The sequence below is a fragment of the Phyllostomus hastatus genome, unplaced genomic scaffold (assembly GCF_019186645.2).
Source record: "Phyllostomus hastatus isolate PE091 unplaced genomic scaffold, TTU_PhHast_1.1 phas_contig_210, whole genome shotgun sequence".
NCBI lineage: Eukaryota > Metazoa > Chordata > Mammalia > Chiroptera > Phyllostomidae > Phyllostomus > Phyllostomus hastatus.
The window spans coordinates 38,483,641-38,599,018 of record NW_025333737.1 but is presented as its reverse complement, the minus strand read 5'-3'; the positions used below and the strand labels follow the sequence as shown (position 1 = coordinate 38,599,018).

The 115,378-nt window shown below is 69.6% G+C and overlaps 12 protein-coding genes across 25 annotated transcripts; 8 read left to right on the top strand and 4 right to left on the bottom strand.

Moving 5' to 3' along the window:
* The first annotated feature begins 1,804 nt into the window (after positions 1–1,804).
* Positions 1,805–18,645, top strand: FASN (fatty acid synthase). Its single transcript, XM_045835869.1, has 41 exons — positions 1,805–2,021; positions 3,734–3,868; positions 4,403–4,555; positions 5,543–5,716; positions 5,829–6,029; positions 6,130–6,252; positions 6,336–6,451; positions 6,531–6,665; positions 7,026–7,488; positions 7,582–7,769; positions 7,891–8,080; positions 8,360–8,454; positions 8,573–8,707; positions 8,804–9,007; positions 9,138–9,253; positions 9,435–9,607; positions 9,719–9,910; positions 9,992–10,072; positions 10,190–10,378; positions 10,532–10,711; positions 10,806–11,006; positions 11,614–11,918; positions 12,139–12,696; positions 12,800–12,918; positions 13,025–13,179; positions 13,310–13,513; positions 13,625–13,775; positions 13,866–14,044; positions 14,136–14,255; positions 14,469–14,591; positions 14,714–14,937; positions 15,025–15,226; positions 15,358–15,509; positions 15,607–15,698; positions 15,887–16,038; positions 16,132–16,377; positions 16,531–16,719; positions 16,986–17,228; positions 17,332–17,552; positions 17,632–17,730; positions 17,802–18,645. The coding sequence occupies exons 2-41, from the start codon at positions 3,742–3,744 to the stop codon at positions 18,189–18,191; spliced, it is 7,560 nt and encodes a 2,519-aa protein (XP_045691825.1). The 5' UTR covers positions 1,805–2,021; positions 3,734–3,741; the 3' UTR covers positions 18,192–18,645.
* A 6,210-nt stretch (positions 18,646–24,855) lies between these two features.
* Positions 24,856–30,725, top strand: DUS1L (dihydrouridine synthase 1 like). 2 transcript variants are annotated; one of them, XR_006785378.1, is made up of 14 exons: positions 24,856–25,546; positions 26,196–26,441; positions 26,859–26,967; positions 27,394–27,444; positions 27,596–27,703; positions 28,187–28,269; positions 28,431–28,534; positions 28,737–28,881; positions 29,126–29,222; positions 29,310–29,398; positions 29,678–29,823; positions 30,073–30,110; positions 30,204–30,279; positions 30,365–30,430. XR_006785378.1 is itself a non-coding variant. In XM_045836538.1 (14 exons), exons 2-14 carry the CDS (start codon positions 26,205–26,207, stop codon positions 30,502–30,504), a joined length of 1,428 nt encoding a protein of 475 aa, XP_045692494.1. In that variant the 5' UTR covers positions 24,857–25,546; positions 26,196–26,204; the 3' UTR covers positions 30,505–30,725. The 2 variants fall into 2 exon arrangements, 1 of the variants encoding a protein (XP_045692494.1); XM_045836538.1 differs by having other exon boundaries at positions 24,857–25,546; positions 27,591–27,703; positions 30,365–30,725.
* A 225-nt stretch (positions 30,726–30,950) lies between these two features.
* GPS1 (G protein pathway suppressor 1) lies at positions 30,951–35,424 on the bottom strand. Of its 4 annotated transcripts, none has more exons than XM_045836587.1 (13): positions 35,322–35,424; positions 34,404–34,496; positions 33,930–34,111; positions 33,338–33,502; positions 33,119–33,254; positions 32,949–33,026; positions 32,760–32,820; positions 32,341–32,426; positions 32,068–32,162; positions 31,876–31,981; positions 31,687–31,767; positions 31,468–31,605; positions 30,951–31,384 (listed from the first exon to the last, which is right to left on the bottom strand). In XM_045836587.1, the coding sequence occupies exons 1-13, from the start codon at positions 35,352–35,354 to the stop codon at positions 31,175–31,177; spliced, it is 1,464 nt and encodes a 487-aa protein (XP_045692543.1). In that variant the 5' UTR covers positions 35,355–35,424; the 3' UTR covers positions 30,951–31,174. The 4 variants fall into 4 exon arrangements, with proteins under 4 accessions (XP_045692543.1, XP_045692544.1, XP_045692546.1 ...); XM_045836588.1 differs by having other exon boundaries at positions 32,760–32,817; XM_045836590.1 differs by lacking the exon at positions 35,322–35,424 and adding an exon at positions 34,944–35,127 and having other exon boundaries at positions 32,760–32,817.
* A 16-nt stretch (positions 35,425–35,440) lies between these two features.
* On the top strand, positions 35,441–38,951 carry RFNG (RFNG O-fucosylpeptide 3-beta-N-acetylglucosaminyltransferase). Its single transcript, XM_045836591.1, has 8 exons — positions 35,441–35,775; positions 36,147–36,195; positions 36,644–36,746; positions 36,831–36,984; positions 37,235–37,323; positions 37,406–37,571; positions 37,942–38,027; positions 38,104–38,951. Exons 1-8 carry the CDS (start codon positions 35,497–35,499, stop codon positions 38,183–38,185), a joined length of 1,008 nt encoding a protein of 335 aa, XP_045692547.1. The 5' UTR covers positions 35,441–35,496; the 3' UTR covers positions 38,186–38,951.
* Positions 38,952–46,956: 8,005 nt separating this feature from the next.
* Positions 46,957–48,735, top strand: LOC123817507 (carbonyl reductase [NADPH] 2-like). The gene is made up of 8 exons (XM_045837226.1): positions 46,957–47,008; positions 47,358–47,455; positions 47,546–47,700; positions 47,788–47,830; positions 47,926–48,025; positions 48,142–48,206; positions 48,435–48,552; positions 48,632–48,735. Exons 1-8 carry the CDS (start codon positions 46,957–46,959, stop codon positions 48,733–48,735), a joined length of 735 nt encoding a protein of 244 aa, XP_045693182.1.
* Positions 48,736–51,106: 2,371 nt separating this feature from the next.
* Positions 51,107–53,112, top strand: DCXR (dicarbonyl and L-xylulose reductase). Its single transcript, XM_045836962.1, has 8 exons — positions 51,107–51,250; positions 51,336–51,433; positions 51,954–52,108; positions 52,201–52,243; positions 52,320–52,419; positions 52,517–52,581; positions 52,671–52,788; positions 52,909–53,112. The coding sequence occupies exons 1-8, from the start codon at positions 51,199–51,201 to the stop codon at positions 53,010–53,012; spliced, it is 735 nt and encodes a 244-aa protein (XP_045692918.1). The 5' UTR covers positions 51,107–51,198; the 3' UTR covers positions 53,013–53,112.
* A 1,033-nt stretch (positions 53,113–54,145) lies between these two features.
* On the bottom strand, positions 54,146–56,436 carry RAC3 (Rac family small GTPase 3). Of its 3 annotated transcripts, none has more exons than XM_045837047.1 (6): positions 56,343–56,436; positions 55,405–55,476; positions 55,154–55,271; positions 54,981–55,043; positions 54,416–54,575; positions 54,146–54,344 (listed from the first exon to the last, which is right to left on the bottom strand). In XM_045837047.1, exons 1-6 carry the CDS (start codon positions 56,348–56,350, stop codon positions 54,214–54,216), a joined length of 552 nt encoding a protein of 183 aa, XP_045693003.1. In that variant the 5' UTR covers positions 56,351–56,436; the 3' UTR covers positions 54,146–54,213. The 3 variants fall into 3 exon arrangements, with proteins under 3 accessions (XP_045693003.1, XP_045693004.1, XP_045693002.1); XM_045837048.1 differs by lacking the exon at positions 56,343–56,436 and adding an exon at positions 55,970–56,297 and having other exon boundaries at positions 54,412–54,575; XM_045837046.1 differs by lacking the exon at positions 56,343–56,436 and adding an exon at positions 55,970–56,297.
* Positions 56,437–56,641: 205 nt separating this feature from the next.
* Positions 56,642–63,803, bottom strand: LRRC45 (leucine rich repeat containing 45). Of its 3 annotated transcripts, none has more exons than XM_045837045.1 (17): positions 63,174–63,803; positions 62,644–62,705; positions 62,247–62,322; positions 61,797–61,975; positions 61,464–61,592; positions 60,434–60,546; positions 60,154–60,212; positions 59,934–60,011; positions 59,596–59,731; positions 59,430–59,507; positions 59,230–59,341; positions 59,051–59,121; positions 58,608–58,700; positions 58,326–58,418; positions 57,638–57,811; positions 57,419–57,566; positions 56,642–57,189 (listed from the first exon to the last, which is right to left on the bottom strand). In XM_045837045.1, exons 1-17 carry the CDS (start codon positions 63,359–63,361, stop codon positions 56,993–56,995), a joined length of 1,986 nt encoding a protein of 661 aa, XP_045693001.1. In that variant the 5' UTR covers positions 63,362–63,803; the 3' UTR covers positions 56,642–56,992. The 3 variants fall into 3 exon arrangements, with proteins under 3 accessions (XP_045693001.1, XP_045692999.1, XP_045693000.1); XM_045837043.1 differs by having other exon boundaries at positions 62,252–62,322; XM_045837044.1 differs by having other exon boundaries at positions 57,638–57,808; positions 62,252–62,322.
* A 202-nt stretch (positions 63,804–64,005) lies between these two features.
* CENPX (centromere protein X) lies at positions 64,006–67,417 on the top strand. Of its 3 annotated transcripts, none has more exons than XM_045837006.1 (5): positions 64,006–64,083; positions 66,373–66,424; positions 66,563–66,616; positions 66,874–66,962; positions 67,064–67,417. In XM_045837006.1, exons 1-5 carry the CDS (start codon positions 64,054–64,056, stop codon positions 67,076–67,078), a joined length of 240 nt encoding a protein of 79 aa, XP_045692962.1. In that variant the 5' UTR covers positions 64,006–64,053; the 3' UTR covers positions 67,079–67,417. The 3 variants fall into 3 exon arrangements, with proteins under 3 accessions (XP_045692962.1, XP_045692960.1, XP_045692961.1); XM_045837004.1 differs by having other exon boundaries at positions 64,042–64,083; positions 66,292–66,424; XM_045837005.1 differs by lacking the exon at positions 66,563–66,616 and having other exon boundaries at positions 64,042–64,083; positions 66,292–66,424.
* A 1,040-nt stretch (positions 67,418–68,457) lies between these two features.
* Positions 68,458–90,061, bottom strand: ASPSCR1 (ASPSCR1 tether for SLC2A4, UBX domain containing). Its single transcript, XM_045836764.1, has 16 exons — positions 89,909–90,061; positions 88,920–88,975; positions 86,982–87,096; positions 85,372–85,472; positions 81,219–81,276; positions 80,363–80,436; positions 79,783–80,218; positions 73,381–73,520; positions 73,122–73,203; positions 72,669–72,826; positions 72,369–72,434; positions 70,153–70,607; positions 69,160–69,231; positions 68,900–68,969; positions 68,635–68,810; positions 68,458–68,554 (listed from the first exon to the last, which is right to left on the bottom strand). Exons 1-16 carry the CDS (start codon positions 90,008–90,010, stop codon positions 68,541–68,543), a joined length of 2,175 nt encoding a protein of 724 aa, XP_045692720.1. The 5' UTR covers positions 90,011–90,061; the 3' UTR covers positions 68,458–68,540.
* An 11,815-nt stretch (positions 90,062–101,876) lies between these two features.
* NOTUM (notum, palmitoleoyl-protein carboxylesterase) lies at positions 101,877–108,579 on the top strand. Of its 4 annotated transcripts, XM_045836830.1 has the most exons (12): positions 101,877–102,038; positions 102,705–103,063; positions 104,182–104,234; positions 104,314–104,409; positions 104,887–104,947; positions 105,042–105,100; positions 105,452–105,554; positions 105,986–106,177; positions 106,273–106,373; positions 106,884–107,031; positions 107,638–107,685; positions 107,900–108,579. In XM_045836830.1, exons 2-12 carry the CDS (start codon positions 102,732–102,734, stop codon positions 108,204–108,206), a joined length of 1,500 nt encoding a protein of 499 aa, XP_045692786.1. In that variant the 5' UTR covers positions 101,877–102,038; positions 102,705–102,731; the 3' UTR covers positions 108,207–108,579. The 4 variants fall into 4 exon arrangements, with proteins under 4 accessions (XP_045692786.1, XP_045692787.1, XP_045692788.1 ...); XM_045836831.1 differs by lacking the exons at positions 101,877–102,038; positions 107,900–108,579 and adding an exon at positions 107,786–107,866 and having other exon boundaries at positions 102,447–103,063; XM_045836832.1 differs by lacking the exon at positions 101,877–102,038 and having other exon boundaries at positions 102,448–103,063; positions 107,838–107,924.
* Positions 108,580–111,902: 3,323 nt separating this feature from the next.
* On the top strand, positions 111,903–113,953 carry MYADML2 (myeloid associated differentiation marker like 2). Its single transcript, XM_045836937.1, has one exon. It carries the CDS (start codon positions 112,059–112,061, stop codon positions 112,980–112,982), a length of 924 nt encoding a protein of 307 aa, XP_045692893.1. The 5' UTR covers positions 111,903–112,058; the 3' UTR covers positions 112,983–113,953.
* Positions 113,954–115,378: the final 1,425 nt, after the last annotated feature.

Genomic DNA, 115,378 nt, shown 5'->3' with positions numbered 1-115,378 from the left:
ATTACAAGGCCACACCCAACTCCCCCACGAGGAAACCGCGTCCCAAGGATCGTGACCACCGGTCCTGACACTTGGGGTTCTCTTTGCTGAGTCAGCAGCCGGCCACAGGCGCCCGTCCTGGGAGGCAGCGGTTGGGAAGGCAGCCCTGGGCTCCTTAGCTCCTCCGAAGCCCTCGGCCCTTTTCTCCTCTGTCGTTTGCACCTGGTTGGCACAGCCAGAGGGCTCCTGCCTGCAGCACTGTGGAGGGTCAGGGACGCCCGTCCCCACCCCAGGTTGGGGCGGCAAGCCACACGGCCGGCCTTCAGGCAGGTCAAGGCTTCCCCGTAGGTGCGGCCAGCTCTCCCAGCGGGCTGGGGGTGGGGGGCTGTTCCTCCGCCTCCCTGCTGTATGACCCGGGCACATCAGGTGGCCTTTGTGGCTGCAGTGTCCTGAGCCCGCCCAGCTCACAGGTGTGGGGGCACAGGGTGGCACCGAGGCAGGGCCCAGGATCCCAGACCCAGGACTCAGGGGTGCTCAGTGGCTCCTGCCTCACCCTGCGCATCAGAAATTGCTTCCCTCGGCCCCCTGTAAACACAAGTGGGCATGAGGGGCCCTCCCCAAGAGGCTAGTTCTGCCCAGGGTGGGGGTCTCAGCAGGGCTCAGTGCGCTGCTGTTTCCACGTGCCCCTTCCAGTGAGGCGTGGCCGCATGACTTCCTTTAGCTGAGAAAGGGAACAGAGATGCCAGGTCACCTTCCCTAGAAGCACCTCAGAGCCCATGAGCAAGTCTCCGACTGGCGCAGCCGCTCCTGGCTCTGGGTACCAGGTATCGTGAGAAAGAAACCTCCACGGAGAGGTGGTTCAGAACAGCAATTCAGCTGTCGGACCTCGGAGCCCTCTGGCCCTTTTTCCTTTTCTGCCCATTTTTCCACTGCGCGGGAGTCAGAAACCCTGCCCCCCCCGAGAGCCGCGGGGCTGGAGCTGAATTCAGGTCGGTAACTGAGCAGGATTACAAGGGAAGGCGCGCCAGTGAGCCGAGGCACAGGGCTGAACCTGCGCCTGCGCGCGCGTGGGTGTGCGTGGCCATGTGCGTGCGCGAGGGCCCCTGCCCAGGAAGGCTCCTTTGTTCCAACCACACCGAGTGGTGTTGGTGAAGAGCCCGCTCGCCAGATGGCCGCGCCCCCAACCCAAGGCCTGCTCCAGGGAGCCGGCGATGCGCCCGCTCGGCTACTGCCGGGCCTCGGAGGGGTCCCCGGTTTCTCGCGCCGGCACCGCCAAGTGGGACAGCAGAGCAGGAAGGACCAGGCCCGCGCTGCAGTGACCAGCAGTAACCCCGCCGGGGGCTCTGGCCGGGTCAACGACCGCGCTAGCCCGCGGCGTCCCGCGCAGTCCGAGACCAGCCCATCACCCTATCGCCTAGCAACGCCCACTCGCACGCCGCCATTGGGCCGGGGAGCACGCCCCCGGCCCCTGATTGGGCGCCGCTGCGGAGCGAGCCACGCCCCGCCCCACTCTGCGCGGCCCGGACGCGGGCTCGCGCGTCGGTCCTCTCTGTCTGCCGGGCTCCCAGTGTGGCCCCAGTGTGACCCCCCTAGTGGCCCAAACACACCCCGCTCCCTTTCACCCCCGTGCCGCGCACACGTGGTCTCCTTGGCCCCGGGGGTGGGGGCGGCCCGGGAAGGTATGGGGCGGGGGCAGGCCACGTGCCCTCCAAGCGGGGAACGGAAGTAGGGGCCCACCATCTCAGCGCCCCCGGGCGCGCCCCCGCGCGGGGTCCCGGCGCGCGCCCGCGGCGCGCCGCATCACCCCACTGGCGGCGGCGCGCCGGGTCCCGGGGCGCAGCCCCGACGCTCATTGGCCTGGGAGGCGCAGCCAAGCTGTCAGCCCATGTGGCGTGTCCGCTCGGGGACGGCCGCGGTTAAATAGAGTCGGCGCCGGCCTAGAGGGAGCCAGAGAGACGGCAGCGGTCCGGCTTCCCCACCTCCGCGGTGCTCCATCCTCGCTCTCCGCCGCCCGCCCGCACTGCCGCCCGCGCTCAGATCAGGTACCAGCCGAGGGCCGGGTTGCGGCCCTGGCCGGACCGGGCCGGGTTCGGGGCCCGGGCGGCGCGGCCGGGCTCCGGGGCGGCCGCCAGCCCGCATCCTCCTGCCTCAGGAAGCGCACGGTCCGCCCGTGGTGAGGGGTCGCCCCAAGAGGCCGCCCGGGTCTCGCGGTCCGAGGCCCCGTCTGCTGGGCGAGCCACCGCGGAGCTTCCGGGGCCGGGCGGTGAAGGGCCGACGCGCCGCGCCCCAGGCCCGGTGGGGCAGGTGGGCGATGGCGAGGGGCGGCCGCCGGGGAGGCCCGCGAACAGCCATTTTGGTCTCGAGGTGGGCCGAGGACCGGTAGGAGCCCCTGCCGCCCGGTGCGCGCCCGGCCTCAACGCCCACAAAGGTCTCCATGCGGGCCGGGCCGCTGGGCCCCTCCATCTGCGGCACCCTGCGCCCCCGACAGCTGGGAAGCCGAGGCTCAGCCCGACCCGGGGGCGCCTTTTCAGCCAACTGGAGGGCCAGGAAGAAGGGAGGGAGATGGCCGGGAGGCCCCGGAGCCGGGTACGGGCAGGTTTCCCCACCACGTGGGCGCAGCCCCGAGCCCCCAAAGTTCTGGGGGATGAGCAGCTCCCGCCGGGTGCGGTGGCGGCGGGGCGGGGCGCGCTGCGGGGGTCTCCACCCCCGCCTCCTCCGCCGCGGGACTCCGGGTGAATAGCAAGTAGGGGAGAACAGAGCCGGCGCTTTCTGGAGGAAGCAGCCGCCTGGGAGCTGGTGCCCTGGGCCGGCAAAGGACTCTTTATTCAGCGCCGGGGGAGGAGGCTCCCTCCCTACGGGAACAGCGGGAAGCCGGGCCACCCAAGGAAGTCTCTGCTGTCCTCCACCCACCCACCCACCTACCCACCCTTGCTCAGAGATCTGGGAGTGCCGGTGGTTGGCGGGGCCACAGGTTACAAGCACCAAGAGGCCCTGGGGCCTCGGTGGAAGTTGCGAGACCAACCGTGGCTCTGCCCCGACCCTCGGGGGCTATGGAGGCGCCTGGGGAACCTGGGTCTGGGCGCTGCGGCGGCTACAGGGAGCTGAGCCGGGGCGCCCTGCGGCTTCGCCCGCACAGGTGCACGGCCTGGCAGCACGGTGCTGGCGCCCGACCAGGAGAGGCTCCCCAGGCTGGCCCACCGGCGCGCACAGGCCGCCTTCCCCCAGAGCCCCGCCCGGTCCTCGGTTCCTCCCGAGTCCTGGCAGCCCTAGGCTGTTCTCGGGGCAGCGTGCACGGGGGCCGAGTGCAGGGCTGCTCCTCGCGGCTGGTGTCCTCCCCTCCCCACATTTCCCTCCATCGGACTTTGGCGCCTCTTCTCCTCGCCCACTTGAGCCCTGGGCCAGCTCTTAGCTGCTGGATGGGGTGGGGGAGGATCTTGTCTCTGCCGGGTGGCCTCTTGCAGGAGGTCGCAGAGGCCACTGGCTGCTGTGGGTGGGCCCAGGCAGGGGGCTGCGGTGGGGTCACCCCAGGCCAGGGCCCCAGCTGTGATGGGCCAGTGCTGACCGCAGAGGGAGGGTAGGGCCTGATGGGCCGGGTTTTGCCACCCCAGACCCCCTGCACACGCACACCAGGCGTCCATCCGGGCGTCCGCCCCTTGGTCTGGGGCTGTCTGAGCTGCGGCTCTCAGACCTGCGGGTGGGCCACGTGGAGGGGTGGGCGGTGCAGGTCGAGCGAAGCTGTGTCTGGGCCCCGCAGGGAGCAGCATGGAGGAGGTGGTGATCGCCGGCATGTCCGGGAAGCTTCCCGAGTCGGAGAACCTGGAGGAGTTCTGGGAGAACCTCATCGGCGGTGTGGACATGGTGACGGACGACGACAGGCGGTGGAAGGCCGGTGAGTGGGCAGCCTGCTCCGCCGGCCCCCCTCCCCTTGCTGCCTGGGGCTGCCCGGCTCCTCCTGGAGATGGGGCCGAAGTGGGGTCTGGGCTCCGGCCCCTGGAGGCTGCGGGTCGGCCCTGGCACCCGGCCTTGCCTGTTTCTGCGCCGGGTTGGGTGACCTGCTGGGGTCCAGAGCCTGGGGCACGGCCAGGGCAAAGCCAAGTGGGTCAGCGCCCCTGCCCGCCCACCGCCCTGTCCCTGCAGAGCCTCGGGCCACTGCCGGCCCACGTGTCCGAGGTTAGATAACACGCCGGGCGCTGGGGAAGCTGGTTTGACTCCCTCGTGCCCGTAGGCTCCTCCGCGGAGCCGCCCTACCTGATCTGCGGGGTGTGAGTCAGCACCGCGGAGCCCGGCCCGGCGGAGCCCCGGCGGGGGTCTGCGGCCGGGGCAGCGGGGCCCCTGCCCGCCCTCCTCCCGGGGAGCACACGCACAACTCCCTGCCCGTCCCCTGGGCCCGTGACATCCCCCCCCCCTCCGCCTGTGTCCCCAGGGCTGTACGGCCTGCCCCGGCGGGCCGGCAAGCTGAAGGACCTGTCCAAGTTTGACGCCACCTTCTTCGGGGTCCATGCCAAGCAGGCGCACACGATGGACCCCCAACTGCGCCTGCTGCTGGAGGCCGCCTACGAGGCCATCGTGGACGGAGGTGGGTCACCGGGCGGCCTGTGGCCGGTCTGGGGTCACAGCAGGACAACAGCGTTCCCGGTTTATTTTTCTTCTAAAACCAACACGTGTTCAGAGCCCAGCGAGCACCTCTGGCCCCGGAGGACGGTCAGTGCCCGCGGCTCCGCAGGGGCAGGCCCTGGGGCAGGTCGGGTTTCACAACCACCCCTCGGGGCTCCGGGTGTGCCCTGGCACCCCAGTTTCTTCATCCACATCCAAAGGCTGGTCTTGGGCCGAGCGGGAGACAGGGTTCTGTCCCCGGGACCTCTGCCCTCCCTGGGCTGGGTCTGACCCAGAGGCAGCTGTCCCTTTGTCCCTTGTCCTTGGGCCCAGACCTACCCCTGCTGGGCCCCCACGCACCTAGGAGAAGGGACAGGAGGCCGCCCCCCCCCCCAGCAGACGCAGCCGCCCCTGGGGTCGTCACTGAGCAGGGCACGAGGGAGACACACCTCTGGGGACGGTGGGAGGACAGGCGGACCCCCACTGGGCTCCCTGGGGGCTGGGGGAGGTGGAGGCCCAGCCCCACCCAAAGGCCTTGAGAGTCTCTCCCTTGGGGCTATTCCTCCCTCCTCCAGGAGCGGACACTCGGCCTTTGTCTTCCTTTGTCCCCTTATCTCGCCCGTCTCAGGGCAGGCCACCCTCGGGGCCTGGGTGCTCATTGGCCCCGGGGCTCACCAGACCCTGCCTGCGTCAGGGCCGGGGAAGCAGCCTGGGGACAATGACGCCCTCTGTCTGCACCTCTGGCGTCTGCGGCGGCCGCCTGACCCGGAGCCCCGAGCCTCACCTGGCACCCCCACCGGGCCCCGGTGTCTTCAGTTTCCCGTGACCTGGTTCCCGGGTCCCGGCACCTCCGGTCGGGCCAGGCTGGGGGACCCTCTCTCTCAAGCCAGAGAGGCCGGGTGGAGGCCCGCCCAGTGGGCCTGGGTGGGGGGCAAGGTGCAGCCCCCTGGCTGACCGCCGCCCCCTGCAGGCATCAACCCGGCCTCACTCCGAGGGACACACACGGGCATCTGGGTGGGTGTGAGCGGCTCCGAGGCCTCCGAGGCGCTGAGCCGGGACCCCGAGACGCTGCTGGGCTACAGCATGGTGGGCTGCCAACGGGCCATGATGGCCAACCGCCTCTCCTTCTTCTTCGACCTGAAAGGTGAGTGCCCGCAGCGGGGCCTGGGCCCCCTCCAGGCCCGGCCGCCCCTCTCACCCGGGCAGGCCGGCGGGGCCTCCGGAAGCTGACGCCCGCGCCGTGCCCTTGGCTGCAGGTCCCAGCATGACCCTGGACACGGCCTGCTCCTCCAGCCTGCTGGCCTTGCACAGCGCCTACCAGGCCATCCGCAGCGGGGAGTGCCCCATGGCCCTGGTGGGCGGCATCAACATCCTGCTCAAGCCCAACACCTCCGTGCAGTTCATGAAGCTGGGCATGCTGAGCCCCGAGGGCGCCTGCAAGTCCTTCGACGAGGCCGGTGAGGGCGCGGGCCGGGGCCTGGGGCAGCACCCCCGACACACACACCCCCCCCACCGCCCCCGGGCGGGCGCCGTGCCCTGAGCCAGCCTCGCCCTCAGGGAACGGGTACTGCCGCTCGGAGGCCGTGGTGGCCATGCTGCTGACCAAGAAGTCCCTGGCCCGGCGGGTGTACGCCACCATCCTGTCCTCCGGCACCAACACGGACGGCGCCAAGGAGCAAGGTGGGTGCAGCTGCGGCCGGGGGAGGGGGCAAGGGCTGCGGGCGGCACGGGCGGTGCGGTGCTGAGGCCGGCCCTTCCTGCAGGCGTGACCTTCCCCTCCGGAGAGGCCCAGGAGCAGCTCATCCGCTCCGTGTACCTGGCGGCCAGCTTGGCCCCTGGGGACCTGGAGTACATCGAAGCCCACGGCACAGGCACCAAGGTGAGGCCGCGCCCGCCGCTAGGCCGCCCCGCTGCCATGCCGGCCTTCCCCGCGCCGACCTTCCCCATGTCCTCCACAGGTGGGCGACCCCCAGGAGCTGAACAGCATCGTCCGAGCCCTGTGCGCCAGCCGCCAGGACCCCCTGCTGATCGGGTCCACCAAGTCCAACATGGGGCACCCGGAGCCCGCCTCGGGGCTGGCGGCGCTGGCCAAGGTGGGTGGGGGCCGGCCCCGAGGCCCGGGTGGCTGGCTGTGGACAGGGGGCCGGTCCCTGCCCTGGTTCGCTGCGGGGCCGGCGTTCTGCGCGGCATCCCCAGACGGGGCCGCGGGGAGGGGACACAGCGGGAGCGGCCACCCACAGGACCCTGGCCACCGCCACTCGGGTTCCTCGGCGAGGGGGCTGCGGGCGGCTTCCTCTCTGCCCGTCTCACGCCAGGACCCGGGCAGATCTGGCTGAGCGGCCTCTGAGCCTGGGCCGGGGAGGCGAGGGGCCGAAGGGGAAGTGGGGGGGGAGCTGCGGGGGGCGAGCAGAGCGGCAGGGTCCCGGCCTTCACCCCCCGCCCGCCGCCCGCAGGTGCTGCTGTGCCTGGAGCATGGGCTCTGGGCCCCCAACCTGCACTTCCACAGCCCGAACCCCGAGATCCCCGGGCTGCGGGATGGGCGGCTGCAGGTGGTGCAGCGGCCGCTGCCCGTGCGCGGGGGCGACGTGGCCATCAACTCCTTCGGCTTCGGCGGCTCCAACGTGCACGCGGTCCTCCGGCCCAACCGGTGCCCGTCCCCGGAGCCCGCCCCGCACGCCACCCTGCCCCGCCTGCTGCTGGCCAGCGGGCGCACCCCGGAGGCCGTGCAGGCCCTGCTGGAGCAGGGCCAGCAGCACAGCCAGAACCTGGCCTTCGTGAGCATGCTCAACGAGATCGCAGCCACCCCCGTCACCGCCATGCCCTTCCGGGGCTGCGCCGTGCTGGGCGGCGGGGAGGGCGGCCGCGAGGTGCAGCAGGTGGTCCCCGGCCAGCGCCCGCTCTGGTTCATCTGCTCCGGTGAGTTGCCCCAGGCCCTCCCGGGGGCGGGGGGGGGGGGCACCGCCGGGCGGGGTGGGCCCGCCCCTGACACCTCCCGCCCCCCTACCCCAGGGATGGGCACGCAGTGGCGCGGGATGGGGCTCACCCTCATGCGGCTGCCGGCCTTCCGGGACTCCATCCTGCGGTCCGACAAGGCCGTGGAGCACCTGGGCCTGCAGGTGTCCGACCTGCTGATGAGCCCAGACGAGGCCACCTTCGACGACACCGTCCACGCCTTCGTGAGCCTGACCGCCATCCAGGTGGGCCCCCGCCGGGGTTCGGGGCCAGGGGGCCGGGGGGCGCGGGGCGGGAGACCGGCCCGGGCCCGGAGGGGCGGCCCCCAGGACTGACAGGCCGGGCCGTGTTCCCCCCCCACTACAGGTCGCCCTCATAGACCTGCTGACCGCCATGGGCCTGAGGCCGGACGGCATCATCGGGCACTCGCTGGGCGAGGTGGCCTGCGGCTACGCCGACGGCTGTCTCTCCCATGAGGAGGCCGTCCTCGCCGCCTACTGGAGGGGCCAGTGCATCAAGGAGGCCAACATCCCGCCGGGCGCCATGGCGGCCGTGGGTAGGTGGTGCCTGTGCCGCGTGGGCCTGGGGTGCCGGCGGGGGCGGGGGGGGGACCGTGGTGCTGGCGGCGCGGCCGGTGCACAGTGTTCTCAAGAGCCTGACCCAGTCCCGCAGCTGCTCTGATAAAGTCAGGGTGTCGGGCCGCTCGCCCCGGCTCCTGCCCGTGGGACGGAGGGGCCTGGGGTGTCAGGGCTGGTGGGGGGGCCAGGGAAGGTGATAACGCCCCCACCCGAGGGTGGTGGGACGAGGGCCGCCCTCTGAGCGTCTGCGCCCACAGGCCTGTCCTGGGAGGAGTGCAAGCAGCGCTGCCCCCCCAATGTCGTCCCCGCCTGCCACAACTCCGTGGACACCGTGACCATCTCGGGGCCTCAGGTGCGCACGGGCGGGGGGTGGGGGGGCGGGCGAGGCCGGGTCCCCGGGTCCCCGCCCCCAGCCCCGGGGGAGCTGGGCCCGAGGGCCCAGGACCATCCCCCCGTCCCGCCCCCCGCAGGCCGCCGTGTCGGAGTTCGTAGAGCGGCTGAGGCAGGAGGGCGTGTTCGCCAAGGAGGTGCGGACCGGCGGCTACGCCTTCCACTCGCACTTCATGGAGGCCATCGCCCCCTCGCTGCTGCGGGCGCTCAAGAAGGTGGGCTGGCCGCCCCCGGGGGCCGCCCGGAGCAGGGCTGTGGGGGCGGGCGGCGAGCCCGAGCCCCGGGCTGACCCTCCCGCGCGGTGTGCGCAGGTGATCCGGGAGCCGCGGCCCCGCTCCGCACGCTGGCTCAGCACCTCCATCCCCGAGGCCGAGTGGCAGGGCAGCCTGGCCCGCACGCTCTCCGCCGAGTACAACGTCAACAACCTCGTGAGCCCCGTGCTGTTCCAGGAGGCGCTGTGGCACGTGCCCGAGGGCGCCGTGGTGCTGGAGATCGCCCCCCACGGCCTGCTGCAGGTGCGCCCGGGGGCCGGGCAGGCGTCGGGGCCCCGGAGTCCGGAAGCCGAGGGTCTGCGCCTTGTGGGCGCGGGTGGGGTGGGGGGCCGGCAGGACCCCGCCCGACTCTGCGCCCCCCCCTTCCCCCCAGGCTGTCCTGAAGAGAGGCCTCAAGCCTGGCTGCACCGTCGTCCCCCTGATGAAGAGGGACCACGAGGACAACCTGCGCTTCTTCCTCAGCAACGCCGGCCGGCTGCACCTGGCGGGGTGGGTCTGCGCCCTGCCTCCCGCCGGGGCCCCTCCCTGGAGCGAGGGGGGTGAGGTGCAGGGGGGGCCCCCGCCTCGGTGGCCTCCGGGGTCTCGGTGCGGGGGGGAGACAATTGTCAGGGGCTCCGATGGGGGCCCCGGGGTCAGGCGTGCCGCTGACCCAGCCCCCCCACTCCCCCAGCATCGACATCAACCCCAACGGCCTGTTCCCGCCCGTGGAGTTCCCGGCCCCCCGGGGGACCCCCCTCATCTCCCCTCACATCAAGTGGGACCACAGCCAGACCTGGGACGTGCCCACCGTCGAGGACTTCCCCAACGGCTCCTCCGGCTCCTCCGCTGTCGTCTACAACATCGGTGCGGGCGGGGGGCAGGGTGCGGGCGGGGGTGGGTGGGGGCAGGCGGGGGTGGGCGGGGTTCGGCCGCCCCTCCTCCCGGGCTGGTGCACTGAGGCCCGTGCCCACGCAGACGCCAGCCCCGAGTCCCCCGACCATTACCTGGTGGACCACTGCATCGACGGCCGCGTCATCTTCCCGGCCACCGGCTACCTGTGCCTGGTCTGGAGGACGCTGGCTCGCGCCCTGGACACGGACGTGGAGCAGCTGCCCGTGGCCTTCGAGGGCGTGACGCTGCACCGGGCCACCATCCTGCCCAAGACCGGTGAGGCGGGGGGGCCAGGAGGCGCCGTGCGGGGGGCGCTGACCGCCGACCCCTGCTCACCGCCGACCCTGCTGCCCGCAGGGACCGTCCCCCTGGAGGTGCGGCTCCTGGAGGCGTCCCGTGCCTTCGAGGTGTCCCAGAGCGGCAACGTGGTCGTGACCGGTGAGTGGGGCGCCGGCCGCGGGGTCCCTGGCGGGCCGCTCTGGGCGGGCCCCCGGCCGCCGGCGCGTGGCTCCCTCCCGCTCTCAGACCCCCGCCGCCCCCCCTAACCCCCCGCAGGGAAGGTGTACCAATGGGAGGACCCCGACCCCACGCTCTTCAACAACCGTGAGGGCCTGGACCCCGAGGACCCGGCGGACCCCGCGGCGGCGCTGCTCTTGGCCAAGGGGGACGTGTACAAGATGCTGCGGCTGCGTGGCTATGACTACGGCCCTCACTTCCAGGGCATCCAGGAGAGCAGCATGGACGGTGGGGCGCGAGGGCTCCCGCCGCGCCGGCGGGGAGCGGGCCCCGGGGGGAGGGCGGGCGGGCACAGGTGGAGGCAGCCCCGGGCACCTGGCCGGGGAGCACGGAGAGGGCGCGTGAGGCCTGACCCGCGGGCTGACAGCCTCCCTGCCGCAGGCACCACGGGCCAGCTGCTGTGGAGGGACAACTGGGTGACCTTCCTGGACACGATGCTGCAGATGTCCATCCTGGGCTCCCGCCAGCGCGCCCTGTACCTGCCCACCCGCATCTCCGCCGTGCACATCGACCCCGTCGCCCACCGGCAGCTGGTGCACACGCCGCAGGGCAAGGACCGAGGTAGCCGGCCCGTGTCCCCGCGGCCCGGGGCGCCCACACCCGCCTGTGCCCGCGGCAGTCGGCGTGGCGGTGACACGCCCGCCTGTCCCCGCAGTGGCCGACGTGGTGGTGAACCGGTGCCTGAGCAGCACCGCGGCGGGGGCCGTCCTCATCTCGCGGGTCCACACCACAGCGGCCCCTCGCAAGCAGGAGCAGCTCCTGCCCACCCTGGAGAAGTTCTGCTTCACGCCGTACGTGGAGGACGGGTGCCTGGCGGACAGCCCTGCCCTGCAGAAGCAGCTGCTGCTGTGCAGAGGTGAGCCCTCCCGGCCGGGCCCGCTGGCCTCCCCGCACGCAGCCTGTCCCCAGGGCCTGGCCCAGCTTCGCGTCCCCCTCGGGGGGGGGTGCCAGCCCTGCCCTTGCCGGGGGGCCCCTTGTGAGCCCCCCAGGCCCGCTCCTCAAACCAAAGCAGACGTCAGCTACCTACACCCCCATCCCAGTCCTCAGAGGGGGCGGGGCCTCAAAGATGACCGGCTGCGTCCCGCCCCTAGCTGCTCAGGCCCATGGCCCATAGGGCTGGACCCCCCTGCCCAGTGGCTGCTGCGGAGGGGGCGGGGGCCCTCGGGCAGTGAGCTCAGCGTCTGTGCGGTCCCCCCGACGACGCGCAGGCCTCAACGAGGCGCACAGCAGGCTCTGTCCAGGGGCCCTCGGTGGTCAGTCCAATCCCTGGGTGGCTGAGCTGCACAGTTCTCCCCCGCCTCCGCCTCTGCTTGTCCGGTCGGCAGGGCTGAGCAGTGGGCCCTGAGAGTCGGCTGCAAGGGTCCCGGTCAGCGCGAGCCCCTGCTCCAGCCGGACCCCTGCTGCCAGGGGGCCTGGAGCCCGCCCAGCAGGCCCCGCCCAACGCCTGTCCCCCTGCCCCCCAGGGCTGGCCCGGGCCCTGCAGACCAAGGCCGCCCAGCAGGGGCTGAAGATGGCGGTGCCGGGGCTGGACGGGGCCCAGGCCCCCCTGGAGCCCCCGCAGCAGGGCCTGCCCCGGCTGCTGGCGTTGGCCTGCCAGCTGCAGCTGAACGGGAACCCACAGCAGGAGCTGGGCTGGCTGCTGGCCCAGGAGAGGGCCCAGCTGCATGACGACCCCCTGCTCAGCGGCCTGCTAGACGCCCCGGCGCTCAAGGCCTGCGTGGATACCGCCCTGGAGAACCTGGCCGGCGTCCGGATGAAGGTGGTGGAGGTGGGTGCCGAGCCAGACAGTCAGCGGAGGGGGCCGGGGCCGGGCAGACCCAGGCCTGCGGTGTCCCCAGGCCCCGGCCCCCCAGCGCTGGAGGAGAAGGGACACGAGGCCACTGCAGACGGGCTGGTGGCTGGGCCTTGGGGGCCGATGTTGACCCGGCCTGGGCCCGAGGGCCTGGCCAGGGTGCGGCCGGTCTAGGAGTCTGTCTCCCTACCCCCAGGTGCTGGCAGGCGACGGCCACCTGTACTCCCGCATCCCCGCGCTGCTCAACACCCAGCCCATGCTGCGGCTGGAGTACACCGCCACCGACCGCCACCCCCAGGCCCTGGACTCCGCCCAGGCCGAGCTGCAGCAGCAAGACGTGGCCCAGGGCCAGTGGGACCCCGTGCGGCCCGCCCCCGGCAGCTTGGGGGACGCCGACCTCCTGGTGTGCAACTGTGCGGTGGCCACCCTCGGGGACCCGGCCGCGGCCCTCGGCAACATGGCGGCCGCCGTCAAGGAGGGGGGCTTCCTGCTGCTGCACACGCTGCTGCGCGGGCACTTCCTCCCGGAGACGGTCGCCTTCCTGACCTGCCCCGAGCCGCCGCCGGGCGGGCACGGCCTCCTGAGCCAGGGCGAGTGGGAGAGCCTGCTGGCCGGGGCGTCCCTGCACCTGGTGGCTTCCAAGAGGTCCTTCTACGGCTCCGCGCTCTTCCTGTGCCGCCGGCTGGCCCCGCAGGACAGCCCCGTGTTCCTGCCCGTGGAGGCCGCCAGCTTCCAGTGGGTGGACTCGCTCAAGGTCAGTCCCCGCCAGCCAGCCCCCGGGCCCGGCCGACTCAGCGGCACCCGCGGGGGCCGTGCGGCCTGCCCAGAACCCGACCGACCCTCCCTTCGCCCCGCAGAGCATCCTGGCCAGCGCCTCCTCCCGGCCTGTGTGGCTGACGGCTGTCGGCTGCGCCACCTCGGGCGTCGTGGGCATGGTCAACTGCCTCCGCAAGGAGCCCGGCGGGCACCGCGTCCGGTGAGGGATGCCGTCGGGCTCTGCGCCCCTGCCCCCCCCCCGCACGGCCTGCCACCAGCCCGCCCCCTGCGCCCCAGCCTTCCCTCACCGGCCCGCCCGCCCACAGGTGCATCCTGGTGTCGAACCTCAACCCCAAGTCCCCCGTCCCCAAGATGGACCCGGGCTCCGCAGAGCTGCAGAGGGTGCTGCGGGGGGACCTCGTGATGAACGTGCACCGGGACGGGGCCTGGGGCGCCTTCCGCCACCTCCCCCTGGAGAGCAGTAAGCCCCGCAAGGCCTCTCCCCGGCGGCAGCGGGGAGGGGGAAGGAGGGGAGGGAGGGGAGGGTGAGGACCCCGCCCGGCCCTGGGCTGCACCCAGCCCCCCGCAGCCCTGCCCTCTGCCGCCCCCAGCGCAGCCGGAGGAGCAGACAGAGCACGCCTTCGTGAACGTCCTCACGCGGGGGGACCTCTCCTCCATCCGCTGGGTCTGCTCCCCGCTGCGCCACGCCCTGGCCCCCAGCCCCGGCAGCCAGCTCTGCACTGTCTACTACGCCTCCCTCAACTTCCGGGACATCATGCTGGCCACCGGCAAGCTGTCCCCGGACGCCATCCCAGGTGCAGGCCTCGCAGGGCGGGGGCGGGGGTGGGTGCCGGGCGTGGGCTGGACCGGGAGCTGGGGTGGGCGGGTCCCTGCCCGCAGGGCTCACCCGCTGTGCGTCCCCCCAGGGAACCGGTCCCCCCAGGACTGCATGCTGGGCATGGAGTTCTCGGGCAGAGATGCCAGCGGCAGGCGCGTCATGGGGCTGGTGTCCGCCAAAGGCCTGGCCACCTCCGTCCTGCTGTCCCAGGACTTCATGTGGGACGTGCCCCGCAGCTGGTGAGTCAGTCGGCCCCGGGCGGGGGGGGCCCGGGCCCCGCGCAGACGTGGCCGGGCTCGGGCCTGAGTGACCCTCGGCTGTGCCCACAGGACCCTGGAGGAGGCGGCCTCAGTCCCCGTCGTCTACGCCACCGCCTACTACTCGCTGGTGGTGCGCGGGCGCGTGCAGCGCGGCGAGACGGTGCTCATCCACTCGGGCTCGGGCGGCGTGGGCCAGGCCGCCATCGCCATCGCCCTCAGCCTGGGCTGCCGTGTCTTCACCACCGTGGGTAAGCCGGCCGGCCGGCCCCTCCCGAGCCCCGGGCGGCCCCGCGGCGCCGCAGCCGGCTCGCCGGCTCACCCGCACGCACTCCTCACCAGGGTCGGCCGAGAAGCGGGCCTACCTCCAGGCCAGGTTCCCCCAGCTCGACGGCTCCAGCTTCGCAAACTCCAGGGACACCTCCTTCGAGCGGCACGTGCTCCAGCACACGGCCGGGAAGGGTGCGTGGCCCGCGGGCACCCTGCCGCCCCCCGCCCCCCTGCCCACCCACCGCGCGCCCGGACTCCGGCCCTCCTCCCCCGACGCCCCTCCCCCCGGCCGAGCAGGAGGGGCCGCGGGCCCAGGCACGGGCAGGGTCTGGCTCTCCGGTGCATGACAGTGGGCTCGCGCTGGTCGTGACCGAGGCCCCCTCTCCCCCCGCCCCGCCCCACCAGGTGTGGACCTGGTTCTGAACTCCCTGGCGGAGGAGAAGCTGCAGGCCAGCGTGCGCTGCCTCGCCCAGCACGGCCGCTTCCTGGAAATCGGCAAATTCGACCTCTCCAACAACCACCCGCTGGGTGAGGCCGGGCAGCGGGCAGCGGGCAGGCGGGGGGCCGGGGGGCCGGGGGGCCGGGGGGAGGAGCCCACGCGGCGGGCTGTGGGCCCAGAGCGGCGAGCACTCCGCCCCTCCCCCGCACAGGCATGGCCGTCTTCCTGAAGAACGTGACCTTCCACGGCATCCTGCTGGACGCGCTCTTCGAGGAGGCCGCCTCCAGCTGGCGCGAGGTGGCGGCGCTGCTGCGGGCGGGCATCCGGGACGGCGTGGTGCGGCCCCTCAAGTGCACCGTGTTCCCCAAGTCCCGGGTGGAGGACGCCTTCCGCTACATGGCGCAGGGCAGGCACATCGGCAAAGTGGTCGTGCAGGTGGGTGCGCGGGGGGGGGGCGGGCGGCGGGGGCGCCCCGGGCGCCCGGCCCGAGGGCGGAGTGCGAGCAGTGCCGCCCGGCTGCAGGTGCGTGAGGAGGAGCAGGGCGCCCCGCTGCAGGGGCCCCAGCCCGCGCTGACGGCCGCCGTGTCCAAGGTCTTCTTCCCGGCCCACAAGAGCTACGTCGTCACCGGGGGCCTGGGCGGCTTCGGCCTGGAGCTGGCGCATTGGCTTGTGCTGCGAGGGGCCCAGAAGCTCGTGCTGACCTCCCGCTCCGGCGTCCGCACGGGTGAGCGGGCTGGAGGGCGCGCGGGGGCCCTGCGGAGGGGACGCCCTTCCGGGCCGGCCACCGCCGGGTGCGCTCCGACGGCGCTGTGGCTCCGTGGCCACTGACCCCCGCCCTGCCCCGCCCCCCCGCAGGCTACCAGGCCAAGCAGGTCCGCGAGTGGCGGCGCCAGGGCGTGCAGGTGCTGGTCTCCACCAGCGACGCCAGCACCCTGGACGGAGCCCGGGGCCTCATCGCCGAGGCCGCGCGGCTCGGGCCCGTCGGAGGGGTCTTCAACCTGGCCATGGTGAGTCCCTCGTGGGGGGGAGCGGGCCAGCCACCCCGGCGAGGTCCCCGTCGGAAGCCCTGGGTTCGGGGCAGGCCCTGAGGACGCCTCCCCCCAGGTCCTGAGGGACGCCATGCTGGAGAACCAGACGCCCGAGTCCTTCCAGGAGGTCAGCAAGCCCAAGTACAGCGGCACCCTGAACTTGGACAGGTGGGCCTCGCGGCCGACCCTGGCCCGGCACGGACGGGGACTGCTGCCTCTCCCCACTCCGAGCTCCCACGGTGCAGGCTGCAGCCTCTGCTGGGGTCTCAGGGGAGGGAGGGTCCAGGGAGGTGGGGGGCTTCGACAGGCGGGCGGCAGGGGGAGCCAGCCCCAGGGAGTGACCGGAGAACCCACAGGGTGACCCGGGAGGCGTGTCCCAAGCTGGACTACTTCGTGGCCTTCTCCTCGGTGAGCTGTGGGCGTGGCAACGCAGGCCAGAGCAACTACGGCTTCGCCAACTCCACCATGGAGCGCATCTGCGAGCAGCGCCGGCACGACGGCCTCCCAGGTGGGCCCCGCCCAGCGCGCGCCCGCTCCCGCGCCTGCCGCCCCGCCCGCCCCGCCTCTCACCCCGCCTCTCACCCCGCCCCCTCCTCCGCAGGCCTCGCTGTGCAGTGGGGCTCCATCGGCGACGTGGGCGTGGTCATGGAGGCGATGATGGGCTCCAACGACTCGGTGATCGGCGGGACGCGGCCCCAGCGCATCGCCTCTTGCCTGGAGGTGCTGGAGCTCTTCCTGAGCCAGCCCCACGCCGTCCTGAGCAGCTTCGTGCTGGCCGAGAAGGCCGCGGCCCGCAGCGACGGCGGCGGCCAGCACGACCTGCTGAAGGCTGTGGCGCACATCCTCGGTGAGGAGGCGTGGCGCCGCCGCGAGAGGGCTGGCCCTGTAGCCGTGGCAACGGCGGCGGGGGAGACCCAGGGGCCTCATCCGCGTCCCGCCGCCAGGATGCTGCGCGCCCCCGCCTCCCCTCCCAGATTGTCAATTGCGCGTCTCTGCCCAGGCATCCGAGACTTGGCCGCCGTCAGCCTGGACAGCTCGCTGGGAGACCTGGGCCTGGACTCGCTCATGGGCGTGGAGGTGCGCCAGACGCTGGAGCGCGAGCACGACCTCGTGCTGTCCATGCGGGAGATCCAGCAGCTCACTCTCCGCAAACTGCAGGAGCTCTCCTCGAAGGCCGGCTCCGCGGATGGTGCGTGCGGGGTCAGGGTGGCTGGGGAGCAGGGGTGTGGGGCGAGTGTCTCGGGAGCAGCCCTGCCCTGCTCTGCCCTCCTGCTGCTGGTCTGTGGGCAGCTGCGCCCCGGTCGGGGCTGGTGCGCTGGCCTGTGAGGGCTCGTTGGGGGCTCAGGGCCCCACCCTACCACTGGCCAGCAGCCGCTGGACTCAGGTGGGCGTGTACATGTGCATGTCTGTGTGTCCGCGGGCCCGGCCCTCCCTGGCACCTGCCCCTCCCCACAGAGCTGGTGGCCTCCACGCCCAAGGCGGGCAGCCCCGCCCGGCAGCAGGCCCGGCAGCAGGCCCAGCTGAACCTGAGCAACCTGCTGGTGAACCCCGAGGACCCGACCTTGACCCGGCTCAACTCCGTGCAGAGCTCGGAGCGGCCCCTGTTCCTGGTGCACCCCATCGAGGGCTCCACCGCCGTCTTCCACAGCCTGGCCGCCAAGCTCAGCATCCCCACCTACGGCCTGCAGTGCACCCGAGGTGCGCCGGGGTCCTGCAGAGCGGCCCCCACCCAACCAGGCAGGGTGGTGCACCCGTGGGTCTCAGGGGCGCCCGCCCGCGCTGAGCCTCTTCCGCCCTGCAGCTGCGCCCCTGGACAGCATCCAGAGCCTGGCCGCCTACTACATCGACTGCATCAGGCAGGTGCAGCCTGAGGGGCCCTACCGCATCGCCGGCTACTCCTACGGGGCCTGCGTGGCCTTCGAGATGTGCTCGCAGCTGCAGGCGCAGCAGGGCCCCGCCCCCACGCACAACAGCCTCTTCCTGTTCGACGGCTCGCACACCTACGTGCTCGCGTACATGCAGGTGAGAGCGGCGCCCCGCGCCCCGGGTCGCAGCCCCGGGTCCCCGTGCCCTCTCTACAGAGCCCCTGTCCCCTCTGCAGAGCTACCGCTCCAAGCTGACGCCCGGCTGCGAGGCGGAGGCCGAGGCGGAGGCCATGTGCTTCTTCGTGCAGCAGTTCACGGACGCGGAGCACCGCAAGGTGGGTCCCGGGCCGGGCGCGGGGCTGTCCGGGGCCAGCCCGCGGCGCCCACTGAGACGCCCTTCCCGCAGGTGCTGGAGGTGCTGCTGCCCCTCTCAGGCCTCGAGGAGCGCGTGGTGGCCGCCGTGGACCTCATCACGCAGAGCCACGTGGGCCTGGACCGCCAGGCACTGGCCTTCGCAGCGCGCTCCTTCTACCACAAGCTGCGCGCGGCGGAGCAGTACACGCCCCTCGCCACCTACCATGGCAACGTGACGCTGCTGCGCGCCAAGACGGGCGGCGCCTACGGCCAGGACCTGGGTGCCGACTACAACCTGTCGGAGGTGTGCGACGGCAAGGTGTCGGTGCACGTCATCGAGGGGGACCACCGCACGCTGCTGGAGGGCAGCGGCCTGGAGGCCATCCTCGGCATCATCCACAGCTCCCTGGCCGAGCCACGTGTCAGCGTGCGGGAGGGCTAGCTCGCCGCCAACGCCGCTGCCACCAGGCCGGGAGGTCCTGCCGGTGGGACTCCGGCCTGCACTGCGCTCTGCTGCCCCCAGTGGCCGCTAGAAGTAGAACTGACGCCCAGCCCTCCCTGGGCACCTCCTGCACGGCCACCGTGGGCGCCCCTCCCACGTGGGTGCAGGGCCCACCCCCGCAGCCGACTCGGAGACTTGCCCTGGTCTGTGAAGAGTCAGCCCCGCCGGGCACACTGCTGCGAGCCCTGCGCTCCACGTGGGGTCTGCGCGGGTCCCTCTGTCGTCTCGGTTTGGGTTCTATTTATTGCGTCGCTGGGGAGCCGCCAGGGCGCGGTCCTGGTGCGGCCGGGACGCCGGAGCCTGGCCGGCTGTGATGCAGCAGGACGCGGGCGCCCACTGTCTGTCTGCTCTCTGTTCGTTTTTTCAAGAAACACGATTCTCATCGCTGCTCCGATCCTGCCTGTCCTGTTTCATTTCTGCGCCCTCCCCGGGCCCTTGCGCGGGTAACTCAGGGGCCACAGCCTGCGTCCTTCTTGCCCTGCACCCTGGCCAACCACCAGGAGCCGGGCCCTGTCCCCTGAGGACCGCCAACCACAGCCCAGCCCCCAGGTGCCCCGCGCACACTCTGAGGGTGTTGGGAGGAGCGGCAGGCGACCGTGGTGGGGTCCGCTCCCCCGGCACCGATGGCTGGAGGTGTCCCACCCTCCTGCTCCGCCGTGGGCTCCACCCCGGGTCCGCTGGCTGTGGGTGGGAGCCACATAGTGCAGTCTCTGCGCGGCAACGCCAGTGTCCACGTGGCTCGCCAGGTGGGGTGTGAGGCCGGCAGTCTCGAGGTTCAGGCAAAGGAGCAGGGGCCGGGGGGCCCAGGGCTGCAGTAGGCGTGCTGCCGGAGGGCTTCTGGGCTGGCCGAGGGGCAGCCGCCTGGGGAGCTGGGCCCTGGGGCGCAGAGCAGGTGCCTGCACACGGGAGGGGGTGAGGAGCCGGCCCCTCAGCTTCAAGGAGAGCATGTGGGGCCCAGAGACCGGGGCTTGCGTGGGCCTCAGGACGCTCGGCAGCTGAGCCTGTGCCCCGCCCCTGGTGGGGTCCCCGCTGCTGAAGCCAGCGCCCTTGGGTGGTCCCTGTGGCAGCTGCAGGGGCACAGCCCAGGCCTCCGTCCACAGGAGCCCGGGTCGGCAAACGACAGCCCGTTACTCGGCCGGGAGAGACGGGGTTCTGACGGGCGCTGCGGCGCAGGCTGGGCCCTGGATGGGTCTCTGGACTTGGCGACTTCACATCCAAGGTTTCAGAGCAGAAGCCCATTAGATAGAAACCGAGGGCCATTTCACAGGGGCCCCATGGAGGTGACGACCCTAAGCTTCCGTGTCCCTAAAACAGCCCCAAATTACGGTGGGAAGCAAAAGTTGCAGACCGGGAAGGAGAAATGAGGAGCGAGTCCGCAGTGAAGGCCGGAGAGCCCCAGACCCTCCCCGCGTCGATGGTGGGAGGAGACAGGTGCGCGAGGCTGGCGGAGCCGGGACGGGGTTCCCTCGGCCAGGCCGCCCTGGCCTGGGGTGTGCTCTCCAGGTTCACGGGAACACCCCCCGAGACGGTCCGCGTTCTGGGTCATAGAGCCAGCCAGTCAAGTCCGAAGAATTGGACTTCTGTAAAAATATTTCTGCTCACCTCAGCTGCATACAATTAGAACCAACAGCAAAAAGGTCTCGACTGTTCTCAGATATTTAGGAACCAAACAATATACTTCTAAATAACTCGGGTTAAAGAAGAAATCACCTGGCACCTGGCTGGTGTGGCTCACTGCATTGAGTGCCGGCCTGTGAACCAAAGGGTCGCCAGTTCGATTCCCAGTCAGGGCACAGGCCTGGGTTGCAGGTCAGGTCCCCAGTGGGGGGCGCATGAGAGGCAACCACACATTGATGTCTCTCCCTCCTCTCTAAAAATAAGATAAAATCTTTAAACTTTTTTGACTCAAAATGGATTATACAACTAAATTTAAGTTCTAAAACTATAAAACTTCTGCAGGTAAATGCAGGAGAAAATCTGTGTGAACCTGGGTCACACGAATGTTTCTTAAACGTGACACCAAAGCACAACAGATAGAAGTCAGTTTTAACAATAAGCTGGATCTTATCTAATCACTTTGACTCTAAAAAGACTTAAAAGAATGAAAAAGTCACAGATTCTGAAAGTATTTTGCAAATCACATCTCACAAAGGGTTTGTACCCAGAATATTTAAAGAACTCAAAAGTCAACAAAAGGAAAACAATTTAATTTTTTAACGGGCAAAGAGTTGGAACAGACACTTCAACAGCGAAGACACAGGTGGCAAAGAAGCTCTGGGGGAGGTGGCACGGTGGCCAGCGGGTAGGCTCGGACCCGGGACCTATGACAAGACCCCCAACTTCCCTTCCCGGGAGCAAAGTGCCGGTGACCTGAGTGCCCATCCCCCCCGCGTGGGACCCCTCCCTCGCCCCCCGTGGCGGCTGTCCTGGCGGTGCCCTCCGACGCGGGCCCAGCTCTTACATTTAGAGTCAGTGTTCACCCACGTGGGGTTTTTTAAAGACTAGGAACACCCCAAGCCTGCGTGCTCGTAGGCGACGCTGTGACGTGTCTACCTGGTGCCAGGTGCTCGGGGACGTCAACCCCCCTCGCCTTCCGAGATGACCTTTGTTGTTGCCGTGACAACGAGGGCGCTTCAGGTCTGCTCCCACAGTGCCTTCCAATGGTGGCGTTCCCCACTGCCACGCTGCTGGGTGCCAGCGCCCCGGAGCCCCTCGCCGCACAGCCGGAAGGCCGCGGGGCCCTCTGGTCGGAGCCCCCTCCCACCCCCCAGCCGCTGGCAGCCGCCGGTCCAGCCTCCCTCCCCGCGAGCTGGACGTTTCGGTCCCACCCACGCGTGCGGCCCTGCGGTGTCCGCCCTCTCTGGCCGACTCACCTCACGTAGCAGAACGCTCTCGGGGCCGTCCCCGTTGTCCCCCAGTGGCAGACATCCCGCGTCACATTTCTGTCCCCACTCGTCATTGGTCACGGGACACTGGGCTGTCCCCGTGTCTTAGCTACTGCAAAGTGTTTTTAAGCTTGAGAACCACACGGAGAGATTGACAGAAGGTTGCAAAGAAAAGCACGCAGGAGGCTCTGCGTGCCCTTGTCCCCGTGACAACCGCGTGCCTGTGGCTCTCCGTGCCCGTGCGGGTGCCCTCACAGTTCCGTCACCTGTGTATCTGCACAACCACCGCCACGGCAACACAACTGCCGCCCCCCCCCACCCACCCCGCGAGGCTCTGTCCCGCCCCCGCCCCCTCCGGGCCCCGCCCCCGCGCCCCTCCCCACTCTCCGCCTCCGCGAGCCCGTGACCCCGAGGCCGTTGTGTGGACGGAAACACAGTGACCCGGGGAGGTTGGCTCGTGTCACTCGGCAGAATTTCCCTGCGGGCGCGGAGGGCTGCCCTTCCCGAGGGGCCGACGCTTTCCGTGCTGAGCCGTGTCCAGGACGCAGAGGAGAGAACCCGGAGTCTCCGCTGGCGACGGACGGGTCTGCCTGCGTCTTTGTTTCTTCTTGAGCCAGTTTTGGGGAGTCTGTGTGTTTGTAGGGAGGTACCCACTGTGTGACGGCCATCTTACCGCTCGTCAGGGACCAAGGTGCCAGGGGAGGAGAGGAGAGGGGGCGCCCGGCGGGGCCACGGTGACCTCACGCCCCGTTCGGCTCCCGCCGCCCACTCTCCCCGCGGGTGTGGACCGCCATCTGGCGCCATCTGCTGTCACCTCCGCGCCAGCCGCCGTGACTCCTCCCCGTTCTGCTTCTCTGTCACAGCGGCGGTGGCCGCTCCGGGCTTGTCCGCGCTCCCGCCGACCTTGCCGCGTTTCCGGTAGACCCGCCCGGCGCGCACCGATTGTTCGGCAGAGTTGACGCCTCCACGGCGTCCGCAGCCTCGGCTGCTCGGCCCCGCGGGCACGGAGGGCGTCTCTCCCGAACTCTGCCGCCAGGATCGCGTACTGCGGTCGCTGGCACACGGGTCCCGCGCTCGTGCGTGTGACTCACACTTAAGTGTGGAATCTCCTTTGGAGCGATTGTAAGTGGTGCTGAAACGGCAATTTCGTTTCGCACGTGTTTGTCGTTAGTGGGCAAAATGCGACTCCTTTTTGTGTAGTGACCTTGCTGAACTTACTTGTTGGACAGTGCACTGTTTTGGTTTGTTTTGTGTTTTTTTTTTTTTTAGACTCCTTAGGAAATTCTATGTAGCCAGTTGTGCTCTGTACGGAAAGGCGAAAGGGACATTTCCCTTGTTGCTCTGTGTCCGCCTTTTATTTCGTTTGTCTTGCCCTGTTCTGCTGGGGGAGCCGTCCCTGCGGGTTGCAGAGAGACCGGTGGGAGCAGGACACGCCCCGTGCCTGAACTTAGGAGACGAGCAAGCGGTCCTCCGGCACCACCAAGAGTGGTATTCGCTGTGCGGTTGGAGTCCTTTGCAGATACTCGATCAAGTTTAGAAAGTTCCCCTCTAGTCCTAGTTCATCGAGGTCTGTTTTTCTTACATCATGAATAGATGTTGTATTTTGTTGAAGATTTTTTGTGCACCGATTGAGATAATCATGTGGTTTTTGTACTTAATTCTATCAATATGGTGTATTACATTTATTGATTTTCAGATAATAAAGCAGCCTTTTGCTTCCACGATAAATATAGCACTTGGTTATGGGATGTCAGTTTTTAAATATTTTATTTTATTTTTACAGAGGAGAAGGGAAGGAGAAAGAGGGAAACATCTTGTGTGGTTGCCTCTAGTGTGCCCCCTACTGGGGACCTGGCCCGCAACCCAGGCCTGTGCCCTGACTGGGGATCAAACCCTCGACCCTTTGGTTTGCAGGCCAGCACCCAGCCCACTGAGCCAGCCAGCCAGGGTGGATATAATTTTCTGTGTGGTGCTGGATTAAGTTTGCTGGCATCTTCAAGATTTTCGTGTCTGCTCATGAGGGGCATTTGTGCGTAGTTTCCTTTCCCTGTAGCCCCGTGACTGGTCTGGGCACTGAAACCACACTGGCCTGTTGGAGTCAGTTGAGTCTTGTTCTCTGCTGTGTTTTCTAGAAGAGTTTTAAAGGGTTGGGGTCCATTATTTTATTTTATTTTATTTTAGTTGTTGTTCGAGGACAGTTTTCTGCCTCTCACCCCCCACCCCAGTGGTGTCCCTTCTTCAGTGCCTCCTGCAGCTCATAAACGTCATCTGAGCCTGGGCTTGATTTTATGGGAATATTTTTAAAATACATCTTATTGATTATGCCGTTACAGTTGTCCCAATTTCCCCCTTTATTCCCCTGCGCCCTGCACGCCCCCAACCAAATTGCCCCCCTTAGTTCATGTCCATGGGTCACACGTATAAGTTCTTTGGCCTCTCCATTTCCTGTACTATTCTTACCCTCCCCTATTTTGTACCTACCTATTCTGCTTCTTATTCCCTGTACCTACCCTCCCACCATTCTCCCCCCTCCCTGCTGCTAACCCCCCGTGTGATCTCCCTTTCTGTGATTCTGTTCCTGTTCTAGTTGTTTGCTGAGTTTGTTTTTGTTTTCTTCAGGTTCGATTATTGATGGTTGTGAGTTTATCATTTTACTGTTCAAATTTTCGATCATCTTCTTTTTCTTAGATAAGTCCCTTTAACATTTCACGTGCATAGGGCTGGGTGATGATGAGCTCCTGTAACTTGACCTTGTCTGGGAAGCATTTACCTGCCCTCCCCTTCTAAGGGAAGCTTTAGCCCCTCAGACCCCCCTTTGTTCCTTCTCACCAACGTTCAGTAACTTCAACAACAGCAACAACAAAAGAGGAAGTGTTTCTCCAGTGCTGTGTGCATGTTGTCAACTCCCGGGGTCCTGGCATGGCTGCTGTTAACAATGTGCCCAGTTCTGTGTCGCCTTCGGAAGGACGTTTGCTCGGCTCCTGCACCCGCTCCTCTGGAGGCCCAGCCCAGGCGTCAGGGCTCCGCCAGCTCCCTGAAAGCCACAGAGAGGAACTGGGAGCCCCAGCAAGTGTGGCTCAGCGGGTTTCAAATCGTCCCGTAAACTCAAAAGGTCACCAGTTTAACTCCTGGCTGGGACACCTATTTCTCTCCCTCTCTTTCTCCCTCCCATCTCCTCTCTTTAATACATAAAATCTTTTTTTTTTTTTAAGTAACATTTCAACCCTGGCTGGTGTAGCTCAGTGGATTGAGCGTGGACCTGAGAACCAAAGCGTCACCAGTTCAATTCCCAGTCGCGGCACATGCCTGGGTTGCCCAGCCAGGTCCCCAGTAGCTGGACGTGAGAGGCAACCACACACTGATGTTTCATTCTCTTCTCTTTCTTCTTCCCTTCCCCCTCTCTAAAAAATAAATAAATGGAAATTAAAAACACACACACACACACACACACACACATTTAAATAAATAAATAAATCCTTTTAAAAAAACACCCCAAAAGGGAAGGGTCTGACGCAGCCTTCCCCGCGAGTCCGCAGGTGCGCCGGCCAGAGGGGACCTTGAGGCCCGCGACCCACGTCCTGCGCGGCTGGACTCCATCCCCGCGGGAGGCGAGGGAGGCACGGGGAGACGGCGCGGCCCCGAGTCGGAGCCGGGCAGACCTGGCACTGCGCCCCAGGTCTGCCCTCTCGCTGGGCGGCCCTGTAGCGCCGCCTCCCGGGAGGGTGCGCGACGCCACTGCCGCCGCCGTCGCCCGGCGGCTGCTCCAGCGCCTCTGCGGATCGCTGCCGTTCAGAGACCGGGACCCGCCCGCACGGCGCTGGGCCGCGGGGCCGTGACCTGCGCGCAGGAGGCGCGGGAGAGACCGAGGCAGGAGGGAACCACAGGGTCATGAGGAGCGGCGGCTTCCGGGGCCCGGGTCGGGGAGAGGACCCTAAGCGCTGGCCCCCGAGCAGCCGCGGTCCCCACTTTCCGCGATCTCAGCCTCGGGAGGGACACGGGCTTGGGCTCGACCCCAGGCGGCGGGCGGCACCCTACTGACACCGGCTTCAGCGACCGGCGGCGGGGCCAGCAAGTCCCCACGGCTCGGGCAGTGGGCACAGGCGGGACTCCGGGGGCGCCGAGCCGGCCTCCGTCCGCCCTCTGAGCTCTGACAGCGCGCGGGCCTTCCGCCGCGGGCCGGCCCCTCCTCGACCGGGCGTAGTTTCCCGGGGACGCGTTTCCCGCTGCACCGCGGGCCGCCCGGACCGCCCTGGCGGACGCACCTTCCGGCAGCCCCGGCACGGAGCCCTGGGCTCGGCTGCGGCCCGGCGGCAGCCCTGAGCAGGCGGCCCCTGCACCCTGCGCGAGCCCGGAGCCCCGCACGCCGCCCGGAGGACCCCGCCGGGGGGCGCCCAGCCTGGGCCAACTCAGGTGCGTTTCCCGCAGGGTCTCGCTTGGGGTTGCGGCCGCCTGGCTCCTGCTTCACGGGGGCTGCGCGTGCCCTGCGTGCTTGGGGACCCCGGTGACATTTAGGTAGTTTTCTTATATGTAATTTCAGTTTCCAAAAACACCCCACGCACAGCTGGGCTCTCGGTCACTAGAGTTATGGTCGTGCTCAGCGATCGCCGGCCCGGTCCCCTGGAGTAAGAGCTGTCGGGGCGCGCGTCCCCACGGGTCCGATCCCGTCTGCGCCGGGAGGGCGGTTCCCTCCAAGCGGCGGGGAGTGCTGCCCCTGAGCTCCCTGGTGAGCCGCCCAGGTCCCATCTGTCACCCAGGAGACCGGGCAAAAGGGTCACCCTGATTCACATCTTCAGGGATGTCCCCACTGGGTGGTCCCGCCTTGGGATCCCCAGGCCTTGTAATTACAGCTTCTTGTCCTGGGGGCCTGCAGTGCCCAGGCACCCTGTGAGATGCTGCTTCCACGGTGTCATTTGCCCCATGCCAGCCCAGCCAGGGAGCAGGGAGGGCCCAGGTCTCCGTGGGGAGTGACAGCACCGGGGTGTGGTCTTGGGGACAGTTTGGTCCTCAGCCTGTGCGGCTCCGTGGGATGGCTGAGCCCCTGTCCCCCCCGCCCCCCCAGTGTGGAGAGATGCCAAAGCTGCAAGGCTTCGAGTTCTGGAGCCGCACCCTGGGGGGCGCCCGCCACGTGGTAGCCCCCATGGTGGACCAGAGTGAGCTGGCCTGGAGGCTGCTGAGTCGCCGCCACGGGGCCCAGCTGTGCTACACGCCCATGCTGCACGCCCAGGTCTTTGTCCGAGACGCCAACTACCGGAAGGAGAACCTGTACTGCGAGGTGTGCCCTGAGGACCGGCCCCTCATCGTGCAGGTGCGCAGGCCTGGCTCCCGGACGCCTGGGAGCGCCTTCTCGTGGGCCCCGGTGGGAGGGAGGGGAGGGGGGGGGGGGGGGGCCACGGAAGCCTTTCCCAGAGCTGGGCCTCTTCCTGGGCTGTGGCTCAGACCCCGGCGACCGGACAGCCAGGCTCTGTGTCAGAGTCGTGCAGACGCTTGGCTCTGCTCTTGGCAACTCTGTGAGCCCGGGTCCTCCCCGCAGCGGAGAGAGAGTCTGTGCATCCAGTGCGTGGGCGTGGGTCCAAACTGAGTTGTTCTGTAAGCGCCAGGGACAGGAGGCCAGCCTCCAGTCTGCCCCTGGGGCCACACCCCACAGGGTCCAATGGGAACCCTGGTGGGCGGCCCAGGGCCAGGGCCTGGCTCGAGCCTATGGTGACCGTCCCGTCCCTCCCAGTTCTGTGCCAACGACCCGGAGGTGTTCGTCCAGGCGGGACTCCTGGCGCAGGACTACTGCGACGCCATCGACCTGAACCTGGGCTGCCCACAGATGATCGCGAAGCGGGGTGAGTGCGGGGCCCGGGGTGCCCGGGGCAGGGGACAGGGGGGGCAGGGTGCTGCTGGGTCTCAGAGGCCGACGGCGCATCAGGCTCCTCTGGGTAGACGTGCTCTGCCCACAGGAGACCCCTGTCACCCTGGGAGGCATGCAGCCCCAGTGGTCGTTGCCCTGGTGAGGGGCCGGCCTTCCCTCCGCCGGGCCTGAGCAGTGGCTGCATGGTCAGGGACCGCACGGGGCGGCCCACCCTTCGGCACCCTGGAGCGCGGGCGTCTCTGACCGTCTGCCAGAGACACCCGCTCGGGGAGGCGTCAGCCCAGGGCTCTGGACGGTGTGCGGTGCACACGGGGTGCTGGGGCCTGCCCGGCGGGTCAGCTCGTGGTGTGGGTGGACACAGGAGGAGGAGGGGTGCAGAGGGCCGTGCTTGTCCCCGCAGGCCACTACGGAGCCTTCCTGCAGGAGGAGTGGGACCTGCTCCAGAGAATGAGTGAGTCGGCCACGCGCCACGTGTGGGGCCGGGGCGGGGGAGGGTGGTGGCCGGCGGAGACACCCTCAGCCGTGGGTCCCCACCGCCCGACCCGCAGGGCGCGGTGTGCACGGCGGGTCTCAGAGGCCGACTCTCCTTTGCCCCAGTTCAGCTGGCCCACGAGAGGCTGTCCGTCCCGATCACCTGCAAGATCCGTGTCTTCCCGGAGGTCGACAAGACTGTGCGGTACGCCCAGATGCTGGAGAAGGCCGGCTGCCAGGTGAGGGGCTGGGGGTCCCTGCTCCTGGGACCGTCCCCAGGACAGCTGGCCCTCGGGGTGGGGGGGAGAGGAACCACGGCGACCTCGAGGCCTGATGAGGGTGGGGGAGCCCATTGCCGCTCTCGTGAAGGAGGCGAGTGCTAAGCGAGGGGGCGGTGCCAGGCCTTCCCCCCAGCCCCCACCAGCCCTGGGGTCAGGTGGGTGTCCCTCCCTCGTGCCTTGGCCTGGGGTGGTGGGCGTGCCTGGCCCCCCGAACGGGACTGGGCTTCTCAGCTGCACCCTGGCTGCACCCTAGGGCGTCGGCTGGCCCTATGTGCCTTCCAGGGTTGCCCTGCCCGGTGTCTGGTGCGGGGCAGGGCCAGGGAGACCCAGGCCCCGGGCAGCCCTTCCTCCGCTCTGCGTGGAGCTTGGCGCCCAGAAGCCACAGTGTGGGGGGCCCTGGGCTCGGGCGGGGGCTGAGCCAGCGCTGCTGCGTCGTCCCAGCTGCTGACGGTGCACGGGCGCACGAAGGAGCAGAAGGGGCCCCTCTCGGGCACCGCGTCCTGGGAGCACATCCGGGCCGTGCGGTGAGTGGGGCATACCCCTGGCCCCGGGCGTGCCCCTGGGCACCCTGGGCGACCATGGCGGGGGAGAGGCGCACCTGCCCCGCCGGCTGCCGGGCCCCTTCCTGGGGCGGGCGGGCGGGGGTTCCGTGCCGCTCCCTCCTGAGGGCCCTCCTGCCACACAGGAGGGCCGTGTCCATCCCCGTGTTCGCCAACGGGAACATCCAGTGCCTGCGGGACGTGGAACGCTGCATCCGGGACACCGGCGTGCAGGGGGTCATGAGCGCAGGTGAGCGGGTGCCGCTGCCCGGGCCTCGGGGTGTCCACGCCGTGACACCCTGGGCCCCGCTGAAGGGCCTGGGCCCGAGCCCCCAGCCAGGGGCTGGCGTGGGGCTGGGCGGCCGCCTGTCGTCGGTGTGGCGTGGCCTGGGGAGGGGCGTGTCCCTGCGGGACGCGAGTGCCCTCAGTCTCGGCCCCCTGCACCCCTGCAGAGGGCAACCTGCACAACCCGGCCCTGTTCGAGGGCCGCAGCCCCGCCGTGTGGGAGCTGGCCGAGGAGTACCTGGCCCTCGTGCGCCAGCACCCCTGCCCCCTGTCCTGCGTCCGGGCCCACCTCTTCAAGCTGTGGCACCACACGTGAGTCAGCCCCAGGCCTCTGCCGTCGGGGCTGAGCCGAGCCCGCCGGGGGCATCGGGGGGTTGGGACGCAGGGGTCTTCAGAGGCAGGACTGGGATCACTGGCCACCAGGTCGGGCCTGGAAGGGCTGGGTCAGGCGGGAGGCCTGGGTTGGGACAGAGGGGGGCTGCTCCCCTCAGCCCGGGGCTCAAGGGGGTGGCCCCGAGCTAGGCACCGGGCCCACCATGCTGGGCGTCTGCCTCAGGCTGCAGGTGCACCAGCAGCTCCGAGAGGAGCTCGCCAAAGTGAAGACCCTGGAGGGCGTCGCCGCCGTGAGCCAGGAGCTGAAGTTGCGGTGTCAGGCATGTGGGGGGGGGGTTGGGAGCCGCCCCGCCCCGCACATGCAGGTGGGGCTGGGCTGCTGACCAGGGCCCTCGGGGCTTTTGCAGGAGGACATGTGCAGGCAGAAGGAGGGGGAGGAGCCCTCGGGCGGCCTGCCTTTCTTCCACTGGATCTGCCAGCCCTACCTCCGGCCGGGGTGAGCCCGCAGGCAGGGTCTGGGGCGGCCAGGCAGGGCACAGCCCTCTCCGCTCCACGCCCCCAGGAGCCCAGCGCCTCTCCCGCTTGTGGGTGCTGCGGTCTTGAACCTTCTCCCCCTTTCCCTCCGATCCTGGGTGGGTTTCCTCTGGGCACTCAGAGGCGAGGCCAGGTGCTGCCCGTGGCCACAGCCCTGCCTGGGGCTCAGTGGCTCAGGCCCTGGAGGCCTCCCCCCCCCCCCCCCGCTCCCCCGAGTCTGCCCAACGACCTTCCCTCTCAGGCCCAAGGAGGCGGGCCAGGAGCGCACAGGCCCCCGCAGCAAGCGGGCCCTGGAGGAGGAGGAGGGCGGTGGGGACACCCTGTCCAAGAACAAGCAGAAGAAGCAGCTGAGGAACCCCCACAAGACCTTCGACCCCTCGCTGAAGCGTAAGCTGCCGCAGCTGCTGCCCGACCCCAGGCAGTGGGAGACGCCCAGGGGCTTGGGCCAGGCAGGTGGGACGGGCCCCGGAGGCCTGGGGGCTGCAGGCCCTGAGTCGGCCGAGCTTTGTGCCCTCCTCCTAGCGGCCGGGGCGGCCGCGGTGGGCAGGGACGCCCGCGGGCTCTGCACGGGGCTGGGGCCGCTGCGGAGGGAGCAGGCCCCGCTCACCCGGGCCCTCTGCGCGCAACTCTCCACAGCAAAATACGCCAAGTGTGACCAGTGCGGGAACCCGAAGGTGAGCTGGCCCCCCGGCACCCACGGGGGCTGTCCTGCGCCGTCTGCCGGGTGCAGCCCCCCAGCACAGGCTCACTGGCCCTTCCGTGCGCAGGGCAACAGGTGCGTGTTCAGCCTGTGCCGCGGCTGCTGCAAGAAGCGTGCCTTCAGAGAGACCGCCGACTGCCCAGGTGAGGGCCGCCACCCCCCCCCCCCCCCTGCCCCCCGGGCTGGGGGCGCCTCAGCCCATTCCCTCCCCGCCCGCCCCTTTGCCAGGTCACGGGCTGCTCTTTAAGACCAAACTGGAGAAGTCTCTGGCCTGGAAGGCGGCCCAGCCCCAGCTGCAGGAGCCACAGCCAGCAGGGCCTGGGGACCCAGGAGGCCTCCCTGAGGTCGTGGGCAGTGCCCTGGCCTGAAGGGCCGGCGGGGGCCAGGGCCCCGCCCCTCCACGTCCCCGTGAGGAGACGCCTTCGCTCAGGGAACCTCCGGCGCTCTCGCGTGGAAGGACGAGCTCGCGGCCCCCGAGGCCGCGGGGCCCAGAGCCGCACAGCGAGCGGGGCCCTGGGCTGGACCAGCCCCGCCCCCGCAGCCGTGTGCACCCCGACCGGACAATAAACCTCGCAGACACGCGCAGAACCAGCCTGTGGTGCCGCAGCCGCAGCCGCAGCCGCTCGCGGGGAGGGGTCTGGGCCCACGCAGCTGGGAGACCGGGGGGGCTGGCAGGGGGCCCCCTCCCTTGGCCTCTGAGCCCAGAGACGCCCCATCTGAGTGGTGGGAGGGTGCAAGCGTCACCCTGCCCGGGGGGGGAAGGGGGGCCCGGAGCCGACCCCAGGGCCGCCGCAGAAGGCACCGTACGAGGGGGTGTTCTCAGGCTGCTCTTTAATGAACTAAGACTCACAACTGTCTGCAGCCCCAGAGGATGCCAGGGCAGGGGGTGCGGGGAGGCGGGGCCCCAGGTGGGCCCTGCGCCCCGGGCACACGGCAGGGGCCCCCCAGAAGTGCTGGCAGCAGCGGGCCCGGGAGTCCGAGTCGGCGGGCCGTGGGTGGGGCACGCAGGGCGTCCTGGAGGCGCACGGGGCCGCCCCCTCACATGTTGGTGCTCATCCGGGACTGGCTGTTGGCCGGCGTCAGCTCGCCCTGGCCCCCCTCCCGGGGCGGGGACTTCACGTGGACCTGGTTGCGCAGCACGGCCGCCCGCAGGATCGTGGCCTTGGCGCGCCGCTGGAACTCCCGGCCCATGAGCAGCGACTTCTCGAAGGTGGTGCTGCGCTGGTCCACGTCCCGGGCGTGCAGGATCTGGGGGCGGGGCGCGGGCGCGGGCAGGTCAGCGCGGCGGCCCCGGCGCGCCACCCACCCCCAGCCCGGGGCCCCGCCGCCACCTTGCTGTGGGAGTCGATGCGGGCGCTGATGAGGCCCTCCAGGATGAGCTGCGTCAGCTCGTCCTCCAGCGCCGCCACCGTGGTGTTGAAGGCAGTGGCCATCCTGCGCATGTCGGCCGACACGTAGGGGCTGAAATACTGCACAGCCGGGGGGGTCAGCGCCGCGGCCCCCAGCCCGCGCCTCGCCTAGACCCGCCCTCCCCCCAGCCCCCCACTGACCTGGATGAGGGCACGGTTGCGAATCTGGGTGTACAGGGTCCTGACGTGAGGGGCCAGGTACATGTCCAGCAGCAGGTTGTCCTGGCAAGGGGGGCTGGTCAGAGGCGGCCGCCCCACCTCCCACCCGAGTCACCCACCCCCTGCCCCCCGCCTGAGGTGCCCCCCACCCCCGGCAGGCCCGCCCCTCACCTTCATCTCGTCCAGCATCTTCAGGCAGGAGGCGTACTTGGACTCGTAGAACTTGAAGATGATGTCTCGGATCTGGGGCTCCAGCTCCAAGAACAGCTTGAAGGAGCTGTGGGAGCCACACTCCTCAGAGCCGGCCCCGTGCCCGCCCCGCACCGCACCCCCCCACCCCAGGGACAGCAGCCGGGGCCCCACCTGCTGGAGATGACGTTGCGCTGCAGCTCCTGCCGGTCGAAGGTGGCCAGGGCACACAGGCCGCCGTACACGGCCACGTTGCTGGGCGACAGCAGCTGAGGGAAGAGACCGGGGTCACTGCGGTCTGGACAGAAGCCAGGGAGGGGGCACAGAGCTGGCGCTGTTCTCCGGACCGCCCCCAGCGCCGAGGCCTCGGGCCCCACAGTGAGGGGAGAAGCCCCAGCAGAGCGGCCACGAGTCCTCCCCACCCCCAAGTGCCCCGACGCCTCTCACCTCGGGGAAGTCGCAGTGGTCAAAGGAGGCCAGCAGGAAGCACTTGGCTGCCTGCTTGTACTTGCGAGCAGCCAGCTCAGCCAGCCCTGAGGGGGAAGGAGGGTGAGGCCCAGCCTGCCCCGGGCTCCTCGGCCCCAGGGACAGAAGTTCTGGCCTTTGAGATGAGTGACACCCGAGCGTGCCCCCAGGGCACCCTCCGGGGGCCGGGCGCCCAGGAAGCCGGCACAGCTGCTGTCACTGCTCTGGGGGCCCAAGGGGGGCTGCCCGGACAGCAGCTGTCAGAGGCAGCGTCCGCACTCCTGACCCCGGACCGCAAGCCGGCCCGGCCTGTGTGTGGGGTCTGAGGGTCTGCGCCGCGAGAGGACGGCCACCCGCCTCTCCGGCAGGGCCGCCTGCCGTGAGGGCAGCGCGGGCCTCACCTGCAGCGCACTTGAGCTTGGTGAGGATGGCCTGGGTCTGGCTGTCGCGCTCCCCACGCTGCTGCAGGGGAAGGCGGCACACATGAGCCCCTCACGGCCTCCCCACCCTTGGCTGATCCCAGAGACCCCTGCCGGGAAACAGCAAGGGCACACAGAAGGGTGAGCCCCACCCCCAGCCTCTGCGGTTACCTCTGCGATCTCCGGGGTGGACTCGGCCTTGCTGACGTAGCTCAGCACGTGGGACCAATTCTGCAGGTACACGCTGACCTGGTGGGGTGGGGGGGGGGCAGGCTCAGCCAGGGATGCCCCTCCGGGCCCAGGGTGTGGCTGTCCCCCCTCCCCTCAACTGCAGGGCGCACCTTGATGACGTTGAGGCACATGTTAATGACATGCTTCGCGCTGGTGCAGTAGTCTCGGGCCCGGGAGTAGCACTTGAGGGCGTTGCTGAGGTCCCCACAGTCGAGGTAGTGGTCACCTAGGTCGTCGTGGCCGCGCCTGTGGGGCAGGCTGTGAGCGGACACTGTCCCGTGTGGGCCTGGCCGCCCCGCCGCCCCCCTGCCCCCGGCCCCGGGGGGCACCTGATGCTCTCCTTGATGGAGTTGCCCTTGTAGTTCTTCAGGTCTGTGTCCAGCTTCTCCAGCTTCAGTAGGGCCTTCTTCCGAGTGGCCTCCACCCAGGCTGTGTCCAGTGGCGGGGGGTCCACGCCACTCTCGGGGATGGCATCCGGTGCGCTCTGCAGGTCCCTGAGGGAGGGCCTGGCCATCAGGGCTGACGTGGCAGCTGGAAGTCCCCTCCTAGGAGCCTCTGCCCTGCCCCAGCCCCGGCACCCAGTCTGCAGGGTGCCCAGCGGGAGAAGTGCTGTGGGCACCCCGGGGACAGAGGGACAAGCCACCGTCGGCACAAGCTCCGCGCGGTGTCAGAGCAGTGGCCCGAGCACAGGCGTGCAGAACGTCTGAGTCCCGACCTCCCCCTGCTGGGGCAGGGGAGAGCACCCAGGCTGGTCTGCCGGGCACGACCTTCCTGGCTCTTCCGCGGGGAAGGCCGCCGTGCCGCACAGGTGCTGCTGTGAGTGGCCGCGTGTGGGGGCCGGTGTCACAGCAGCACAAGGTGGCCCCTGACAGGGGCACGGCAGGCCGGGCCCGCCTCCTCCGGTCCCGGCCCTGGCCTCACCTGGTGGCCTCCGAGAGCTTCCGGTGGATCTCCTCGTACACATCCACGTTGAAGGTCCTCTGCACGAAGGACAGGGCCATCTTCAGGGCCTCCACCCGCAGCGGGGGACAGTGGTCCGCGATGAACTGCAGGCGCTCGATGCGCATCAGGCCGCTGTAGCTGGCTGCGTACTGCTCCAGGTCCTGGGGGCGGGGGAGACCGTGTGAGGCAGGAGCCACAGCTGGGGCGCTGAACCCCTCCCTGGGCCCGAGGGGCCTGGAGCCTGCAGCGCAGACCCACCCCCACGAACACACAGGTGGCCTGGGACCCAAGTGTCCCACCGGGGAGAGGTGGGGTGCAGGGTCCCAAGCTAACAACCGTCACGTGAGGGCACTTAGGAACCCCAGTGGTTTCTGGGTTACGGCAGAACCTGGCCCAAGTGGGGCAACCGGCCTGGACCCCCAGAATCACCGACACCCCCAGCGAGGCTCCTACCAGGGTAGGGTTCTCCACCACGTAGTTGACATCGGGGGCGTTCTGAGGATCCTCCTGGGGGTCCACATCAATCTGCATGGGCTCCACGGCCCCCTGCAACACGGCACCTCGTCAGCTCGAGCAGGGGACCGCCCAGGGCGGCTGAGAGGCCCTCACCGCGCCCTGGGCCCAGCTCCGCCGGCCCTCCCCACCCGCCTCCAGCACCGCCCCTCCGCAGGGCTCCTCGCAGGACCAGCGGCTCCCAGAGAGGAGCTCGGGCAGATTCTCTCCGCCCGTCCGCAGAGCGGGGCAGCCCCGACGGTCCCTACACGTTCCCAGCCACCGTCTTGACGCAGCTTCCTCCGAGCCACAGGGAAGACGCGGGCTCGACCGCAACCCGAGCAGCCCGTGCAGCCGCGCGGGTTAGAGCCGCCGCGGGCCCGGCGCCGACCGCAGCCCGGAGGGTCCCGGGGCGCCGGCGGCGGGCGGCCGCCTGCCGGCTCGCTGGCTGGCTGGCTGGCTGGCTGGCTGGCTGTCCCGGGCCCCTGTCCTGGACGGTACCTCGTAGAGCAGCGTACAGGCCGACAGGCTGGCGCTCAGGCTGCAGTCCCCGGCCGTGCCCGGCAGGAAGACGTCTGCCCTACTGCTGGGGGGCGCGGGGCACAGCGCTGTCACGGACGCGGCGGCCGCGCTGGGGGCCGGGCTATCCCTCATCCTGTCCTGACTCTCTGCACCCCCCGACCCTGACACAGAGCTGGCTGGCTGCTGCGGGGAGAAAGAGCGTTAGCGCGGCGGGCCCGCCGGCGCCGACGCGCGGGACGCTGCGGGGCTCGGGGCGGGGCGCGCGGGCCGCTCGGCCGGCCTCGGCCTCGGCCTCGGCTCCGGCCCGGCGGCTGGGACGCGGTGGGGGGGGGGGGGCCGCCGGCCGCGGCTGGTTACCTGCAAGTTAAACACCTGAACCGGCAGCGGCATCTTCGCCCACCCCGCCGCGGCGCGCCGTCCACTTCCGGGGCAGCGCGGCTGGCTGCTTCCGGGTCGCGGCGCGGGCGGGGTGGCTCTTAAAGGGGCCGCGGCGCGCGCTTGGCCCGGGCGCTGCCCGCCAGTCGGCGGCCGCATGAGCCGTGTGCGGGGGGCGCTGTGTCGGGCCTGCCTCGCGCTGGCCGCGGCCCTGGCCGCTCTGCTCCTACTGCCGCTACCGCTGCCCCGCGCGCCCGCCCCCGCCCCGGCCTCGGCCCCGACCCCGGGCCCCCGCCCGCGCGCGCCACCCGCCCGCGCCCCCGTCCCCCGCCTGCGGCCTGAGGACGTCTTCATCGCCGTGAAGACCACCCGGAAGAACCACGGGCCGCGCCTGGGGCTGCTGCTGCGCACCTGGATCTCCCGGGCCCGCCGACAGGTGGGTCTCGCCCCAGGCCACCTACCCCGGCTGCGTCCCTAGCAGAGTAGCCGGGCCCCGCGTCCTGAGTCCCGGGGACCCCCAACGCCCACCCCGTCTTGTTCCTTCTTGGGTTCTAGGCTTGGGTGGGTTTCCCCAAGCTGACATAGGGCCGAGGAACTGGAAACTTCTGTGAGCGCAGGCCTGGCCTCAACGGCACTGGACCTGCAGAGAGTGGGAGCAGGCTGGAGCTGAGACACCACCCGCCCCCCACGTCCAAACCCTGGCTTGGCCTGGAAACACTTATCCTGAGCCCCCTCCCCCCCCCAGCCTCACTCTCAGTCACTGGGGCCAAGGCCCCAGCGTGCATCTCACAGGTGGTCTCTCCCTAGACCTTCATCTTCACGGATGGAGACGACCCTGACCTGCAGCGCCAGGGAGGTGAGTGCCCCCCTGGCCAGCGTGCCCAGTGCCCCCCTCACTCTGTCCTCGGTCCAGCGCCATGCGCCTCCCTGCTATGTACGGAGAGTCAGGGGGGTTAAGGCACCTGCTCAGGGTCACCAGTGGGTGGAGGGCAGCATCCCTGGCCCCACCTGCCCTGGAGAAGCCCAGCCAGTGGGGTCAGTCCGCCCTCAGGCCATTCCCCCGTGCGCATCCATTTGGGGTTCCAGGTGGTCATCCCTCTGCGCGGGCCCTAGGGTGCAGCAACAGGGTCAGCCGGGTGAGGCCGCACTGGACCTGCGGTCAGACCGGCCGCGGGGCCTGGAGCAGAGCAAGGTGGCTGGGGCCTGTGGGGCTGCAGCTATGATTCACCCCGGCCGCAGTGGGGTGGGCTGGCAGGTGGGCTTGCCTTGGCCCTCACTCGTCCCCCGGTCCCTCAACCCCATAGGCAGCCACGTCATCAACACCAACTGCTCAGCCGTGCACACCCGCCAGGCGCTGTGCTGCAAGATGTCGGTGGAGTACGACAAGTTCATCGAGTCCGGGCGCAAGTGCGTGGGGGCCGAGCCCCTCGGGGGGGCCGGGGCCTCGCACCTGGCCGCAGGCGCTGACACTGCCCCCGCCCCTGCCCCCAGGTGGTTCTGCCACGTGGACGACGACAACTACGTGAACGCCGAGGGCCTGCTGCAGCTGCTGTCCGCCTTCTCCCCCAGCCAGGACGTGTACCTGGGGCGGCCCAGCCTGGACCACCCCATCGAGGCTGCCGAGCGGGTCCAGGGAGGTGGCACTGTGAGCAGCGGCCGGGGAGGGGCAGGCGCCGGACCCACTCGCATGGGGCGCTGCAGTGGCTGGGCAAGCTGGGAGGCCCTATGGGAGGGGCTGGGGCTGCGAGGCAGCGGGGTGGCGGCAGCCCCAGCCCCTCAGGGCCCGGGAGCCCCTGCTGCCAGGACCCAGAGCTGCTCAGGAGTGGCTCGCGGGTGACACCCCAGTGTCCAGAGTCAGGGTGAGGAGCCCTGACTGGCGGTTCTCTCCTCCCCAGGTGACCACTGTCAAGTTCTGGTTTGCCACCGGGGGGGCCGGGTTCTGCCTCAGCAGGGGCCTCGCCCTGAAGATGAGCCCGTGGGCCAGGTGAGGGGGCGGCCCGCGGGGGTGCCGGCGACCCAGGGAGGGGACCGGGGGCCGGAGAGGCGCTGACCGCCCCGCCCCGCAGCCTGGGCAGCTTCATGAGCACGGCGGAGCGGCTGAGGCTGCCGGACGACTGCACAGTGGGCTACATCGCGGAGGGGATGCTGGGGGCGCGCCTGCGGCGCAGCTCGCTCTTCCACTCCCACCTGGAGAACCTGCGCCGGCTGCCACCCGACACCGTGCTCCAGCAGGTGCGCCGCCTCGGGCATGTGGCGGGGGGGCCCAGCCCGGGGGGGGAGCCCAGGTGTGGTGGGGGCTCATCTGCAAAGGGCACCCACGGCATTTTCCTGGACGGACAGGCCCTGGGCGGCGGGCAGTGGTCTGGGCAGTGATGGGAGTCCCAGACCAGGGCGCCGGGACCGTTTCAGGGCGCGGGCACCAGCTGCCTTTCGGCAGCGGCTTCTGTGCTGGCCACGCCACTCGGCCCATCCCCCAGAGCTCTGCTCAGACCTGCCCGGAGGACCGGGGACCCGGCGGCCTCTCCTGGCTGAATCCTCAGAGGGCTGGGGGTGCTGCGGTGCGGGGGGGCGGCGCTGGGGCTGAGCCGTCCTCTCCTCGTAGGTGACCTTGAGCTACGGGGGTCCCGAGAACCCACGGAACGTGGTGAACGTGGCTGGAGCCTTCAGTCTGCAGCAGGACCCCACCCGGTGAGTGGGCCGTGGGGAGGGGCTCCAGAGCTGGCCCGCCCTCCCCGTGGCCCTGACCCCACGCCCCCCTTTCCAGGTTCAAGTCCGTCCACTGCCTCCTCTACCCGGACACGGACTGGTGTCCTGTGCAGAAGCGGGGTGACCTTGCCTCTCAGTGACCCTCAACCCCTGACCTCGGGGTTGGCTTTTGGGCAGTGCCTGCTCCTTCCTGGCCTCAGTCGACTCCCCTAGGCGCTCCCGGCCACAGCCGCAGCCATATCCAGGAAGACGTGCGCAGCCCACAGACAAGGCCCCTGCAGGGCCAGTGACCAGGCACCCTGGGGAGCAGGGCCGGCTGCCTGCCCTGCCCGTCTGCCCTGCCCGCGAGTCAGATGCTCGTGGGCAGGCTGCTGCTCCGCCCCACCCAGCCCCGCCCCAAGGCTCGCCCCACCCCCACCCAGGTCTGGGGCTGGGAGGGTCTGGGGTCCAGTGCCCAGGAAGGAGTCTCCCTGCGGGGGAGGGAGCCCCGGGCAGGCCCAGCCCTGAGGAGTGGGCTCCAGACTGGGTCCCACATGGAGTTCTTTTCAGAGGCCTTAACTCTCCAGGGAGCCCCGGCCCCCCGTCAGCTGGGCCCCCTCCGGCATTCCCACGTAGAGGCCGCCTTGCTGGGGGTGCTCCCCTCGGGCTCCTCGGCCAGACCCCGCACCAGGGGCCTCGACGTCGCTCCTGGGCTCGGACCCGGGGTCCGTGCTGGCCCTCCGCCCCGGCTCCAGCTCCACGAGACGGGGGGCCTCCCGTGCGGCCCTGCGGCGGCCCAGCCCCCGGCCTGCGCGGACCCGACCCACCTGCCGGTGCCTTTCCAGGAGGGGAGAGCGGTGCCGGCCCGCGGCCCCTCCCCGGCCTCTCCTGTGCTGTTGCAATAAGCGAATAAAAGTGCGATTGTTACATCCGGCTCAGCGCCTTCTCACGGGCCGGCGGGGCTCCCGGCAGCTGCGCCCGGCACAGGCCGCCGGCGTCCAGCCGCAGCCCCCAAGGGCTCCCGCCCTGCCCACGCAGCCCCGGCCGCCCCCGGGGTCTTCTCTGCGAGCTGAGGCGCAGCAAGGGGCTCCTGCGGGAGGCAGCGAGCCCTGCGTGTGGAGGTGGCCTCCCTGCGTGTCACACCTCATCTCTCAGCACGTCAGAGATAGCGTGTGTGCGCACACACGTGCAGAGGCGTGCCTGTGTGTGTGTACACGGCTGTGTACACGCGAAAGCAGCTGCGCACGTGGGTGTGCAGGGCTGTGTGCATTGCATTAGGCATGCCCGTGGGGCGTGCAGACGGACAGCACCCACGTCCGGCCACTGTGCACGTGGCTGGTGCGGTCAGGAGGACACGCCCCAAGGACACCTGGAGTCAGGTGTCTGGGTCCTCGGGGCCTGGGGCGGTGGGGGCGGGAGAGGCCCCTGCCTGGGTGCCCTGTCGGGCTCCGGGCCGGAGAGGAATGCTGGGGGTGGAGCCGTGCGAGCCCGAGGCCTCCCCGTGGTGGCAGTGGTCTGCCGCGGCGGCCGCAGTGACAGAGCCCCCGAGGGAAGGGGGTGCTTGTGGCACAGGGGCACCGGCCCCCACGGCCCACCTCTGGCCCCGAGTGGTTCGCCTGTGCTCCATTCACAGCCACCAGGGCTCCTAGTCCTGTCCCCGTAACGTCCCGGAAGGACTTCCCTCCTCCCTGGGCCTGGCCCGTGGCAGGCGTCCCTGGTGGGACAGGGCACGGAGGGTCTCGAGTCCGCACGGAAACCACGTCCGGGTTATTACTCAGAACCTGGCTCTTCATCTGCAAGGACCGAGTCCTTTTTTTCCCTTTTATAAGAATACCTTTCTTTTTATTATATATATATTTTATTTACTTTTTTAAAAGATTATATTTATTTATTTTTAGAGAGGGAAGGAAGGGAGGGAGGGAGGGGAGAAGGGAGGGAGGGAGGGAGAAAGAGAGAAACATCGATGTGCGGTTGCTGGGGGCCACGGCCTGCAACCCAGGCATGTGCCCTGATGGGGAATCGAACCTGTGATCCTTACCTACTTTTAAAAAGAGGGGAAGAGGAGCAAGAGGGAAACATCGGTGTGTGGTTGTCCCTCGCACGCCCCCTAGTGGGGGGCACAACTTGGCTCACAACCCAGGCTCGTGCCCTGACTGGGAATCAAACCGGCGACCCTTTGGTTCGAAGTCCAGGGCTCAGTCCACTGAGCCACGGCAGCCGGGGCTCCAAGGACTGAGTCCTTGCAAGGCCGCTGGGAGGGGAGCTCGTGCCCGCCCTCCGTCACCCTGTCTACTGGCCTCAGCCCGGGCAGCACCACCAGGCCCGCCCCTGGGAACGGGGTGGCCGCCCTCAGGACGCAGACAGGCCTCCGAGGCTGGGTTTCACCAGGGTTTGTGAGTTGGGTCTGTTCCTCCGTGCATGTCCTTGTTTGGTCTGAGTTCAAGTGCGTCGCCTCAGGCCGGGAGGCTTTTTCTCCCAAGGCCTCGCTGCTGCCACTTTGCAGCGTCGGACCCGGACCATAAACTTTCGAACCAGTAATTTCCCGCTTCTACTGAAACAGCTGCTCCCACAAGAGCCAGGTCTCGCTTTGCAGGTCTGGAGGGAGGCCCAGGCCCAGGGCGTGCCGGTCTGGTGAGGCCAGTGCAGAGGAAGGCCCCGAGGACAGCCCCGAGGACAGGCAGCCAACCCGCAGGGGGCGGGGCTCCAGGAGAGGCTGGCGGAGTCCGCTGGACCTCGGGGCAGCCTTGGAGCCCGAGGCTGGCACAGGGCACCTGGGGTGGGGGGGTGTTGCAGCCCGTTCCCAGGAGTCTGTGCTCCCACGTCTCCAGACCCAGAAGGCCCAACGGCCCCAGAGACTCGGACCCCAGCCGAGCCGCCCCCGCCGCAGGCCTCTCGGTGTCCGCCCCGCTCAGAGCAGGGCGGCGTCAGATGGGACCACACCGCCACCTCCGCAGCTCAGACCCCTCCGTCACCAGGTCCAGAGGGCTGGTCGCCCCAGGACCTCCTGGCACCTCCACGGGGAGGAAGGGCCGGGCTGCGTCCTGAGGCCACAGGGTCTGCCAGGGCAGCTGGTTGTTGACAGTTGTCGCAGAAAGCAAAGCTTCTTCATGTGACCGGGGGAGACAAGGGTGTGGGGGAAGCAGGCAGAAGAGGCTGAAGACCCAGTGCCCTGGCCTGCCGAGGAGCGACCCCTGACCCCCCGCAGCCACCCTGCCCCCCCCGCAGCAGGGCCTCCGCCCCGGACTCCTGCGCACAGGGCAGGGTCTCTGTCCTGCAGCGATGTCCCTTGTCCTAGTCCTGGGCGCCTCCCAAGTCTGCTCACTCTTGACACGCCCCCGCCTCGTGGTCAGCTCAGGACTGTGGCCCCCACCCACCACGGCGGGCCACACAAGGGTGGTCCCGAGGCCGGAAGGGCCAGCGCAGGGTCCAGGGAAGATGGAGCTGCAGGGTCACAGGTCTTTTCGATCCCCCCGCTCCGGAAGACGACAAAATACCGTGGGAGGTGTCTCCTAACACCCTACCTGGAGGAGTGAGCTTTGCCCTGGCACCCCCCCATGCCACATGCAAAGGCTCCAGGTCTGGCACCCCTGAGAGACCCGGGAGACCCACCCGGGAACAGCAGCTGTCTCAGGACCTGTCCCTCAAGTGCTGTCAGCTGCCCCTCCCTCCAGGTCCGGCCTGCCTCACCAGCTCCAGGGGGAGCCAGGGTTCCGTCCCCTCCTCGGGTCCTGCAGGGTGACCCTGAGCAGTGGCAAGGACATGGCCAGGCTACTGGCCCAGGCCAGCATGGAGGATGAGCCTGCTGACCCCCAGGGTCCCCTTCCTCCTGCTGGCCTGATGAGTGTGCCACCATGTGCGACATGTGCACACAGGTGTGCCTGTGGGTGGAAGCACATGTGTGCATGCCATGTTTCCCCCGTGTGTGCACACATGTGTCCGTGGGTGCCTGGTCTGTGTGTCTGTGCACACATGTGCATGTGTCCTGTGTGTCCCCGTGTGCGTGCTCGAGTGTACACACACACAAGTGGTAGAAGGAGAGTGGTGACCTGTGTCCACTGACCTGGTCGGGTTGTCTCTTCCTGCGCAGCAGGATCCCCTCGAGCTTTCTCTCTGCTTGCCTCTCGCCTCCTCCAGGAAGCCCCCTGTACTGCCTCCGGCCTGACGCCGCTCTGTGGGGTTCGTGGACTGACAGGTTCGTGGCCTTGTGTCTGGGGGGTTCAATACCAATAGCACCTTCCTTGGAGACGGGCTCAGAGTAGGAGCTGAAGTCTTCACCACTGTCACCTCGACTCACGCCCCCGAGCCCTCCTCCCGCCCTCTGGGCCTCAGGGACCCCCCGTGCAGCGGTCATGGCCTGTGCTCATCGTGGCCGCCGGCGGGCCATCGCCCTTGTTCCGGGGCGTGCACCGCTCACCCACTCACCTGCAGACGCGCGCGGGGAGCACTCTCTGTGCCAGGTGCGGGGGGCAGACGATGGAGAGAACGCCCCTCCCAGCCTCCCCGGGTTCGGGCTGTCTCCAGGCAGGGCAAACATGGCTGACAGAGCAGATGGAGGGCGTGAGAGCCACACTAGGGGCGCGGACACCCAGAGAGGCGACCCCAGAGGAGCTGGGCCCAGAGCCAAGCAGGTAGAGGGAGCCCACTGCCCGCGAGGAGAGAGCAGGGGCCCCAGCCGCCCCCTCCACTCCCACTCGGAGGCCTGAGTTTGACACAAAGGGGCCAATGCTTCCGCCTCCTAGGGAGGGCGGGGGGAGGGTGGGGAGTGGGGGGAGACTGGCAGGGGTGAAGCAGGGCAGTGGGTGGGGCCCCCGTCCCCTGAGAGACCGTGCAGCCCGACAGCCAGGTGGGGCCTCCGACCTGGTGCTCCTGCCTCTGGCTGCGCTGGGTGCCTCGTCCTCCCTGGGGCCCCCCGGGCCCTCCCCCTGCAGCCTGGAGCAGGGCCTCCTTGGGGGACACCCAAGGGACAGCCCTCTACCCACAGAGCGCACTGGTCCCGGGTCCGGTTTCAGGAAGGGCCGCTCAAGACCTCTCCTCTCGTGGGAAGCAGGAAAAGCAAATGAAAGCCTTTCCTCCTCGGGGCCTCACAGGAGGGAATCGGAGCCTTTGCCCAGAGCCGCCCTCTCACGCACACAGGCCTCCCCCCCCAGTGACACACGCACTCACGAGCGCTCCCGGGGTCCCCGAGAAGTCCCCCCTCCCCAGCCCTAGCACCCCCGGCCCCCTCGCCACAGCCGTGGCTCACCTGGCCTCGAGGCCCCCCCCCCACTGTGCCCGTGTGTGCACCCAACCGCTTCTCCCCTGGGCAGACCCCCAGGCTGAGTGGGGGCCTGGAAGTGACCGCTGGGACTGGCCGCTGGACTGGCCAGAGCAGGAGTCCGCCGAAAGCGCCGGCGTGCCGTTCTCATGGCCTGGGGAGGGAGGGGTGGTGAGAGAGCGCCTCTCTTGAGGAGTTGTTCTGCAGACAGAGCACTTGAAGCGTAGCTTGTCAGGGGTCGGCGGGGGGGAGAGTTTTTGGTGTGTTTTTTAAAATTTTATTTCTTTTTAGAGAGAGGGGAAGGGAGGGAGAAAGAGAGGGAGAGAAGCATCAATGTGTGGTTGCCTCTCTCGGGCCCCCTGCTGGGGACCTGGCCCGCAACCCAGGCGTGTGCCCTGACTGGGAACGGAACCGGTGACCCTTTGGTTCGCAGCTTGACACTCAATCCACTGAGCCACACCAGCCAGGGCTGTTTTTTTAAGAAGAGAAAATAGCAACTTGTTTCTGGTGCTCAAGGGGCGGGCCCCTGGCTCCCCGCCCCCCCCACCCCCCAGAGAGAGCAGCAGGCCCTCTCTGCCCAGACGTCCCCACAACCCAGGTGTCTGTGATGTGCGTGCAGGCCCCGCTCAGTGAATAAACCTGTGTCCTTCCCGAGCCTTGCACGCACGGCACCTCCAAGGACGCCGCATCTGAAACATGGCAAGTCCTCGTGCTGGGCTCTTGGAAACCGACTCCGAGTGACGGGAGGGATAACAAAGTTACTTTCACCCCAGACTAATTGATGTGAACGAGAGTTAAGTCCCAACGCCATGCTTCTGGCCACAAAAGCACCCCCGAACTTCTGAATGGAGACCCAGAACACTCCAGTTGACCTGAAAATACCAGGCGAAGTGAGAGGCACCGACTCGCACGCTGCAGCCGAGAACGCCTGCTGGGGAGGCGCCGACCCGGCGGCGGAAGCCCGGGCCGTGTCCCTCCGCGGAGGGGGCGCTGCTGAGCGGCCGGGGAGCTCCGCCTGCAGTTGGGAGGCAGGATCCGGGTGCGGGCAGCTGAGCACGGCCGCCTGACTCCGGACACTGTTTCTAGTTTTCAGTCCCACCTCGTCCTGCTTCTTTGTTCTCTTTGCAAACAGCTGTTTGTGTTACAGTGTTGGTTTACAGTGTGCAGGCCGCAGGTTGCTTTGCCCCGTTCTAACTCACACGCCCGCTCAAGGGTAGGGGGCGTCCCCTAAGCACGTGCTGCGAGGGCCGCTCCTCCCGGAGGTGGCTCCGGCCCGTTTCTGAAGTGGCTGTTCGTGTTTTCATACTTCTGGTGTTAAACCTCGATCTCAAGGTGAGCTATGCCCACATAAGGAAGATTAATAGCCGTGGCTCAGTGGATTCAGTGCTGAGCTGTGAACCAAATGGTCTCTGGTTCAATTCCCAGGCAGGGCACACGCCTGGGTTGCAGGCCAGGGCCCCAGTAGGGGGCGCATGAGAGGCAACCACACACTGATGTTTCTCTCCCTCTCTTTCTCTCTCCCCCTCCGTCTAAAAATAAATAAAACCTTTTTTTAAAAGGAGACAGATTACTTGGCTGGTGTAGCTCAGTGGACTGAGTGTTAGCCTGCAAACCAAAGGGTTGCTGGTTCGATTCCCCATCAGGGGACCTGCCTGGGTTTGTGCACTGGGCCTTTGTGGGGGCCACATAAGAGGCTACCACACATTGGTGTTTCTCTCCTTAAAAAAAGTAAAAGTAAAAAAGATTGATAAAAATAAGGAAGTCTTTTTTTTTTTGAAGGTTCATGGGTGTTTGTGAAGGGCGGGAAGGTGAAAGAAGGACAATGAAGTGTAACTAGGTTCAATTTCCTTTGCTTTTCTAGCCTCTCTCCTTTCTTTTTTAAAGATTTTATTTATTTCTTTTTAGAGAGGGAAGGGAGGGAGAGAGAGAGAGAGAGAGAAACATCAATGTGAGGTTGCTGGGGGTCATGCCTGCAACCCAGGCATGTGCCCTGACTGGGAATCGAACCTGCGACACTTTGGTTCGCAGCCCGCGCTCAATCCACTGAGCTACGCCAGCCAGGGCTTTAGGAAGTCTTTCTTTGTTTTTTTTTTTAAAGAAACGATTTTATTTTTTTAGACAGAGGGGAAGGAAGGTGGAAAGAGAAGGAAACACCAACGTGTGGTTGCCTCTCACACGCCCCCACTGGGGACCTGGCCCGCAGTCCAGGCGTGTGCCCTGACTGGGAATCGAACCATCAACCCTTTGGCTGGTAGCCCAGCACTGAACCCACTGAGTTACACCAGCCAGGGCGGAAGGTGGCTCTCCTCTGACCCTCTTATTCCAGGTCCGGGTCTCTGGTGGCTGGAGCCCCTCCCTCAGCTCAGGGTGAAACACAGGACCCAAGGTGGGCCGGGCACCCTTTCCCCCCAGGGTCACTCGCAGACCCCACCCGCACTCTGACGGCGACGCTCTGGCCCCACCAACCCCCGCCCCCCTGCACCCGGAGGAAACCCGCACAGACGTGGGGACGCCGTGCAGACGCCACACGGGCGGCGGTCCCCGCCAGGAGTCGCTGTTCTTTCTCCTTGACTGGCAGTGAAACGACCTTGAACAAGAGGCGTTATCTGAAGGCCCGCTGGGCTACTGGCTCCTTAACCTTTGTTTCCCAGATGCCAGGAGAGCTTTCGTCTCGAGTTACCCCGGCTCACAGCAGTCCGGTAAACCACACCTGTGCAAGGCGATCGAATCACTCGCCTTTTCTCCCTGCCTGACCCCACCTGGGCCTCCAGGGGCCGGGAGGTCGCAGAGACAGCCCCTCTCGGGGGCCACACTGGGGGTCCGGCCCCGAGTCTGAGTGAGGGAGGGTGACCGAGGCACCCCTAGGCCCATCAGGGCCACACCTGGAGGGCCCGCCGCAGGTGTCACGAGCCCTGCTGTGGCCCTTGCACCCTCATATGGAGGTGTCGGCGCTGGGAACCTGTAACCCAAGCCTGGGAGGTGCTCACACACCCTCTCAGGCTTGTTTCCTGCAGTGGAACTGGCGTCAGGACCCACAGGTGTCAGTGGCGCAGAGTGGGAGCACACGTTGAGCCCTTTGCCCCCACCAGAAGGGTCCGAGGACTGACACTGCGGTGTGGGCCCCGTGAGGGCAGGAGGGGGCCGAGCGGACACCCCCATCCCTGCAGCCTCACCTCGGAGGGAACCAGGGCGCCCCAGGGAGGCAGAGCCTGTGGGCACAGAGGCAGGGCTCCCAGGCCCTGCAGGGGCAGGTGCAGAAGACTCCGGAGGCCCCAGGGGCCCCCAGATTGGGGTTGCAGTGAGGTCAGGTCGGCGGGGGCAGGGGGCCAGCCACCCTCAAGGACAGCTTAGCCGTCGCCCAGGGCCGCCCAGCCCAGCATCTGCAGGGGCCAGCTCCAGGCCATCTGCCCCCAGCTAGCCGGGAAGGAGCATCTATCCTGCCCCGGAATTCATTTTAATTTATTTCCCAAAACCCAGGGTGGAGCTTCTGGCTGGCACCTTTCGGGTTGTGGGTGAGGAGGGTAGCCCCTTCCAGGGGGGCAGGTTCCCGTGAACGAGGAAGCAGAAGCTGCCCCCATGCCCAGCCACGCCCAAGGCCCAGCCTCCCTAGCTGGGACCACGTCTCCCTCCCGGGTATAAAACCTGCTCTCCCGCTGGACAGGGGCTGGGGTCAGCACCATGCAGCTCAATTTCAGCAGCCTCAGGGCCCTGGTGACAGGGGCAGGGCAAGGTGAGTGTCAGTGAGCAGGTGGGGGGGGGGCTGAGGTGGAGAGCAAGGTGGCTGGGCCCCCGTGCTGGACAGGACACTGCCCCTCCCTGGTCAGTGCAAGACGCAGGATGGGTGGAGGGGGGGTCCAGCCACGGTGTCTTCCCCAGACCAGCAGGAAGGAGCTGCCCTTGGGGGCCTCCCTTGGCCCGATCCTGCTGAGTGAGCCTCTGGCTCAAGCCCCCACACTTCCAGGCCGGCACCCTCCGGCCAGCACCCTCTCGCTGCTCCCTCCGAGCAGCAGAGCTGCAGCCCCAGCCCCCGCGCTGACCCAGACGTGGTGCGCCGCTGCCCGCCTGGTGCTCCCCTGCAGGGATCGGACGCCACACTGCCAAGGCCCTGCACGCCTCGGGGGCCAGGGTGGTGGCCCTGAGTCGCACCAGAGCCAACCTGGTCAGCCTCTCGGAGGAGGTGAGGCGTCACCCGCCCCTCCCCACGCCCTTGGCGGTGCCTCCTGGGCCTGCTGGGACCACCCCGGCCACCGTCCGATGCCTCCCACAGTGTCCCGGGGTAGAGACCGTGTGCGTGGACCTGGGCGACTGGGAGGCCACGGAGCGGGCGCTGGGCGGCGTGGGCCCCGTGGACCTGCTGGTGAACAATGCCGCCGTGGCGCTGCCGCAGCCCTTCCTGGAGGTCACCAAGGAGGCCTTCGACAGGTGGGAAGCAGGAGGGGCCGGGAGAGGGCTGCCAGGGAGGCGGGTCGGCGTGGCCTCGGCCCGCCTGACACGCCGGCTCCCCCTCAGGTCCTTCGGCGTGAACCTGCGGTCCGTGTTCCAGGTGTCCCGGGTGAGCCGGCGGGAGGGCGCGGCCCCACGGCTGGCGCGGCCCCTGGGGGGTGGGGTGGGGGGTGGGGTCAGGCTGCCACCCCTCTCGGCTTGCAGGTGGTGGCCCGAGGCATGATCGAGCGCCGGGTGCCTGGCTCCATCGTCAACGTCTCCAGCATAACAGCCTACGTCACCTTCCCCAACTTCGCTGTCTACAGTGGGTCATCCCTCTGCCCAGTCTGTGCCCTCCCCGCACCGCACCCTGGGGCCGGGCCTCCCCGCAGAGAAGGCTGATGAATCCCTGAAGGGTGCTGCGTGCTGTCCTCCCCACAGGCTCCACCAAGGGTGCGATGACCATGCTGACCAAAGCCATGGCCTTGGAGCTGGGGCCGCACAAGGTGAACGTGGGGCGCTGGGTGAGCCGGGCTGGGCCTGTAGGGGCGAGGCTGGGGGTGAGAAGGGAAGGGGAGCAGTGGACGTGAGAGGGGCGTGGGGCCACTCAGGTCTCTGGGTGGTGAGGTCAGGGGTTGGCTGGAACACACTAAGCAAGCTCAGCCTGGTGGGGGGCTGTGCGGGCAGGGCTGGTGTACGGGCCGAGGCTGCAGCCCCCCGCCCCTTGGTCCCAGATCCGGGTGAACTCCGTGAACCCCACGGTTGTGCTGACGGCCATGAGCCAACAAAGCTTGAGCGACCCCGAGTTCGCCCGGAAGATTAAGGAGCAGCACCCGCTGAAGAAGTTTGCAGGTCAGACCGGCTGCGAGGAGGGGCGGGCTTGGCTGGGGCGGCAAGGAGAGCGCGCTGACCCGCCCGCCGCCCGCTGCAGAGATGGAGGACGTGGTCAACAGCATCCTGTTCCTGCTCAGCGACCGCAGCGCCTCCACGAGCGGCTCCAGCCTCCTAGTGGACGCCGGGTACCTGACCTCCTAGAGCAGCGCGGTGGTGCGGACTGCCCGGCGGTCCTCCGCTTCTCCCAGCCGAGTCTCCGGGCTGGGACCCCGCCCACCGCCCAGCCCAGCCTTACCCCGCCTCCACGCCGCGATCCCCAAGGCCGCCTGGCCCCACCCCCGCCCCACCTCCACCCTGACCACGCCCCCATCAGACCACGCCCCTGACCGCATTTAATATCAATAGCTGCGTCTCCGCGGCCCCGCCCCGCCGTTCCCTTGGCCCCGCCTCTCCACCTCCGCTCCACCGCCCGGCGTCTGGCCCCGCTCCTCCGCCTGCCCTACCTCGCTGCCAGGATTCCCCTCCCGTGTCGCCCTCCACCACTGATTGTGACCTCCGCTGTACTGGGGTCGATTCGCCTAAATAAATAAACGGAGGCCATGCTCCCGGAACCAGGGGTGCCAGGGCTCTGGAGGGGCACACCTCGAGGCTGGGGACCCAGGGTTAGGGGCCGTGGGGCTCACATTGCACCTTCCGTGAAGTTAGGAGGGAAGAGATTCTTCCTGTGCACGCCCCACCCCAAACCCCCAACCTGCCCTGGGCAGAGGGCGGAGGGCAGCCTGCACCACCTTCCCTTCCCTGAGGCTCTGTCCTCGACTGCCCTCCCGCCCGGCGCCTGCGGTCGGACTGCTGCAGGTCGGACCGGGCAGAGGGTCTGTGGAGCGGGAGCGGAGGGCGAGACGCTGGGTCCTCCCCAGGGAAGGCGGGGCCAGAGCGAGGGGCTGGGTGCTGGGTGTAGTTTATCCAACGCCAGGGAACGCAGCTTCGCCTCCGGCACGCTCCCTACAAGACCGTCCACGAGAGGGCGCCCAAGCTGGGGTGGGCGTGGCCCACAGCCCCTGCTCTTCCTGCGCTCCTTAGCTGAAACCCGGGCACGGCCGAGAGGGTCTTCCAGCCCCGCGGGGTTTCGGTGGTGCTGGCCCGGGTCAGGTCCTCGCACGGCCTGTGCCGTCTAGCAGGCCGAGTGTGGACGTAATGAGGCCCGAGGCGGCAGTGTCCATCCACCCCCGGCATGGGGGCAGGGCAGGAGGGGCTGGTGTGGGGCCTTCCAGACAACGTGCAGAGTGGGGGTGGGGAGTGTGAGGGCGCTTTTGGCTGCGCCTCCCCCTACCAAGGGCCTCTCAGAGCCGGGTCACAGGACGAGAGAAAGGATTTAGACACCGTTCTGGGGCCAGGTCAAGCCCCTGAAGAGATCTAAGCAGAAAAGCACCTTTCTGGAAGGACGAGCTAGGAGCTGTCCCTCCCTTGGCCTCTGGCAGGCAGAGGTCAAGGTCCAAGGCCGAAAGCAGGTTTTGTCTGGCGCCTGGAGGTGTGGGGTGCACCGCAGGGCCAGGCCTGACGGGGAGACGTTCTTTGCTGTTCCCCAGTTTTCTCCAGTGCCCTGGCCACCTCCTCCCGCCTGTCCACGTATCTGGGCCCAAAGCCCCAGGCGACCCAGGAGTCCTGCAATCACCAGTCTCCTACAACTGGCCACAGAAGGTCCTCAGGGCCACGGTTTGAGATTTCCCCACGTGACCCACAGAACGGCACGAGCTGTTCCAACGGAACAGCTCGTGCCGGGAAGCCAGTGCGCATGCCTACATCTGTAGGTGACCTAAAAGCCTCAGGAAGCAGTGCTGGCCCTGGCTGGCCACCGTGTCCCCCGAGGACCCCAATCCTGTTCCTTCCTATCGTATACACGGTTTTGAAAGTGCTGGTGGCTCTGGCTGGTGTGGCTCAGTAGATTCAGTGCCCCCCTGGGAACCAAAAGGTTTGCAGGTTGGATTCCCAGTCAGGGCACATGCCTGGGTTGTGGGCCAGGGCCCCAGCAGGGGGTGTGAGAGAGGCAAGCACATATTGATGTTTCCCTCTCTTCCTCTCTCTCTAAAAATAAATAAATAAAATGCTTATAAATAAAAAAGTGCCAGTGGCCTTCTGTGGGTTGGCCGGGGTGATTCTGGGTTTCAGTTCCCTCCGAGGCTGCAGTGAGCCGTCGTCGGCATTGAATTCTCTTTCCTTCTGGGCACCCCGAGTGAGCCACTCCGAGGTCTGGGGGAGGAGGACGGGCGAGCGGTCCTCCACGCCGAACTTTTCTTCTCCGAAACAAGAGAAGAAATATTAGCACTGAGTTCTCCGAGGTATTAACCACCGCCTCCGGTTTTTAGCAATGTGGTTAATCCTCTCGGCGGGGAAAACTCGCCAAACCGCCTTCTCACCTGGTGGGTCGCCACTGAGCCGCGGGAAAAACCCCGCCCCAGGGCGGGCAAGGCCCCTGGCCGCCCCGCCCGCGCTGCGCCCACTCCTTTTGGCCAATTGCCTCGCAGGGGGCTGCTATTCGCCTGGCCCCGCCCCCAGTCTGGCCCCGCCCCCGCGCCGCCCCGCCCCCGCGCCGCGCTCTCCGGCCCAGAGTTCTCCGGACCCCGCTCGCAGTGGGGCGGCCGGAGCACAGCGCCGGGCTGCGCCGCCATGGAGCTGGGGCTTGCGGGCCGCCGGGCGCTCGTCACCGGGGCGGGCAAAGGTGGGCCGGCTCCCGGGGGCGGCCGGTGGGGCGGGGAGGGTGGCTGGCGGTGGGGGGCGTCTGCATTAAGCCGCGCTCCCCGCAGGCATAGGGCGCAGCACGGTCCAGGCGCTGCACGCGGCGGGTGTGGAGGTCGTGGCCGTGAGCCGGACCCAGGGCGACCTGGACAGCCTGGTCCGCGAGGTATAGACGCCGCCGAGTCGGAGCCCAGGGGGCAGCGGGGCACGCGGGGCGGGGGGGGGGCATGCAGGACGCGCGGGCGCCAGGCCCGGACTGACGAGGACCCTCAGCAACTCTCCCAGGGCGCGCGGACTCACTCCGCGGGCTCCGGAGTGGCCCAGGGCATGGCGACGCCCCCTGGGCTGAGAAGGAAGCAGAAATGGCTGCCTCGCAGGCCCGGGGCCAGAGGGCGGGCGGAGCGGGTGCGCGGAGGAAGTGTCCTGTCTGAGGCTCCTGGTTCGGAAGCTCCGAGTCGCTCAGTGACCCAGGGGCCACGTTAGCTCCCCCTTCCTCAGCCGACGGGGATTCTGAGCCCCAAGAACTGGCTGGCTTCTCTGGGACCCCGGCCCCTCCCCCACGTTGGTCTGATAGGTCTCCCACATCCCACCCCCTACCTTGAGGGCCGACAGCCCTGTGGGGGGGGGGCGCTCTTTGGGGGCTTGGAAGCCCTGATGGCTGTGCCCTGCCCACCATGCGCACGCAGTGCCCCGGGGTGAAGCCCGTGTGTGTGGACCTGGGCGACTGGGAGGCCACGGAGCGGGCGCTGGGCGGCGTGGGCCCCGTGGACCTGCTGGTGAACAACGCCGCCGTGGCAATGCTGCAGCCCTTCCTGGAGGTCACCAAGGAGGCCTGTGACATGTGAGCCCTAGGGGTGCCGGGGCCCTGGGCGGGAGGGCGGCCCCCTGCCGCGGCGGCCCCCATCCCTGACCAGGCCTGTCCATTGCCTCCAGCTCCTTCGACGTGAACCTGAGGGCTGTCATCCAGGTGTCGCAGGTGAGCGGCCTTCTGGGCAGGCGTGGGGACGGGTAGGCGACGCCCGTGCTGCCCCGGGTGCCTCCTGCCGTTGCAGATCGTGGCTCGGGGCCTGGTGGCGCGCGGAGCCCCGGGGTCCATCGTGAATGTATCCAGCCAGACCTCCCAGCGCGCGCTGCACAACCACGCCGTCTACTGTGAGTGAGCCCCAGCGCCCCGGCCCTGCTCCCTGCAGCCCCCCGGCCCCCCAGCCTGCAGCCAGCCCAGGCTCCACTCACGGGGGCCTCTTCACAGGTGCCTCCAAGGGCGCCATGGACATGCTGACCAAAGTGATGGCTCTGGAGCTGGGGCCGCACAAGGTGAGCCCCGCGGGGGCGGCCCCCCAAGCGGCCCGCACGCCCGGGGCTCCCCAGCCCGCCGTGCTGACCCCGCCCCTGGCTCGGCGCAGATCCGTGTGAATGCAGTGAACCCCACCGTGGTGATGACAGCCATGGGCAAGGCCAACTGGAGCGATCCCCAGAAGTCCAAGACCATGCTGGACCGCATCCCGCTGGGCCGGTTTGCGGGTGAGTCGGCCCAGCGCCCGGCTGGGGTGGAACCGGGCTTTCAGCCGAGGGGTGGGCGGGAAGGATGGAGGGCAGCCCCTTGCTCCAGGCCCTGACCCCCACCCCACCCACCCCCCGCAGAGGTGGAGAACGTGGTGGATGTCATCCTCTTCCTGCTGAGTGACCGGAGCAGCATGACCACGGGCTCCACGGTGCCAGTGGACGGGGGCTACCTGGCCACCTGACTGTCTGTCACGCACACGCAGCTGTGCTCCGTGCTGAGCCCTGCCTGCCCCCCCCGCCCCCGCCCCCAGGCCCCTGCAATAAACATGATTCTTCTGTTCAGCCCGCAGGCTGGCTGATTGCTGGGTTGCCAGCCAGCGGCCCGGAGACACAGAGCTCGGGGCTGGGCGTGGAGATGAGTCCCAGGCGGGGAGGTGGCCCATCGACGCGTGTCCCGGGCTGGGCAGCCTGGCTCCCCTGCCTGCACCGTTCAGCCCCGGCCAGCCCTGCAGCAGAGGCCGGGAGACGGGCCCTCCCAGAGGCCGCAGGTTTCTGCAGTTGGCAGTGATGGCTGTTGAACGGCCGGGCAGCCCTCAGCGAGCGGGGCCTTCCGATCGCGAGTCTGCCTGGAGCTGGGCCCTGTGGCCCGAGGGGCGAAGTCCGAGCCCCTGGACCGAGGCTCCTGGCGCGCCCAGGCTGAGCCCTCTCCGCCCCCACGGTCTCTGACCTCGGCGACGCCGGACCGCCCACTCGCCGCCCCTTGTCTCCTCCACGCTGTCCTGACTTCCACACTTCGCCAGTCCCAGTCCTTCTGCCCCTACGACCGGCCGGCTGGCCTACTGTCTCCCGCCCCCCGACCTGGGAGGGCTGGACAGGAGCCACCTCATTCCTCTGTGCCTGCCCCTCCCGGAGGCCCGACGCCTGGGCTTTGTCCGGAAGGGACGGAGTACCCTTGCTGCCACCTCACTCTGGGCCGCTTTGGGGATGGGGGCGGGTCAGCGGGCTCTTTCCCCCGCTCTCCCACTGGGGTGAGGGGCAGGCTCGGTCCCTCTGTGCCACGGCTGGTGGGGGGGGTGGGCAGGCAGGCAGGGGTGAGCACGCAGAAGAGGTTGGTGGAGAACATTTACTGTATAAAATAAGAAAGGGGCTGCCCCTCCCGGCCCCTGGACAGAAACCCCCTCCCCTGGCAGGGAGGCCCATCCTGGGGCCGCCCTGCACCCACCCCTGCAGCCGGAGGGAGACCCTGCTCCCTCCTGGCCTCCCGTGGGGCCCAGGGCGGGCTGGAGCCGTGCCCCCCCCAGAGGAGGCAGAGTGGCCAGGACCCCACCACCCCAGCCCACCCCATGCTTCTTGCCCCTCCCCACCCCTCCCCATAGCAGACTGGGACGCAGACAGCTGGACACAGCTGGACAGGACAGCGGGCGGGGGCGGGGCGGGGGGGTTCTAGAAGACAGTGCACTTCTTCCCCGGCTTCTTCACGGGGGGCGGGCAGAGCACCGCCCGGATGGCCTCGTCAAACACTGTCTTCAGGCCGCGCTGGGTCAGGGCCGAGCACTCCAGGTACTTGACCGAGCCTGGGGGGGACGTGGGGGGGGGAGTTACGGGGGCAGGGGGCAGTGAGGAAGGGGGTCGACGGCGCACTCACCGATCTCCCGGGCCATGGCCAGGCCCTGGGGGTACGTGATGGGCGCCAGCTTCTTGTCCCGCAGCCGCTCGACCGTGTCCTTGTCGTCCCGGAGGTCCAGCTTGGTGCCCACCAGGAGGATGGGCGTGTGGGGGCAGTGGTGCCGCACCTCCGGGTACCACTGTGGGGACGGAGGCTCTGACCCCTGCCCTCAGCGGCGGCTGCCCGGGGCCCTTCCTCGCGGCCACCAGACCCACGCCCAGCCCTTCCCGCCTCGAGGGTGACCACCACCAGGTTTGGTGTGGGGCAAGAACACCCAGCAGGGAAGCTTCAGGGCCGGTCGGGGCCCCCCAGCCAGGGCCCTTGCCTTCCCAGAGCCTTGCTCACCACCCCACCCCCAGCCCCTTGTCACCCCCTGGCCCTGGCCCTGGCCCTGGCCGACCCTATACACCAAGCAGAACAGGCACTGCCTGCCCCTGCAAAGGACAGTCTGCCTGGGTCAGGTCTTCAACCCCGTGACCCAGGTCAGGACAAGTCCCCTGGGCACCCCCTCACCCCCAGACAAATGCCCCCAGGGCTACCCTACCTTGGCTCGAACGTTCTCAAAGGAAGCTGGGCTCACCAAGGAGAAGCAGATCAGGAAGACATCCTGGGGGGGGGGATCAGGTAGACGCGTTCGAGGAGGCCCCCGTGTCCCTGCCAACCACCCCAGGACCGCGGGGACCCCCCCCACCCCCGGGCCGGCCAGGGACCACCTACAGTCTGAGGGTAGGAGAGCGGCCGCAGCCGGTCATAGTCCTCCTGCCCGGCGGTGTCCCACAGCCCCAGGTTGACCGGCTTCCCGTCCACCATCACGTTGGCCGAGTAGTTGTCGAAACTGCGGGGGCAGAGGGTAGGGGCGTCCTAGGTCTCAGGGGGGCGGCCTAGACCTCAGGGGGGCGGCCCGCCCGGAGCACTGCCCCGCCCCCACCCCACCCCCTCTGGCGCCCGCGCCCGCCAGCCCCGCTCACACGGTGGGGATGTACTCTCCCGGGAAGGCGTTGGTCGTGTAGCTGATCAGCAGGCAGGTCTTCCCCACGGCGCTGCGGACGGAGGGCAAGCCCACATTGCTCCCAGGCCGCGTTCGCCCCTCTGCCCAGCCAGGACGGCCCCCTTGCACAGAGCGGCAGGCCGAGTGAGGGTGCCCGGGGTGGGGACTGGGGTTCCAGGGCAGCAGATCCGCCGCCGCCTCGGTCGGGGGAAGGAGGACCAGGGCAAGGGGCCTCCAGGGGGTGCGGACTGGATGGGGCACAGTCCCCGCCACCCCGCGGAGGGCGTCAGGGTGGGAGGGGCCCGCTGAGGATTCAGCCCAGGTGAGAGGCCGGCCCCACCCCCCACCGTCCGGAAGGCCAGGCTTCGGTCAGGCGGGGACACAAGCAGCATCAGGTGGGCCTGGCTGGAGGCCTCACCCCTGCTAGCCGGGACCCCGCCCCACTGCGCCCGCTGCTCGGCCGCACCCCCGAGCCACGCGCTCAGCCCAGCCCGGGGCGGGCCGTCCCCGCCCCGCCCCACGGCCCGGCGCCGCCGCGCACTCACCCGTCGCCGACCACCACACACTTGATGGCCTGCATGGGCGCGGGCCGGGCGGGCGCGGCCGCCAGCGAGCTGCGGAGAAATACTCGCGCCGCAGCGGCCGCGGACCCGAGCCGAGCGCGGAGCCGAGCGGCCGGAGACAGCCGAGCGCCGCCGAGCGCCGGGCGCGGAGACAGCCGAGCGTGGCCGGCGGGGGGCGCGGGCTTTCCGGAGAAATCTGGTGAGGTCAGGCCCGGGTGTCCGCCTCCCCAGCCTGTCCCTGAGCCCCGGGCCCCGCACCCCGCGCTGGTTAGGTGCAGGGACCGGCGCACAGTACTCCCCGATGCCCAGGGTGACCCCGGCCAAGGGGCAGCGCCGGCGGGCGATCCCCACCCACCTGCACATGCGTGAGGGGCTCTGTGCGCACGTGGCTGCTTCTAGGAAGACCACTCCCAGGGCCCCGCCGCCCTCGGGCCTGGAGCGGGCTGCTGAGCTCGGGGGAGTGCGGTCACCACGCCCCGCCCCCGCCAAGGAGGGCGGCCCAGCCCGCGGCTCCCAGCCCCACCTGCCCACCACCTGGCCCCAGCCCGCTAGGAGCTGCTTCCCAGCGGCTCCCCGGAGCATCGGCCCTGCGGGGCCTCGCAGGCTGCAGCTGGGGGCACCGGCCGATGCGAGAGAAAGGCCCAGAGCCCGAAATGTGTCACAAAGTACAAAAGTTCTTTATTTCAGAACGCCCCTGAGCGAGCGGCCCGCGCCACTGCATTCGCAGCTGTACCGTGAAAGGCGACCGTGGAGCGGGGAGGGGGCTGGGAGGGCTCAGCCTCTGCACCCCCTCCCATCAAGGGAGTGTTTTCTCAGGCGCGACCACGGCTGGGAGAGACGCGGGAGTGGGGAAGGGGCGGGGCCCCCTCGGCCGGCCAGGCGCCCAGGTGGCGGGCGGCCGCGGCCACCCCGACGCTCCCCTCCCCCGCCCAAGCACACCCCAACCCTGGCAGCCTGTCCCTTGAGAGCCACCCTGTTGCCACTCCTGGCGTCTGTCTGCCTCCCTCACTTTGGGGGGCTCAGGGTCCTCAGGGGGGACCCCTGCACGTAAGCCAGGACCGCATTTTGCAGGAAGCTGGCCCTCTGGGCCTCCTCATCTCGGATCCGCGCTATCTCCGCCTCCTTGAGCCGCAGCTTCTCCCGGAGCGAGGCGTGCTCGCTCTCCCGGTCCAGCAGCGCCTCCCGGTGGTCACTCGCCATCACTGCAGGGGAGGAAGTTCCGAGGAAGATGGCGGGGCAGCGGCCACCCCGAGGACCAGAGGCCGCAGACGCGGTTTTCTCAGGGTCCCCCGGACGCAGACACGCCCAGTCTTCCCGGCAGCGCCTCTCCGAGCTGCCGAGCCCTGGGCCAGCCCTGCAGTCCAGCCGCCCGGTCTGTGGCCCGGCGAGGAAAGGCCACGCACAGCCGGCGGGGCGCGGGGCCGAGCTCACCTTTCAGCCGGCGCTCCAGGGCCGCCACCTTCTCTTTCAGCGCCTCCTGGGCGGTCAGCTCGGCCTGCAGGCGGCCGAGCTGCTCCTGGAGCTCCACGCGCACCCTGGTCACCTCGGCCACCTTCTCCTGGTCCTTGCCACTCAGCTCCTGCCAGGCACAGGGCGTGAGGCGGCGGCCGGCGGCCAGAGGCGCCCCCGGAGCCCTCCCGCCGCAACTACCTGCTGCAGCTCCTCCAGGCGGCGCCGCAGGCCCTCCAGCTGCAGGCCCAGCTGGCTGGCCCGTGCCTGGGACTCAGCAACCACCTGTCTCTGCTGCAGGCAGGTGCTCTGCGCCTCGTCCCGCGCCTGTGCCAGCAGACGCAGCTTCTCCTCCAGGTGAGCCAGGTGCTGCTGCTGTGGGGGCCGAGGGGCTGGTGAGTGGCGGGGGGGGGGGGGGTGCCAGGCCTACTGCTGCTCTTGGGGCCGTGACCCTAAGCTTGCACGCAGTGACTGTCAGCACGACGGGGCGACCCACCTGCTCCGACCGGGGGAGATCCTACTAGCCACAGGGGACGTGCACCTTGGCGACCTGTTATGTCTGTTCCGGAACTGGGAGCGGGCCTTGGTGGGGGCACCCCTGCCTGGCTCCCCGCCCTCACTGCCCAGGCCAACTCCCTCCTGGCCCCTGGCGGGCGAGTGGCCACAGCCCTTCCCCGCCCTCAGGCCTTCTGTGGGACGCTGGACGTGGGGCCCCTGGGACGAGCGTCCTGCTCTGACTCCCCTACCCCTGCACCCTGGGGCTCCCGCCCCCTCACCTCCCACAACCCCCGGAGACGGCCCTGGCCTTGCCCACCTCGGGCCCACACCGCTGCCTGGCGGGCGCTGGGGACAGTGGGCAGCCCCGCCGTGGCCAGGGCTGCGGGCTCACCTCCTCCAGGCGGACCTGGCTCTTGGCCTTGACGAGCTCCTCCTCGGCCTGGCTGCGTTCGCTGAGCGCCAGCGCCTTCGCCCGGCTCAGCTCCTGCGGCAGAGACCCCCGGCCCTGAGGCTCTGGCCCCCGCCAGCCTCCTGAGCGCTGCCATGCCCACCAGGTCAGGCTTCCACAGCCCAGAGAGTCCCCGGGGCCACTTCCCTGAGTCCCTCTGGTCTCATGGGTGGGTCCCCGAGGGGGACGCCCAGCCAGCCCAGCATGTGCCCAGCACGCACTCACCTCCTCCAGGGACAGCCGCGCAGCCTCCAGCCTCTGTACTCTGTCCTGCATGGCTCTCTCGCTCTCCTCCAGGTGGCGCGTCATGTGCTCCACCTGCCCAGGCGCAGGGCGGGGACAGGGCCGTCAGGCCGGTGCCCCAGCCCTCCCCACGCGGGATCCCCACCCTGACAGACAGGCGAAGCTTGGGGACCCAGTCCCTTCCAAGGGGCTGCCCGAGCGGCTCTCGGGAAGCGGAGGCAGAAGGCAGGTCCAGCGCCGCGGCCCCCGTGCAGTTGGGGTCCCTTCTAGGGCCTGGTCAGGAGGCCCTACTGGAGGACCGCCACCCAGCACCCCAGGGTGGGTGAGGGGAGCCCAGCCTGGGCTGTGCTTTGGGGACACCAGGCCACACGGAGGCATCTGCAGGCCCCGGGAGGCCAGAGGGGACAGCAGGAGAGGGGAGGCACCTCCTTGGCGCGCAGCTGCTCCGCGTCCTCCAGGCTCTGCCGGGACCGCCGCTTCTCCAGCTCCAGGCGCTCTGGAAGCGCAGGGGGAGGCGTGGAGCGGCTCCCCGGGGCCCCTCGCTCCCAGGACCCCCAGCCGCCTCTCCCTGGCTCCCGTCCCCGGGGCCCCTGCTCGTGCCCACCCTCCGCCTGGAGGGCCCGCATCTTCAGCTCGGCCGACGTGTTGGTCAGCTCCTGCCTGGTCAGGAACAGCTGGTCCTGCTGTGACTTCACCTTCCGCTCCAGCTCGTCCACCTGGAGAGGCGGCACCGTGGGAGGGACGCTCTGGCCCGAGCCCGCACCCAGCCTGACCTCCCGGGGGCCCAGTCCTGCACCCCCGCACCTGGTTTCGCAGAAGCAGGCTCTTCTCGTTGGCAGCAGACAAGTCCCTGAGCAGCTTAGACTCCCGCTCCGCAGCTTCCTGGGGGCGGGACGGGGGAGGGCACCGCCGATGGGCCACCTGCCGCCATGTTTGCCCCCCCCGCCTGCGCCCGCCCCCGCCCGCCCACCTGCTGTGCCAGCCTGTGCTCCTTGGCCTGCCTCTGCGCCTGGTTCCGCTGCTCTTGCTCTGCGGTGACCAGGAGCTCCCCCAGGTCCTGGGCCTTCTGCTCCGACAGAGCCAGGGCCGCCTCGGTCATCTGCAACCTGCGAGGAGGACAGGGCCAGGCCCGCCCCCGCCCCACGTCAGCCTGGCAAAGAGGCCTCCCGGGCGCACTTTCGCCAGGCTGCCGTTCAGCTCCTCCGGGAAGCCCTCCAGACGTGTCGCCCAGCCCTTCCCCACATTTCCTTTATCCGCAGGGGCTTGGGTCCCGTGTGGCCACCCCCACCCCGTCCCACCGTTGCTCACTTGGCCTTGAGGGCACTGATGATGGAGTGCCTCTCGTCCAGGGCTTCCTGGAGCTGCCCCATGCGTGCAGCCGACGTCCTGCGGGTGGACGGGGGCGGGGATGTCTGAGGAGCCGGCCGCCAGAGCCCTCCCGGCCCCCCGGTCCTGGAGCTGCCCGCGCCCCCAGCCGCCGTCCTTGGAAAGGCACCCCAGCCAGGCGCCAGCACGGCGCCCCGCCCACCTGCTGCTCCTGGCCATCTCTTCTCGCTGCTTGTCGATCGTCTCCATCAAGTCCAGGAACTGGGAGCACACGGCCGGAGCCCCGTCAGGGCCCGGGCCCTGCCCAGTGCTGTTGGGCAGGGAGGAGAGGGGACGCCCCTCAAGGCGTAGCCCGAGGGGGGAGTCCACACCCCGCGCCCGAGGGGGTGGGGCCAGGAAACCGGCACCCGGGCGTGGCCTGGGCTGCTGGGGCGGGGCCGGGGGCGGGACGTGGCTCTGGGGGTGGAGCCAACAGGCCTCACCTGCTTGGACTTCTCCTCCCGCAGGTGCCGCACCTCCTTGCTGAGCACGTGGGTGCGGGCCCGGCTCTCCCGGGAGGCGGCCTGCCGGTCCTGGTTGTGGTCCATGGCTTGCTCTGTCCGAGGGAGCCGGGTCACCCACCGGGGCGGGGGGTGGGGGGCGCTGGGCCTCGGGAGGGGCCGGCAGCCGGGGGTCTGAGAGTTGGGGCTGCGAGGCCTCCTCTCGCCCCTCTGTGGGGCCGACGCCCAGGACTCCGGGGGCGAAGGGCGTCAGCGTGGCTGGGGAGAGGGGGCAACTGTGGGGTCAGGAGCCGCAGGGGCGCCAGGTCTGTGGTGGGCGCACATGGAGAGGGGCGTCTGCTCTCCCCGTCCCAGAGGTCAGGGGCCACTGTGTGACTTTCGAGAGGCGAACGCTGTGTTCAGCTCCTGTGTTCCAGGAAGACCCAGGCAGCGCCGGGAGAGGGACCAGCCAGAAGTGGCCGTGGCGCCGGAGGTAACGCTAACAGATGTGGTGGCCCAGGGGCAGGCCAGGGGTGAAGAGGCAGAGGTGACAGGGGTCAGGCAGACCCAGCAGGAGGTGGTGAGCGTGGCGGGGTTCCAGCCCACGCCCGGCCCCGGGGTGGCTGCCAGGACGAGGAGCTACAGGGAGTGACAGAGGGCTCTGCGGGGACTGGGGCGGAGACGCCAGCCTCGCTGATGGGCGGGGTGGGGGGGTATGTGGAGGTGGAGCCTGGACCTGGTGGTCCCGCCCCCCACATGGCGCCTGTGCTTGGCCGCCCTGGAGGCACATGCGGCCCCAGGAAACAGCACGGCCGTCAGGGCGAGGCCCCTAGAGCCACGTGCCTCAGCGTCCTCAGCTCTGAAGCTGGGGGGCACCATGGGGGGGGTCTAAGAACCGGGCGCGCGGGCTCCAGGAGCGGCTCTTGTTCTCAATGTTTGACCTCGGCTGCCCCCAGGGCCAACCCCCACGGCCCCGCCCCCCAGAGGCGGGGCCTCTGCCGCAGGGAACCCACTCAGCGCCCGGCGCCCTTACCCACGGCTCTGAGGACATCGCTGGGCACGTTGTTCCCAGCTAGCTCCAGCTTCCACAGGGTTCTGTTGCTGGGCAGACAGCTCACCAGGGCCCGGCCTCCCAGGAGGCCGATGTTGTTCCAGCGCAGGTCTAGAAGGAAACCTCCTGTCACCTGGGGAGCCGGCCTGGCCTGGGTGCTTCCTTCGGGGCATCACTGCCAGAGCAGGGGCCCAGCGTACGGAGCTCGCCCTTCCTACCCACTCCGGCCCCTGGCTTTGGGGACAGGACAAGGGGAGCATCGGGAGGGCTGAGGGAGCAAGGGGGCCGACCCCGGTGGCCGTCCCAGCGCCTCACCCAGCTGCTGGAGGCTGGTGTTGCTCTTCAGGGCCAGGGCCAGCTCCTCCGCACCCTGGTGGCTGATCTGGTTGTTGCGGAGGTCCAGCCGCCGCAGGACGCCGTTGCCCGCCAGGGCCCGGCAGAAGGCAGCGAAGGCGTCTTCCCAGGTGCCCAGGTTGTTCCACTCCAGGGTGAGGCTGCAGGGCGGGTGGACATGAGGTGCGCAGCCCGAGGAGCAGCCCACTCCCTCGGGGTCCCGGGGTGCTCCAGGGCGCAGGCCCGGGGGTCTCTGACAGCAAGTCTGCAGCCTCAGAACTTGTACCAGCCCAATTCCCCGCACATGGACAGGAAATGTGGACAGCCGGCCGGAAGGCCTGAACGTCCAGGTGGCAGAACCCAGTCCTCCAGGGTCAGCCCTGGCCCGTGCAGGGGGATGGGGTGTGGGGAGGGTGGGGGCCTGGGTGGCACCTTGCCTCTGAAGGGATGTGCTCTGTCGCAGGAGTCTCCCCAGCGCCTCGGCCCCTGCGGCCTGCAGGTTGTTGCCCTAGGACAGGAAGAGGCAGGCCCCTTGTCCCCGCCTCCTGCTCACCCCGCAGGGTCCCCGTCCCGCTCAGGCAACGGGTGAGGCCAGGCTCTGAGGAGACGGTGGGTGGGGGGGCCTCCTGGTGCCAGCTTGTTCCGCTCTCTCCTGGCGACTCTGAAGCCACCCCCAGCCCCAGGACACGCACGCACACCAGAGACCACTGGAAACCGTGCAGGGCCCTGTGCACCCGCAGTGCTCACAAGACAGGCCTCCGGCCACTGACCGGCACCCAGGTGGCCGGGACACCCACGTCCTCCCCCGTCTCGTGGCAGGTCCCCTCACCTTCAGATCCAGAAACCGCAGGACAGGGTTGGCGCATAGCCCCTGGAGCAGCAGTGTGGCCCCTGTGAGGGGGCAGGGCGGTCACTCTCTGCCCCTAGGGCCCTGGGCTCTCCCTAGGGGCCCCATCTCGGGACACCTCCCTAGATATGTGGGAGGGACATCGGGGTTCATGCCATGCTCGAGTCACCCCCCCCACTGTGGCAGGTTTGAGACACCTACACCTTCTGCCCAACCTGGAGCCAGGCCGCCAACGCCCGACCTCACCAGCACCCTGGGGCTCTCCCAAGGCTTCTGTGTGACCAAGTGACAGGCCCCTCTGCTCTCAGAATTCAAGAAGGGACTCTGATGCTTGATTTTACTACAGCCCCAGAGGAGCAGCCTCCCAAAGAGACCGGCGGGACAGAGCTCTTTGCGGAGGGCTGATGACACGGGCAGCCACGGAGCAGCGGGCAGCTAAGACAAAGCGAGGGGACGCTGCCCCTGCTCTAAGGTCGCCAGCCCGCCTGGCGCCTGCCAGCCCTCGGGCCCACCTTCCTCGCTCAGCATGCAGTCGCTGAGGACCAGCTCCGTCAGCTGTGCCTCCTTCTGCAGCAGCTCGCCCAGGGCCCTGCAGGTGTCCAGGGTCAGGCTCTGCGTGGCCAGGTCCAGCCGGCCCCGCGGCGCCGCGTGCAGCTGCTGCAGCACAGCCTCCTGGGGCTCGGCGCCGCTCTCCCTGCATAGCCGGCTGTAGGAGCGCGGCCAGTCCTCCATGGCCCGGGGCTGCCTCTGCGCGCCTGCAGCCGGGCCGCACCGTGAGCCAGCGGGACCGGGGCTGCTTGCCTGGCGGCCCGGCTCTTCTCCCTGAGGGCCGGCAAAGGACCCCGGTCGCTCCGTGGGAGGCGCAACGAGCCCAGGTCCGGCCTCGGTAGCCGAGGAACCAGGAACTGAGTGGGTTCTACAGGTGGAAGGCCCCAGGAGGGCGGGCGGTGATCCCGGGAACACCCGAGCATGCGGCGCAAGGACGAGGACCCCTTGGGGGTGGGTCCTCCTGCGCCGGGGCTGCTCTGGGCGTCGCGCGTATCCTGGGTCCCGGCCCTCGCGCCGTGGACCCTCGCTGCCCACTCCTGCCTACGCGGCCATCGCTGCGTCTCAGTATCCAGGAAGAACAGGGAAGGGGTGAAACTACAACTCCCAGGAGGCTTTGTGCTAGGCACTGGCCAATAATAGCAAGGGGGTGGGCACGCGCTTTGGGAGGAGCCAAGGCAACCCAATCCTGCGTCCGTTGGACGGGGTAGAGGCGGGGCGGCGGAGGGCGCGCTCAAGTGTGATTGGTTGGAGGCACGAGAGCGGGGCCCGAGAGGGCGCGCCCAGGGCGTATTGGCTGGGAGTACGGGGGCGGGGCTCCGAGGAGCGCGGGACGCGGTGGCGGTCATGGAGGGAACTGGTGCCTGTTTCCGCAAGGTGAGAGAGGGTGGGCGGTGTGAGGTGCTGGACTCGGGAGACACCCATGGGGTGGGGCAGTGAGCACACTACGGCCGCGCCCCACGCGTGACCCACGTGCCCGCTCTTCGCCCTCCGGGGCGGGCTTCCGCGGCCGGGCGGGAGACACTGGACAGACGTGGGCGCCGCGCCCGCAGAAACGCAGGGGAGCTCAGAAAGGAGCCCGGGCCGGCGCCCGCCGCTCGCGGCGGGGATCCGGTGGGACGTGCCCTAAGCCGCCTGGCGTAGGGCCCAGGTCCGCCCAGCTCGCTGGGACTGTCACGTCGCTGCACCGCCTGAAGCTCCCCCTGCCCGTTGCCTGTCCCGCGAGCCCGTGGTTCCGTCTCACCTGAGCCGAGCTGAAGCCCAGCTGCAGCTGCGTCTCCGGGCAGCGCCTGTTTGTCTCGGCTCGGTCGGGTGTGTGGGGGCGCGCTTCCTTAACCACACGCGGGGCAGTCAGGCACTGCTGTACGCGCTCGACGTGAACCCACCTAACGCACAGCCACCCTGGCAGATGGGCGCCGGCACTCGCGCCGCTTGACAGTGGAGAAACGGGGGCACAGCCGGCGTCTCGCCCTGCGCTCTGCGCCCGGTGAATGCGGCTGGCGCTGCGACTTGTGTGAGCCTCGCTCTGCTGCTCTGCCCTCCGGGGAGCGGAGCACGGAGCCCCTGAATCGGGAAGGCGCGCCTGGAGGAGGGCCTGCGGGCCTCGGAGACCTGGGCGGTTCTCTGCCGCGCCCCCTAGCCCCCACTGGGGGTCTCGGCCTTGCAGAGAGGCACGGGGCACTTCCCTCTAGCTCACCTTCTGCCTCAGTCCCCTTCTCTCCTTTGTCACCCAGGGCTGCGGCTCCGCCCCAGCCCAGAGGGGTTAATTGCCTAAAAGGCACAGTAGCCGAGGCAGGGGTGACCGAGCAGAGGGGCGGTGAGAATCCCGTCCCGACAGCTGGAGAGCGGAGCACAGGGCTGTGGAGCCCTCCAGCCAAGCGCCCTGGCCGAGCTGGGGTTGTGGTCACTGCCCACGAACAGGGCTCCCCGGGGAGGGAGGGGCAGAGGCGGAAGGCACCCGGGTCCCCTGCTCCCTTCCCGTCCTTGTCACTTCTTCGTTTGGGAGCCGCCACTCTTCGTTGGCGCTGACCCCTTTCGTTGCTGGGACGGTTCCCTGCAGCAGAGCCCGATGCAGCAGTGGGGCTGCTTCAGCTCCTCCTGGGGTCCGGGAGCACCGGGGGCAGGGAGCCTTCCTGGTAAGCAGCGAGGAGGGCCAGCAGGTGGCACCAAGCTCCAAGGTCACTGCTGGGAGGGTGAGGCTGCTGGGGCTTCCACTAGTGACCGGCGGTGAGCTCTTTCCCTTCTGAGCTCGGGCCCCGTCGGGGTCCACGTCACTCTGCTCCTGGGCCCTGAACTGCGCTGGGCGGAGTGGGCAGCCTCCCTCGGCTAAGGCCGGGGGCCGGGGGACCCAGCTCACCGGCCTTGCAGGACACCCAGTTTTGCCGACCTCCGGGGCGCCCACGACTACTGCCCTCCCGCCGCCGCCCCAGCACCCTGCTGGCCTCTGGCTCCCAGCCCCACTCCTGGCTGGCTGGCCCCACTTCCCCGTCCGCGCCCCGTGGGCATCTGTGCGCCCCTCATTCAGCCTGTCCCAAGCGGAGCTCCTGAGACCCTGGTCCCCAGGACCAATCTCCACCCGTAGCCCCATCCTCTGGGGGTTCAAGCCCCTGCCTTGAGTCTTGGCCCAGACCCTCTGTGTCCTGTCCGTGTCTGTCAGGACATCCTGAAAACACACCCAGGCTCTGTTCCCGGCCCCCGACCACCCCTTGGCCCAGCACTGCCGCTTCCACAGCGTCCATCCTGTCTTGGGCACCTCTAGTCTCGGGGAGGGACTGCGGGAGGAGCTGGCCTGGCTTGCAGCTCGGGGTCCACCGAGAGCCACGTGGTGGCAGCAGCGGTGTGGACAGACCTGCGGAGGGTCCCCGGGGAGGGCGGGGCCTCGGCCCAGGGGTGGGGTGAAGCAGGAGGCTGCCCCGGATGCCAGCAGGTGAGTTCCAAAGGGGAGGGCCGACCCGGGGCTGTGCCCACCGGCCCAGGGCCCGTGTTTACCCTCCGGGCCTGGAGGCGTGCACGCCAGGGCCCCACCCTGGGAGGCCCCAGGGGACAGAGTGTTGAGGCCACAAACCCCAGCCCCTTCCCATCCAGAACAGATGCCTAAGGAGGCTGTGGCCATCGGGTGGGTACGGGGCAGGCCTGGCGAGTCACCGTGTCCTGTCGGCCCCCCAGGAGCTGGTGAGCAAGCTGCTGCACCTGCACTTCAAGGACGACAAGACCAGAGGTGTGGGCGCCGGCCTGGGGGTGGGCGTGGTGGGCGGGGCCGCAGGCCCCACTGCGCGGGGACGGGCCAGGGAGGAGGTGGGGGGCAGGCAGCAGCCTGCGGCCAGGGCACGGCCGTGACCCGCCCCTCCACCTGCAGTCAGTGGGGACGCGCTGCTGCTCACGGCGGAGCTGCTGAAGGTCTTCGTTGTGGGTGAGCCGAGGGCCCTGGGCCCCGCTCGTGCTTCCTGTCCCGGCAGGGGGTCCAGGACATCTGCTGTCCCCACTTCCCCGTCTGCGCCCCGTGGGCCGCGCCCCTGGAACACTTCGGGTGACAGGGGTGGTGCCTCGGCCCCCTGAGCTGGCAGCACGGGCTGGGGAGGGGCTGGGCTGCGGTCCAGGGCAGTTGGGGGGAGGGGTGTCGAGCCCCCCCGTCGCCCGCCGCCCACTCCCCTCCCGTGTCGATGGCAGAGGCGGCCATCCGCAGCATCCGGCAGGCCCAGGCCGAGGACCTGCCCTGCGTGGATGTGGACCAGCTGGAGAAGGTGCTGCCTCAGCTGGTAGGTGGCCCGTCCGGCCCCGTGGGCGGGAGCAGGGCCTGGCGGGAAGAGCAGGTGTGAGGGGTGGGCGGTGCTCAGACGAGTGTCTCCTCCCCGCACAGCTCCTGGACTTCTAGGGCGCCCCCCTCGCCGGGCCACCTGTGCCCCCACAGCCCAGCCCCACGCCCGCAGGTCCGGGGCTCCTGGCTTCAGACAGCGACGAGGCCGCCGGTCCCCACGGTGCTCCGGGCCTGGTCCCAGCAGCATGCTGCTGTCCCTCACGCCCCCCGCCCTGCGGGTGACCGGACACAGAGGTGTGGCAGAAGCGGGGACTGTGACCTCTGCGAACAGGCTGAACTGTGCAGGCCGCCGCCGTCAAAGCCGTTGCGCTGCCCCCGAACCACATGCTACCCCCGAGGCTGAGAGCCGGCCCTCGCAGGGAGTGCAGGGCCAATAAACCGGAGCCGCCGCGCCCAGCAGTGCCTCCGTCTCGCCTCCGGTCCCCCAACGTCCAGCCGCTCAGAGCCCACTCTGCCCCCCGCCCCCCGCCCCGGTAGGACGAAGGCACGTGTGTTTGCCCTGCTCTGGTGGGGCCGCGAGGGGGAGCCCTCGTACACAGCCCCTCACCTGGAGACAGTGCTCCTGCTGCCAGGGGGCCGGGCTGCGGGGCTGCCCCTGGCCGGCAGGTGAGGCTGGGCCTGGGGGTCTGGCTGCCCTTGGATGCTCGGGGGCCCCCAGGGCCCAGCATCACCCCTAGGGCCTGGCCACGCCCCAGCCTCACCCTCCCCACCCGGCAGCGCCTGCCCCCTCCTCCAGAGGCTGCTTCCCGTGCCCAGGATGGGGAGCGCCCAAAGGGCTCCAGGCCCCATGACTGCAGACGCAAGTCACAGCAACTGCCCCTGCGGAGGACCGTCCGGGTGGCTCAGCAGCTGCCCCGCCGGCCAGCACCCCCACCCCCACGGGCAGCGTGGGCTGGGGGACAAGCCCTTCACCCCCTAACTTGGCCCCGAGGACCCCTTCCTGCACCCTTTCCCCGCCTCTGTCTCCCACCTTCCTCTCCCCACCCCCTCGGGAGTCTCCGGGCTTCAAAGCGCTGGGAGCATGTGGAAGTAATTAGACCTGAAGGGAGAGGCTGGCGACAAGTGCCAGAACCCGTGCCCCACCGCCACTTTGAAGTGCCTCCTCGCACTGGGGGGGGGGGGGGAACCCCCGGGCCAGGCCCTGCCAGCCCTGCGGGGGGAGGCACTTCCTCGGGGCCGGGGTGCCTGGAGGCCCTGCCCCTGAGACGTGTTCCCAGGAGGAGGGTGGTTAACGTGTCAGCTGGGGGAAGGCCAAGGGAGGCGGCAAAGGGGGGACACCTGTGCCCTCGTTACTGCGAACGAGGGCCTGTGAGCTGGGGGCCTGGCGGTCCCAGGGCTGGGGGCGGCTGAGGGCCTCGCTGGGGAGCTCTGGACGGGGGAGGGCAGCAGGGCGGAAGCCTGTGGGCTCTTCTCTGGAGAAGCAGGACCAGAGGGACTCGGGGAGGCTCCAGTCTTTATTTGAGTTGGGGTGGGGAGGGGTCCTGTCGCCGGCAGGGCGGGAACCTCTGGCTGGCAGCTCTCACCTCTTGCTGGCTGCAAGGAGACAGGCCAGGATGACCTGGGGGCCCTGGGCTCCTGCCCGGCAGCCCCTCCCGGTCTGCCCCCCACAGTACCTGGCAGCTTCAGCCACTTGGGCACCTTGCCCAGGTCCCTCCTCAAGGGCTGGGCCGGCCCGGGGCTGGGCTCGGGGGGCCCCAAGGCACCCTCCTGGGCAGCTGCCTCCGGCTCCAGGGGCGCGGGGTTCAACGCTGGCAGCGGGGACTGGGGCGGGGCGGCCCTGCACATGCACCTGGGGGAGGGTCCGAGGCACAGGGTTGCCGGCTCGGCAGCCGCGGACCCTCCCAGCCGCAGGCATGCTCCCCGACCCCCAGCCCTCACCTGGCTACCAGCGTGTCAGCCGCAGACGGGGCGATGGTGTGTTCCAGCAGCTTGGGGTCCAGGTAGAGGCCTGCGGGGGGCCCGGCTCACCCTCAGGCCACGGAGGACGAAGGGGACCACCCCCACCCCTGTGCTCTGGGAGGGGGCACCGCCCGGGCAGTTGGCTGCCCCGAAGCCCCGGGGAGCAGGTTCCCTTCCACGCCCGGAGGCAGCCCCGGCTCCAGGACGCGGGGCTGGTGGCGAGCAGGGGCCCCACTCACCTGCGGGCTCCTCGGCCCCGAAGTGCACCAGGGCAGCGGGGAACAGCTCTGCCTGCAGGGCGGGCAGGGGGGCTCAGGGCCGCGTGGGCGCTGTGGGTGGGGCCCAGCAGGGGGCGCTACGCTGCAGGGGCACACCAGCCCCTCCTGGCAGTGTGAGCCCCACCCAGCCCCCAGGGGCTCCTGCCCCTCTTTCGGCCCCAGGCCTCGAGCCAGCCCCGCTGGGTGTCTGAGCACAGAGCCCCAGGGCCCAGCCCAAGCACCAGCTGGTGAGGAAGCTCTCGCCCCCTGTGCGCTGGCCTTGCTGTCCCCGGCCCCCCCGCCCGGCCGCCACTGCCTGGTCCCAGGGTGCACCGAACACGGTGAAAGCAGTGCTAGGCCCAGATGCCCCACCCCAGCAGACTACAGCAGGCCCACAGGTCAGACCGACTGGCGGGGGTGCGGGCAAGGGGGACGCCAGGGGGGCCCCAGGGGGCAAGGGCAGCCACCAGCCCTTCCTGAGGGCGCCCTGGCCTCCCCTCCCCCAGCCTCACCGCCCGAAGCACACAGAGCTCGGGGTCTGCGGGGGTGGTCGGACGGGCCACCCGCGGGCTGAGGGGGGCCCAGACCCAGCAGGAGCAGCTGGGTGGGGAGTGGCCCAGGTCGGCCACCTGTGAGGGTGCCCGCCGACACCCTGAAAGCTGCACCCGGGCCCCTGACCGGGCTGGCGTGAAGCCCCTCCCTGCAGGCGGGCCCTGTTACCAGGAACCTCCCCCTCGGGGAGTCTCATCCGAGAGGGTGGCAGCGGGGACTGACCCCTCCTGCACAGGTGCGCGGTGTGTCGCGAGAAGCCCCCTTGGCGGGAGGCTGGGTTGTGGTGCAGACTCCGGGCCGTAGGGGCAGCCCCAGAGCCCCCACCCGCCCCTGTGCAGAGGACGGTGGCCGCGGCCCTGAAGCTGCCGAGGCTCCGTGCGCTCAGCCTGCGTGCAGGGGCCGCAGCTGCCAGCCCGCACTCACCTCCCTGCCCCCGGCTCCCGGCGCAGAGGTGGGGGAGTTGCCCAGAGGAGCGTCCAGGCCGGGCCGGGGAGTGCTGGGACCACCGCCACGGGTGAGCGACACGGGCGAGGGCCTCGGTGCCTGGAGACCCCCACTGCCGTGCCTGGGGCCAGCATTCCGTGGGGGGCGCTGCTCCAGGCCCCGGGCCAGTGGGAGGCACTGCCACGCCCTTCCTGGTGCGGCCGGGCCCTGCCCCTCGGGACCACCCGCACAGCTCGCCCACACGCTCCAAGCCCACCTGCTGGGGCTGGGCCCCCTGGGGGCCGTCGGGCTCACAGCCCCAAAGGAGCCCCCCGCTGGCCTGCATCCCGGGGACCCGACCGGACAGTGCCAGGAGAGCGGCACGGGCCACCAGGAGGCCCGAGGCAGGTCTGCCCTCGTCTCGGGCTGAGGGGTCCCGGGTTGTGGCAGGACCCCTTGAGGGTCCAGCACAAGGTGGTGGGCAGGGGCAGCACCAACCCCAGAGGGGGCTCGGGCCCAGGAGGCAGGTCTGATCTGGAGCACTGGGGGCCTCTGTGCCCCCTGACTGCGTCCCCAGACGCTCCTGGCCCGGCAGGCAGGCAGGCAGGGCGGCTGGGCTGCAGTCCCCTGCACCCGCCTAGAGCCATCCTCCCTCGCGGGACTCGGGGCGGGACTCGGGGGCAGCCCCTGGGCGGCCGGCAGCCAGCGCGCAGCCAGCCAGGGACATGAAAGCTTCCGCACGGCGCACCGAGGGCGGGCGGGGGCTTCCTCCCCGAGGCCCTGCCAGCTCTGGTCCCGGGCGGGCCGCCACCCCGCAGGGGCCCCGTGGCTCCAGGCCGAGCCGCCGATGAAAGGAGCCGGCTGCTGGTGGCCGGGGGCAGAGCGGGCAGGGGAGGCAGCCCCCGAGGCGCCTCCTGGGGGGAGGGTCCGGGAGCCGACGCCCACCCTCCCACAGCACCTCCGAGCCCAGCGCCGGCGGGGGAGACCCGGGCAGAACCCAGTGCCTGCGGGCCCCGGAGCTGCGGGCGGCCCCGCCGGGCTCCCGTCCACCCCGACTCCATGCTTTGGTGGACGTCCAGCTCTCCGCCTGGCCTCGCCCCGTCTCCCCACAGCCGGCAGCCCCAGCTCAGGCCTCGCAGGGCCTGCGGGCCACTTAACGAGGGCCGGCCTCTGCTAGCAATTAAAACGTCTGAGGAGGCTTTGAAGAGGGAGCCATTAGGCCCCGGGCCGGGGAGGCCCCAGGCTGCCCTCCCAGGCGAGAGGACGGGACATTCCTCGGGGCTCTGGAAGGCGGCCCAGAAGGCGCCAGATCAAGGCTCCGCGCCCTCACCGGGAGCCCTGGGGCCCACAGGGGCGTCAGGCGGGCGCTGAGCAAGCGGTGAAACAAAGAGAAGAAAGTGCCAGGTAGGTAAGCCAAAGACAGATCTTGAATGTAAGCGCTAATACGTCTGCAGCGATTGCTGCGGTAATCCTTGCGTAGGCTTCGCGGTGTGGCCTGGCCTTGACTTCAACTGCTATTGCCAGCTGTAATCCTTGACACGCCTTAAGACGAAGAGCTCACCTTTTGACACACATCCAACCATGCCTGAAAGTGAACTTGGGACATGTTGCCACGCACTGAACCTGCTTTTGCTTGCGGTGCCTGTATAGCAAATACTTGAAGAGGGTCATGTATTTATCCAGGTATTTTGGAGAAAATACTGCGGAGGGAGACACACATTTAGAAGTTGCCACTTGGCTTACTTCTTCGCTCCAGGAAAAAGCTGCCTTATGTCTGCTGCGGTAAATCCAAAGAGGGCTTGTGGTAAGATCTTATAGAAACCCTCGTGAACCCACTGCCACACCGCACTATCCACAGCTCAGATTGCTAAGATCAATGAATGAGTTTGTGGCAACTAGTGGACAAGCCAACGCTATCACGCCTGTTGATTTAGATGCTGCATGTGAAATAATCATAATGAAACCTGTCCAATGCCTCCTATCTTAAAGGTGGTTCTGAAACTATGAAAGCTAAGTAATAACTTAACAGGTGGTGTATGTTGGTTCTTGAAAAAGGCTTCTATTTAAACCCGCAGGCCTCACCACAGAGGGGAGAGCAAAAAGAGCTGTGACGCATGGCTGCCTGTGCCACGTGGCTGCACGGCTCTGCATGTGCTGCCTGCGATCAAGAAGCCATCCACCATCATCCACACAAGCCTTATGTCTGCAGCCGCCACCATGTCTTCTGGCAGCCTGGCTTCACGGTCACCTCGTCATTTGTCCACCCAGAGGCCTCATCAAACCTGGAAAAAGGGAAGATGAGCGTCCCCGAGACCACGGCTGCACTTGGCATGGACCACCCTCCCCCCCACAGAAACGCCCTTCCCTTTGCTTCTTGCCCTGCCCAGAGCTGGGGGCACTGGTTGCCCCCCTTCCTCCAGGTGAGTGGCAGCCCCAGGCCAGGGACTGCTCCGGGGGCCTCTGTCCAGGACAGGTGGGCGCGAGGGCACGTGGCACGCCCCGCCCCCCCCACATACCCTGTTGCTCCGAGCCGCCGCAGCCCTGCGGGAGCCAGGGGGCACTCGAAGGGGCCCCAGGGGCCCCGGATGCCCAGGGGTGGCCTCCTACCTGTCTCGCTGGGCCGGAAGAAGCCCTGCAGGACGTGGCGGTCAGGGAACAGCACCCTCAGGGCCACCTGGGAGGGACAAGCGCCGGGGTCAGCCCTGGCTGGGCCTCCCGGGGGTGGGGCCTCACCTGGGAGTGGGGCAGGGGCCGGGACTGGGGCCGGTGGAAGTGCCAGCGTCTCCTGCGGTCTGCTGACCCCCCCGGGGGGCTGGGTGTGAGGCCCTGTCGCGTGCCCACCACGTGGGTTCGTGAAGACACAGTGACCTCTGCTCCCTTGAGAAACCACACTGACTGGTCCTTTGCCAACCGAGGCTGGGCAGGGGCGGGGGGAGCATGGGCCTCCGCCCCCCAACCCCCCCCGTTACCTTGGGGTATCGCTCCAGCTTCTCCTTCGTCTGGGCCTCCCTGAAAGCCTTGGTCACCAAGGGGGCCTCCTCCAGGCGCTTCCTGTGGAGAGGGCGGGTGAAGGCCCGGGTCTCCCCGGCCAGAGGGGGACTCACAGGGACCCGCCAAGCCCGTACCCCACGGGGCTGCCGGGGGCTTGGGTGCCAGGGGCATGGGGGCATGGGGGCCGGGGGCCGGCAGCGGGGGCAGGGGGATGCCTGAGGGGCGGGGCGCACCCACCGCTCACTCTTGAGCTGGGCCAGGCGTCTCCGCACGTCGTCCACGGTCACCTCAAAGAACTCGTCCGGCAGCTCTGCCGGCCGGGCCTGTGGCAGCTCCTCCTGGTCGGGGTGGCACACCACGGGGTCCCGGGCCACCGGCTGCGGATGGGGGTGCACGGGTGAGGAGGGGCCGGCACCGGGCCGCTGCAGACCCCAGAGCCCAGCCCGGGGCCCGCCCGTCCGCCCGAGGCCAGGACCAGGTGGGGGGAGGAGAACAGGCTGCCCGGGAAGGGGCGCCCCCTCCTGGCCGCCCGCCCAGCGGCACCGACCTGGGACCCTCACTCCCCGGCCCCTGGCCCTGGGCTCTCCGCGCAGTCCCTGCTGGGGGCACTCGGGCACTGGGGGGAGCAGCAGCCCCTCGTTCACGTCCTGTCTCCGTGGGCACGCCTGCCACCAGGGCTCAGGGAGCAGTGGTCCGGTCGAGGCCACATCAGGGGCTCATGGGGGGGGCCAGGGGGAGTGGAGGCCCCCAAATTAGAGGTTTTTGCCGACCGCTGGCCCCCCCCCGCCAGGGGAGCGGCCTGGCCCCGCGTCTGCCCACCGTGGGGACACAGGAAGGGACGGCCTCGCTCCTGACTGGCAGCGGGATTGGTGGAAATGACAAGGCAGGGCCCGCCCTGCATGTGCTGCCTCTGGGGACAGTCCCTGCAGTGAGCAGGGACCCTCCGAGGCCTGCGCCGCCCAGGGGACAGTCTGGGGAAGCGTCCCCCCGGGCGGGGCCCTGCCCTCCCTCACCCAGGAGGGAGGGGCTGCTGAGGAGGCGCCCCTGCCCCGGCAGGGCCCCGCCCTCTGACCTCGGCAGGGCGGCCCCACCTCCGGTGTCTCCCCAGGACCCGGCGGGCTGGGCAGGCTCCGCTCCTGGGACACACTTCCCGGGTCGTCCCTTCCCACGGCCTGTCGCGCAGCCCGGCCACCAGCGCGCAAGGCCCAACTGCTGCCCTGGGGCGACCAGGCCCAGTCCATGCAGCGTTCGGGGGCCGCTCCCGCAGCCAGCGCACCTGCCAGGAGTGCCCAGGGCTGCCCTCCCCAGCCCGCAGTCCGGCTGGCCCTGCAGTCACCAAGCACACGGCCGTCACACCCCTCTCCAGTGCTCCCCGCGGGGGCAGGGCGGTGGGCTCCACGGAGAAGCCCCTCTGCCCGCGCAGCACCGAGGCGCGGGGACCGGGAAGGGCGGGCCGAGGGCCCTGGGGGCTGCCCCTTCAAACCCACAGCCTCCCTGCAGCCGCCTCAGGCGGTCTGTGCCAGAGCTTTTTATAACAAGTTGCCCGGCGCCGGCCGCCCCCCACAGCCGTGGCGCCTGCATTCCAGCAGGGCCGAGAGCGCCGGGCTCCCTGGGGGCAGGCGTGAGGGCAGGGCGGGCCTGCGTCGAGCCGGCAGCTCCAGGAGGAGGGTCCCGCCGAGCCGGCCTCGCCCACGGCCCCAGCCCCAGGACACAGCCTGGGGGACCCGAGGCCTCGCCGTCCGCCCGGCACCCCCAGGGACAGCAGGGTCCCGGGGCTGCTGGCCCGCCCTGGCCTCAGGCAGGCCCCGTCCCCCAGGGACTCCCAGACGGATGGGACGCGGGCGCCTGGGCCGGCAGGAAGCGCCACCGCGCCACCACCTGGGGACGAGGCGGAAGAAACCCGGAGGCTGCACGCCCTGGGCTTCCCGGGGGCGCGCGTCTCCCCCACCGAGGGTCGAGGGGAGAGGGCCGGGGAGGGTGGCTGAGCACGCCGTGCACCACGCACTGCCCCAGCCTGGCCTCAGCTGCCGTCCCCAGGCACCGGCAGACGCTGCGCAGGGCGGGCGTCGGAGGCGGGCGTACAGAGGTTTCCCGGTGGTCCTTGGAGGTCCAGGGCGAGACTCGGGGAAGGGCCACGGGCGCCCACCACGAAGGACAGCGCGTGCCCGAACCTTCCGTGCCAGGAGTGAGCTGCCGCGTGCCGGCCAGGGCCAGGCCCTGGGGTCCAGGAGGGGACCCCAAGTCGCACCTCACAGGGTGCCCAGGGCCACTGGTGGGCCTCGGGCTCTGAACGACGGAGCCCAGACCCTTCTCTGCACTGCTGACAGCTGACCTCTGCAGCCTGCATGTGCAGGTCCACGCAGCGGAGGGGCCTTCGCTGAGAGCGCGGTGTCACCCCACTGGTGACGGCTGCTGGCAGCCAGGTGACAGGGGCCAGTGGCCCGGGAGGCAAGTGGGAGGGACGGGAGCACCCTCCTCGGCCGACGTTCTCGGGGCCCGGGTGACGGCCCGCTCTGGACGAAGGCTGGGCCGTCGCCCAGGCCGTAGAGCGGCGGGGACCCGGGGACTGCTGCCAGCTGCAGACAGCCACCGGCGCCGTCGGAAAAGGGCCCCGAGGGGGACCCGAGGGAACAAGGCGGGAGAGCTCGGCCAGGCAACAGGCACAGCCGGGCTGGACGCGGAGGGGGCGAGGGGCCCCCAGCCCGGCGGCAGACACACTCCGGCAGCCGCCACACAAGTGGCTGGCAGCCCGCCTGGGCGCACGGGGCGCCCTCGTGTCAGAAGTGGTCGCTGAGGGTTCGTCTTCCTGACAGTAATTTTCCAGGACGCGATGACGCCCGGAGAAAGAATGTGGAAACCGTCTGGAGGTGACCTCAGCCCAGATTCCCGCTCCCTCGTGCCGCCCCGCCCCCCCCGCCCCGCCCCCGCAGCCAGGCTGCCCCCCAGACCGGGGCTGGGCGACCGGGAATGCGAAGCGTTTCCCCTTGAGGCTTGGAGCGGAACCCAGCCACCGCGCAGGGCCGCGGGCCAAGCCTCCCGAGGCGCCCCGGGAGCCAGCCGCCCCGGAGGGAACGCCACAGAGTGGACGCAGCAACAGTCCGCGCGGGCGGGACCGCCCGGACGCCCAGACCTCAGCACAGAGCTCTCGGAGGCACGGGCCCCCAGCCCCGGCCCCGCCAGGCCCGCCCACCTCTTCGGGCAGGAGGAGAACACGCTTCCTCAGCAGCACGCAGGGACACCCACAGGCTGGGTGGCGGGGCGCCCCGCTGGGGGTGAGGGGGGTGAACCCCCAAGGACTGAGGTCAGGTCAGGGTCTCCTCGCCCCCAGGCCCGACAGCTGCTCTCAGGGCGTGGGTCCTGCAGAGACCCCCTCAGGCCCAGTCAGGATGGGGGTCTGAGAACCTGGCCGCTGGGCATCCGTCACTCCCTGAAGCCCACCCCGGAGGAGACCCAGCAGGACAGGTGGCTGGAGGGCACCTGCCCGGCACTAGGCTCCAGGAACTGCGGCCCTGTCCTCGGACAGACCCCAGCAGGCTTTCCAGCCGAGGCTGCCCCGGACCCTGGCCCTGGGCCTGCTCTGGAGGGGTGTCACGGGCGGGCGCCTGGCCGAGAGGAGGGGGGCAGCTGGCCCCCGCCCGGCCCCCTGCCCATCGTGGGAACAGGATAAACAGAGGGAGGCTGCGCCCGCCCCAGACAGGGGACGGGGCAAGGGACGGAGGAAGAGCCCCGGTCCCGGTCTCTGGAGGGAGGGGACCGGGTGGGGGGCCCGCTGTCAGCGCCCGCCCCGCCCAGGGGACGGGGCTTTGATCAGGGACCCCGTGCCAGCTGCGTGGGGAGCGCCTGCGGGGACGGCCGCTTGCGTGCACAGAGCAGGGCGCGCCTCCCAGCCGGGGCGGGACTTCAAAGGGCAGGCCAGGGGCCGCCCGGCAGCCCCAGCCTCTCCCCGGCCCGTTCCGATGGCCAGTTAAACTACCTTCTAATAATTAACGTTCCGACATCAAAGGCAGGGGCCGCCGGGTCTGCAAACCATCCCGGGGCTCCGCCGAGGACCTGCCTGTATTTTATCCTGTCTCTTTCGGCTCTTTATTTAAATCCAAAAACCACACACAGGCAGAACGTTAATGGGAAACTTGGGAGCTCTTTTTGATTACTGAAGTGTACCTTTGAAGTTCCCCCAAAAGTTCTGCGTTGTTCCCTCCCCCCCTCCCCCAGCACTGGAAAGGGACACAAAGCAGACACCATGTGGCCGGCCGGCCCTCCGGGCGTGCGGCTGTCAGGGACAGGAGGCGCGAGGCGGGCGGGGGCCGCTCCGCCAGCAGCCAGCTGCCGGGTCCCCCAGATCAAAGGCAGCACCGCGGGCGGCTGGGCGGACCCCGCCTGCCTGGGGCCCAGGGTCAGCACTGGCGATGGATGCACTGGGGTCCTGGGCCCAACAGCACCCACCTACCGGGGGGAGGGGGGGCGCACAAGCCCAGGCCACCCCCAGATGCCCATGGGACCCTCAGCAGGTCCCCAAGAGAGGCGGAGAGCCAGGGCCTCCGGGGCCAGGGGGCCAGGGCCCACTTCATGTAACCTCTGCACCTTCAGGCTGGGAGAAAAAGGCAGCCAGCCCTGGCTGCCGTGTCCGCGCCAGACCCAGAGGCCCCCGGGGGGAAGAGCACGCCCGGAGGGAATCCGGCCCCCCAGCACCCGCTCAACCCACCACATTGGCTGATTCTGGACCCAGGGGACGGAGACTGGGACTGGGGGGTGCACACCAGTTTCTGACCTGGCCCAGAGCTTGGCGTAGGAGCCAGCAGCATCCCCCGGGGGCTGGGGCCCCCCAGGATAAACGCTCATGGAACTCAGCACTGCTTTGCGCCCCTCCCCCGCCCCCCCCCCCCGAAGTCCACTCAGCAAGGAGCACCAACGTGTCGTGGTGTGGGGAGGAGTGAGCCCAGCCACCTGCCCTCTGCAGGGTTCCACTCCACAGCCGAGCCCGCCCGGACCCCCCCGCCGGACAGGCACAGGCGCCCCGACCCTCCCGCCTCCCCAGGTGGCTGACCTGGAGGCAGAACTAGGAAGGGGCTCCCGGGCGGACGGGAGGTGGGCGGGCGGCGTCGGCCCCGGGAGCCAAACTGACGCGGGAGTTCCCGTGACCGACGGCGCGGCCGGAGAGGGGTGCACGGGCCGGCCGGGCGGGGGACTGCCTCGCCACGCAAGGGTGCTGAGGGAGGGGAGAGGCGCAGGGCGGTCTCGGCGAAGGAAACGCAGTTGGTACAGCTCAACCGAAAAAAAAAAAATCTCAGAAAACTCAGACTGAAACCTCAACTCCGTGAAAGCTTCCCACAGCTCAGCCCCCCCCAGAGAAGCCGCAGGCTGACCCCGCAGGACCGGGGTCGGGACAGGGGCGCCCACGGGGGGGGGGCGGTTTGTGCAGAGAAGGGAGCGAAGGAGCCGGCGGGGCCGCCGCGGAGACCGGAAGCTGCCCGAAGTGACGTCAGAGACGTGACGCCAGAGACGCGCGGAGGCGACCCCCCCACCCCGGGCCAGGCCCCCGGCCCCCCTGGGCTGCTCCGAGCGACTCCCCCCACCCCGGAGCACCCCGCCCCGCCCCCCGGCAGGGTGGTCCGGGGAGGGAAGCCGGTGTCGGCGGTGGGACCCCCTGCACCCACCGCCGTCGAGGACGGGCATGCGTGTGAGCGCGCGCACCCTGCGGGGGCGGGGCGGGCCTGAGCACCGGGCCGAGGCAGCGGCCGAGTCCCAGGGCGACGCCCACCCACGCCTGCGGCCTTGGGGGCTGCAAAGGGGACGGCGTGTGGCCCGGGCGGCGAGCCAGGCTGGCACCACCGAAAGGCCTCTCCTGGTGTTCGCAATGCTTAGGGTCGGCCGCCAGCCAGAGGCTGAGCGGAGGCCCGCGGAGCGGGACTCGGGGGCACAGCCCAGGGGACCACACCCGGGGGCGCAGTGAGCCCTCCCTGACAACAGGCGGGGGTCTCTGAGCCTCCGAGGAAGCAGTCCGGGGGACAGGCCCCCACCCCCCGGGGCCGACGGCGACAACGCTGCCTGTTCCCAAAGACGCCGGGGGCGCTGTCAGGGAGCCCCAGCTGCAGAGTCCCAGAGGTGCTCCGAGGGGACAATTCGGCATCGCCCCCGGGGAGAGAGCCGGTCTCACGGGCGGCCCCTGCCTGTCCTCCCTCTGGGCAGCTCTGGCCGCGGCAGGACCAGCCCGACCCGCGGAGGGCCGGCAGCGCCTGGGGGGCAGTGCCTCAGAGCACTGACAGGTCCCTGGAGCACTGGGGGGTCCCGAGGCCTGCAGAGCGTGCTCCCTGACCCGTTCCCGCCCGCTCAGCACGGCCCACGCGCAGGGCACTCCGGTGGGTCGGCGCAGGCGGGTGTGAGACGAGGGGACAGGTGAGCACTGAGGGAGCCAGAGAGGCGCGAAGACTGACCCGACCCGACTGGAGAGAGGTGGCTCGGTGCTGCTGCAGAGCCGGCCGGACGCCCGGACGGCAGCCGCCTGTGCACCGGAGCTGGGCGGGGGGAGGGTGGCAGCTGGGGCCCGCGGGCTCGGACACTTCGTCACAGGCCTGCAAGCTGCAGGGCCAGGGGTGCGGTACGGTCAGGAGGAAGGACTCCCATGCCCAGCTCACTGCTTACCGGCTCTGGGTCTGGCTCCGGCTCCGGCTCTGGCGGGGGCCTCGACTTCTTTGGCTTGGAGGGGCCCCCGGGGCTGGAGAAGGACTTGGGCAGCCTAGGCGACGGTGGACACCGTGCAGACCCACAGGGGCCCCCCAGGCGCTGCCCCCACCCTGAGAAAGGCACGAAGGGGGCGGGCGGGGGCTCCCTGGAGGTCGGCTTTGCCGGGGTGTCTGCAGGCTTCGGGCCCGTACTGTCCACGGGGCCAGCCCCCGAGGCGGCCGCTCCGTCCTGCCGGCTCACGTCGCCCCGGCTGAGCCCCTCGGAGTCCCAGGGGAGCAGCGGGCTGCTGGCCACCTGCTGGGCTGGCAAGGCAGCGGCCGGGCTGGCCGGGCTCCTGCTCTGGGAGACCCCAGGCTGCGGCCCGGTGGCAGAGTCGTTCGGCCGCATGGCAAACCTGTGGGCCAGACGGGGGTGAAGCTCAGCATGGGGCCTTGGTGTCCACAGCCCCGCCCACCCCATGCCCCGCCCACAGGGCCCCACCCCTTTCCCTTGAGACCCCACTTCCCCCACCACACGAGGCCCCGAGGCCCCGCCTCACCTGAGGATGGCACTGCCCCCGGTGAGGCCCAGCGACTGCAGCGTCGTGCTCTGCAGGGCAGCTCTTCCAGCCACCTGCGCGGGGAAGATGGGACGGGTGGGCCCCAGCTACCCCCGGCCCCTCGCTGGCCCAGGGGAGACACCAAGGTCCTGCCCACGGCCACACCCCCTCTGCCTGGGCGCTGATGCGGCCCAGCCGGCACCCGAGGCCCGGGCAGGCAGGCTCGGGCCTGGGTTGGCCACACGTGGCCGAGTGACCAGTCCTCTGAGGGCTGCAGTGACCACGACGGCCCTTGTTTGGGCCCAGGCGCCCATCTCCTCCTGGGGATGACAGGCCCCTTCCTCCAGCAGCCTGGGACCCCTCCCCCTTCGCAGCCCCGGGGGCCTGTCTCCCCCACACCGGGGCCTCCCACGGCCCCTCGGGGACAGTGGCCGCCCCAGGCCAGGGAAGGGCACCCCGCCAGGGCCCAAACAAAAAGCCCCTGTGTGCCAGGGGACCCAGCGCCAGGAGGGTCCCCGTCACGGGCAGGCGGGCGGGGACAGGCAGCGCCTCTGCCTGGCGGGGCCCGCAGCACGCTGGCCTCGGTTTTGAAAAACATCAAAAAGGAGCAAAGCAAATATTTATTAAAATGAAACCACTCTTGTGGCTCTTGGGCTGGGAGCGGAGCTGAGAAAACAAACAGGGCGGCTCCGGGGGCGGCTGCCGCGGAGCCGGGCCCTGCTTTTTCCACGGAACACACCGCCCTTCAGAGCCGCCCGCCCGCCGCCGCCGCCGCTTTGAAGGCGGGCCGGGCGGGTGCGCGTTCCAGAGTGGAAACCGGGCCGGGCGGGCCAGCGGGTGGGGCCCCAGCGCCTACCTCGTCCCTCATGTACACGCAGACCGGGCTGGCCTCCCACGGCTGCTCCAGACACGCCCTGCGGGGGGAGGGGGGGGGGCGTCACAGGCGGCCTCCGGCGTGCGGCGGGCCGTGCTCTCGAGAGGGCACCCGCACCCCGCTGCCCCCGCCGAGGGGAGGGGACCCCACTGCGGGCCATCAGCACACGGCCCGGGGTCTCCGCTGGCCTCGGCCTCCGGGCTCGGTGCAGGGAGGACACAGAGCAGAGGACAAGCAGCCGCCGCCACCTCCCAGGCGAGACCCGTGTCACTGACAAGTGTGCCCAGGGTCAGCCAAGCGCAAGGCCCAGGGGCCGCGACCTGGGCCACCCTCCAGGAAGGTCGCCGACCCCAGCAGTGCCAGGAGCATCTCGGGGCACAAATCTGCTGAGTGACCCTCTGCCCAGACCCGTAGGCAGTGCTGGGGCGGACGGGCCGGTCTCCCCCAGGAGCCTCGCGCTAGGCCAGCGCCTGCGACCTGCACCCGGGGCGGGAGGCCCGAAGGGCGGTGTGACCGTGTCCAGGCGTCTACGTGGTCACGCAGGACGGGGCCACACAGCGCGCTCTCCAGGGCCTCCGACGTCCCGTCACCAACGAGCAAGGAAAGCGAAGCGGAAGGCTTGGCTGGGGGGGTCGGGGGGGGGGGACCCTGGTGCACGGGGCCGTCTGAGACCCTCGGCCCTGAGGGGCCGGGGGGCAGACGGGCGGGAAGCCCCAGGGACACAGCACGGAACCCCGAGGAGGGCCGGAGCGGCCGCTGGAGGCACAGCTGGGCAGGCGCGCAGGCCGGCGGGAGGGCGGGTGCACACTCACACACACACACTCACGTGCACATGCACACCACCACCAGTTCACGCCACGCAGGCCCGCCGACCACCAGCGGACGGGCTGCAGCCGGGGCCAGCACTGGAGCCCGCGGGCGGGCTCACCCCCGCAGCCCCTGACGGGGAGGGGTGGGCGGGACCCTCCCCTGCAGAGCGGCCCGGGGCTGCGCCCGCAGGGCAGGAGGCCCAGGCGACCTCGGGGCACGCGGCTCACGCCCGCGTGGACGCGGCGGGGCCAGAGGCCGCCGGAGTCGGGCTGCCGGGAACCAGAGGCGGCAGGGGCCCTGGCTGCCGGCAGCCGCGGCTGCGCCCTCCGTGTGGCTCTGGCGTGGGTTCTGCCCACGTCTGTCGTTTGCGTGTAGCTTTTGCTTGCGTGCGGCGGGCCGAGCTGGGACCCACAGTCCAGAGCCAGCTGAAGGGGGTGGGGGCCCCTGGGGAGGTGCGCCCGGCCCCGGCCCAAGCCCTGGACCCACCAACCTGGCTGCGCCCCCGAGGTCCCCGCAGGAAGTGGGAGACCCAGGCTGACAGCCTCAACCACAGCAACAGCAACAGCGGGTCTGGCCGGGGGCCCGGCTCCCCAGGACCCAGTGACCCCAGGCCTCCTCGAATACACGAGCCCCCAACCTGCCAGAGCGACGGCCAGTCCCAGTCCCTCCGCCCCCCCCCGCCCCCGGGACCCAGCGCCAGCGGGACCACAAATCACAACCAGGGCCGAGAGCCGCTCGCCTCCTGCCCTCGGAGGCCTGTGGACATCAAACGCCGGCCCGGCTTTGAAGTGCAGCTCCTCCGGAGGGATCGGGTTCCCAGCAGGGCCGCGGGCGACGCCTGTGCGCACGCGAGGGCGGGCGGGGCGGCCGCAATCACTTCCAGACCGCCCGGCCGATCCGCAGGCTCCCCGGCCGCCCGGGGCACCGCGGCTGATCAGGGAGCGGCCCCTCGCTGGCCACCTCGCCGCCCCCCCCACCGTCTCGTCTCCAAGGGGCCCCGCGAGCTGGACTCAAGACGGGACCCCGGACCAGGGCGTGATGCAGAGCTCCGCAGGGCGCCCGCCTGCCGCCCTCCCCAGACAGCACCCGGCCTGGCCCGGTGGGGCAGTGCCCGCCGCGGTCTCGCTCCATCGGCCAGTCGGACAAGAGCCCTGGTCGGGCAAGGGCAGTGGGGACAGCCAGGCAGGGCCCACAGGATGCTGGTGGCTTTACCCCTGCTGCCCCCACAGGAGCGGGCTACGACCCACCCACCACCCCCAGGCCGGCTGGGGGCAGGCCGAGTGTCTGGAGCCCCTTCAGTCCGTCCGCCCTGGCCTGACCGAGTCGCGGTACCACACGCCCCAGGCCAGAACCACAAGAGCCAGTCCGCACCCCCAGGGGTGACTCCAGGCTCAGAGGGGCCCCCGCCCCCACTGCAGGCCCCCCTGGAGCGAGGCCGCACCCCGGAGGCCAGGCGGCGCCCACCCACACTGCACAGCAACAAGCTCAGGGGAGCAAGGCGGCCGGCCCCCCCCTCCAGGGCAGGCAGCGCGGGGGCAGCTGCAAGGGGAAGTGGCCTCGGCCTGCGAGCTCCGAGAGGACGCCCGGGCTGCCCCGAGGGCTGCGGACGGACACCCTGCCCCAGCGCGAGCCCAGGAGAGGCACCCACACAGCCCACCCGGCCCAGCCAGGCGCACTCCAGGCCCCGGGTTTGCCCTCGGCAGGACAGGCAGCAGGCAGCACGGACTCTGAGCTGCGGCGTGGCTCTGACCTCGGGCTGGGAGCCGAGGCCCAGGGCCGTGGGGGAGACCTGCCTCGGGGCGGCCCTCCCTGCGGCAGACGCCCGAGGGGTGGACCACCGGCCCAGGCCAGTGCCCACCGAGGCAGCTACCGGCCCCCCGTGGGCCCCAAGCTGGGGCTCGCGGGCCAGCCAAGGGGGCGTCTGCTCCAGGAGAGACGCCCCACCACAAAGGGTGCAGAAAAACACCTGATTTTTCCTGTGAGTACGTGTTTGCAGGGTAACATCCTGGATACACTGCGCCAAGTCGATCAAATTCCTGACGTTAACTGTCCGTTTCTGCTCTCCTGGGCCGTGGCCGCCAGAGAACTCTCAGCGACCCCCGAGCAGCCCGCACGTGCTCCCCTGGTTCCTGCCGCGACCTGCACGCCTCTGGCCCTGGGGCGCTGGCCTCTCCCCCAAGCGCTCCCTGAGAAAAGCCAGCTCCTTGCTCGTCCCACCTTGCGGGGATCCAAAGTCCCAGGCCCCGCCCCCCCCCAGCAGCCGACCGGGTGCCTGGCCAGGGCTCCGGGGCTGAGGCCGGTGAGCTCCGCCCAACAGCAGGCCCGAGGAGAGGCCGGGCTCAGGGGCCTCTCGAGCTGGAACTTGGCGACGCCTCTAGCTGTGGGCCCAGCAACTCTGCCCCCAGAATTTCCCCCTAGGGAAGAACTGGGGGGGGGGTGCGCGCAGACCCGCGCTGTCTGCACCCCGGTGGACGGACCCGGGGCCTGGGCGCGCACAGGAGCAGCCCCCACGCAACCGGCCCGCAGAGCCGGGGGGCCGGCGCCGAGGGAGTTTCTGGGGAGACGCGTGACTGACTCGTAAGCAAGACGCACTCGGGACAACACTCCCGGGTCACTGACAACTCACGTCCACGCAGCCGTCCAGCCCGCCGGCGTGGGACCTCCTGCCGTCGCCGACTCCCCCCCCACTCAGAGAGCCGTCTCCGTGCCCCTGAACTGGCCCCTGAACTGGGCAGCTCAGAAGGCAGCCCGCTCTGCAGGGCTCTCCCGAACCACGGGTGCCCCCCCCCCCAGGGAGTCTTCACCGGACTCCTCCCCACCTGCACCCGAGGGACCAGGCCCCACGGCGAGCAGGCTCTCCCCGCGTGGGGCTCTCACCAACTCCGCAGCAGGGGGTCCCCGGGTGGCTGTGGCCAGCGCCCCGGGGTCCCTGCCCCGTCAGCTGAGGTCTTCCCGGCCCCTCCCAGGAGGGCGGCCCCATCCCGCGGGGCCTCGTCCCTGTCTGCGGTTTACTCCGCACGAGTGGGGCGCAGCCTGACACCCCGAGGTCCCTTCTCCGGCGGGGAGGCTCCCATCTCGCCGGCCAGAGACTGACGCGCACCCACCACCGTGGAGAGTAACTTCCTTTTCAGACCTGAGCCACCCTCCCGGTCAGGGTGTCACACCTCGGACACCGGTCCGCCGAGGGGCCCAGGGCCAGCTGCAGCGACACGCTGCCCACACCCAGCACCTACCGGCACGGCTGACCCCGCCGCCGCCGGCCCGTCCCTGAGCCAGGTCTGTGGCTCCCCGACGGCTGGGGCCGGAGCCCACGCCCGACACTCACCGGGTCTCTGCGAAGTGGCTGAGAAGCTCCCAGAGTGTCTGGCCGGAACAGAAAGTGTCCTGCAGCCTGGAGCCATCGTCCAGCTGCAGAGCGATGCGCACCTGGGGGACAGCGAGACTGAGTCGGGGGGGGCCGAGTCGCCCTGCTCCCGGGGCCTTGGGATGGGGGGCCTGGGGCGGGGGGCACCACGGCAGGCCGGCGCTGCCCCCTGCACACTCTGCATGTTGCTGTACCTCCAGCTGCCGGGTTTGGGGGCACGTGGCCATGCAGCCAGGAAAAACAAATGCATCTCATTTTGTGAACTTTTCCCTGTTACCGGATACAATGTTTCCGCGCGTTAGCCCGTTTGTAACGATCGTGCCCCCAAAGTGGGACCCAAGCCTAAAACCCGGAAGAGGAAAAACTCCCTCTGCCCCCTCCCCCGAGCGACAGCGCACCTGAGCTCACCCGAGCTCACTGCCCTGGGGGCGGACGGCCAACCTCAAGCACCCCCTGGACCCCCGCTGTGGCCCGGCCTGTTTCTCCTTTTTAGATTTTTTAAAAAATTGTATTTGAGCCCGGGCTCAAGAGGCTCAGCGGACTGAGTGCCAACCTGCACACTGAAAGGTCACCGGTTCAATTCCCAGTCAGGGCACAGGCCTGGGCTGCGGCCAAGTCCCTGGTTGGGGACGAGCAAGAGGCAACTAATAGATTTTTCTCTCCCTCCCTCCCCCTCCCTAAAAATAAATACATACGTGCATACACACATCTTTTTAAAAACTTGCAGAAAGAGAGAGAGACAACAAACTCTTGTCTGCTCATCCACGCACTCACTGGCTGAGTCCTGGATGTGCCCTGAGCGGGGATCGAACCTGCAACCTTGGCACACGGGACGGCACTTCGCCCCACCGGGCACCCAGCCGGGGCTGCCCCTTTCTCTGAGTCACAGCGAGGCCTGCTGCCGCCGCCAAGGGCGTCCGTCTCGAGGGCGCACTGACGTGAAGCCCCGGAACGAAGGGGGAGCTGCCCCCCGTGACAGGCGTCATCTCCCGAGGCCCTCGAGGGACGTCAGGGCTCCCCCCACGAGAAAGGCCGAGCACCGCGGTCGTGACGCAGCGGGAGGCACTGGGGTCAGCACCCTCGGCCTGCCTGCTGCGGGCGCCGTCTCCCTGGGGGCGCAGGCGGCACGGCAGTCACGGGGCGAGGGCCATGGGCATTGCGGGGGGCACTCCCCGCGGCCGGCCTCCTGATCTCTGGGGCCTCTGGATGCCGACCCGGCGGACGGCTGGGGGCCCAGACGGGACAGAGGAGACCGCCCCACGGCCTCTCCACCCTCTGCAGGCTCTGGCACTGGTGACAGCTTTGTGACCGGAACTGGGGGGCTGGGAGCTGCTGCCCACCCTCTGAGGGGGCCACAGAGCGACTGACCCCTGATGGTGACTCACCACCAAGGACACACCCCCACCCCAACCGCCACAGTGGGAGGTGGCTCTGCCTGACCCCGGGAAGGCGGTTTGCCTGTAGGACGCACCCCGCCCAGCCCCCACTGCCGGCCTGTGTGGCGCCCGCAGTCCACAGCCTGCCAGGGGGGCCGGGGGCAGCGGCACCACCGCCCCGCCCCGGGCACCTACCGTGTTCTCGGGCCCCTCGCGGCTGCGGGAGGCGGGCACCATCTCCAGCTTGGCGTTGTTGGGCAGGTTGGCGAACCTCCACTGCAGGGAGAGGTCAAGCACGCTCCTCTGAAACCTGCAACGCAGAGCACGGCCCCCAGCTGCCCGCGGGGCCCGGCACGGCCCGTCGGTGCCATCTGAGGCACCCGGGCCAGGGGCCCGCAGCTGCCGGGACCGGCACACACCGGCGTGTGCTCCTGGCGACGGCGCGCCGTCCAGAGGGAAGAGCCAGGAGCGAGCGGGCCAGCTGGGGGGGGAGGGGGCGGCGCAGGGCTGGAGAAGCCACCTGAGCAGGGCTCCAACCCGGTCGGGAGGCAAGGGCTCCAGAGCCGGGGGTCAAACTCACGTTCACTGGGGGCCACAGCAGCCTTGCGGGGGCCCTCGAAGGGCCGAGCGCAGTTTTAGGACTGTGTACGTGCAACTGCTCCGTAACCAGGGGCAAGGAGTGCGGTGCTGCCGCCGGGTAGAAACAAGGTGCTGGGCAGATACAACAAGGTGGAGGGCCGGATTCGGCCTTCCTAGGGATGGGAGGGGACCCCGGGGCCCTGGCCTGCCTGCGGGTCACTACGGGCGGCCGCCACCCAGGGCCACGCGCCGCCCCCTTCACAGCGAGAGGCTTGGGTGAGAAGAGCCAGCAGGCGGCCGAAGCTAGAGCTGGGGCCACGGCGGGCTCCCGGGAGGAGCGGTGAGACGCAGGAGGGGCGGGCAGAGCCCGCCTCAACCGTGGGCCAGGGTCGGGGGTCAGGCCCAGCGGCCTCCGAGCCTTCCTGACCCTGGCCCCTCTCCTCCCACCCCACCCCCCAGCTCCCAGGACCCCCACGAGAACCACCATCGTCCACCCTGCGGACCACCGGGTCCGAGAAGAGCTCTGCCCTCGGTGCCTGGCAAAGCCCCGGCACCACGCGGCCGCGAGCGTGAGGGGCACGGAGAGTGGGTCACCGCGCTCATGAGCGGGGGGGGGGCTCATGGCGCTCACTGGTCCAGCCTGAGCTCCACTTCTAACGGGAGCTCAGGGAGAGGCCAGGGCACCGGCGAGACCGCGTGAGACCGGGGCAGAGTGGTCACCGGCGGCCTGCAGGCCAGCACCCGCTGGGAACAAGGTGGTTTTCTGAACACAGGAGCTTGTAAGGCGCAGGCCTTCAGACGTGTGAGGAAGAGGCACTCTGACACCAGGCCAGAGGCTCGCACAACTTCCACTCCCCGTGCGAGAGCCCAGTGCGAGCCGGGACGTGGGCCGGAGGCAGGGGAGGGTCGCACGCACGCACGCCTGCCGAGGCTGCCCTCCCTGGCAGGGGCGGCGCTTTGCAACCAATTACAGCTGACCCCTGAACACCCAAGGGGCTGAGGCGCCACTGCGTCACCCGCGGTGCAGGCCTCCCCCCACGTCCCCACGACCCCTTCCTCGCGCCCTCAGAGCCCCGGGAACCGCACAGCCAAGTGCCCCACAGCCCTGCGCAGTGGGTGGATGGCGTGGTGGCCCCTACAAAGATCTGACCCCGCATCCTGACCCCACGACTCAGGACAGTGACCTCGTCTGGACAGGGGGACTCTGCAGCTGTGACTGAGTTAGGGATCTGGAGACTATGTCATCCCAGATCAGACAGGTGCTCGTGAGAGAGAGAAGGGGAGAAACAGACGAGCAGAAGCCACGTTAGGAGAAGGCAGGGGTGTGGGCGATGTGGCCACAAGCCCAGGGATGTCTGGAGCCACCAGGAGGTGGATCCGGCGGGAAGCATCCTCCCCTGAACCTCAGGAGAGCCAGCCCTGCAACACCTTGCGTGAGCCTCCTGGCACCCAGAACTGAGAGAAGACAGACTTCTGCGGCTTTAAGCTCCTGGGCAGGCCCTAGGGGTGGGGTGGGGACGGACGAGAACGGAAGCCTGGCCAGAGCAAACTCACTTCAGGTCGTATTCCCTGGGGTTGAAGTCCTGCCGCCGGCACGTGTCCTCCAGAACCTGGGGGCGGGGCGAGAGAGAGGCCGTGAGCTCGGCGCTGGCCAGGGGGCGGGGCTGACAGGCGCAGTGGCACAGAGGCGGCAGGAGGTCTCCCAGGGGGCTGGCTGGCTCTGCTGGACAAAGCCTAGTAAAGCCACGGGAGGGACTGCCCACTCCACCGCTCCGTGTGCCTCATTCACGAGCTCCCGCTCTCGGTCCTCTCCTCCCTGGGCCTGGCTGGTCAGCCCAGCTCTGCTGGGCCGTCTCCAGGCCAGTCCCCGCAGGCCATCACAAGGCATCTCCCTACACACACTCCAGACCCCTCCCCCACTCACGGGGAACGAGGTCCAAAGCTGCCCCTTTGCCCGCAGCGCTCCGCCCTTCTCCCCAAGAGCCGACACCACACTGCCAGCTGGAGCGGGTCCTGCATGCAGAGGCCCCCCACCCCACCCGGGGGGCCCCTCCGGCAGACCCTGGTGTGCGCACTGTCCCCTCCACAGCAGGGACCAGGAAACATTTCTAATGTGATGGATTCGGGGTCAACCAGCTGCCCGGTGCAAGTGCAGCAACTGACTCAGCAAGACAGTTTCCAGGCACAAAAGCCGGCACACCCAGCCGTGCGAACACCGGCCAGGGGACCCGCCAGCATGGGGACACGGGCCGGGGGCCCCGGAGGCTAGCTCCGGCGCGCCGTGGATTCGGCGAGGGGTGCAGACGTGCCGAACCTCGCCAGTCTGACCCCCCAGCCCTAGACACGCAGGGACCTGGGAGTTCAGGAACCCAGCGCGGAAGTGGGCGGGCCCTACCGCCTGCAGGCCGCTCATTGGGTGCCTAGGGCCCCGCCCCGGCCCCGCCCCCGCCCCCCCGGAGCCAACCGCGGAAGCCCGCCGGGCGCGGCGCCCCCCCGCTCTCGCCCCCCGCCCGGTGTTCCCCGCCCGCCGCCCACGGCCGCACCTGCAGGAGCACGGTGCTCGGCGTCACCTTCACCGTGTGGCGCCGCCCGTTTGGGGCCAGCACGGACACCGCGGAGCCCCCGCCGCCTGCCGGGGCCGCCATGTTCCGCTCACGTGACCCGTCGCCGCCGGCTCAGCTTCAAACAACTTTATCGGTAACAGCCCGGACAGACAGCCACGCGGCCGCGGGGCGGGGCCGGCGTGCGCTTCCGGACACGCCCGGGCCCCGCCCCCGCCCGAGCCCCACCCGATGTCCCGGCCCCGCCCCCTGTCCTGGCTGCGGAGGGAACTGGAGCGCATGCTCACCCCAACCGTCCAGCGGGCCGTGCTCGCACCGCCGCGTGGCCCCGACGGCAAGAAGAGGAAGGCTGTGCGGGACGCAAGCGCCCCGAGGCCTGGACTCCCCAGTGGTCCCCTTCTGGGCCACTGCGCTCCGGCCTGTCCTGGGTCCCATTCGCCCTGCGATCGAGGCCCCTCCACTACAGCGCCCAGCCCCCCTGTCCCTGCTCTTTCCCCCAGGTTCCCAGTCCCCGGAGGTTATCTCGGCCGCAGGGGCGGCGTGAAAGAGACAGCCCTAGGTGCAGAGAGCAGGCTCAGTAGAGGAGATGAGAGCCCCACACCGTCGGTGCCAGGCTCGCTCCAGCAGCAGCTCAACTCTCGCGAGAACGTGTGTAGGCGGTGGGGAGGAGGGCTGTGTGGGATCCCACCACTCCTCCTGGGTGGATGTCGGCCCGCCTTCCTGTAGGTGGCACTTGCGCCTCAGACGCACCCCGTACTGACCGACAGACACCCTCGTGCGTGTTAGAGATTTGCGTGGGAGCACTGGGGATACAGCCCCCCGACCTGCCTGCCCCTCCTTGCCATTGCCTGGACCCGTCCACTCCTACTGGCTCCCATGGGTCCCATCTGTGTCTGGCTGGGCACACGGGGCCTCGGAGAAGACGCCCTTGGGGCATCTCTGACCAGTGCCTGGTCCAGCTTTCCAACCCCATATACTTCAGCTCATCAGGACCCCATGAGCAGCGCCGTGGCAGCCAAGCCCCCCTGCACCCCAAGTGACCCCCAGCCCGGCCTCTTCAGCCCCTCGGCCTGCGGGGGTTTCCCCGGGCCTCACGTGCGCCGGGACAGGCCTTCCGTGCCTGCTCGCTTGTTTACTGTCTGCCTCCGCCCCGGCTGGCCGGCCCGCCCGGCCTGCACCACACTGACACGCAGGAGCGAGCCCGGCACGGGGTGGGGGCTCAGCAAACATCTGCCGGAGGAGCGGCCCTTCCCGAGCAGAGAGACCACACTCGCTCCCCCGAGGGCACAGCCGCCTCCCGCTGCTGGGTGCTGCAGGCGGCAGCAGGCACACCGGCGGGGGAAGCGGGAGAGGCAGGGCCGGGCCGGAGTCCAGGAAGACCGGGCAGGACAGACCGAGACCCCGGGACGTGCCTGCACAAACACGAGCAAACCCCAGAGACAGCCTCTAAGTGCCATGAGGGCACCCGGGGGTGCTCGACAAGCCTCCAGAGGCAGGAAACACCCGGAAGACTCCTTGGGGAAACCCCCTCGGACAGAGGTTTATTTCAGGCCGGAGCCAAACATTCAGGTGGCAGGACACACCAGAGCCCCCCGCCCTCCCACCGCAGGAGGGGCACTCACCAGCCTGCGGTCAGTTTGCCTCCAGTCAGTTTGCCTCCAGTCAGAACCTGCGCGTGGGGGCCCTGTGTTCACTCTCACTGGAAGGCCGCCTCTCCGGGCTTGCCTCCCCCAGCCTTCCCTGAAACTCGGCACCCTGTCCTAGGGCTCCATTCCAGGCCCGAGGTGCCCGGGTTCCAGAACGTGATCACGGCAGGGGCCACGGAGGGGACCGTGGGGTCACAGGTCGTCTCCGGCAGGTCTGCGAGGCTGCGCAGATGGAAGCCCAGCCGGGAGCTTCTCGGTTCACCTTTTTCTTTGCAAATCTGGTATCTTAAAAAAAAAAAGGCAATCTCTGCACGAATGTTCCTAGCAGCCCTATTTGTAGCGGCCCCACACTGAGTTAAGTGCGGACGTACCCCAGCAGGGGAGCGGGTGGACATCCTGTGGTCCGTCCACACCGCAGTGGGGTGTGGGGTGCGGGGGCAGCCCTCTGCCAGCCCCCCGGGGGCCGAGTGCAGGGAGGCAGCACCTGGGAAGCCTGCCAGCCAGGAAGCCGCCCCAAAGGCTGCGTCGCACTGCAGGGTCCCACTTACCCAGGGCAAGGGAAAGGTCGGTTTAGAAACGGGACCAGTAAGGGCTGCCCGATGCTCGTGGTGGTGGGGCCGGGGGAGGCACTGAAGCGGACCCAGGAGGACAGCACCAGGGACCTGCTGTAGATGGAGCCGCTCGGGGTCTGGCACACCCGCCCTCCCGGGACGTACGGCTGGGTCCCAGAGAACCGGGAGAAGACGGCGCACCGTCTCTGCATCACCAGCCTGGTGGTGTGAGCGTACTGAAGTTTTGCCGAATGTTCCCGTCGTGTGGAAAGTGGACAAAGCACAGTGTCGCTCTGCATGTGACTCTGTGACTCCACAGTCATCACAATAAAAATTTCAAATAAGCACCCTGGGTGGTGTGGCACAGTGGATTGAGCACCACCCTTTGAACCCAGGGGTCACCGGTTCAATTCCCAGTCAGGGCACAGGCCTGGATTGCAGCCTGGGTCCCCAGCAGGGGGCGCACGAGAGGCAACAGATCGATGAGTCTCTCACAAATGTTGATGTTCCTCTCCCTCTCTCCCGCCCCTTCCCCTCTCTCTAAAAATAAATAAAATCTTTTTAACATTTCAATTAAGTCATAACACCTAAAAACAAGCTAAAATTTAATAAATCAACCCCAGCGTCTCAGCGCATCCCCGCACCTGCAGAGAGAGGCACAAGGTGCCAACACGCTGTCACAGCCCCGACCTGTTGCCTGGAGAGTCTCCCACAGGCCAAGTCTGTCTGACCCCGCCCCGGGGTTAACTGCACGGGGCCGGCCGGCGGTGCAGACGACAGGCCATCAGAAGGTCAAAGCATCAGTCTGTCCCGTTGGCGGGCACGTGAAGTCTCAGTGCTGGGCCTGCCAGATTCCTGCGGGGTCAAGGTCCCCTGTCGAGTGAGTAAGCCACAAACGCAGAGTTTTTCCGGGAACTGTTTAGTCAGCAGGTTCATCAGTGGGCGGCCCTTGCCTGCATCCACCATTACACACCTACGGTCGCAAACTCGTGCACCCAAACAGGCCCTGTTTCATACACCTGAAACCTACGTGATTTTGTTACCCAGCGTCACCCTAATAAACCAAATCTGCAGAAAGAAAAGGAAATGCTTCCCCCTCCTTTTAAACAATTCTCAAATATTAGTATGAATTCATGGATTTTCTTTTCACTCAATTCTCTCTTTTTTTGATGCTCAAATTGATCCCCACTGAGCCAGCCACCCCCCCCCCCACACCTACCCCTTGAGCTGGTTCCTGTACATCTTTTATGGGGGGTGGGTTTTATTTTTTTATTTTTTAAAATATATTTTACTGATTATGCTAGTTGTGCCATTTTTTTAAAGATTTCATTTATTTATTTTTAGAGAGGGGGAAGGGAGGGAGAAAGAGATAGAGAGACACATCAGTATGTGGTTGCCTCTGATATGGCCCCCACTGGGGACCTGGCCCGCAACCCCGGCATGTGCCCTGACTGGGAATCGAACCTGCGACGCTTTGGTTCTCAGCCCATGCTCAATCCACTGAGCTACACCAGCCAGGGGCTTATTTTTATATTGTTTGAAACTTAGAAGAAAGTCTCAAGAACAGCACCAGGAGCTCCCGGGCATCTGCCGGACAGGCCGGCTGTTGTTTGGGTGTTGCCCGTTGCTCTGGCCTCCCTCTCCCCACGTGCACATGGCGTGTTTCTGAGCCCGGGAGAGCACGTGGGCGGCGTGGGCGCCTGGGCCCATCCGCAGTGCCGTGTGAACTCCAGACAGCCAGGCCGGCCCCCTCCCGGAACCAGGCCCCTGCGGCCAAACCCCGGGGCGCCTCCCAGCGACACCACACTCCAACCTGGTCTCCCCCCTCACCTCCGTCTCGCCTTGCCCACTCCCTGTGTCCACGTCAGACACATTCACAGAGAATTTTTATGAGTTTATGTGAGCCAAACTGACGACCATTGACAGGGAGCAAAATCTCAACAGACTGAGAATATGCTCTGGGAAAATGGCAGTTTTACAGCTTATTTGATTGCACTTTTTATTTATTTATTTTTTATTTCGAGAGAGTGAGCGAGAGGGAAGAAAGCATCTGTCTGTTGTTCCACTCACTGGTGCACTCACCGCTGGCTTCTTGTCTGTGCTCTGACTGGGGGGGCGATGGAGCCCACAACCTTGGCCTATCGGGACAAAGCTCTAACCACCCGGCCAGGGCCCTCTACAGCTTATTTCATGCCTCAGGGTCACGGAGGCGACCCAAGGAAAGGGACAGGGACTCCGCGGGTCGCAGGTCGAGGGGGCGGGGAAAGGGCAGTGGGGGGACTCCGGGACTGGATGGAGAGTGCGGCCGGGAGACCTCCACGCACACACGGTACAGGTGGCCGAGGACAGTGCTAGCGCGCAGAGCTGGCGGGGGCCCCGAGGGGACCGTGGGGGGCTCTGAGGTCTCCCGAGGGGCCTGGAGGAGGGGACCACGTGGAGGTCTCCCGGGTGGGCTGCCTCGGATGCACCGGGCGGGAGACCGACGTCGGAGAAGCGTCCTCTCACAGGGTCCCTCCACGGCAGAGACCGACCTTTGTCCAGGGAGCTGCAGGCTGAGGACGTGACCGCCCGCCAGACCCGCCGTGTCCGGGACGCCCTGTGCGGTCACGTCCCGTCCGAGTCCCGGACCTCCCCCCCACCCCGAGCTGGTGGGGCTGTGTCCACACTTCTGAGAAGCTTCTGAGCTCATCATTCTCTGAACCCTCGGTCACTTCTGCCACCACAGGCATCCTAGGCTCACCAGGACGCTCCCGGCGCCAGCCCCGGCTCCGCTGTTCCTCGTGACCGGCGTGGGCCCTTCAGGGGCCCGGGACGTGGAAGCCACGGGCTGGAGCCGGCGTGCTGAAGGCGCTGGGGGTCCCCCCCGTGGAGCACAGGGCCGCACCCCGAACCTGCCCGGGCTGCTCCCTCGTCTCCCCCTCCCATCCCACATCTGTCTTGGGCTGAAATCCTCAGCATCCAACCACTTCCCACCGACAAAGACTGGGCAGTCCCTGCGAATACCCCTCTCTCCCCCGAGAGAACCCTGGCATGTTCGGTAACAGGGACACACCTGTTTGCTCCGTTCCGAAACACGCTCCACAGGGCTTCGGGGTTCCTGCAGCAGTCCCACCACCGACCACAGACCTGCTGAGAAAATGTCAGGCTCTCCCGGTGGCTATTTCTGTCCTCAGAGCGCGTCCCCCTGGAGAAAATCAGGGTGTTGTGTTCAAAAGTTTATCGAGTTCGTTATTTTTTTTCTGTGTGGCCTCATCAATTTGATGCACGGGTTCGTGTATTTCTGGACAGTCGGGTCCGTGGGTTTTAGGATCTCCCCCACGATTTCCGACTCAGCGCTACCTGTGCACGAAGCAGACAGAGCATGCATCAGGTTTGGGGCGCGACGGAACGGGAGCGGACGGCGCCCACCGCGTCCGTCCCGCCAACCCCCGGAAGCCCCCGTCCTCAGGCCCGGGAGACCCCTACTCGGCTCTGGGGCAGATGCCCAGACACGCAGGGGGCTCAGGGGCAGGGGGGCAGGTTCCTGTTCCCCTTCCTTTGCACACAGCAGGCGACACAGGACGCGCCCTGGTTTGTTTTTCTGCACTGCGGCCCCCACGGCCCCGCTCAGGACCACTCGCGAGTCACCCCCCACCCCCCATGGCGTGCTGCTGCCAGAGCAGGGTTGTCCCGGTGAGACGCAGTGCCCCGCACACTGGGGTGTGGTCAGGGGTCAGGGCATGGGGTCCGGGCCCCCCTACCTGACCTGCGCCCCCCCCACCCCCCGGAGCGAGGACACCTGCTGGCGGCCAGGCCCCCCGCTCTCCCTCTGGAAGTCAGAGCGGCCGGTGCCAACTGCCTGGGGACATGGGACGACCCCCTGCTGCGGGCAGCGAGTCCCCCAGAGGGCTGCGGGGGCCCTGAGCCCGTCCCGTTCCCCTCCTGACACCCCGTCACAGCGGTCCTCAGGGAGCCGCTGTCTTCATCTGCCCCCTCCTCTAGGAGCTGAGCTTGCCGTGCAGTCCTGGTGCCCCTGAGCCAGGACAGGGCCCCGCTGAGTGAGCTCGGGGCAGTCAGGAACCCTCCCCCCTCCCCCCACCCACAAGCAGGGAGCTGCCCCACGCCAGGCCTCAGCGGGGGGCCTCCAGGTAGGACACACACCTGGGCAGGGAAGAACCTCAGCTCACACACTCACACGTGCGAGACAGATCACTCCATTGATCTCACAACCTCCGTTTCCAGCTGTTCCCCCAACGGCCCCTGCTCAGCCCTGGGTGTCCTCCTCTGAGAAAGGGACCACGACCCCCCCCACAGGTGGGGGGCGATGGTGCTCGGGTGACACTCGGCACAGCCCCCACCTGCCCCCCATCAGCTCCGCGGCAGCGGGGCCCCCAGAGCGCAGGGATGGCCCCCCTCCAGCCCCCCCTCGCCCGGCCCTCCCTCCTAGCGGGAGGCTCGACAGCTGCTCCCAGGATCTGCTTTGAATTAGGACATGGCGTGGCCCTTTAAGAGAAGCACCCGCGCCCCGCAGCCCGCCGCCCGCTTTGAAGTTGCTGGCGCTGACAGGTTCCCAGGGGCGAGATCTGAGGGCGGCTCTCTGCCCCCCCAGAGGCCACGTGCGGATCGCAGGGCGGGAGGAGGGTGGACGGAAGGTCACGTGGCCGGCCGGCCACGCTGGCCTGCAGCCGCTGTGCAGCGGGCCCTGGGGGCCAGCGGGCTGCACGGCCGGGGGCCAGCGGGCCTGGAGCTCGTTAGGGCGCAGCCAAGCCCGCAGCCGGGAGCGCCCGGCAGGAGCCGGCCCCGGCCCTCGCCACCGCCGAGGGGCCCGGGCAACCCAGCCCGCCCCTGCCCTGCCCCACCTGAATGGGGAAGGGCCAGCGCAGGCTGGCCCCCAGGAGCCCCCCCACCCCCCCGCCCTGCGCAGGAAGGCCCTCCCGTGCCACCCCACCCCACCCTGTTCTGGGTCTCGGCCAGCCCCGGGGCGACCCCAGGAGGGCTCTTCCGCATGGGGAGCGCAGGGTGGCGCGGGGGTGCTGAGAGGCAGGCGGGCCCCGACCAAGGGGGAGTGAGGCCCGAGGCCCCCAGGGGCTGAGGCTGTGGCCAGGAAGCCCTGCCCGGTCCTCCGTCCACTGGCGGGAGTGCGGGCAGCCCCGGCAGAGCGACCGGAGCACCTCAGACGGACTCAGCCTCCTCCCGCAGAGCTGGGGGCTCGCACCCGTGCCAGAAGGGGGCCCCAACGCCCTGGTGCTCTCGGCCCCAGGGCGGCGGCCCCAGGGCGGGGGTGGGGTGTAGCCCCTGCTGCCAGGTGCCCCCCCGGCTGCTCCCGCCAGGCCTGCAGACAGTCACCTGGTGCCCGGGAGAGGACATCTCCCAGGGTCAGGCCCCAGAGCTGTCTGTGAGAGGCCTGGACCTGGCCCAGCCGTCCCAGCTCCCCCACCCTGGCCCCCGGTGAGGGGCTTTGCTCCTCTGGTTCACAGGGTAGGAGGCCGAGGGGGGTTCCCACCGATGGGGAAGTGGGGGCCTGGCCTTGAGGCCCCTCCCTGGCTCCGAGCTGCAGATGCGCCCCTGGCTGGCAGGCCAGGAGCAGGGCCTCCCTTGGGAGTTAGCCGCTATGGGGAGCGGGGTGGCCGGCTGTGCCTCCTGGCCTTCCTGGGCCTCGAAGGCCAGCAGCTGGGGCTTGAGGCCGCCCAGGTGGCTGTGCGAGGCGGGGCAGCTGAGGCCAGCAGGCGGCAGCTGGGCCCCAGACAGCAGGCGGCAGCTGGAGCGCAGAGCTGCCGCCCTCAGGCTCAAGGCCCTCCAGGGGCCCAGGAGGGAGCGGGCCGGGTGGCACGGGGCGTCCCGTGTCCATCCAGTGGCCCTGGGTCCGGGGCTGCTGAGCGTCCTGACCTCCACAGGCCCGGTGATCGGTCCGTCAGACCCTGAGCCAGGTCCCGGCTGGGGCCTCTGGGCACTGACCACCCCCCCCCCCGGTCCTCTGCCCTCTCCCGGGCCACCAGTCCGCCCCAGCTCAAGCCCCAGGTCTTGTCCCCTGAGGTGTGATGTTTCCGACACCTTTTTCCCAGGACGTGGGCACCTGCCCACGAAGACCACAGCTCCCAGTGGTCAGTTCTGTGCTCCCCTGCGACCCTGCCCTCCCCCCGCAGTGTTCCCCCCAGGAGAGCGGCCCCTGCGCCTGCCGAAGAGGTGGGTGTCCTCTGGGCTCTCGGATCCCCAGGCTCCCTGGGGACTAGGCCCGGGGGTCCCAGACTCAGCCAGAGGCACCCGCCGCCCACCTGAGTGGGACCCGGGAGGCAGAGAGGCAGGAGCAAAGCAGGACCTGCCCTGGGTGTGGCGGCGGGGGCGGGGGAGGGGGACCGGCGGAGAAGGCCAGGCCCCGTGGCGTCCAGGTCACAGGTGTGTCAGGGTGTCCGTGGCCCGCTGCACCCCTGCCGAAAGGCGACCTGGGACCCAGTTCCTGCTCCCCGTCCCCCAGGCTGCGCGTCTGCCCGCCAGGCGTCCCACGAGGCCCCTGTGCGGGGACCCGCGGCTGCCTGGGCCCTGAGGGACAGCCAGCGGCCACCCGAGGGTGGTTACGTCACTTGTCGCCGGCTCCCTGTCCGTGTGCATCCTGCCTCCTTTCCCGCTCCCACGACCCGGTGAGGCTGGCGAGGCACGTACACAGGACGACACAGGCTCGGGGGCCCGGCCTGGGGCCCAGCGGGGGCGGAGCCAGGCCCCGGGTGCAGAAATGGGGCACAGCCACACCCCCATGTGCGCCCCACAGACATCTGTCTAACGAGCCCGCGGGGGCACAGAACAGTTTCCGCATCCGAGGGGGGTTCCGGAGCTGGACCAGCCCACCCCAGCACTCCCGTCCCCTGGCCCCACCCTCCCGGTCACCCGTGGCCCCGCGTCCAGCCTGCTGACCCTCGCTGGTCTCACCCGCTGGTGTTTTGGGGGTTTTAGGGCTGAACTCACACGACATGGAGCCAGGCACTATGCAGTGCACAACCCCACGCCCTCAGTGTGAGCGGGGCCTCGTGCCCCGCCGCCCGCCAGTCAGCGACGGGACCTTCTCCTGGCCCCACGAGGAAGCCCCGCCCCCCCAGCAGCCCCTCCCCCCAGCTCTCCCTGAGCCCCTGGCCACCAGCAGCCTGCTCTCCGGCCCAGGGCACCGGCCCACCCCTGACGGCCCATATCCAGGGACTCACACAGCTCTCGGCCCCTGAGTCTGGCGTACCTCCCTCAGCTCTGGGGCTCTCAGGCGCCCCCGCGCCGTGGCCCGCGCCAGGGCCTCGGCCCTCCCTCTCTCTGCGGCCGAGCACCAGCCCCCCGGGCGGCCTACCCCTCGGCCGGTGGGCATCCGGGGCCTTTCTGCCTTTCAGGGACTGTGACTTGTGATGCTGTGAACATCCACATTCAAGCTTTTGTTTGAACACCTGGCTTTAATCCTTTTGAGGACACACCTTGGAGGACTGGCTAGATGCTGCGATAACCCCATGTAACCACTCGGGGACCCGCCGGGCAGGGACCCGCCACGGCCACACCGCCTCCCATCCCCACCAGCAGTGCCCGTGCTCCACTGTCCTCACACCCTCACCAACACTCGGTGTTTTCAAGTTTGGTTTTTACCCCAGCCGTCCCAGCTGGTCTGGGGTGGCCCCGACCCACTGCTGTCCAAGGTCCCCTCCTCCCCTGTGTCGGGGCCGCAGCGGCCACCGCGCTGCGTGAGGGCAGCGTGGAAGCAGAGGACCAGACCAAAGGGCCTGCTGTCCCGCCTGGGGTTCGGGGCGGAGCCCTCCGAGTGGGGGGTCTGAGCTGCAGAGGCAGAGCTGGTCCCCGGCGGGACTCGGGGGGCGGGGGGTGCACAGGGCAGAGCCTGCCCGTCTGAGTGGAGGGAAGACCCCGTGCCAGCGGCCAGGGTGGTCCAGGGGCGGCCGGAGAGGAGCCAGCCGGGCGGGCGGGCCGCCCGCAGAAGGGCTGGGCTTCTGCGCCTCTCTGCTCCCGCTCCCAGCCTCGGCCAAACCCAAGCGGGGACTCACCCGGGTCCGGGGTGCGGGCTGCGCCGCCCCACAGCCGATGCCAGGGAGCCCCACATGCTCTTCCCCGGGCACCGTGTGCCGCTGGCAACCGGGCCGCCACCCCGCCGTGCGCTGCGCCGGGCGCTTTCACGCACGGGCTCCCGCAGTCCCACAGGAGCCCGCTGACGGGGGACGGTCACTGCCCCGCTTTAAAGAGGAGGAAATGGGGGCCTGGAGAGAGGTCACGGGCCCGGGATCGGCCGGCCAGGAAGTGGCTCCGAGCCAGGCCGGCGTCCAGCACGGCCCTCGCAGGCAGGCTGTCCAGCTGGGCGCAGCGTTCCCCTGCCCGGGACTGGGAACCACAGGCCCCTGGTGCCGGGGGGGCCGAGGGCAGGCTGTCCCCAGCGCCTGGGTCAGCGGGGGCGGGAGACCCCCCCCCTCTAGACGGGGCCTGTGTCGGAAGTTGCTGCCTCTGGTCTGTCCCAAGCAGGGCCTTCAAGCTGGCCCAGCAACGGGGTGGGGGGTGGGGGGAGGCCAGTGTGGATTTCCGGACACTCAGAGCCGCCTCAGCACCTCCATTAGCCGCCTGGGGCCCCCCTCACCAGGAAGATGGGTGTCCAGCTGCTGCCCCCAGCACGCCTGCGGAGGGCCCTGCCCTGCCCTGCCCTGCCCTGAGCCCAGGCTCTGAGGGCTGTGTCCCAGCACCTCGCAGCCCTCAGGCGCCCACAGAGCAGCTCCCAGGGCCCCGGCTGGTCTCCCAAGGCCGCCGTGGACAGCCTGGCCCCAGCCGCCCGCTGGGTGCGTGCAGGGTGGGTGTTGTAACTTCCTAATCTCAGTTCATCATCACTCAGTGCTCAGGGCCAAAGGGGCCCGGGCAGACTACAAAGGCAGGGGCCAGGCCCAGCTTCAGACAGAGCCCCTGGCTGCGGCCTCTGATCTCCCGGCCCGGAGGAGCTGCTGGTGCCTGCCCACGGCCTGTCCACGGCCCCGGATCAGAGGGGGCTCGGGGAGGCCTTCCCCAGCTCCAGACTCCGTCCCAGAAGGTAGGACTTCTCTCCTGCCCCTGACCCGGGTGTCGCGACACCCAGCCAGCAGGCTGCCGCTGGGAGGGGGGTGGACACCGGGTGTGGGGTGTGCGTGCGGAGTGAATCCATGCTTTTCTGTCTTTGTGTCCCCACCTGCCCCGGGGAGAAACCCCCTAAGTAAACACCTGACCCCTCCCCATCTTGATTTCTGACTAGGAATCTCCTCTGTCCCCGGTTTGGTGGGCTGGGAAGGTGAGGCGATGGTCAGACACAATGGTCAGTGGAGGTCACTGAGCTGAGGCCAGGCTGGCAACTCCTCCATCCAAGCCCACCGATGCGCCCCGCCCCCGCCCAGAGCTGCAGGGCAGGGGGTGGTTCTGGGGGCCTCAGCCGGAGCGCTGCAGCAGCCGGGGCGCATGGAGGAAAGACCCAGAACCCCAGCCGAAGCCCAGCGGCCTCGGCAGATGGCAGCGCCCCCTCTGGCCCCAGTGCCTCCGAGGGCCACCCAGAATCTGTCCCGCCGGGAGCGGGGCCGGGCGAATCCTCCTCGGCGCCGCGTAGGGGCGCCCGGTCCCTCCCGCACCGTTGCCTGCGGCGCCCGGGCCTCGCGCCACACCTGTCCGCTGCTCCCGGAGGCCCCGGGCGCGCCGCAGACGGCCCCTAGACGCGGAGCCCCGTGTCCGCCGTCGCTTTGATCCCGGGGGCCCCGCAGGATAAAAGTCCTGGGAGGCGCTGCGCCAGCGCTAGAGAGCGAGGCGGCGGAGCCGGGCGCACCGCGGGCTGGTGGTGCGGACGAGCGGCGCGGAGAAGCCCGGGCAGCGGGGCCGCTCGAGCAGGACGTGTGCGCCGGGGTCCCGGGCGCCCGGCAGCTACCCCCCGGGCCAGGGCGGCGGGGGTGAAAGACTGCTCAGGTGAGCGCGCCCACCCTGCGCCCCCAGTCCGTCGAGCGGCGGGCGGGCTGCCCGCGGCTCGGAAAAGCCTCCGTCCTTCCCCGCCGCCGCCCTCGCCGCACCCCCTTCCTGCTGTCCCGGGGGCGGGGGCAGCGGCGCCGGGCAGGCCGCGGCGAATGGAACCGCCGGGGCCGCGGGCCTCGCTGCCCCCCACGGAGCCGGGCCGGGAGCGCCTCCGGCGGCCGCGCCGGGGTAGTCCAGGCCCCTCCGTCAGGCTTGCGGTTTGGGAAGAAAAGGCGATGCCTCCGCCAAGAAAAGAGCGAGCGCGGTCCCCTCCCCCTCCGCCGAGCCCGGGCGGCGGCGGCGGCGGCACATCTAACGCGCGGGCACCCGGGCCGCCGCGGCCCCCGCAAACTACGCCCAGGCTCGGCCCCCGCCGCTCATTGGCGCGGGCGGGAGCCAGCGCACCCAGACCCTGCGCTGCCCTCGGCCGGCCGCGCGCGGAGTCCCAGCTGCCCCGGCCACGGCGCCTGGCCCCCAGAGCCTCGACGCCGACCTCCCGCGCCTCCTCGGCCGGGCCCAGCACCGGCAGCCGGGGGAGCCAGCAGGCGCGACCCGCGCCCCTCAGCCCCGGCGCCCCCGGCCCGGCGCCCCCACCGCCGCCTCACGGCCGTCCGCTCTCCGCAGGTGGCCGCCGGCTGGAGCGGCGCGGTCATGGGCCGAGGGGTGCGCGTGCTGCTGCTGCTGGGCCTGCTGCACTGGGCCGGGGGCAGCGAGGGCAGGAAGACCTGGCGGCGCCGCGGCCTGCAGCCGCCCCCGCAGCCGTCCCCGCAGCGGGCCGAGGAGGCGCCCGCGGCCGGACCGCCGGTGGAGAGCTTCCCGCTGGACTTCACGGCCGTGGAGGGCAACATGGACAGCTTCATGGCGCAGGTCAAGAGCCTGGCGCAGTCCCTGTACCCCTGCTCCACGCAGCAGCTCGACGAGGAGCTGCGGCTGCACCTTCTGCCCAACACGTCGGTGACCTGCAACGACGGCAGCCCCGCGGGGTAAGGCCGCGCCCGCCCGCCTGGCGCGCCCCTGCCGCGGGCCCCCGCCGGGCTCCCGGCCGCCTTGTCCGCAGCGGCGCCGCACGGTCGCCTCCCTGTCCCGGCCCCGACGCAGGGAGTCTCCGTGCTGGACCCTCCCGACTGGCCGTGGCTGTTCCCGCCCCCAGGGGAGAGGCTCCCGTCGGGGTCCGGAGGCGTCGGGCTCCGGAGGCGCTGCGCTCCGCAGAGCCGGCGCCCTGACTCCCCGCGCCGGGGCTGGGGCAGCGCTGCAAGCACTGGTCCCCGTCCGGCCCGGGCACTGACCTCTCGGCCACCGGTGCCCAGACCCTCGGCTCGTGTCCTTCGGTCCCTGGGCGGGGAGATGGCAGTCCTCGAGTGGCCCTGGCTCCAACAGGAGGAGGCGATGCAGCGGGGCGGGGAGAGCCCTGCCGTACCCCACCCCCACCCCAGCCCTGCTCAGGTCGGCTCCCTGCTGCTGCGCCGGGGTCCCAGCCGGCGGAGGGCCGGGGAGGGGACGCGGGCGGGGCGGAAGAACTGGGGAGCGGCATTCACCCCTCTCCACCCCCGAAATAGATCAAGGCAGGATGCGAGGCTGAGGGCCGGGGAGGAGGAGCGCGCGGAGCCCACACGCTCAGCCGGGCGGCAGCCCGAGGAGCCGGGTGTAAGGTCGGGCCTCGGCAGGAAGGCGGCGACCCGCCTGGGTGGCGCCCGCGCCCCTTCACGCCCGCTGGCGGGTCCCAGTGCGCCCGCGCCGCGCACACTGCTCCGGCGGGGGCGCTTTGCGCTTTCCAAGCGCCACTGCGCGTCCCAGGAGGATGCCGAACCCCAGCGAAGGCTCCCGCCCCCCTGCCCGGCCGCCGGCGCCGAGGTTACAGCCCGTCCCGCGCGGGGCGGGCCGTGGGGATTTTCCACGGACCACACAGCCCCTCGCGGCCCGTCCCCGCCCCGCGAGCGCCACCTCCCGGGCCTGGCCGCCACTGGCCGCCGCTGCGTGCGGCGGGGACATGGCCGCGGGCGCCCCCGTGCGGCCCGCGCGCCCGGCGACAGGTGGAATGACCCTTTCCTGCCCGGAGCCGGGCGCGGCGCACAGCTCACTGCCCGCCCGCGCTCCTTTGCAGCTACTACCTGAAGGAATCCAAGGGCAGTCGGCGGTGGCTCCTCTTCCTGGAAGGTGCGTCCCAGGGGCCCTGGGCGGGAGCGGGCGGGGTTCCCGGGGGTGTGCGAGCCCTGAGTGGTGGCTGTGCCCGCAGGCGGCTGGTACTGCTTCGACCGGGAGAACTGCGACTCCCGCTACAACAGCATTCCGCGCCTCATGAGCTCCACCGACTGGCCGCGCACCCGCACAGGTCAGTGCGGAGCGGGCGGCCGGAGGCATGGGGCGGAGGCGGGGGCGGGCAGAGGGGAGGATCGGGCCTCCGGGGCTCACCACTGCAGGTCCTGGCTCTGCTCGCTGGAACCCCAGAAGGGCCCCACGGTGCCCCCCTCTGAACCTCCTGAGCCCAGGGTGCCCTCACAGTCGCCCTGGCTTCCTAGTCGCGGGTCACCTGCCAGCGCAGACTCTCGGCTCAGGGACACGGGTCATCCCTGGGTCAAAGCAGCAGGTGGAGGGCAGGGGCGGTCCAGGGCCACATCCAGGGGTCACTCTGGCTGTGATGACCGTGTCCACTCTCCACTTCCCCAGCCACCTTGGCTCCAGCCGGCAAGACCACCCACCTTTTAGGGGTCACCCGTGACCTGCCCATGTCCCAGCCCTCCCTGTAGTCCCCACCCTTGCACAGCCCCCCTCCACCAGAAGGACACACCGTCCCTGTCCCCCCTGACAGGCACGGGGATCCTGTCCTCCCAGCCAGAGGAGAACCCCCACTGGTGGAACGCCAACATGGTGTAAGCGGGAACTCGAGGGCCTTCCGGGGGGGGGGGTCCTTCCCGGCCCGAGGCGGTGGAAGGGCAGGGCGGGCTCACCGTCCCTGTGTTGCAGCTACATCCCCTACTGCTCCAGTGACGTCTGGAGTGGGGCGTCACCCAAGTCCGACAAGAGTGAGTGCCCTGCCCGCCCCCACCCCGTTCCTTCGCCCCACAACCCCAGGCCGGGCAGGGAGGGGTGGGCTCCCAGGATATGCGGACTTTCAGCCTGGTGACTCCCTCTGTCCCCGACCGACGCCGGCGTGTCCCAGGGCCGTGCTGTCCGGGCTGGCCTGGCCTCCCTGGGGGGACCCCACTGCTGCTGTCCCATGGGGAGGGGTCCCCAGCACCGCCAGGAGCGCCTGGCACACCCCCCCTTCAGTCTCCCCAGCCCCCAGCTGGGACCCCTCCTCCTTCCAACCTGGAGCAGGAGGCCCGGCCCTGGGTCCGGCCCCCCTCTCGAAGCTCCCCCCCTTCTCTGTGCAGCTGGATACGCCTTCATGGGCGCCCTCATCATCCAGGAGGTGGTGCGCGACCTGCTGGGCAAGGGGCTGGGCAGCGCCAAGGTGCTGCTGCTGGCCGGCGGCAGGTGGGCCGGGCGGCGGCCGGGGGGCGGGCGGGCTCCAGCCTCGCCGTCTGGAAGATGCTTCCGGCACTCCGTGCTGCGGCTGGGAGGGCGGCCCTGGGCCTGGGGGCCTAGGCGGGCGGTTGGCCGGCAGCTGCAGACCAGCGTGCTTTCTCCGAGGTGGCGGTTCCCGGGAGGCTGGGGTCTCGGTCCCTGTGTCCCAGCAGGCACGCACGGGGCCCTGGGGACATCTGGAGGGGGGTGGGGACGGAGGAAGGGCTGAGGCCACAGAGTGCGTCGTTATGGTCAGACCAGGAAACCGAGGCAGAGGGCCAGAGGAAGGGGAGGAGGTTCGGGAGGGAGCGGGCCACCTGCCCCCCAGCGCTGGGTCCCCTCCTCGGGGCGGGGGATGGGCCCCGCAGGCTCTGGGGGCTGAACACCCTCCTCCCCCGCAGCGCGGGGGGCATCGGGGTGCTGATGAACGTGGACCGCGTGGCTGAGCTGCTGCAGGAGCTGGGCTACCCGGCCATCCAGGTGCGCGGCCTGGCCGACTCGGGCTGGTTCCTGGACAACAAGCAGTACCGCCGCACGGACTGCGACGACACCATGACCTGCGCGCCCACCGAGGGCATCCGCCGAGGCTTCAGGTGCCCTGCCTGGGGGGGAGGGGCTGGGCCCGCAGGGAGCGGGCGGAGGAGCGGGGGCGGGGCTCCGGCCGGCCTAACCGGTGGGCGTGGCCCAGGTACTGGAACGGGCTGGTCCCGGAGCGCTGCCGGCGCCAGTTCCCGGAGGGCGAGGAGTGGAACTGCTTCTTCGGCTACAAGGTCTACCCGACCCTGCGCTGTGAGTGTGTCAGCTGGGGGCCCGCGCGGCACGCAGGGGCGGGGACCCCGCGCCTCCAGCCTGGAGTCCAGCCCCCAGAGGCCAGGCTCAGGCCACTGCCCGGTCCCAGAGCAGAGCGACAGACCTGACCCGTTTGCCTGGGACTCGCCTGGCCTCAGCACTGAGTCCTCTTGGTCCCGGGCAGGCCCGGAGGGGGCTGGTGGGGAGGGTGGGGGGCGCGGTGTGGAGTGGGCTAGGGAGCCAACCTCCAGAGCTGCTCCTAGGCAGCAGGACCGGGCTGCCCCCCCTCCCCCACATGCTGGGGAGCAGTGAGGTCCCATGCCAAGAGACATCGTCACCAGCAAATCTTGGTTGAAACAAGTCCCTGGGAGGCAGGGTAAGGTGGTGGGGGGACGGGGAGGGGGGCGCCGGACAAGGTACTTCTTCGCGGAAGGGCGGGTGTGAAGGGGGGAGGCCAGCTGGCCGGGACTGGGAGACCCTGAGCCAGCCCAGCTGAGCCGTGCCCCGCAGGCCCGGTGTTCGTGGTGCAGTGGCTGTTCGACGAGGCCCAGCTGATCGTGGACAACGTGTACCTCACGGGGCCGCCGGTGCAGGAGGGCCAGTGGCTGTACATCCAGAACATCGGCCGGGAGCTGCGGCACACGTTCAAGGACGTGTCGTGAGTGCGGGCCCCCGTCCGGGGGCGGCGGGCCGCCCGGCTCCGGAGTCGGGGTCCCCAGGGGCGCCAGGGGCGTGCCAAGGGCAGGCCTGGACCTGCCTCTGGTGCGCGCCCACCCTGGGACGCCCCGGCCCCGGGGGGACGGGGAGAGACGTGGGCCGTCTGGGCGAGGACAGGGCACGTCACTCGGTGACAGAGGCCTGTGTCCGCATCGGGGACTGTCGGTACAGGAATCGTCCCAAAGGCACCCCGTGGCGGGGTGTTGAGAATGATTATGAGGGAGAGAGGGCGCACGGGAACTCTGGGTCTCCCCTCTCCTCCGCTTTACTGTGCGTATAAAGCTTTTTAATGAAATAAGGCCTGTTTTTAAGATGACGCAGGACCTGCCCGTCCGGGGTAGCCCCCCACGGCCGGGACCCAAGTGGGACGTGGGGACAGGAAGGCACCGGGGTCAGCAGGGAGCACTCGGGTAGAGATAAGACGTGGGCCGAGGAGCAGCTGCCCAGGCGGGGTGGGGAGGGGACAGGCTCCGCGGGTGGGGGCACGGAGCCGGGAAGGGGGCGAGAGGGGCGGGGCCACTCACCGGCCGTGCGCCCCTCCACACAGGGCCGCCTTCGTCCCCTCCTGCGTCTCCCACGAGATCATCCTCGACAGGTCAGTGCGCCCCGGCAGGCCCACTCATGGCACTGTCTCTGAGCCCACAGAGCCCCCAGCGCCCACCTGCCCGTCCCCCCCCCCCCCGGCTCCCCTCCAGGGCTGCCAGGGCCACGCAGACAACCCACTGTGTGTCGGGGACTCGGTGACAGCACGCCGTTGCCCGCTCTGGCCGCAGCCCGGTGACCCCCCCGCACCGGGGTTCCACCCGCAGCCACTGGACAGACATCCAGGTGAAGGGGACCTCGCTGCCTCGGGCCCTGCACTGCTGGGACAGAAGCCTCCAGGACGGCCCCAAGGCCGGCAAGGCCCCTCTGAAGGGCTGCCCCGTCCACCTGGTGGACAGCTGCTCCTGGCCGCACTGCAACCCCTCCTGCCCCACCATCCGGGATCAGTACACGGGCCAGGAGATGAGCGTGGCCCAGTTCCTGCTGCACCTGGGCGTCGACATGCACACCGTGGCCCAGCAGCAGGGCCTGGAGCCGGGCCGGCTGCTGGGGATGCTGGGCGGTGGGAGCTAGGCCGGCCGCCCGGGGCTGGCCCGCCGCCCTCCTGCCCTCCCGGGGCAGAGAGGGGCCCCCCTGCAGCCTTCACTGCCCCTCTGCCACCGCCGACGGGAGGCCCGGCCGCGCCCGGCGGCCTCGGGACCCCTCCGCCCGCCCACCCGCCAGCCCCGCCCGCCTCCAGCCCACCGGCGGCAGGGGAGCCAGAGCACTGGATTCCCCAGCACCCCCGCCCCCCACGCCCCCAGCCAGCCCCGGCCTCCCCTGCCCTCTCGTATTATTTTATAAAGTGACTTTTTTATTACCTTAATTTTTAAAAAAGGAAAATAAGCAAGAAATATATGATGAATGATATTGTTTTGTAACATATATTTTTAAATAATGAAAAACAAGACAACGAAAGAGCTTCTTCCTGCGAACGTGTTTATTTGGTCGGGAGTTGGCCCACCTTGCACCCCCTCCCCCACCCCTGACCTCCTGCAACCCTGGCCAATGGGGGAGGGGGGCTGGAGGGCTGGGGGGAGGGGGAGGGCGGGTTGTGCACAGCCCACACCCCACCTCGCCTCCCACTCTAGACCCTCCCTGAGGAGGCCCCCCTTCTGCCACTCGCTCAGCTGATGCCGGGCGGCAGACCTTGAACCCGGGGCAGCCGCTCGCAGCTCTGTTTACCCCGGGCCGCCGAGGTGGCCCGCACGGGCGCCCACGGCGCGGTTCCTCAGTGCTGGCTCAGCGTTGGCGCACGCAGAGTCCTGTCACCGCCGGCGACCCCCCGGGCACACGGCCGTCACCACCTCAGAAAAACAGTCCCTCCTCAGCTAGTGCTCTGCGCGCTGGCCCTGTTTCGACTGGGTCACACCTGCGCTCAGCTCCCGGCCTGAACGTGGGGGTCTGAGGGCGAGACGTCCCCCCAGCCCAGGCCCTGGCCCTGCCCCACCCCTGGCCCTGCCCCCCAGAGCAGAGGGGCCAGTCCTCCTGTGGGGGGTCCCAGAGAGCCCAGCCCCCTGAAAGACGTGCCCACACGAGCGTGCACACTCTTCACACACGCCACAGTCACTTCCTGAGGTGCCTTGGGGCCCAGGAGAGCCAGGCTGGTGGGACGGTCCTGGCCAGCGGCGCTGGGCACGAGGGCCAGCGTGTCTCCGGGAGAGTCCCCAGAGATGAGACTGCGTCTCCCCGCCTGTGGGTGGGGCTTCCCCATCGCTCCCTGCATTAAGCACCTGAAGTTGCATCCATTCCCCCCAGCTGCCCTACAGGGAGGTTTTATTGCAAACCCCAATACACAGACAGACAAACTGAGGCCCAGAGAGGCTCCACGGTGGGTTGTAAGGGGTGGAGGTGGGATCCAGGCCTCGTCGGCCCGGGCTCCACTCCTGGCCTCCGCCCACACCTGTGCGGGCAGCCTGGGCCTCGGCCCCGCGCACCTGAGGCCCACGTGCCAGCATGGCTTCCCCGGGTGGAGCTGAGCGGCCCATCCGTGGTCTCCTGGGGGACCCACAGAGCCCCAGTGGGAGACAGTGAGGTGAGCGATGGGGTGGCCGAAGGCGGGAGAAGAAAGGAGGGGGTCCCTAGAGGTAGCTGCTGGCTCGGGGGAGCAGCCCGCCTCCCCAGGATTCCCAGAATGGATGGCCTGAGAGAGTTCCCGCAGGGCGGTGGGCTCCCAGCAGGACGCGGGCCGGGAGGACCCGAGAGCGTTCCCACTGCCACCCACCCGGGGAGACTGTCCCGGCCAAGGGCTGCCACGCAGGCAGAGCAGGGGGTGCGCGGGGGCGTGCGGGGGCCGCTGCCCAGGCGGAGTTCTTCCTGCAGAGACGGCGGCAGGCGCGGCCTCCGCAGGACCCCCGGGATCACACGGCCGGCCGGCCGGCCCGCTCCTGCAGAGGTGGGAGCTGGAGGGCCCGTGGCACCCAACACTTGTGGATCAGGCCCCGAGGGGGTTCGCCAAGTGAATAAACCCTTTGTCCCGGTGGCCCTGTCGGGGTGCGGAGGGAGGAGGAGCAGAGGCCACTCGTGTGTGGCTGGGTTCGCTGCTGGGATCCTCGGAGCCGGGAACTTGGGCTGGATGGTGGTGGCGCCGTGTCCACCTGAGATACGTCGGCTGCTCCCAGCAGCAGGGGGCCCCCGCCCGGCCGCCGTGGCCTGGGGCAGTGGGGTTGGGCCAGGAACACCCGGGAGGCCCACAGGATCCCTCCCGAGGGTGCGCCGGACCTGTGGGCGACCCGCCCCTGAGTGACAGCAAGTGGGTGGGCGTCCCTGGGGTGGGCAGGGCTACTGCGGTGCTCACACTCCCCTGGAAGCCCACAGGAGCCCCCCCCCCCCGCTTTATCACTGCGGGGACTGCTCTGGAGACACCCCAAACAAGCACGTGAGGTCGGGGGGCACTACTCTCCTTTTAAAGGGTGGGGCGTCGCTATTCACAGAGCAGCTGCCCACAGGAACCAGGACCCCCCGGGAGGATGTAGGCCGGGACACTCCCCAACCAGCCGGCCGGGCTGCACCGATGTCACTCCCCCCGCGGTGGGCGTGGTCAGGAGGCTCCGGAAGGTCACCTGGCCGGAACCGACCCACGAGGAGACCGTCCGACTGCACAAGCCAAACGACAGTCTGTGGAGCCAGGGGCCTGGACTTCCCCCGGGCAGCAGAGCGGGGAAACGGCAGGGGGGGCGGGGGGGCTGGGCGGCACAGCGGCCGAGCGCGCAGGCCCCACGGGGCAGGAAGGACAGAGCTGGTTCAGGGCCCGCGTTCGTTCCCGGCGAGAGCCCGAGGGGGCCGTGTCTCCAGACGGACCCTCGTGTCTGCAGAACCGCAGAGCCGCCACCAGCATTGGCGGTCAAGTACCCTTGTGTGTGCGGGGGGGGCAGGGGGCAACGCAGCGGCGACTCCTGCGCCCAGGTGAGAGGGCGTCCACGGTGCCACGGCACAGCGCTTCCGTGGACGTGCAGTTCTCCGGCGGCCGTGGGGCCACGCGCACATGCGGGAGGCGTGTGCTCGCCGGGGCCGGCCGGGCGCCGGGGCCACGGGGACGGTTCTGTGACTTTTCCCACACTGACTGGGCACGTCCAGCCCCTGCGCTCGGGAAGGAATTCGTTATTTTTAAAGACGTTTCGTGCATTATTGATACTGTGGCCTAAAAAATGGGGGGAGTTGAGTTTTTTTCTAGGTGTTTACGTGTCTGGTACAGGGACAAGCAAAAGCTCCGTAACGCCCCCTCCCGCGTAATAAGTGAAGCTCCACCCCAGGTCAGGCGGGGGGCTGTGGGAAGGGGGGGGCACCGGGACCCCTCCCTGCCCCACGGTCTCCCCTGGAGGAGAGCCGAGCGAGGGCCCCAGGAGCAATGACAACGGGTCCCGGAACCGCCTGGGTCTGGGCCAGGCCACCTTCTGGAAGGGCAGGAAGGGACCCCCTCCCCCTCCCCCCTCACAGGTGAGAGCCCTGGAGGCTGCTGGAGCTGAAGGGACTGGGAGCAACCTGGCTGAGCTCTGGATCTCCGCTCTGGGCCCCCCCCACCCTCCCGCCCCGGCGGGCTGGGGAGCCACTGACAGACAGTTGCAGGTGCTGTGGTGGGGGCGGTGCCAGCAGCCCAGGGGTTAATGACCCTGGCAGGGGCTTGGCCCGGACACAGGGGTCAGATGTTCTAGCCTCTGATCACAGCTGCCTATTTATAGCGCGGGGGGTGGGGGGGGGAGCCTTGGCCCTCCCCACACCAGCCGCGGAGAGGCCGCCTGCTGCAGTGTCCCCGCGTCACCGGCTCCGCCACTGCAGGCTGCCGGCACCTGACCCGGCGGCAGCTGAAGGAGACACACAGGGGCCGCAGCCCGGCAGGACCCCGGGCCTCCGCCAGGCGCCGTGCAAGGCAAGGGAGCGGCTGGCTGGATGGGCAGCACCCTGGAGCCCCCCGGGGGCGGGTACCTGCACCTGGGCGCGGTGGCCTCGCCGGTGGGCACAGCCCGCGCGCTGCAGCTGGCCTTCGGCTGCACCACCTTCAGCCTGGTGGCCCACCGCGGTGGCTTTGCGGGCGTCCAGGGCACCTTCTGCATGGCCGCCTGGGGCTTCTGCTTCGCCGTCTCGGCCCTGGTGGTGGCCTGCGAGTTCACCCGGCTGCACGGCTGCCTGCGCCTCTCCTGGGGCAACTTCACGGCCGCCTTCGCCATGCTGGCCACGCTGCTGTCGGCCACGGCCGCCGTCCTCTACCCGCTGTACTTCACCCGGCTGCGGTGCCCGCCCGAGCCCGAGGGCTGTGCGGCCAGGAACTTCCGCCTGGCCGCCAGCGTCTTCGCCGGGCTCCTCTTCCTGGCCTACGCCGCGGAGGTGGCCCTGACCCGGGCCCGGCCCGGCCAGGTGGCCAGCTACATGGCCACGGTGTCCGGGCTCCTCAAGATCGTCCAGGCCTTCGTGGCCTGCATCATCTTCGGGGCGCTGGTCCACGACAGCCACTACGGGCGCTTCGCGGCCACCCAGTGGTGCGTGGCCGTCTACAGCCTGTGCTTCCTGGCCACGGTGGCCGTGGTGGCCCTGAGCGTGATGGGCCACACCGGCGGCCTGGGCTGCCCCTTCGACCGCGTGGTGGTGGTGTACACCTTCCTGGCCGTGCTCCTGTACCTCAGCGCCGCAGTCATCTGGCCCGTCTTCTGCTTCGACCCCAAGTACGGCGAGCCCGGGCGGCCCCCCGACTGCCCTCGGGGCAGCTGCCCCTGGGACAGCCAGCTGGTGGTGGCCACCTTCACCTACGTCAACCTGCTCCTCTACGTCATCGACCTCGCCTACTCCCAGAGGATCCGCTTCGTGCCCACCCTGTAGCCCCCTGGGCGGCTGCCCACCCGCCACTGCTCTGCCAGGTGCCAGCAGGGAGGAGGCCCAGAGGGCCCCTCAGCTCGGGAGGGGCAGGTGGGGGGACAGAGCAGCGGGAGGCCCCGAGTGGGGACACCAGAGGTGCCTCTGTCTGTCTCCAGTCCCCGGCCCGCCCTGGCCCAGCGGTGGTCGCCAGAAGAGGCAGGTGCTGCAGTGACCCCCTTTGCACATGGGCTCACCGAGGCTGGGATTTAGGCGGCCCCGGGGGTCCGTCAGGGTCTGCAGCCCCTGTTCGGGCTGGGTGACTGTTGAAAAGCGGACAGTTCCCAGAGGCGTGGGAAAGAAGTTGGGGGCAGAGCCAGAGCTATGCCAGTGGAGGGCCGTGGGGGCCGGCCCTTCCTCCAGCCTTCAGGGGGCGGCCCCCCGCACCCTGGAAGGACGGCCATCCCAGCAGGGCCCTGCTGGGGTCTGTGTCAGCTCGGAGAGGAGGTGCTGGAATCGGAACCCCAGCTCACATGCCTCCCGCCAGCCACGGGCGTGGTCAGCAGAGCCAGGACTGTGGTGTGGTTACTCAGGGCAGCCTCAGCGGCCGGAGAGGACGCAGGTGGCCTGCAGGGGCCCCCAGAGGCCAGCAGCACTGCCAAGAGCATGCTGAGGAGAAGCTGGGTTCCCGCCCAGGCGGCCCCCCACCACTGGCCTCCACGTAGCAGCTTCTGCAGGGCCTGGGGCAGCCACTGGTGCTTCCCTGGCGCGTGCAGGCCCGGCACCTCCACCTGCTCACGTGCCCGTGTGCCTGGGTGCTGACCTCCAGGGCTGGACAGGGCCACTGCCCGCCGCGCTCCAGACAGCCCCTCCCATTCAAGAGCCCAGCCTGGGCCTGCCCGGGGCAGCCTGCTGGCGGCCTCCGAGCCCAGCGGCCCCTCAGCCCACGGACTGGAGCAAGGCCGCGCACAGGAAATAAACGCTGATGCTGATGCTGATTCCCACCCGGGTCTGGCAAGCAGTCTCGACACCTCCCGGGCCACCCTGCCTGCTGGAGGGCGGCGGCCGTGGGCCCCAGGCCACGCCGGGGTGGGGGAGGGGGGACAGCCTCGGAGGAGGGGCAGGTGGTCTCCTCTCCCTCGGCGAAGAGCACGGAAGAGAGGGGCGAGGCAAGCTTGCCCGTGCCCGGTCCTGGTGGTGCTCAGCACGCACCGCCCCCAGCACTCCCCCCCCCCGGGGGTTTCTGGGGCCCGAGCACAGTGGTGGCAGAGGGGTGCGGTGCCACCATGGGCAGCGGGGCCCAGGCAGGTTCCAGGCAGGGGCTGCAAGGGCCCTGAGCTGGCAGCCGGCAGAGCGGGAGACAGATCGGGCCCCTGCCCAGCAAGGACCGCACTCGGACGGGGAGCCGTACGTACGCTTGGGGCAGGTGTGCCAGGCAGGTCCCCGAAGGGGGCAGGAGCCCAGGTCCTGAGGTGTGACGAGGGACCCCACCCACCGAGGGGAGTCTGCGGTTAGGGGGCACACTTCCAGGTGACAAAGGAGCACGTGGGCCCCCCCTTCCCAGGGCACGCAGGGAGGCCTGGACACCAGTCGTCCTTCCGTTTGCAGCCACACTCCTGGAACGAGATACCTGTGCCAACTTCCCCGTTACCCCACCGCGCAGAGGCCCTCCGCCCACAGCTCTGCACCCACGCCGGATTTCCGAAGTCCACAGGGAGGCAGAGGAGGGAGGGGGCCGGGGCCGCGTGGAGCCTGGAAGGCGCTGGGGACGCGGGCGCTCTCTGCAGACCAGGGGGTCATGCGCTGCGGTTGCTGCAACGTCAGTGCGTTTTTGAAGAAGACGGTTCCGTTCCCGAGTTAGGGACAGTCGGGGGAGCCCGGGGTTTGCTCGGGGTTTGCTCGGGCTGCTTCCCGGAGCAGCCCCGCCCTGGGAGGGCGGGGACTAACGGCCAGGACAGATGCCACTCAAAGGCCTGGAACTCTGCCATGCGCGGGATCAGTGCGCAGGCTCGGGCGGTGGTCACCGTGTGGACGAAACGTCTGGGTTTCTGAGGCACAAACGCGGTTTAGGCCTGCCCACCGTCTGACCCAGCACAGGGGCCCAGCCCTTCCCCCGGCAGCAGATGGGTTGTCCACGAGGGTCACTTCTCTCTTCTGCTTTGCCTTAACCCTGCTGCCAACTGGGACCCCAGCTATCCCAAACCAAACTCGGGTGAGCCCTGAGAATGACCCTGGGGGGGAAAGTGACTGGGGCCACGCTCCCCCAAAACTGCCCCAGGCCCTGCAGACAAGATGGCAGCAGACCTTGGGGGCTTCCTGGGAACCCGGAGGCACTGTGGGGGTCGCAGTCTTTCTTCTGTTTGCCCTCCCCCTCAGTGGCCTGATGGGCCAGTTGACATGGCAACAGGCCTAGTGGGCGTGTC

Coding starts and splice junctions, on each gene's coding strand:
- CENPX (XM_045837004.1), top strand. CDS start 64,054: ATGGAGGGAACTGGTGCCTGTTTCCGCAAG. Junction 64,084..66,291: donor CTGGTGCCTGTTTCCGCAAG/GTGAGAGAGGGT, acceptor CTTCCCATCCAG/AACAGATGCCTAAGGAGGCT. Junction 66,617..66,873: donor GCTGAAGGTCTTCGTTGTGG/GTGAGCCGAGGG, acceptor TGTCGATGGCAG/AGGCGGCCATCCGCAGCATC.
- DCXR (XM_045836962.1), top strand. CDS start 51,199: ATGGAGCTGGGGCTTGCGGGCCGCCGGGCGCTCGTCACCGGGGCGGGC. Junction 51,251..51,335: donor CGTCACCGGGGCGGGCAAAG/GTGGGCCGGCTC, acceptor CGCTCCCCGCAG/GCATAGGGCGCAGCACGGTC. Junction 52,244..52,319: donor CTGTCATCCAGGTGTCGCAG/GTGAGCGGCCTT, acceptor CTGCCGTTGCAG/ATCGTGGCTCGGGGCCTGGT.
- ASPSCR1 (XM_045836764.1), bottom strand. CDS start 90,010: ATGGCGGCCCCGGCAGGCGGCGGGGGCTCCGCGGTGTCCGTGCTGGCC. Junction 88,976..89,908: donor CGAGCACCGTGCTCCTGCAG/GTGCGGCCGTGG, acceptor CCCCGCCCCCAG/GTTCTGGAGGACACGTGCCG. Junction 72,435..72,668: donor CGGCGGCTCGGAGCAACAGG/GTATGTGGGGGG, acceptor CCCTTTTTCCAG/GTTTGATGAGGCCTCTGGGT.
- RFNG (XM_045836591.1), top strand. CDS start 35,497: ATGAGCCGTGTGCGGGGGGCGCTGTGTCGGGCCTGCCTCGCGCTGGCC. Junction 36,747..36,830: donor TTCATCGAGTCCGGGCGCAA/GTGCGTGGGGGC, acceptor CCCTGCCCCCAG/GTGGTTCTGCCACGTGGACG. Junction 37,572..37,941: donor CCGACACCGTGCTCCAGCAG/GTGCGCCGCCTC, acceptor CTCTCCTCGTAG/GTGACCTTGAGCTACGGGGG.
- RAC3 (XM_045837046.1), bottom strand. CDS start 56,004: ATGCAGGCCATCAAGTGTGTGGTGGTCGGCGACGG. Junction 55,044..55,153: donor CGCTCTCCTACCCTCAGACT/GTAGGTGGTCCC, acceptor CCCCCCCCCCAG/GATGTCTTCCTGATCTGCTT. Junction 54,576..54,980: donor TTGAGAACGTTCGAGCCAAG/GTAGGGTAGCCC, acceptor CCGTCCCCACAG/TGGTACCCGGAGGTGCGGCA.
- MYADML2 (XM_045836937.1), top strand. CDS start 112,059: ATGGGCAGCACCCTGGAGCCCCCCGGGGGCGGGTACCTGCACCTGGGC.
- FASN (XM_045835869.1), top strand. CDS start 3,742: ATGGAGGAGGTGGTGATCGCCGGCATGTCCGGGAAGCTTCCCGAGTCG. Junction 12,919..13,024: donor CCCGGCGGGCACCGCGTCCG/GTGAGGGATGCC, acceptor GCCCGCCCACAG/GTGCATCCTGGTGTCGAACC. Junction 13,514..13,624: donor GTCCCCGGACGCCATCCCAG/GTGCAGGCCTCG, acceptor GCGTCCCCCCAG/GGAACCGGTCCCCCCAGGAC.
- DUS1L (XM_045836538.1), top strand. CDS start 26,205: ATGCCAAAGCTGCAAGGCTTCGAGTTCTGGAGCCGCACCCTGGGGGGC. Junction 27,704..28,186: donor TGGAGAAGGCCGGCTGCCAG/GTGAGGGGCTGG, acceptor GCGTCGTCCCAG/CTGCTGACGGTGCACGGGCG. Junction 29,824..30,072: donor CTTCGACCCCTCGCTGAAGC/GTAAGCTGCCGC, acceptor AACTCTCCACAG/CAAAATACGCCAAGTGTGAC.
- LOC123817507 (XM_045837226.1), top strand. CDS start 46,957: ATGCAGCTCAATTTCAGCAGCCTCAGGGCCCTGGTGACAGGGGCAGGG. Junction 47,456..47,545: donor TGGTCAGCCTCTCGGAGGAG/GTGAGGCGTCAC, acceptor TGCCTCCCACAG/TGTCCCGGGGTAGAGACCGT. Junction 48,553..48,631: donor CCCGCTGAAGAAGTTTGCAG/GTCAGACCGGCT, acceptor CGCCCGCTGCAG/AGATGGAGGACGTGGTCAAC.
- NOTUM (XM_045836830.1), top strand. CDS start 102,732: ATGGGCCGAGGGGTGCGCGTGCTGCTGCTGCTGGGCCTGCTGCACTGG. Junction 103,064..104,181: donor AACGACGGCAGCCCCGCGGG/GTAAGGCCGCGC, acceptor GCTCCTTTGCAG/CTACTACCTGAAGGAATCCA. Junction 106,178..106,272: donor GGCATCCGCCGAGGCTTCAG/GTGCCCTGCCTG, acceptor GGCGTGGCCCAG/GTACTGGAACGGGCTGGTCC.
- GPS1 (XM_045836589.1), bottom strand. CDS start 35,096: ATGAGGGATAGCCCGGCCCCCAGCGCGGCCGCCGCGTCCGTGACAGCG. Junction 33,503..33,929: donor AAGCTCTCGGAGGCCACCAG/GTGAGGCCAGGG, acceptor GCCCTCCCTCAG/GGACCTGCAGAGCGCACCGG. Junction 31,606..31,686: donor GCAACCGTGCCCTCATCCAG/GTCAGTGGGGGG, acceptor CCGGCTGTGCAG/TATTTCAGCCCCTACGTGTC.
- LRRC45 (XM_045837043.1), bottom strand. CDS start 63,393: ATGGAGGACTGGCCGCGCTCCTACAGCCGGCTATGCAGGGAGAGCGGC. Junction 62,706..63,173: donor CTGCATGCTGAGCGAGGAAG/GTGGGCCCGAGG, acceptor GCCCCCTCACAG/GGGCCACACTGCTGCTCCAG. Junction 59,122..59,229: donor GCGGGCCCTCCAGGCGGAGG/GTGGGCACGAGC, acceptor CTGCGCTTCCAG/AGCGCCTGGAGCTGGAGAAG.